This window comes from Camelus ferus, chromosome 3, assembly GCF_009834535.1.
Source record: "Camelus ferus isolate YT-003-E chromosome 3, BCGSAC_Cfer_1.0, whole genome shotgun sequence".
Taxonomy (NCBI): domain Eukaryota; kingdom Metazoa; phylum Chordata; class Mammalia; order Artiodactyla; family Camelidae; genus Camelus; species Camelus ferus.
The window spans coordinates 79,557,459-79,690,129 of record NC_045698.1 but is presented as its reverse complement, the minus strand read 5'-3'; the positions used below and the strand labels follow the sequence as shown (position 1 = coordinate 79,690,129).

Below are 132,671 nucleotides of genomic sequence, written 5' to 3'. Positions count from 1 at the left end.
ACTTAGTCTTTAGATCAGCTAAAGCAGTGATTCACAACTAGGGGCACTTTTGGTGCCCTCCGCCCCTGGACATTTGGCAATGGTTAGAGGCATTTTTGGTTGTCACAGCGTTGCAGGGGTGGTGCTCCTGATATCTAATTAGTACAGGCCAAGGATACTGCTAAACATCCCACAATGCACAGGACAGCCCCCTACAACTACCCAAAATGTCATCACTGCTGATCTTCAGAAACCCTAAGCTAAAGCAATAATCCAAGCTTTTATATGTTACCCAAGAGAAACTTCTTTGTATCTTGTGACACTATTTACTTTTGTTATTTATGTTTATTATTTGGCATGTCTATTATTTTTCCATCTTTATTTATTGGTACTTATCATAAACCTCTATAATACCTTATTATCCCCATTGGGCCACATGACCTAAATTTTCTTTTCCTTTTTTCTTCATTTACTTTGAAAATTTAATTGTTTGAATGAGTAATATATTCACAAGTTTCAAAAATCAAAATAATATGAAAATTTATATCTTATTTCCATCACTTCTATAGTTAATAGTTTTTAACAGTTTTTTGTGTATTCTTTCAGTGCTTCCTTACACAAACCAAGTAAATACAATTGTATGCCCTTGTATTTCTCCTCTTTCCTACTTAAAAAAAATAGTATACTAAATATGCAATTCTGTTCCACTAAGCTGTACAACTTCAGACATGTGGTTTGATGTTTTTAACCTGTCTTTCTTTGTATGTGTCATACTGTTTGTGAATATTAGATAATGCATTATAGAAAACAAGTAGTGCACACTAAAACTTAATAAACGCTTGCTTTCTGTAAAAATAAATAAATAAATATGCGATTCTGCACTTTGCATTTTCATTTAACAATATATCCTGGATGTCTTTCATATCAGTTCACAGATATCTTTCACATTCTTTCTATAGCTGCATAGTATTATATTGTATGTACAGACCATTGCAAAGATTTTCCCCAGTTTGGTTACTTGAGAGGATTCACCAGCCTTCATGGAGTATCTTCACTTAAGTTTTTATTAAAGGAAAAGAACATGGTGCAGCAACAGAGAGAGTTTAGGCAAGCACTGGAGTCAGAGAGACATCCCATGTGCTAGCTCTTCATGGGCCCTTATTTGCATAAGTGAGCCATGCTATGTCACCAGCTTGAACCACCAAGGTCTGTGAAAGGAATCTTGTTTACAGAAAGCTCAAAGAAGAAACTCTTAGAGAAGCCCTTTAAATAACCAAGCCAGGTTAGTCAGACCCATAAATCTGGTTGTAAACCATCAGTAAAGAAACTAACCCTAGAGGACTCCAGGGAAAATTTCAGACCTTAAACAGCATATCATAAATTGATGGAGTCAAAACCCAAGATCACTGAAAATCTTCTCCTCTATGTAAGCAATATGAACACTGGGAACATTGTCAGAATTAACTATTTCAGAACTCTGCAAAGTAACCAAAAGCCTGCAGCAATTGAGACAGTGTTTGTTCAAGAAAAACAACCAAATCTCAGTAAAACAAACAAACAAACAAACTGATCTTTATGGCACTTTAACTTGCTTTAATCTCATTTTCCTCTCCTCAGCTCTGCAGTAGCCTTAAAAGTCAACAGTCTGCTATCATGGTGAAAACCAGCAGTCTGGCAGCCACTGGATGAAGCATAAAAGTGTTAAAAGTCCTTCAAAACCTCATTCTCAGAGAATTTTCATTATTTGAACTATCTGGTGATTCCCTGGACGACCCTACTCTCATAGCTGTCTTTATTGACCTGATTCAGAGTTCACCCAATGCAAACAGCCTTCTCCCAGGGGCATAGATTGAAAATAATCATAGGTGATTGTTTAACATTGCAACTGCCTCAGTTGGGCAAACAATTGAGGTAAACATTAAGTTCAACAGAAACCTTAAAAGGAAAAGATCAGAAGTCAGATATCCATAGAAGGCTTTGAAAAGCTCCAATATATTCCTGAAAATCAAGAAGGTCACATGCATGTATAAAGCTATGCACATGACTAAGGCTGTACACATGCTCAGAAAAGAACTGAGAAGGCCCTAAGCTCTCACATTAGCTGATCTTGAGACATTGCTCAAGGAAGATGTGAAAGCTATGGCAGAGTCTTGTTACAAATCTAACATGCTCAACAAATTTTAAATTGGGTAAACTCAGAGAAAGCCACACTGAGACTTATTATAACCAAACTGTCAATAGCCAAGCCAAAGAATCTTGCAAGCAACAAGACAGAAGTGATTTGTCACATACAAGGGATTCCCAACAGGACTATGAGCTGACTTCTCATTAGAAATCTTAGGGACTAGGAAGCAGTAGGTTGACATAGTCAAAATGCTGAAAGAAAAAAAACTGTCAGTCTATAATTCTATATCAAGCAAAACTGCCCTTTGAAGTTGAGGGAGAAATAAGACATTCCCCAATAAACAAAAGCTGAGAGAGTTTGTTATCATTATATCTTCCCAGTAAGAAATGCTAACAGGAGTCCAAGTTAAGATGAAAGGACTAGGCAGTTACTAGGCAGTAAATGTTTCATATAAAAGTCAATTAAACACAAAAGAAGGCAGTAATGGGGGAAAGTAAAAAAACTATATGGCATTAAGAAATTATAGCAAAATGGCAAAAGAAAATCCATTCTTATAGGTAATTACTTTAAATGTAAATTAATTAAACTCTCCAACCAAAAGACAGAGATTAGCAGAATGGATTTTTTAAAAACACGATTTATCTATATGCTGTCTACAAGAGATTTGCTTTAGATCTAAAGACTCATGTTGAAAGTAAAAGGAGGGAAAAAGATACTCCATGGAAATAGTAACCAAAAGAGAGCTGAGGGGGCTATACTAATAGGAGAAAAAACAGACTCTAAATCAAAAAAGTTTACAAGAGACAAAGATGGATATTTACTACAGCAAGAAGATATAATAATTACAAACTTTCACACATCTATAGCATATCCAAAATTGACAGAATTGAAGGGGGGAACCAGGCAGTTCTACAGTAATAGTTAAAGACTTCAATATACCACTGTCAGTATGGATAGATCAATCAGACAAATGATAAGTAAGGAAACAGAAGACTTAGCATAGTAAACCAAATTAGGCCTACCAAGCATATATATACAACACTCCACCCAAACAATGGCAGAATACATATTCTTTTCAAGAACACCTGAGATTTCTCCATGGATAGTCCAGTAATGGATGTTAGGTCAGAAAACAATTTTCTTTTTTTTTTAATTGAGCAGACATTTCTCCATGGAAGCTATGCAAAGACTAATAAGCACATAAAAAGATACTTAACATCATTAGTCATTAGGAAAATGCAAATCAAAATCAAAATGAGATACTACTTCATATCTACAAGGATAGCTGTAATAAAAAACAAAAACAAAAATAAAAAACAAAAAGTATGGGAAGGATATGGAGAAATTGGAACCTTCATGCATTGCTGGAGGGAATGTAAAATGTCCATCAACAGATGAATATATAAACAAAATGTGGTATATACATATAACAGAATATTATTCAATCATAAAAAGGATTGAAATTTTGATGTATGCTACAACAAGAGTGTACCTAGAACACATTATGCTGGATGAAATAAGTCAGACACAGAAGGATAAACGTTGTATGATGGTATAAAGTTATATGAGGCACATGGAAGAGGCAAATACAGAGACAGAAAATAGATTAGAGATCACCAGGTGCTGGGGTGGGAGGGAAAATACTAAATAAATATTTATTCTTAAAAAAGGAAAAGATGAAGCAGCAAGTGCTGATGTAAAAGCGGCAGCAGGTTATCCAGAAGAGCTAGCTAAGATAATGAATGGTGGCTACACTAAACAGATTTTCAATGTAGACGAAATAGCCTTCTGTTGGAAGAAGATGCCACCAAGGACTTTCAGAGCTAGAGAGAAGGAATCAATGCTTGACTCCAAGTAAACTCTCCGTATCTCTGAGGTACGACTGTAGAAGAAATAAGAAAAAAGAAAGAAAACGTTACTATCACCCCCCACCAAATCTTTTCCCAATGATAAAGTCCTCTCTCCCTGCCAAAAAACAAACAAACAAACAAACAAAACCCCACCGGCCCCAGTGTCCAGTTCTCTGACACTGAATATCTACTCAGGAGACTCTAGTGCACAAAGGCTTTGCTGCTTCCTGTCCCTGTCCCCACTTAACACGCTTTCATCTGCAGCAGTAATACTACCTCGGACGCAACATGTCCCTCCCTGGATACCTTCCCCAACTCACTGTTAAATCCAATGTCATAAAGACTTCCTCCGATGTTTTCTTTAATGAGTTTTATATTTGTAGCTCTTATATTTAGGTCTTTGATGCATTTTGAGGTGTTTGTTTGTTTGTATACGCGTAAGGGAAGGTTCCAAGTTCATTCTCTTTGCACGTAGATATCCAGGCAGGGGCAGAGCAAGGGGCTTCCTGTGTACTTCTAGGCAGGCGGGTTTGCCCTGTCTCTGACTGCAGGAATGTGTAGTAACTAGAAACTCTGCATAGTAACTAGACTCCTCCAGATTCTATCAATAGTAGTTACTCCTAATTTTTGGTGGTGCTATTTTTATCCTCTTCTAAGCTGACTAGGTATTTTAGTGACAAGCTGGGGGAGAGTGCCTCGGGAGCTCTCCTGAGATGCTGTTTTACAGAAGACTTTTCTCCATCACATACTTTTATACAAGACATGTGCAAATAGCTCTCTTCCCTTCTATACATTAAAGGCATTTCTCATAGAAGCATGGCTTGAGTATTAATGAACCACTGAGTCCAGAACCTCACAGCAAATATGTTCAATACATGTTTGTGGAATGAATAATGGGATTCAAGTCATTAGTTTCCAAGGATTTAATTTCCCCCACTCTGTCATATTGCACATAATATTTTAGTCACTTTCACTAAGTTAATGTGTTTAAAATGAAGGTCAACTGTGTGTAAACCAACCCTCTTTCATAAATTGGAAAATACACTTCCTGACCTTGGCAGTTTATACGTAATAATTGAAAACAACTGTGAAGAAGAGGAGGATAAATCATGAGCATTTCCTTCTCTGTACTATCTTGCGTATAATCCAGTGTGCGACCAGCATGGGAACCATAAATATGGAAAATAGTGATTTAAAAAAGGAGATGAAGAAAAACACATGAATGAGAAAACTATATAACTATATAACTAGGAGAAAACTCCTAGATATAATACCCAAAAAAAGGTATATTAAAATGTGTGTTCGTTTCTTTTTTCAGCCATCCATTTAATCACATAAAATTAACACAAAACCTGAGCTTCAATAAAATATTTCGTTTGGTCACTTGTTTACTTAGACGTGAAGTTAGGGATTACAGGAGAACTCAGTTTGCACAAAGCAGTCAGTTGTCATATAAGCCCTGCTGTATTATTAGTTAAGGTTTAGGCTATGTTGCTGTAGCAAAGGGGTCCAAAGAAGCAGTGGCCACAGCAAGACAGAAATGTATTTCTTCACACGATAGTCCAGTGGAGAGTGGAGGATCCAGATGGGCAGTTGGTTCTCTTCCGTGACATCATCCAACCCCCAAGGAGGTGGTCTTTGCCCACACGCTCAACACTGACTCACCAGCACCACAGCTGCACCCTGGCCCCAAGAAAGAAAAAGGCAGAAAGTGGAGGGCAAGTGTTTTTGTTTAGGAATGAGATGCAGATGTGTTGCACATGTCTTTTTTGTTCATATTCCAACGGTAAGGAAATCACATGGCCATATCTGGCTCGAAGGAAAACTAGATTTGTTTCTAACATTCTATGGGATGATGTCTATTACTTAAAGGAAGAAAGAAAGAACAGACATTGGAAGACAATTACCAGCCTTTTCTACACTTGGGGAAAAAAATAGTTTTGTATAGTCATTCTTACTTCAAGATTTAACTAAAATATCTATAAGGAAGAAGAGACCACACAAAGCTAAACCTCAGGGGAAATGTTGCATAGCGCCAAACATTATTTTTATCTATGGATGCAAGGAAAACACTCTCAGAGTGATTATTATTTGTCACACAGTTCGTGAGACACAGGAAAACATTGAAGTTCACCCAGAAGTGGATCTCAGACTTACCAGCTGCAACTTCAGTTCTCCAGTGTTCTCTCTAAAACTGCCACTCCACCCTACTTCCTTTGCCTCGAGGAGGCGGGAGTTTTACTAAGCACTGTTCTATAATCGGCATCTCACGCAGCCTGCTCCAAGGCCAGAACACCCTTATTGGCATCAAGTGAAGCTTCAGCCTTTGTATAAATAAGGATCACCATACAAAAGGAAAACAGGGAACGTTTTGGAGTTCAGGTAGAGAACTGAAGAGCAAGCTAGGAGTTGGACAATTTCATTTCCCTTCCTGGTTCTATTACTACCTCACTAAGAAGCTTTCCCATGGACTAACATGATCAAAATAAGATCAGGAATAATAAACATTAAAAAAAATTAAATCCTAGGAGCATCCCATCAGTAGCCAAAGATAAATTCAGGTAGCAACAGCTAAGATCAACAGAGATTTCATAAAGTTCTGCCCCTGTAGCAGATTTTTGGAAAAAGATTGGTATCTTGGGCTAATTAGTCTCAGTTCCCCATCACCTAATCCAATCTTTGCCCTGTTCTCTGTTCTGGGAGGCTGATCTCTACTAATTGCATCAGCCAGCCTTTCTTGACCTCTGAGTCCAGCTGGGTTTGACCAATGGGAGGCATCATCAAGAGATCAAAAAGCAAAAACAGACAGAAGTTGAGGCATTTCCTCTCCCTGGCTCCTTCTGCAGCTCAGCACCATGATTCTGGCAGGGCCAAGCTCCACTATGGCACAGCTCCTACTGAGCAGCTCTCTTCCACTGCTCCAACCTTCACCAGGCTCCAGTAAACCATTTCCTCTTCTCCCTTAAAGTCTATTTAAGTGTGATAATGACTTCTCATTGTTGCTAGTCCCTTAATTGTGTGCAACGATTCCTTATTGCTTCCCTTAATCTTGCCCACACCTCCAGAAACAGCCCCTTTGTTGAATTCCAAGTAAACCATGGGCTGCACGATCTGGGATTTTTTTGGGACCCGATACCATACTTACACCAGAAATTGTTCCAGAAATAGATTCACAAAATGTGTCTATGGGGTTGGGCAGCTCACATATTTAAAGTGCACATGAATACCTTCCTTGCTAGGACAGTGTTTACTCGAATTCTCACCAATTTGATAGCATAGGGTGAATTAGAGGCAGAAAGAGCAAGGCCCTGGGAGATGGATTGGCTGTAGGAATTAGCTATTATGGTCACAATAGTAATTATGAGGATTGTGGGTTATTATGGCTTCTTCTGACTGTACTAAGAGAGCCTCAGCCTTCCCCACACCCAAATAAAAGGAGTAAGGCTTTAAACTCCCATCTGAGTGTAAATGGACAGTCAGAAAATCTCTATGATCACCTTAAAGAAGGCCCTTATCTCATCTAGCTACAAGACCAGTACACTTTGGATTAGGCCCAGAGTTGCAACGTCAGTTAAATGTGTAACACCACCAGGTCTCTAGTTCTAAGGTAAGGACACTGACTGGGAAGGAGTGAGGTGCTGAGATGGGACGGGGATCCTTGGACAGACATAGACAAAGCTGAGAATTTCAAATCAGTAGCACCCTCTGAACATTCTTCAGCGCTCTATTCTGTCTGAGGAAATAACCTCTCCAGGCAGAAAAGACTTTCTGGAGCAGTTGTCTTGAAAAGGAATATTTAAAGGCCTCACCCACCTACTTCTCATTGCCTCCAGGCTCAAAATGAGCTCCTAAAGTAGCCCAGAGAAACAGGTGCCAGGTCTTCTCCAGGAAGAGGGCCTACACACACAGGGTCTTTCAGTTTTGTATCAGGAGATGTCTGGAGAGCATATGTGGCAGTGGATTCCAAGGGTGTTAAACCAAGTGTAAGACTGAATCAGATCAGATTTATTGATGCTGATGCACTCACCTAAGACTCCGCATTTAATATGTTAGCTTGAAGATCTAGATTAAAATTAACTGAAACTTAAGCTCAGCCGTAGCTACAGTCAATGAGCCTGATGTGCCAGGATGACAGCAGCAGTTTCAACTCTGGTTACGCATTAGAGTCGCCTCAGTATTCCAAACAAAGATGCTGAAACCTCCTGCCCAGACATTTCATTGTTATTAATCTGGGGTGTGGCCAAAGCCCTGGTATTTTAAAAAATTTCCCAAGTGATTCTTATGTTGAAAACTGCTGCTGTCATGAAAGAATCAAAAAGCTCCTGCTTATAGAAATACTGGAATGGATCTATTATGTATGTATGTATGTATATGTATTTTCCACCTCCTAAACATACCCGTTAAAGCACCCACTGGCACTGCAGAACAACAGACTCAACAGCTCTTGGAGGAAACAGATGCAGCCACCAAGAGACGACAACCTGGCATATGGCAAAGAGCCTGGGGACGGTGTGAGGCGACTGCTCTGGGTGCCCGTGACATGGGCACAAAGGATAAAGGACACGTGCCTTTCCCCTGCTGCCCCCTTTGTTGTTATAGACCAGTTGACACATGATGTGAGAACTGACGCACGGGCCCATGTACATGGATAAAGGCCAAGGGGCAGGGGTGGAACAGTGGTAGACCAGAGAACTGAATTTATACTGTGTCCCATGTGACTGAGAGTCATCCAAAATCAGCATATCAGCATCTTTGTGGCAGCCCAATCTCATGTAATCTTGGAAAAGAAATACCACATCAGACACAGAAAATGATGCACCAGCCAAGCCACACTCCTGCACTGGAGTTCCTCGGGGCTTCTGCTGAAGCCCACGTGCAAGGTAAGGGTTAGAGAGCAACCAGAAGGTGAGAAATTCAGTCCAGAGCCCACATGGGTCCTGGCCTGGACTGGGGACACTCCCACAGGATGGTGCTAGTGGCCTCAGCTGGTCTCAGGCAGCAGGAGCAGGCAGGACTTGAAAACTTCCAAAAAGACCTTCCAAAGTACAGGAGCCTCTGAGGCACAAGCCCGAGTGGGAGGTCCACTTGTCCAGGTCCAGGGGTGGTTCTGGTGCTGGGACTCCCCTTCCAACCATGATAAAGCTCCTGGAACCAGCCCAGCCTCCTGTGGTAAGTGCCTTCCTATGGTAATCAACTAGAAAACTGCATGAATTATGAAGTAACCATTTTATATTAAAGAATCAGTACAGGATTGTGGGTCCTCTTTGAGAGAAGGGACACAAATGAAGTAACACCCACGATTATCCCGGCTTTCTAGACTAGAGTTTGAGGAGACTGACATGCTCAGTATAAATAGGGCAGAGTATCGGAGATGAGGGAGTTACACAGAGAAACTTGCACAGGGGTCCCTTGAGTCAGTTGCTGCATACTTAGCTGTACGTGCATAGGAGAAAATGCCTCAAAGTCAGGCAGAAAACAACCAGGAAACTCTAAGATGAACAATTCCAGAGCTCACAAAAGGCAGGGAAACATTTGTGTTCCACCCAGCCAGAGTGGAGAGTCCTTGCTGAACTTCAGGGCATTTAATCAAAAACCCCAAAAAAGAAACTTCTTAGTTTCAGGCTGAACCAACCCTAGAAGAAAAAGCTACTTCAGATCTGGCCCACTGAAGTCCAAAAACAAGACTCAGACGCTCCAAGCTGATGTGACAAGTCAGTTAGCTGTCTGCTAGAACAAAGTCACAGCCCCGTGTTAAGTCTGGATCCTCCCAGAAGCAGGCGACAAACGCCAAGAGGAGATTAAATGTGCAAGGGTTTTATTAGGGAAAATGCTTTTGGGAGAGGAAATAGGCAGGGAGCCAGGGAAAAATGGGAGAGTCATCAGATCTCAATGTAAATTTGACCTCAAGTGAAGGAGAGAGGGAAAGAAGGTTGGGTGGTTATTCCTCTTTTCCCAGGGTAAAGTCACCCAAGTAAATGATTCCAGGTCTCTTTGTGGAAGGACGGGAGGCATCACCTCTGTAGACACCAGCCAACATCACGGCTGGTCCTTCCTCCTACAGAGAAGTCACTTCTTTAGTCAATGTGTTTCAGATCTAAAAACTGGCTTGGGTCTGGGACCAGAACAAGGAATTGTGACTTTTTTGGGGAGGTGGCCACCTGGTCTTCAGTTCTTTTTGTTATCGCTGTTGCAGTTGCTGTTTTCATTTTAATAGATGTTGAGCAGCAGCCTTACTGGCCACCTGTATATTTTGACCCTGGAGACATCGTGCTCTAATAACTACCTCCATAACTCCTGATGGGTCAAGCCCCCTCATCTACAAACAAAAAGTAAGTATATCCGTATGGAGACTCAGCTGGAGTCATCAGGAGTAAGGTTTTCAGAAGAGCTCTCTTGGGAAGGGTTGAAAGGGCAAGTGGAACTCAGAAGGGTGGTTGCAGAGACAACTCTGACCTCCATGCATCTCCTGTGTGACCAAGCTTTGATCCAAGTTCCAGAAAAACAAACCACGAAGTCAAACAAAATTTAAGGGATAAGGACAAGAGCAAAGATCTAAAGTTAATAAAGGGCCAACATTTAAGAAGTGATTGACTAAAAATTCAGAATAAAAAGAAATTTAAAAGAAAAAGGAGGTAAGATAAAATTTTAACCAAAGAAAAGAATCCTGTCAGTTTAGATTAAGAATACCATAAAATACTGGAAATTTAAAATATATAAATGATAAAATTCTTAAAGACAAACGGCTAGAAAAATAAAAGGATTTTACAAAATAAATAATGAAACAAACACTTCAAATAATCATTAGTAAGATGGAAGTAAAAACAGACTTAAGGATACAAGAATTTTAGCCTATAATGGAAGAGTCTGAAAAAGAATATACATATGTGAAACACTTTGCTGTACACCTGAAACCAACACAGTATTGTAAATCAACTACACTTCAAATTAAAAAAGAATACAAGAATTTTAAAAATTTAAACATTTTAATTGTAAAAATAAAGAAGATATAAACATAAAGGAAAACAAGGCAGAAGCAGGAAGACAAAGATTAAAGAGACAGAAATTAAGTTAAATGGGATAGATGGAGGGAAGGGAATAACCCATGTAAACAAACTACCACAAAACCTCCAGGGGCAATACAGACAGTTTTCCCTAGTTGCCTTGATGGCAAGAAATCTATTATCTTCCTAATAGAGCTCTCTTCTAGCGGGCACCTCCCAGGCCATGCCCCACTCCCAAAGAATTCAGGAACTTTTCTGGCATTTACCCAAAGGGTAACCTTGTTTTAAAAACTCTTTCAAAAGACTATGTCTCTCTCCAGTCAGCTTTTCCTGAAAATTCACAGTGATGGAAAGTAGGAAGGGAGGCCACACCTCGGATGGAGAGAGAACAGAGGTCCACCCCTGGCATTGCTTTTGCTGTCATATGAGGCTGCTATTAAAAATCAGTCCTTGTGTATACACCGTCCATTCACCCATGATGTCTTATTTAGCCAGGTCCTCACGCAGGCCACTCTGGTTCTTTGAGAGTGGAGGAGCTCAGCCAGGCCCCATGCTGGGGATCCCAGAACTCTTAGGGTCAGCTCTTCCAGCTCCCACACAATGTACCATCAAGTGCCCCAGAAGCACTGGGTCTTGTGCAGTCAGAGACTCCAGGGAGCTATCCCTCAAGTCTTCTAAAGGAGCCCACCCTGACTGATTCCAAAATGCCACATTTATCTTTCCAGTGGGCGACCTTTGTGACCTGGTTGATGTTCTGGCACTTCTCTCTCTGGAGAAGAGGAAACCAAATCATAAATTGAATCCATATTCAGGTGTCTTGACAGAATATCCATTTCTCTAACATGACGGAATATATTCTAAGATACTGAAACGCACAACACAAAACAGATAAATCCTTAGTAGAAGACTATAAGAAGTCTTACCATAAGAATATAAGTCCTTAATATAATATAAAAACAGAATAGAAAGAGAAAAACTAAAACAAAATGAACAAAACCCAGCTGTAAGCAGGCCTTCTGGAATCCCTGCTTTACTACTTCTCCCTATTTTGGGTTCTTCATGCCCAGGATGGAAGAGCCAGAAGCAGAAAGTTATTTTCCCCTGGAGCCCATGTTGAAGGCCATGGTCATGTCAAAATGAGTCATTGCTCTTTAGAACCAGGAGTCCCTGTAACTAGAGTTGTGGGGCCGCCGTCCTGCCCGCACACAACTCAGCACCATCAGACTGGCATATCCACATCACAGAATCCAAAACCAGATAATAAGCCACTGTTGGAGTTACTTGCTGAGATGGCCATAATCGCAAACCAATCAGTGGAAAACCAGTATTTTGTACCGTGCCTCACAAGGAGGTGCTATTTGCCACTGATTGCGTCTGGACATGCTGAGATTTTGAAATGAGCACTAATGGGTTCTTACTCATCTTAGTAAAGAGTGATAGACTTTTTTGTACTTCCAATATATATTTGAAGAAGAATAAAATGAGCTATCTTCCTCAATGATTAAGTGTGCAGAGTTTGCTGGCAATGGTGTTGTTTTACTTGCCAATTTACACATCTGTAAGAGGCACAGGAAGAACTGACTTGAGGATAGCCTATTTTTCTTTTATAATTTTTTTTATGTTAAAAGAAATATACTCACATTGTGGACAATTAGAAAACAGAACAGGAAAAAACGTGCCCATAATACTAACATATACCACTATGAACACTTTGGGGTATATCCTTCCAATTGTGTTCCTATCTATCCACTGAAATAAAACAAAACAAAACAAAAAACAGAAACACATAGTATATACAAAATATAGAAAATACAGAGTCCTTTTTTATTTAATTCAATTCATATCATGAGCATTTCCTCATGTTACTATTTTCACAAGGATTATTTTATTTTTAATATGTGTGTAATAGAATTTTTGTCTACAGAACCAGCCTCCCACCATTGTACATTTAGATTATTTCTAAAAGTTTGCAATTACAAAAAAAAACAAAACCAAAGGAGGGTTAAATCAGATATATACTAGTTCCAAAATTATATCACTTCCTTAGGAATGATACTCAGGAATAGAATTACAAGAATTATATAGAATTATAATGTGACCAATTTTTATGTTTCTAAATAAATGTCACTAAATTGCCTTCCAGGTAGGGGTGGAATTCAAAACACTCAACGCCTAGTACGGATACAGGCCAATCAGAACAGACTACTGCTGTCACTAACCTGTACAAGAGCCTTGGGGCACACCAGCAGAACAGCAGCCTGCTTATGCTAATTTACAAATTATGCTAATTTGGGCCACCAAATAATACCCTTAACAGCATTATTACCATTTATATATTTTTAAAACTCTAATCAAAAAGATATCCTTTAACTCTTTTTGTCACTACTATTTTAATGTTTAATGTTCTACCTTATTAGTAAGGTTGAAGGTTTTTTTTCTTCATATCCATTGGATTCTTTTAGAACTTCACTCTTTATTCCATTCTTTGCACATTTATTTATTGGCATCCTAATGTTTTAGTTATATATCAGAGAAGCCATATTGCACAGTAGTTAAGAGAGCAGGCTCTGAAGTTAGGTGGGGAGGGGTTTCAGTTCTTAAACTATGGCTTTCCTGCTAAGTGACATTGGGCTAGTGTCTTAGCTCAGACTGCTACAACAAAACACCACAGACTGAGTGGCTTAAACAACAGAAATTTACTTCTTGCAATTCTGGAGGCTAGAATTTGAGAAGATACCAAAACCATGTTGGCTTGAAAAAATGATTTTTATCCCCTAATGCACATTTCCAGTTCAACATCACAAACTGATCACACACATTATATCTTCTTGTTCTTCAAACATACACACACAAGAATAAGAAAAGGCCAGAGTGGTGAAAATTTTTGGAACACTTCAGAAAGCTGAGGAAGCAAAAAACAAAGCTTGCAGAGGAGAACAGTAATGAGAAGCAAGGGAACCCCCCTCCACAGAACCCCAGAAAGGCTTAGAATCTGGAGGTATCTGCTTCCAGGGAAAGGGCACCGATGATGTGAGAATAAAAACAGGGGGCTTGGTTGAACAAAAATAGAACAGTTCATCTTTCCACATGTCTTTCTGTTCACTCTTTGTGGCCCAAAGACTTCACATCTCTGCTCCCACTCCATCTCCACACATACACATAAAGAACTGGAGGTTCATTCTTTGGAAGAATTGAACTGAAGTGGCTCTGACCTTGAGACACGGCACCCGGCAGAAGGCGAGGGAAAGCCACATGAAGACTTGACACCTCCAAACTGACTTCCAGACGTTCCTCAAGTTATAGCACATGGCAACCTCTTCCTTCCAGTTACACAGTCCGCAAATCTGTGATTCCTCTTTAGCATCTTTTTCTTTTACACTTGGCACCCAGTTTATCAGGAAATCTTGTTGATTCTACTTTTAAAATAAATCTGGAATCCAACTGCTTTTCACCACCTTTATGGCTGCTCCCCTGGGGCAGGCCACCATCTCTCTCTCTATTGGATTCCTGGAATAACCTCCTAAGTCGTCTCCTCACCTCTAATGTTGCTGCCTATAACTGTGCTCAACACAAGTGTCAGAGTGATTCTTCCAACTCTGAAGTCAGATCCTGTTAATCTTCTACTTCAAACCTTACAACAGCAGCACCCACTGTACTCAGTAAAAGCTTCCCATAACCCACAGGCCTTCCTTTGATCTCTTTGATCTCCCCTCCTCTTATTTCCTCCTCAATCACTCTCCTGCTGCTATACTGATCTCCTTGCTGTTCCTCTAACATGACAGATCTGCCTCCACCTCAGGGCATTTGCACTGGCAGTTCCTTGCAACTAGACTACTTCAGCCTTATCCCAGATATTCTGTGATAAATATATGCAAATACTATGCCTTTTTATATAAGGGACTTGAGCATCCATGGATTTTGGTATCCACAGAGGATCCTAGAACCAATCCCCCACTGATACCTAGGGATGACTGTACTGTGTGATCGGCATAATCTAATTGGAAAACAATAGCGAGAACAAAAAGTCAAGACTCCCACCAACGTACTTCGTTGTGAATTTCAGAGCATCTAAAAAGGACAATCTTAAAAAGCCTCCAGAGAGAAAAACTCAAACATGAATCAGAATGGCAACAGACTTATCACAACATTGTGAGTTCCCTCAACATTCTTAGTGGAAATTTTCAACCTAGAATTCTATACCCAGCCAAAATATCGATCAAGTAGGAGAGCAAAATAAGTATCTAAAATTTTTGGATATGCAAGAACTTAGAAAACTTACCTCTTATGCACTGTTTTAGGAAGTCAGTGAAAAGATGTGTTTCCCTACACACTGAAGAAAGATGAGGACATGGGGCTCAGTAAATGGTGGTTCTAGCATCCCTAGGGGTGAGGGCTATGGAGCAGACCTAGAGAGAAACCTCTCCAGGAGGGCAGAGGGCTGCATCATCTCCAGGCTGAGGTGAGGTGTGGGAGTGACAGTGGGATGATCTGAGGTGTTTTACTTCTTGGCAAACATTTTTGCCACAAGTTTGACTGATCATTGGATCCTTTTAAGAAAATTGCAATGTATGTATGGAAATAAATGGATACAAACAAATGAAAAAACAAGGCAATTATTAACTCCAGGAAGAAGGAAAAAAATGATCTAAGAACAGAAATATATTCATGGCTACACTGATGATTTATGCATATCAATCATTACTGATTGGAATTAAACTGTGGCATAACCATAGTAGGAGGATGGGAAGAAAGAGGGTGAAAGATGATATTGTAGAAGACAGCTTAACTGTTAATTCGATGTAATAGAATGGCAAGAGACACTCTAAAACTGACAATCAAAAATAGCAGTCTACGCATGGTATTTAGAAATACAGAAGCATAGCCAAGAAGAAAACGTTAAAGCAGGTTCAGGGATGGGTGGAGAGGGGTGTGACAGGAGATTGCTGCTTTTTATTAGAAGCTTTTTAGCATTGTTTGATTTTTTTAAATTACTTTGTTTTTTAAAAACATTACTTTGATAAAAATATAAATTAATTTCAAAAGTAAGTAAGTCTGTAAATGCATACAAGTGATGCATGCTCATTAAAAAAATGCATAAAATAGCAAAAAAGGTGGTGGGGAAGTCAACCATAGTTTCAAAACCCAAAACCACCACTGGAAGACCGTTGTATTTACTTTATCTTTTATTAAAAAAAGAGCATTCTAACTACATTTTTATGCATTTAAATCCTGCCCTTTTTTAAGCTTTATATCATTCCAAAGCAATTTTTATCAACTATTTTAGTAGCTGCATAACATTCCTCTGATCTGCATCCCTACTGACTCCTGGTACTCACTTAGATGGCAAAGACATCTCCAAAAAAGAGATGACTGAGGGAGTAGAGGGCTCCTTTTAAAAAACTAAAATCTTGCATCAGGGAAAAGCTCTTATGAAAACTCAATCCAAACTAGTTCAAGCAAAAAGGGAACCTTATTGGCTCATGGAATTGGAAAGTGCGGGGTATCACTCCAGGCAGGTCCAGGACTCAAACAACATCACCAGGTCTGGCTTTCTCTTTCCTCCATCCTCAGCCGCATCTGCTCTCTTAGTCAGCCCTTAGGTAGTTCTTCCTCGTGGTTGCAAGGTGGCAGCAGCAGTTTCAGCCTTACCTCTTCCCAGGAGGGCCTCTTTCCCTGGGATCCAGGCATGGAAATGTTTAGTGGTTGGATTCATGATTCTTTGTGGACTTGCCACATGGTACAAGGAATACAGTGGGGAGCTCAGAGTTGTCCCCAGGATGGTGGGCAGTTGGAGAAACACTCCAACATACTATGGCTGATTTGTATTGTCTTCTTCATACTTGCCTCTATTGTACTTTTACAATTAAACAAAACAAAACAGGAGAAGAGAACATGACAGGGCAGGTTGGTAACACTATGAATTCGTGGTGACCAGCTTCTGCTGGACCCTCGGTCCTGGCATTTCTCCCTGTCTTGCTTTGTCACTATCTACCACAATTATGTTCACACATTCTCCACTCTCCTCACTTATAACCCTCCTCCTCCCCATTGTCTCCTATTTCACAGAGAAAAGAGAAGTGATCAGCTGGGAATCACTTCAACTTTCCATATCAGCCTGACTTATCTGTGTCTTCACCCATCTTTTCCTCTCCCGCCAGACACAGCAAACAACATGTGCTTCTGATCTAAAGTCAGTTCATCCACTGATGCTCTGAATCTTGTTTTCTCATACTTTCTTGGAACTTTTGTGCTATTAATTTCATTCTTTCTCACTTTCACTCTAATTTCTCCCCTTCTGCTCAAATCGTTTTTCTTCTCACTTAAACAGGCTCAAGTTTGCACTTTTTAAAAAGACAGATATTCCCTTGGCTTCCTGTGCCCCTCCACTTATTACTTTATCTCCTCTACCTTATAGTGAAACTTCTTTAAAAAGTATGCTCTCTCTATTTTCTCACCTGTTACTCACTCTTCAGATGACCCCAGTTGACATTCCACACTCATCGTCTCCTGAAACTGCCCCCTCTCCAGGCACGATTATGTCCTTAGCGCCGAGTCTAAAGTTCTGACCTCACTTGGCCCCTCTGCAGCAGTCGTCACAGTTGGCCGCTCACTTCGCTTTGACCTCTAGGACCCATCTCTACTTGGTTGCTTCCTCTCTGGCCCATCTTTTCAGATACCTTTGCTCAACCTTCTCTTCTACCTGCATCTGAAATATAGGACTTCCTCAAGGCTTGGTCTTGGGCCCTTGGGCTCTCTGACTCTTGCTCTCTCTCCCAGAGTGATGTCACCGTGCCCCATAGGTCCGAATATTCCACATCTGCAGATAAATCCTACATTTGCGGCCAGTTTCTGGAATCTTGACCCATTTACCTACCTGTTCCTTACCATCTTCGCTGTCTCACAAGCTCCTCAGCCTGTACTGGACTCATTCTTTCTTCCCACCCCTCGCCTCCACATCTGCTCCTCTCCCAGGGCCTCCTGTCTTGGGAAATGACATCACCACTCCCACCCCTAGTTGCTCATGTCAGTAAAATTGGGAGTTAGCCATGTTTCCTTTCTATTCCTCAATTCTCACATCCAATCAATCACCAAACTTGGGGAGTTACCCATGTTTCCCCTTCTTCTGCACTCCTTATGTCCAATCAATTGCCAAGTTTTATTGGCTTGGCCTCCAAAACGGCTCTCTCATTTTCTCTCTATGCCCTCCCTGGCCCAGCTCACATCACCCCTGACCTGGAGAACTGCAAAACCTCTTTGCTCTCCTGGCATGTGATCACTTGTCTGAGGCCTGCTGTATCCACTGGGCTGTTTAGTCCATAAAGGCAAAGATAAGGACTTATTCACTGCTTTATTTACAATTCCTATTTTACTGCTTGGCATCGTATATGCCTAATAAATCCTTTATAAAATTAATGAAGGAATATAAGATTCTTGAATTCTAATCAACTACTACATCACTTCACGCACATACATCTTTCACTCAGCCCAAAATCCAAATGCAAGAAAAACATCTTCCCAGTTGTGACAGAAACAGGTGTCACAAATTCTGGTCCTCTGCTTTTTAGCAGCCACGTGAAGACATCTTCAGGACCTAGAGACAGAGGAGGGGAGGGGAGACCATGTGACTCGCCCCCCTCACACAGCTGGTTGGGGAGGAGTGGTAACTAGAACTCCAAGCTTGGCTCCCATTCAGGTCCCTTTTTTCCACATTGCCACAGGCAGGACCATTCACACAGCATCATACATAAGATTAATTTCACTGTCCTAATAACTTTCCTTATCTAGCTTCCCCTGGGAACCCTAGGTTTTTCGGTAGGTTATAACCATATTTCATGAGGAGCAGCAGATTATAAAGTGGTGGGACTGGGAATAGAAGCTAGCACTCTGAGGAGTAAGAAATTACAGAGTCATCCAATATTATGCTCACAGACATTCTGGAACAAATTAAACTAGAAGCAAACAGTCTAATGCCTTCATAATTCATTCAGCAAGTATTTATTGAGTTCCTACTGAATGCCAGGCATTGTTTAGTTGCTAGGGACATAGCAGTGAACAGAACAGCCAAAGTCTCTGCCCTCAAGAAGATGACATCCTAGTCAGGCGAAATAGTCAACAAGCAAAGAAATCAATAATATTGGGTAGAATTAAATGTTTCAAAAAAATAGGAAGTCAGTAAAGGAGGAGAGTGATGGAAGTGGGGCAGTGGCCATTTTAGACAGAACAGCTAGAGGAGACCTCTCTGAAGAAGTGACGTTTGAACAAGTGAGAGAGCAGCAAACCATGCAGGGATCTGGGAGGAAAGCATTCCAGCAGAAGGAGCAGTAAGGGCCCGGAGGCAGGTGTGCGCTCACTGGGTTTGAGAAACAGCAAGGAATGCAGCTGGAGTGGAGTGAGAAGCAATGGGAGACGGAGCAGAGGGCTGCCAGGGCGGGATCATCCAGGGCAAGGTTAGGATTTAGATTTTCTTCTCTTTGGAAAGCCAGGGCAAGGTTGTGAGCAGGGGAAAGATATAATCAGATTCTGCTTTGAAAGGATCACTCTGCTGCTAATGGAGATCAGTTAGGAGACTGTCTCAGGGCAACACATGATGGTATTGGACTAAGACAGTATCAGTTGAAAGTGTTGAGAAATGGTTGGAATTTGGTTGTATTCTGAAAGTAGAGTTAAAAGGATCTGCTAATGGAGGACATGTGGCCTTTTAGAGAAAGAGAGGAGCCAAGACTGACTCCAAAGCTGGGACCTGAGAAACAGGATAAATGGAAGTGCCATTTATTGACATCCAGAATTCTTGGCAAGGATTATGCATTTGGAGGAAACTCAAGAGTTGTGTTTAAATCAGTGATTTTGATATGCCTATTAGATACTCAAATGGAGATAATGATTAGGTCGTCTGGAACTGAGGGGAGACACTAGGATTATACATATAAATCTGGGAGTTTTCAACAGCTGGCATCTTGTATGGCTTTAGCCATGTAACTGGGTGAAATAATCTAGGGAAGATGTACCCGTGGGGAGGAGGGATCAGTGGTGTTAAAGGTGCTGACGGGTTAAAAGAGTTGAGGATGTGGATTTAGCTCCAGCACATAGCTTCTGAGCATAACACCATAACTAACTTCAGAAGCTAAAGGAGTTCAGTTCTTGATGAAGCTTAGAAATCAACCCCTAATTCTAAATGTGAGAAAACCAAGACCGAGATGAAGTGATTTGTCTAAGTAACAGAAAATAATTAGTTATAACCAGATCTCCTTTTCCTGTGCTTTTCTTAGCATATCAATCCTTCTCTGCCTTCCAGATATTCAAAATGATTACCCTGACTCGTCCACAGCCAAGTCAATAAAGATTTGGCTATATTCTGTCTGCTTTGCTTAAGGAAGCTGAAAATAGAAGATTTCCTCACAGCAATAGTTAAGGGGTGGGGAAAAAAGAAGCTTTTTCGTTCTTGCCTGAACAGAATGTATTTAAGTAGAGTAGCTTATTCTATGGAAATAATCAATAACTACAAATTATTGTTTAAAGAAAAAAGTTGCAAATTTGATGAACAATTTTAAACAGTTCTGCTCTTTCCTCTATGTTTCACTCTACTTCCATAGAAGTTACATCCACTAGCATGGAATCAGCTTCAAAAATATAATTACTAAGGACAAGAATAATTGTGAAAAATGAGAGGGTGGGGGAAAATGAAATTATTGCATATAATTTAAATACTCAAATCCAAATAAAATCAGTCTTCAAGATAAAATCAAAGGTCTATGATTTCGTGTGCTTTCTGGCTATGACTCTGTAACCAGTATTCCAACTATTATCCAGTGGCTTTATAACTCATAAGGCTGACTGCTGATTTATACTGCAGGTTATTAAAGCTTTTGGCTTTAGATAGTAAGGTTCATCTTACCCTGTCTCTTTTATTTTCAGCATAATATAAATTTACCATTGCTTCAAACATTCTATTTCTTTCTGGGACTCAGGTTAGGTTTTCTAATCGTTCAGCTAGGCTTGGGTTAGCAAGAATTAAAATTTTTAGAACTGTATCGAGGTTAGAATGTACCTACAAACTGGGCAGCCTCCACTTTACTTAATGTACTTAGTCTGCAGTGCTGTTTGAAAGGTGCAGGTACATCCAATCTTACAAAAGAGACGTTCAGATACTTTTGCCCTGCCATGAACAGTTTGCATTAGACAAATACGTTGTATTTTTGAAAGATGTTCTTTGTCTTAGAAGCCTTTCTACCTAATCTATTAATTTCCTTTACCATTTCTCTTTGCATCAGATATAGTAAATCTGCCATGTTCACTTCGGTGGTCATGAAGAAGGCTGGTGATCAGGTCAGCACGGTGGTGGTCGAAGGGCACATATACTGCTTATCCTCTGCTGAGTAACCACTATGTGCCACTCAGTGCAGCAGGGCCTTTATACGCACGCATCTCATTTACCCCTCACAACAGCCGTGCAGGCAGTTGTCTTATCTCCATTGCCTAAACATGGAGACTGAGGCTCAGTGAGCTTCACCAATTTGCTCAGGAACACAGAGCTGAGAAGTGGCAGAGCTGGGATTTAAATCCAGGTCTCTGTGCTCTTAAGTCCAGGATATTTCCATTGTTTAGCATGCTTCTCTTAAGAACCATTCTGCTAATTTATTAACGTTAGGAAAGAACATTTCAATGAAAGAAAGACAAAACCTTTTCAAGAGTGTAGAAAATATTCACTACTATTTGCAATTCTTTCATTTTCCTTATTGGTCTTCTTTAACCAATCTCGTCTTTCCTTGAAGTTACCTGACTGCACGGTCGGCCTCAGCATTTCTCCTCTGTCTCCAGTTACAGGATCAGTTCCACTTTCCTACATCTGCAGGGGTCTGGTCGGTTTTCTAGCACATAGTTCATCTGGCAGGGGCAGTTTACAGTATTCTATCTTACCAAAGGGGGCATGAAACATACAAATGTTGCATTTCATGGCCATTATAAGGGGGTTAGAAATCTTGAACCATTGGAGCCTAGACAGTAAATGGTAGCAGCTGATGATATTTAAGATGAAAAGTCAGATTTTGCATCTTTTCTGTGAAAGTCTCAAAAAATTGCTTCAGTTAGACAACTCATGCAGTTTGTGGGGACATTACAATCTTATTACTACCATTGTGTGTGCTGGTCTGTGCCACTCTGCTTAATTCTACCCAGGATCAGCCAGCCAGCCTGGCATCAGTCTGTCCCACTAGGGTTGCCCCCCACCTGTTATTCCTACTCTACCAACAGTCACTTCTTGGGAACTTGATTCTCCTCCAATTCTTTTCAGGGTTACAGGGACGGGGGCAGCTGGCGCAGCTGGGCCATAATGAAAGTCTAGGAGAAGAAAGATGAAAAGAAGGAAAATTTTTTTAAAAAATTTAGAGGAGAGGGTATAGCTCAAGACGTAGAGCACGTGCTTAGCATGCACAGGGTCCTGGGTTCAATCCCTGGTACCTCCTCTAAAAATAAACAAATAAAATGAATAAATTACCACCACCACCCCGCAATTTTTTTGTTTTAAAGAAGTAGAAAACTTCCCAACAGGGAGATCCTGGTAAAAAGCATTTTGTTCCACTGGTCAATGGTGCGATTTGGGAGAAATTTTGCCAGAAGTATTTGTTAACTACTGAATTTAGTTCAAGTAACCTTGGTGCCTGAAACCACAATCCACTGTTAAAGTGTGTAAAACACTGGAAAGGAGATCAGTATTGTATAATCACGTGCCAACCTTTTTAAAGAAGAAATTGTAAATATGTTCATGGGAAAAGGGTAGTTGCTGCCATCTTTGCCAGGATGACTTTCCTCTACTTGCTCTGGCAAAGTGGTTTACTTCTTTAGTTAGAATTGGAAATTTCATTCACTTTTCTCTAGATTTACCTATACATTTATTCATCGGTTCAGGAGTATTTATTGATTACCTCTTATATACACCCGACTCTGGGCTAAGGAAGTTAACATATGTATGCCTAAGAAAAATTAAAACATATGTCCACACAAACAGTTGTACACAAATGTCTATCACAGCAGTATTCACGACAGCCAAAAAGTAGAAACAATCCAAATGCCTATCAACTTACAAATGGAGCACAGGGAACTATATTCAATAGCTTGTAATAACCTACAATGAAAAAGAATATGAAACAGAATATATATCTATAACTGAAACACTATGCTGTACACCCAAAATTAACACAACATTGTAAGTTGATTATACTTCAAAAAAAAAAACTTATGAATGAATGGATAAATAAAATGTGATCTATCCAGGCAATGGAATATTATTTGGCCATAAAAGGGAATGAAGTACTGATGTACAACATAGATGAACCTTGAAAACATTAGGCTAACTGAAAGCAGTCAGTCACCAAAAAAACACATACTGCATGATTCATCAATATGAAAGTCCAGAATAGGCAAATCTACAGAGACACAAAGTAGAGTAGTGGTTGCTTATAGCTAAAGAGAACAGAGTTTCTTTCTGAGGTGTTGAAAATATTCTAAAATTGACTGTGGTGATGGTTGTCCACATATACGACTATCCTAAAAACCACTAAATTGTACAACTTAAATGGGTAAATTGTACGATATGTGAATTGTATCTCAATAAAACTCTTTTAAAAAATGTCAACAGGATGTGGCAATTTAGTGCAATGGGAAAAGAAGTAGGGGAAAGAATCTAAGTCAGCTCTAAGGCAACCTACTAGGGTCAGCGGGAGACTTGGGTAGCATAATAACCAAGAGAAGGAAGACAGAAGGAAGCTGGTTTGATGGCAGAAAGAAAGATTGCATTGCCGGATACACATGTTAAGTCCACGGTGACTGTGAAAGAGCCACGGAGGTTATGAAAGTGACCAAGAAACAAAGGATGTGAGAATGCTAATCTTAGGCTCACTGAAGTCCCTCTTCCTGGGGACCTGGACTTGCTTCAGAATGACACCAGAACACATTAGACTAGATTTCAAAAAAGCTGCCAACTCTACACAAGTTGAGAAGTAGAAGAAAGATTTTCATTTTCTTCACAGGGCTAGATGGCAGGTTATTAATACAATGTTGCTCTTATTACAGTACTTTTAAAAATTCTTCTGTTGATCTCAGTTCCTGGTTGGCTCATCTCAATGTCTGCATTCCCCACCCCATCTAGCTCACTGCCCTGACTTAAGTGCTGCTCAACAATTCTTATAGTACTTTCAAATTTCAAAGTTAGATTTTCACTTTCACTAATCTACCAAATGTTTGAAATACAAAGATGGTTCATAGCATAAGCCCATTCCCATCTCGGCTCCATCTGCATCTCCCTACCACCCTGCACAGACACTTCAATTGCCTTTTTGTGGTTTTGCATCATCTGTAAGATTGTTCTTGTTAATTCTAAGATATTTGTATTTGTGAAACAATATTGCACATTTTGGATGACTTAATCCTATTTCTGGCATTTTTTTCCCTCCTTGTTTCTGGTTTCCGTTTTTGTGTGTGATGAAAATCCAAGGAAAACCAATGATTGACGATACTTAAAGAGAAAGGTGGTAAGCCTCTCCTGATGATCTGAAGGTACTTTTTAAATCAGGTCACTGACCAATCTCCACGTTGTGTAAAACAGTGAAAACACACTCCTGTGTCAGATTGAGTCTGCTACCAAAAAGGCTATGGTCATTCTTTCTGCTGCAATGACAAAAAGCTCACTTTTCTCTCTACTGAGGCATCAAATCAATCTGCACAGTCACGAGTGTTTCAGGGTCTGAACCTGGCACTTCCTGTACATTGTTGTATGCAATGTTCCCACAGAGGAGGAAACACGCCCAGAAAAGCAAAGGGATTTGCCTGTGGCCACTTAGGTAGGATTTCTGTTTACAAAGACTGGGCTGGTAACTAATATACTACCATGGCCTCAAATGTTTAATACCCACCATTCAATAATGCCTCAGGCGGTGGCGGTCTCCCAGCCCATGCCAGTAGTTGCATTGCTCGACAGGTCTCACAGCCAGGGACTGGCCTCAGCAGAACCACGTTCAGAAGCTCCCTGCCACTCAGGAATGGAGGATGCTGAAAGTGGCCATGGTGCTCTGCCTTACTGTTCAAATACTTCAGTACTGACTACCTCTAAGCTGGATATTACCAAATCATTTATTCACCCCCTTCATTTTGAAGACCAGTGTCATTTAAAAGGAAATCTAACCCATATGTTCCTGGTTCCTTTACACTTAAATCATCAACAATGTTCTTTTGCAAGATCTACTACATATCCAAAGGTCTTTGGAGACTCTTTTTTTTTTTTTTTTTTTTTTTTAATGAGGGCAGGAAGCTGCATTTGGACAAGAGTAATCACCAAAAGGTTCAAGTTCACAACTTGAAAATTCAAACCCATAAGACTTAAATTGTAAACCTGCCCATTCCGTATTCTGCAAGGGCCCCAAAGAGCAATAACAGCAAGGATCTGGCAAGTATTAACACATGAACATCTGGAAAGGGGGGGGAGGGGTGGAATGAGAAGAGAGGACAATGACTGATGTAAATGCCATCAGGAAACCAGGCCAGGGCAGGGTCCCTTGATGAATCCAGGAGACACAGTGTCCCTGATGTTCTTGTTGTGAAGCCCCTGATGTTCTGGTGGTAGGAGCCAGAAGAACACACCAGGAGCCATGAGGGAATTCATGATTGGAAGCAGAGCTAGGACTTAGATCCATATTTCACATAAAACTGAAAATCTGTGGCTGAGCCCAGAGGTTCGTATTTGTTCAAATATCATATGAAAGGGTATTGACTTCTGCTGGGCTGTGGCAGACTCTCAACCTGGGATAAAGGTAAACAAGTATGGAAAGCTAATTTTCCACAACCGGTCGATTAAATGATAACTCTCTTGATGAAACCTATATAATGTAGGGCCTTATTATATGTTTATCTTGATTTAGACAGGACCAAGGATTTTCTCAATTGTGATAAACACTACAAAATGGAAATAAAATTTGATTAGCTTGAAAAAACGAGTTAATAAATTGTTCTTAAAATGGTTGAAATGTATAAATAGAAATGTTTTCTATTATTAATTACAGATAATAGAGAACAAAGATTGAGTCCTGTATGAAATCCAACCAGATGGCCATTCTCTTGAAGAAAAATTAAGATTACATGATTCCTAGCTAAAGGAATAGTAGTAGAAGTAACAATAAAAATGCATGATGTGTTTCCTCCATGACATGATGGTCCTCACAGAGACACAGACAACATAGGAGAACATGAAATTATAGTCTCACAGACCAGCTCCACACTGGTGAGCCCCAGCTGTTTCTGCCACGGGCACCTACCTTCCCTGTGCGTGTACTTTATCTTCCATTGGGTCTTATTAGGCTAGTTTCTTGTTAATTCACTGAGTTAAGCTGGTGATCTCCCAACAATTTCCAATTCCCTGAAATGAGTCAACAGTGAGGGCAGGACAAGAAGGGAATTTCCAACACTGGAGGTACACACACCACATCAGATCTGAGCTATACTATGGAGCAAACAGGGAGCTTCCTGTCAGTGTCTCTGATCAAATAATGTGGAAACTGAAAGGACATGGTTCTAGCAGATGCTCAGTTCTCAATCACTCTTTCCATCTCTCTTGAAAGAGGAATATATTATTGTTATTGGGAGAGAAGACTGGCAAAGAGACACCAGGTACAACTTGATGGAAGGAAGAATGAACCTCGTAAGGAACGTGCACAGGAGTGTATGGGTGCAAGACATGCACATGCCCTACATGTTCTGCTCAGTCTCATTCTTGGAAGGAGGGTGGCTGTGAGGCCGCACAGGGCATCCTCCTCTGATGCCACCCCACAGTGTCCAACCTAAGCAAACAGAATTAAGGATCATCAGGAAAAATATTCCCTTTGTGCCTGTCTCCTCAACCTCTACCCACCTCTACCCACCAGTACTTCCCAAGCCACAGTAATGCTAAAAGGGACCACCCTAAAAGAGAAGTGGTAGGGCAGAAAGAAAGACATGGGGTTCTTTGCCTCCTACCTGGCCTAATAAATATAGAGGCCAGGGCAGTGGTAAGTAACCTTGAGAGGAAATACAAGGGCTCAGGTCTTCTGCAACCATCAGATACTGAACACAAATGTACCCATATGTCCTGGCCTTTGACTGTAGCTAATCTTTAGATACAATAAAGTCACATATATGGTAATGCTCCAAAGACACTGTTTGGTGACTTAGTAACAGAAATTACAGTTTTTCTGTCCAGGGGTTCTTTGGACCCAGGTATCTTCATGTGGTGTTACCAATATGAATCAGACATTTATTGCTGTCATCGACACCACTGTTCCTGGAATAGATTTAGGACTAGGTCCCTTGAGGCCCATGAGGGCCAGGAGTGGGATGCAGAAGACAAGATGTACATTCTTGAATGGCCTAACATTTCCAGGTCATTACACATACTTGACACAAGCTGGGCATGCAATATTGTAAGCTGGGTGGGTGCATTTTCCAGAAGCAGATGCTTATTAGATGGGGTCTAGGGTGCAAAAGGAATCAACACCTATGACAGGAAGAGGATAAAGCAGAACTGGGCAGAGGAAGAAGTCTAATGGTGACAAAGGCCAACCCAGTGGGGAGCTCTGGACTGAATTTTGAAATTGACACAAAACAAATATCTGGGACTTTATATTTCTGAAATAAATGGCCAGCCCACATCCAGTTACCAGATGCAGGTATGACCCCGGGCAAAGTGATTCTGTGCACCTGCGGCAGGTCCTGAAGGCGCTGACAGCTGGAGGCTGTTTGCTGACTGCACTTCCCACTGCTGGTCAGCAAACACTTTCTTGAAGACATATCTCAATGGTGCCTGTCAGCATCTACCGTTAGTCCAAACCAGGGAGGAGGGGAGAGAGATGAGAAGATAAAAGATGTAAATGGGACAAGGAGTGAAGCAACTGGAGCCTCTTAGGCTTGAGGTCAAATCCCACTTTCAGTCTTGGGCCTGTGAAGACACTGGAGTCGGAGGTCACATTTCCTCCCAGCCTCATTGCAATAACCAGTCTCATGAAGACTCCAACAACTGGACAGGCCTTGCCTCTTGCAGCTCGATCCCCCTGGCATGGGCTTCCACCTCCTCAATGTTAACGAGGCATGAGACCACTCACTGCCCACACGTGTAGGTCCAGAATGGGCTGGGGGGCGGGATTAAGGAGGTAGGCAGTTAATGTCTTATTTGATGACCCACTGACCAACAGAAAGCAGAATATAAAGTCTTCTGCCCTTCTCTTCAGTCCTGTGAGACTGAGCAGTCAGCTGTCCTTGGCACCAGCTGTGGAGCTGGCTTATACACTGTCAGTCCTTTCCTCAACTCCTTCCTTGGAATTGCACTCAATAATAAAGCACATAAGCTTCTACTTCAGGTTCGACTCTTTGAAAAACCCAGGCTAAGATGATTTACTTCTTAGGTTAGAATAAAATGTCTCAGGATCAAAAGTTGCCACACAGCAACACAGTCAGTCATGTGCAAATAATCTGGAGGGTCCAGGACCTCAAGACTGTTACTGTGTAGAAACTCCCCGCCCCAACCCTCTAACCATTAAAGGGAAATTCTAGATTCCAATTTTGTCCCTTCCCCACTTCCCTTTAAAATCAGAGCTTTAATGCATGCAAATTTGCCCTACTCCCTTGCTGTTCACTAGGACCAAGAAAAAAAGATTCAGGGAAGCATTATGTCATTTTTTCCCCAACTCAGAAAGCTGGAACTGTTCAGTGTGCTTGTATTTCTTCTTTTAATCTAGGGAACTCAAATCAAGAAGATAGAAAGAAATGATTTTTGTTCTGAACCTTCCTGTGTCCAGTACAGCAACGTGGCTCCCACTGCTCAAACATCCGGCCTCCAACACACCTATGAGAGCACTTTCAGATGTGCCTTTATAAGAAACTCCTGCAGGCCCTGGTGGAACTGGGCCAAAGGAAAACTGAAGTCTATTATACCAAGCAGTACAGTTTACAATTCCAGATAGATTATTACCAGACCAACGTGATGTATCAAATGGAGCCTCTTGGCAACAAGGCTTATTTTCAAGTGTCATTCATAGTTTGGCAGTTGATTTGCACCTAAACGTACAATAATGTAGCCAATCACCTGCTAGAGATTAAGTATTTTTCTCTCTCTTTAAGATACTGAAAGCTGTTCCATCTGAAGCAGGAAGCACTAGGGTAGCTGTCCTTGGAATAGGGCTGGGGTCCCATTGTTGAAATAGAGAGCAGGATCAGCCTTTAGTTTTCTAAGGTTGTTACATTCCCTGAACACACCAGACCACCTCCGGGTACCATGAGCCCTGGAGGCTCCTGGACACCTTGGGGGGTGGTTGGATAGAACCTGCTGCTGCCCTCAGCCAGAGGTGAGGAGCCCATACTCTAGGGATGTACTGGGACTCAAGGGACAGACCACAGGACTCATCAGGACAGCCAAGAACTATGCAAGCCGTAAGCTCTGTTATCCGCCGTCTCCTCCTCCTTTTCCCCCAGTCCTTCAAAATTATAGAAACAGAAGCTTCACCAAGGAATTCGGCAAGAGGCTCAGAGGAAGTAAGAGGTGATCAGGAGAGCCTGTCAAAATTTTAGGCTGTCATTGCACGGAGGCAGAGGCCTGGTACAGCCGTCCAGATGTTTGAACTTATATGTCTCTTTACCCTGGGCTCCCTGTGTTTGCTCCTTCGGCCACCGTAGTTCCTTGCAGGATTCTGTGAACAGAGACCGTATTTTGAAAGGACACCTCTTCCAAACAGGGAGAAGGAATAAAACAAGAGGAGGACCTGCTCCATTTGAATTAAACAACAGGGGCTGGAGTCAGAGGCCGTGTGGTGTGGAAGCAAGAGCACTGGATGGACTTGAATCCAGTCCATGGCTTCCCAAGGAGAGACGTCTGAAAGTGCCCCTATAAGGCCCAAACCTCTTGGAATCACAGAATTCTCATCTTTGAGGGTGAGGTGTCAGCCTATATCAGAGACTTTCAAGCTTGTTTGCTGTGAAGCGTTAACACTCTTCATTCAAAGCAGATTTTTTGAAAAAGGAACTGCTCTTGTTAAACTAGGAAAGGAAACAATTGAAAACTCCTGGTCTAAGGGATGGCTGAAGGCCCTGATTGAAAATGCCTCCATCACACCCTGCACCCTCCCACCCCCACACAGATGATGGCTTATCTTCCACACACATGCAGCAGAGATCCAGTCAAGTAAATCTCTAAGCTGCAAAGTGACATGCAAATATTAGAACTGTTGTTATGGTCTAGCAGAAGAGAAGAAAGATGAGAAACGATCTGGGCCACACTTGCTGACAGTTAGTTGTTAATATAGCCACTATGGAAACAACCCTTGACAAACAGGAGGAGAAGGTATGTTGAGGAATTTTGTCCAGGTTGGTAGGTCCTAAAGTTGCATGGGAGGAAACGGGAACCCAATACATGGCTCTCGACTTGAGATCCTTTGTTTGCTTAAGGCTTAGAGGGTTACCAAGTCGTCCCTGCTCTGCAAGAGAGTTCTTCGGTCCCCGCAGGCCTCCTCTCTACCATTAGAGACATCTTCATTCAACCTTGACGCATCTCAACAGATCAAGAACTCAGAGACCCCCTCAAAGCTGGATGTCAAAGGCCTCGAGCCTGTAAGAATCCTGTCAGCCTGCTGCCATTAGCTTCTGAGGGGCTGGTTTTCCTCAGACCCTGGGAGGGGCTTAGGCAGACCCACTTGGTGGCCTTGATTCATCAGTTGGTAAAATACAAAATTGGAATTCTAAGCATGCAGCTGGCTTAGAACCACTAACGTACTAATCTGTAGCAGTCCTAGTATTATCCAAATGTGGAATAAGAGTTTTAGACACAGCTCTTGGGAAATCAGTCAATGAACTTCTTGGAAGCAAGGAAATATTCAAAATATTTACCAAGTACTGCATCATATGAATGGACAAATCAGGATGGATAAGGGACTGCAGTGAGTCCTAGAGCCCTCCTGTTGTGACAGGTGTTGACTTTTAGTTGATAAATTGTTATGAGTTGAATTATGTCCTTCCCAAAATTCGTATGTTTAAGTCCTAACCCCCAGAACTTCAAAATGTGAACTTATTTGGAAATAGGGTCATTATAGATAATAATTAGTCAAAATGAGATTATACTGAAGTAGGCTGGGCCCCTCATCCAAAATGACTGGTGTGCTTACGAAAGGGGGAATCTGAACACAGACACTCACACAGGGAGAACACCATGCAACATGAAGGCAGAGATCAGGGCAGGGTGCCTACGGGCCAAGGACACCAAAGACTGTCAGCAAACCCCCAGGAGCTGGGGGAGAGGCCTGGAACAGCCCCTTCCCTGAGCACCTGCAGGGGAAGCATAACCCTGCCAACATCTTGATGTCACAAGTAGCATCTAGCCTCCAGAACTGTAAGACAATACATCCTTGTTGCATAAGCCACCCAGTTTGGGGCCCTCTGTTACAGCAGTCCCAGCAAACTGATACAGATGGTGAAGAGGTCCAAGAGTCCCAGCGGTGGAGCCTGAGTGACAGAGAGAGAACATTTGGAGGCTTGCGGAAGTGCATATTTACCAATGGGTATGGAAGCATTTCAGTATTTAAGCAATCAGTTTGGCTGTACCATTGCATACAAACTGATTACCAGGCCTGACTGAAGCAGAGGGTGTCCACTGTCACTCCCAGGGATGTGTAAGAGGAGAGACAAGTATCTTTTCAAGAGAGTTAGGGAATGTATCTGCTTTAATAGGGGGCTGGAGAAGAAGATTCTCACCTAGGGCTATTTTGGCTGTGTGAGTACCTCAAGCCACATTCTGTACTGTGCGCTGACTACAAGTTGCTTAGGTGACCTTGGCATTGACAGAGGAGACAGGAGTCTAAGACCCAGTCTCTGATCTCCTACAATTTAGTCTGGTTGAAAACACAAGATTATGACACTTGAAACAGAAGCTTATGCAAAGTGATCAAAACGAGTGCAATATGATTCACATAAATTATTGTTGCTATTATTAATAATAATTATTATTTTAAGAACCAGCTCAGACGGCTACTCTAAACTAAAGATTCCTACTCGTCGGGGATTTCTCCTGCAAGATGAATGACTATGAAATGCTCAGGGTGATCCGTATCTTCTCCATCTGCTCCTGCCCCTCTGCTCCAGGACACGAGTTGCTCCAAGCATTTGGACATGAGCATCTCTCTCAGACTGTGGGCTCTCTCTACAAGAACTGATTCCTGTGCTTTCCACACATGATGTCAATGTTCTTCTCACAATTTTTTTAGTCTCATTCTTGACATTTTAATTCATGTTTACATTTGGTTTCTGTGAGTCCATCCTGGTGGTGACACATTGCGGTGGTTAGTTTGTGTTTCATGAACTTCCCCTCAAGCCTATATCGAGATTTCTAGTTTGATAAGGGCACGTGGGTGCGGGTGAGATACATAAATGAGAGCTGTGTGCTGATCCTTTCTAGAAAAATCCAACGGGGAGTTCCCTGTGTGGTGAGGAAAGCAGGTCTGACTGACAGGAAGAGGGAGGGAATGGGCGAGGCTGAAGAGCAATGGGGCTTCCCAGAAGCAGCAGAATTTGCCAGGGGACACACTGGACACACTGGACACACTGGACAGGGCCTGCCAGGAGCACGGTGCCCTTTTTAGCCTCGTTTACGCAGGAGAGAGGACAGCTTCAGCATTATCACCTCTGGGTGAGAATGCACATGAACAGGAAGACAAGGACAAGTTCCCACCTCTCCGAGAATTTGGTTGGAGATTCTCAAGGGTCAAAGCCTGGCCACACAATCCGGGGAGAAGCTCTACCATCTGTTCCATCTGTCACTGGGCCCAGTCTGGAAGCCAAGAAGCCAACCGGCAAACTGTGTTATTTCCTCTGGCCAGAAACACAGTATCTTTAGAAATCTAAATTCACCTTGACCTGTCTTCCCTTTCATACGGCGTTTTTGTTATTGGGCTTTGTTTTTCTTCTAGTTTGATTTTCTTCATAACTACGGCAAACCTTAAACTTGGACACAAGCTCAGAAAGAAAAACACTGCCCCTGCAGATTCTGTGTGGCTGGAAGGCAAATGCGTCAGGAAGAGAACTGGGAACAGACAAACTGTGAACATCTATTATTTAGAACTGTTTCTAGGTATTTCATATTCACTGGAATTGAATCTCCGTCTGTCTGGCTCCTCCATTACCATAACACCCCAGGGGTAACACTGGTGTGGTATAAGTAACACCTTCCTTTTATCATCTCCACCCCAGTTAACAACCCTTTACAAATGATCACATTGACGTGCGCAGGGCTGAGTTGCTGCTATCAACACAGGATTAAATTATGTTGCTTTTTCATTTTAGTCCTAGTCCTAGAGTTGGTTGACTGGTTACAAATTCTATGAAAACTCTGTCAGCCTGTGATTGCCTACAGGCAAATACCTTTTCCAGGGTGGAACCTTCAGAAGAGTGTTGACTCACTCTTAGGTGGCTTTTAACACTTTGCTAGTAAAATCTGAACATACTCCTTCTAATAAGACAGACAGTAGAGTCATATTTAAACCCAGAATGTATCAATTCCAGTAATCTGAGTGAATTAAAGCACTAAGACACATACCCACCAAAAAAAAAAAAAAAATTCAAAATGAAGGCCAATTAAAGAGTAATAGATTTAGAAGAATTTTTATATTTTCTCCTTTCTAGTTCACTTCTGTTTGGGTTGGTTTATTTCCTTGGAAGTCTACATATGTGAACACTTGACTTGTTTCTGTCAGACGTTTGTGGGGCCTTGGCCTGGTACACAGAAAAGTAGTGATGGGGAGGGAAGTGGGGAAGAAGATGAAGGCACCAGGAAATGGAAGTGAGACTCACACCATGGTTTTTGTTGCTTGTCGCTGGACTCTGATGATTTCTGAAAACTGTTCAGTCTGTTTTGTATGTTTACTGAGGAGCATTAGTTTCCAGGATAAATGTTTTCTTCAAGGTCTTACGTTACTTCAGAATGGAGTTGACATCTCTTTCTACAATGCTTATGGTGCCTAGCAGAGAGCCTTGTACACGGAAGACATTCTAGGAATGTGCATTTGCTAAGTTTCGTTGAAATCCTGAAGGCTGTGTGTGAATGCCATTTTTATAAGTTGAATCATACTTTAAGAACATATGGGGAGTACATTTAAAGGAATACTACATTGGATAATTTTGTAAAATTAATTATCACCTCCTGATTTATTTGTTTTGTAAGCAGAATTGGGTTTATCAGGTTTCCTTAAAACTGAGCATGCTGATCCTCTGTTTCTTGTTTGCAACATGAAGGCGTTGGACTCGGTGATTTTGAGTATTTCTTCCAGTGCTGAAATTACAAGGTTTTAGAAACTACCTCCACATCACATTACATGTTAGACATTGAAAGATTTGGCCAACTTTTCTGCATTGAGGGATAAGGAGAAAAATAATTGAGTGATTTTTCTCAAGTCTTGTCTTCTGTTCCTTCATTCACAACCAACTCCTTACTGCAATTATATTCACCTGAGGTAATTATTTGTATTATGCCAGCCCTACCTCTCCCTTTAGGCAGAGCTCTACCATGGCTTGAACACACTGCTTGCTTTTAGATATGCTTTACTTCCTGGCTACAAAGGAAATGAGCTCTGCTGGGCTGAAGGGGGAACAGTTGAGCATTTCTCCTCCCTGCCGTGGCTGACTCTAAAAGTCATGCATCTTAACAGCAAAATCACACAATTAAGGTCCTTCTTTTTTTTTTTTTTTTTTTTTTTTGGTGGAAGTTTACACAGGAAAAAAATTAAAAACATACTTTTTTTGTTTTAGATTATGTAACTAAAGATATTTAAATGTACTGATGGATTATGGTAATTTAGCAAGCTCTCTCTTGGGCCAAATATCTTGTAAATCCTTATAAAATGAAACAGAATGTTGGTTCCCATTGTAACTAGAATATTACCAAGTTCTTGATGATTGGCACTTCTACCTCCCTTACTTAAAAAACACAGCAACTTTAATACTGTGATAGAAATTGATGTGATAGGGAAAAAAACACAACTATTAACAACAATTCACACAGTTCAGAAAATCACCACAAATTCCTCTAGTCAGATACAGTAGTCCTTAAAATGGGATAGGCCTGGAGGCTACTATGCTTAGTGAAATTAGTCAGAGAGAGAAAGATAAATACTATATGTTTTCACTTATATGGGGAATCTAAAAAATAAGACAAAGAACAGATACAACAAAACAGAAACAGACTCACAGAGAATTGGATATACATACTCACAGACACAGTGGTCACCAAAGCGATGAGGAGTTGGGGGGAGGGGCAAGATGGTGAAGGGCAGTAAGAGGTACAAACCACTGGGTATAAAATAGATGTTACAAAGATGTAGTGTACAGCACAGGGAGTAGAGCCAACATTTTATATTAACTTTTTATAGAGAGTATAATCTATTTTATGTAGAGTATAATCTATAAAAATAACAAGTTACTATATTGTATACCTGAAACCAATATAATATTGTAAGTCAATTATACTTTAATTAAAAAAAATGTGTTGCACTGGTCAGAATGGCCATTATCAAGAAGTCTACAAATAATAAATGCTGGAAAGGGTGTGGAGAAATGGGAAGGCCCCTATACTACTGGTGGGAATGTAATCTGGTACGGCAACTGTGGAGAACAGTATGGAGGTTCCTTAAAAAACTAACGATAGAGTTACTATATGATCCAGCAATCCCACTCCTGGGCAGTATATCTGGAAAAAGATGAAAACTAATTAGAAAAGATACACGCACCCCCAATGTTCATAGCAGTACTATTTACAATAGCCAAGACATGGAGGCAAACAAAGTATCCATCAACAGATGACTGCATAAAGAAGATGTGGTATGTTTACACAATGGAATACTACTCAGCCATATAAGAAGAATGAAATATTGTTATTTACAGCAACATGGATTGACCTACAGATGATCATATTAAATGAAGTAAGTCAGACAGAGAAGGACAACTATCATATGATATCACTTATGTATGGAATCTTAAAAAATGATACAAATGAACTTATTTACAAAACAGGAAAAGACTCACAGACATAGAAAACAATCTTATGGTTATTAAAGGGGAAATGGGGGGGATAAATTAGGAGCATGGGATTAACAGATACAAACTACTATATATAAAATAAACAACTAGAACCTACTGTATAGCATAGGGAATTATATTCAATATCTTATTATAATCTACAATGGAAAGGAATCCAAAAAAGAACAGGTATATATGTATGTATAACTGAATCACTTTGAGTACACCGGAAACTAACACAACATTGCAAATCAGCTATACTGCAATTTTAGGGAAAAGGGATCCATACCCTGTAGGAAAAATAAATGCGGTGGACAGCATTGCAGGCAACTCTCTTTACATATACAGAGAGAAGAATGGATGGAAGGACAGATGGATATATGGATGCATGGATGGAAAGAAAGAAGAAAGAAAAGAAATAAGAAAATCATACTATACATACTTTTGGATTTTTTAAATGTGTTTTTAAATATTTTTCAATTTTAGAATAGTTTTAAATTTACAAAAAAAAGTAGCAACGGTCACACAGAAGGTTCTCTTATACCCAGCATCCAGTTGCCTCACTGTTAATATCCTACATTAGTATGATATTGTCGGTGAGGAGGATATTTCCCCCCTACCGCTCTTGAGTTCTTTTGATTGGGCTGTAAATAAGCTGACACAAGACAGGTGAACCAGAGAAAAAAAAATAATTTGATTCACATGCATGGAAGTCTCACAGAAATAGGACCCCCAAAGTGACCAAAGCAGACTGTTTATATATCATTTTTAGACAAAGAAACAATTGTTTGTGGAGTTTAACAAAACAAAGGGGCTTGTGCTTGGGGTAGCAGACTAATGAAGAAGCAACAGAGTTTGTTTGTACAGCTTTCTTAGCCTCGAATTCCCTAACTGATGATAAGGATGCTTTCTATCCTCCTGGTGCAGGGAGGATCCCTTCACTTGGGAGATCTACTTCCCGCTTTCAGAAGGAAAGAGGAGGGTCAGAGTGATTTAAAACATTTTTTTCACCAGCTGTTACTCTTAAGTAATTTCAGTTCAAAATAATCAATGGCTTATTTGGGGCAGACTGCCCTAGGCCCCAACAACGCATCTGTCGAAACTAATGAACTAATACATGATTATTAACTAAAGCCCATGCTTTATTCAAATTTCCTTCGTTTTCACCTGCTGTCCTTTTTATGTCCCAGGATCTTACCCAGGATACCATATTACATTAAGTCTTCACTTCCCCTTAGGCTCCTCTGGACCGTGACAGTTTATCAGATTTTTCTTGTTTTTGATGAACTTGGGAGTTCTGAAGAGTATGGGTCTGGATATTTGGTAGCCTGGCCCTCAGTTACAGTCTATCTGATATCTTTCTCATGATTACGGTCAGGGTGCTTGGGAAGAAGACTGCAGAGGTAAAGTGCCATTCTGACCATAGCACGTCCAGCATGACCATCACTGATGATGTTAAGCTGGACTGCAGCAGTGTTCGTCAGCTTTCTCCACTCTCGCCCTCCTTCCCATGCTGCACTCTCTGGATGGAAGTCACTACGGGTGGCCCATACTTAAGGGTGGAGTTATGCTCTATTGATTGCAGAGTATAGTACCTATAATAGATTCTTTGGAAGTTCTGTTGTACAGGATATTCGTCTGTTCTTATTTATTTACCTACTCATTTATTTGTACCAGTATGGACTCAAAAATATTTATTTTATACTTTGAGTTATAATCCCATGCTACATTATTTATTTTGCTGCTCAAAATGTTTCAGCTTTGGCCACTGAGAGCTCTTTCAGTTGGCTCTTGAGTCCCTTTGACATATATCCCATCTTGTTTTTCAAGCATTTCCTTACTTTCTGGCTCCCGGTTCATCTTGCATATTCCCTGTCCCAGCCCTAGTACCAGCCATTTCGCCGGTGAGTCCTGTTCCCTTTTACTGAAGAATGGTATTTAGAGTCCAAGGTCTGAATGCTGGTTGTGCTTAATGTCACTAGGGTATGGCATTTCTTTCCTTTTTGCTTCTTCTAGACCCTCTCAGCTGACAAGAGTAAAGAAATATCTCTGTGTATACTAACCAGTGTATGTACACCTAGCTATAAATATTTCCATATGCATCCATATTTCTCTATAATATAATAAACATGAGCTCATAGTAATGGCTCCAATTCTAATCCATTACCATACATTTTCTAAATATTGCAACTGGGAGAAATATAAAGCCAACCTGATTTATTCCTTCTACATAACTCACTTTTCCTATCAATTTTGCTTTTCTTTGAAATTCAGTAACTTCACCAGGTCCTCTATTAGAGGTGATCATTTTGACTGGACCGTGACTCCATGAGTGGGACAGAAGTGCTCAGAGGACGAGGAACCTTCTCCTCAACTTCCAAGCTAAGCCCCATGGTGGTAGCTCCAATCCTGGGAAAAAGAGTTCTCTTCAGCCTCACCTATTGTCCAGCTAAGGGAAAAACTCTTCCCAGGGCAAGTAACTCCAAGTAAGGAATTTGTAATTTACTTACTTTTAAAATTAATGCTTACATTTATACAAAGTAAAAGTCACTGTCTGTGATCTATATATCCATGGCTTTTGACAAATGTATAGAGATCCATATCTGTCATCACAGTCATGATACAGAACAGCTCACTCACCCCCAGATTCCCTCCTATTTTCCTTTATAGTCAATCCCTTCCCTTCTCCCCAGCCTTTGTTAACCACTAACCTATTCATCATCCCTACAGTTTTACCTTCTTCAAAATGTCACATAGTATGTAGCCTTTTGGGCCTGGCTTATTTCATATAGCAAAAATGCATTTGAGATTCCTCCAGGTCACTGTATAAAACCACACAATTTAAATATTAATATCCATGTATTACAACAGCATAGTTTAGATATTTGCTCTAATGAGTCCCTTGATTACCTCTATTAGTTTCCTGTTGCTCCGTAACAAGTTAGTGCAATTTTAGGAAGTTAAAACAACACCAGGTTATTAACTCACAGTTTCCATGGGTCTGGAGTCCAGGCACAGCTTGACTGAGTCTTCTGTTCAGGGTCTCACAAGGCTGTAATCAACATACCAGTCTAGGCTGCTATCTCATCTAAGGCTCACAATCCTCTTCTAAGCTCACCGGTGGCAGAATTCAGTTCCTGGCAGTTATAGGACTGAGGGCTTTGCCCTGTCAATGCTTTGGCTTTAGTGTGGCGACTGATTTCGGATTTCTCACCTCCCAAACTGTAAGAGAATAAACTATGTTTTAAGCCACTAAGTTATGGTAATTCATTATACCATCAATGAGAGACTAATATACTGCACATTAGGAGAAAAGTGTATGTCCAGGGGATGTGTTAAAATAGAACAAGGAGTCTCAAACTCTTTTGATTGCCTGCTCTTGGTAAGAAATACATTTTATATCAATATCTACTAGGAGCAAGCATACAGTTATACCCACACAAATCTGTAATCTGAAGTTTTGCAAATTAATATTTATTCCACAAAGTATACTCTGATATTTTCTGTACTATTTTATTCTATACCATTCTTTTCTTTTCTCTTCTTTTTCAGTGTTGGCTAGGACACACTAATTGGTTTCATAATCTCTTAACGAGCATCTTGAAAAACACTGGAGTTCAGGGAAGAGATCACCACTTAAGAAGGGTAGACTGGGACCCAATTGAGATGGGCTTCAAATGTCAACCTCTTGAAAGTATATGACAAATGCTGTCAGGGGCCTAACCTTGGGAATTAGACTTCACATATAAATTTGAGGGGACACATTCAGACCATAGAAGCTAGTGATAAGTGACAACTGCATTCAAAAGAGTTTATTAATGAATTGGTGAAATGTGCAAGAGATCTCGGCACACAGCGGCTTATTTCGGGCTGTGGCTCTCAGTGAATTAAAACAGCCACACCTGCAAATTGTTTCAAACTTACCAAACAACAGACTAGCTCATCTGGTCATCTAAAATCTTATGCTTTATTAGATTTTACTACAATCAGATTTAAAGTACTTTTGAAAATCATCTGAATGGGACACAAATAGCACTGGTCCACTGAAAACTGAAAAGATAATGACTTTCACATTACAAAACTGTTTAGGAGTATTTTTCACTCTAAAAATAATTTTACAGTGTCCCTAGTTCTCAATGTTCCATTGTAGGGCAGTAGAAAGCAGCTTAAGGGTAAAAGGAACACTCAATAACCACTTTCTGTTGTTTCTACAAGCAACTGGTATAAAATATACCATATGTTTAGGAAATGACATCTAATTAAAGCCAAGAGGGAGAAGTTTCTCAGGGAGGCCACATTCACAGGGCCTGCTCACTGGGGCAGAGGTCAGCAGTGACAGGCATAGAGGAGGGAGTGGTGGGACCCAATGTAAAGGGTGGATTGCGAAAATAAGTTATTTCAGTCTTCATATTTGGGGTGCTCTTTAGGAAAAAATATCACGTATATTTTTAATTCTAGAATGAATGGTTCCATGGTTTGAGTATTACTGTCTCTTCTAGTTTCATAGAAACATGAAAGTACCTATCAAAATAAACTCCAGGAAGTAGAAGATACATTACAAAGAGGATTTTAAACATAATAATTAGAATTCTTGCCTTCTGAAACTAAGACAGCTTTACTGTGGAAAATACTCCGATCTTAATTTCTGTGTTGCAATATGCAGCCCTTCCCCACCCCCAGGGAAGGATGGAGTAGTAGTGAGGAGGAGTCTCAGCAAACCAAAATTCAGGAGCTTGAACAGTTAAGGAAGGCATCTGAAACAGAAAATTCCAGAAGGGCAATGTTCCCTGTAGAACAAATCCTTGTAAGTGAAAAAGACTCTTTACTAGCCGTCAGCCTCCTTCTGTATTTGTAGGTATTCCCCCTCTAGGACAAAACCATATACTTTCTTTTTTTTTTTTAAATGCCAGCCTTATATTTGGCACTACACTAGGCACACTACACGGACTAGTTCATGCACTCATCCCAGTAATTCTCTGAGCTAAGTAGCATTGGTGTTCCACTTACACATGAGAAAACTGAGGCTTAGAAGGATTGAGTATTTGGCTTCACATGGACTAAGCTTGAATTCGAAATCAGGTGATTTGACTTTAGAGGCTCTGCAATGAATCATCCTGGGACACGCAAGGCAGGGGATTCTTTCAAGCACCGCAAAGATCTATTTTGTAATGAGCTCAAAGTGAAGGGAGTTGTCAATGTATGGGGTGGTTGAAACGAGAGGTCTATGAGTTTCTTTTTCTTATTTCTAGTCCTACCAACTCTTTTTTTTTTAATTGAAATATATTCAACACACAACATTGTAAAAGTTTAAGGCATACAACGTGTTGATTTGATACATTTATGTAATTGCCATTGTAACTAGCTACTCCATCACGTCATATAATTATCATTTCCTTTTTGTGGTCGGAATAATTAAAATCCAGTCTCTTAGCAGTTTGAAATTTATATTATAATATTATTACCTATAATCACTACACTGTGCATTAGATCTCCAGGACATATTTATCTTCTAGTTCAAGTTTGTACCCTTAGACAACATCTCTCCTATTCTCCCATCCTCCAGCACCTGGTAACCACATCTTACTCTCTGTTTTTCTGAGTTCAGCATTTTTTAGATTCCATAAACAGGTGATATCATACCTAGTATTTGTCTTTCTCTGTCTGACTTACCACATTTAGCATTATGTCCTCAGGATCCATGTTGCAAATGGCAAGATTTCCTTCTTTCTCATGGCTGAATAATATTCCTGTGTGTGTGTGTGTGTACATATTTGTGTGTGTGTGTGTTTACATATATATACATATATATATATGATCTTCCTACTGGGCAATGGGCACCAATAAGACCCCAGGTGCTAGGCCCACGCCTCCCCCTACTCTGCCACTAGCTTTTCCTATGCCAGTTTTTTTTTTTTTTCTGTTTTAAATTGGGTGTTCCCAAGTGCAACCCCAGAGCTAGCTCAGGTAAAGAGAGCCAAAGGCTTGACCTATAGCGCCACCGTGTGGAAAACAAAAGTTTCTAATAGCCTGTTAAACTGAACAAAATAAAAAAGGTTTGTACTACTTCAAATGCAACAGCAGAGGCGCATTTCATCGAACTCTGTGAAGAATCATGGTAATACGGTATAACAAAAAGAAAACAGTAATCTTCTTGCACTGAATCCAAAGGCACAGAATATTGCAATCTGATAAAGAATTCAAAACAGCTATTATGCAGAGATTCAATGAGCTACAAACAAACTCAGAAAGGCAATTAAGTGCGCTCAGGAATAAAATTAGTGAATAGAAGGAGTTATTTACCAAAGACATTAAAATGTTTAAAAAGAATCAGACAAATTCTAGAGCTGAAGAAGTCAATGAATCTGATGAAGAATACATTAGAAAATCTGGGAAGCAGGGTAGAGACATCAAAGAGGAATTAGATCAAAAAGGAGGATAGGAATGCAGAAATGACTCAGAAGAGTAAAGTCAAACTAAGATTTTTAAAAAGTAAAAAAACTCCATGAGAACTATCAGACATGATGAGACAAACAAATGAAAGAATAATTGATCTACAAGAAAGAGAAGAGTGGAAGAAGGAAGCAGAGTGTATTTAGAGAAATAATAGCCAAGAACTTAACAAACCCTGGGGAAGGAACTGGACACATAAGTCCAAGAAGCTAATAGAACACACTATCATCTAATGCAAAAAGAACATCCCAAGACACATTATAATGAAATTGTCAAAAATCAATGATAAAAATATCTTAAAGGCAGCCAAAGTGGGTAAAAAAGTAACCTACAAAGAAACCCCCACTAGGCTATAAGCAGATTTCTCAACAGAAATGCTACAGGACAGGAGAGAATGAGATACACATTTAAAGTGCTGAAAGATTAAAAACTGCCAGCCAAGAATAATTTATCTGGCAGTTATCTTTCACATATGAAGGAAAAAGAAGGGCCTCCCAGACAAATGAAAACTGAGGGAGTTCATCACCACTAGACCTGCCTTGAAAGAAATGCTGAAAGGAGTGCTTCAAGTTGAAACGAAAAGAGGCTAATTAGTGACATAAAAGTAAATAAAAGTGCACTATACTCTGGCAACAGTGAAAAATAACCAGTCAAAATATAGATGACTTTGGAATAGTATGGACATTTTAACAATTTTAATTCTTCTAATCCACAAACTTCCATTTGTTTGTCTTCAATTTCCTTCAACAAAGTCTTGTAATTTTCATTCTACAGAGCTGTCACTTCCTTGATTACATTTATTCCCAGGTATTTTGTTGTCTTTGAAGCTACTGTGAAAGGGGTAGTTTTCATTTCTTTTCCTTTTCATATAGTTTGATTGTTAGTGTATAGAAATGCACTCATTTCTGTACATTAATCTTATAAACTGCAACTTAACTGAATTTGTTGATTAGTACCAACAATTTTTTGGCTGAGTCTCTGGGGTTTTCTATATATAAAATCATATCATCTGTAAATAATGTAAATTTTACTTCTTCCTTTCTGATTTGGATGACTTTTATCTCTTTGTCTTGCTTAATTGCTCCAGCTAGGGCTTCCAGTACTATAATGAATGAGAGGTGAGAGTAGGCTTACTAATCTTGTTCCTGAGCTTAGAAGAAAAGCTTTCAATTTTTCTCCATTGAGTATAATATTATAATGTTACTTCTGGGTTTGTCATATATGTCTTGATTATGTTGAGGTATGTTCTTTCTATACCCAATCTGTTGAGGGTTTTTATTGTAAAAGTATGTATTTTGTCACGCGCTTTCTCTGCAGTTTTTGCAATGATCTTGTGATTTTCATCTTTCATTCTATTAGTGTGGTATAAAACTTTGATTGATTTCTGTATGTCAAACCATCCTTGCATCTTAGGGATCAATCTTACTTGGTCATGAAGTATAATCCTTTTAATGTGTTCTTGAATTCCATTTGTTAATATTCTTTGAGAATTTTTACATCTATATTTATCAGGATTATTGATCTATAGTTCTCTTTTCTTGTAGTGTCTTTATCTGGCTTTGGTATCAGGGTAAGGCTGTCCTTGTGTAATGAGTTTGGAAGTGTTCCCTCCTCTTCAGTTTTTTGGAACAGTTTGAGAAGGACAGGTGTTAACTCTTCTTTAAATGTTTGGTAGAATTCCCCCGTGAAGCCCTCTAGTCCTGCACTTTTGTTTTTGGGGGGATGGGGATTTTTTGATTACTGGCTCAATTTTGTTACTAATAATTGGTCCATTCAGATTTTCTATTTCCTCCCATTTTAGTCTTGGGAGATTGTGTGTTTCAGGAATTTACCTAGGTTGTCTAATTTGTTGTTATATAGTTGTTCATAGCAGTCTCTTACAATCTTTTGTATTTTTGTAGTGTCAGTTGTAATGTCTCCTCTTGCATTTCTGATTTTGAGTCTTCTCTCTCTTTTTTCTTGGTCTAAAGTTTTCTATAGACTACTTAAAGGTCTGTACATTTTCCTATCTTTTTGAAAAGCTAGCACTTAGTTTCATTGATCTTTCCTATTATTTTTCTGGTGTTTATTTCATTTATTTCAGCTCTGGTCTTCATTAATTTCCTTCCATTAACTTTAAGCTTAATTTGTTTTCCTTTCTCCAGTTCTTTGAGATGCAAAATTAGGTTGTTTGTTTAAGACCTTTCTAATTTCTTAATGTATGCATTCATTGCTATAAACTTCCCTCTAAGAACCTCAGAACTGCTTTCGCAGCATCCCATAGGTTTTGGTATGTTGTGTTTCCATTTTCATTTGTTTCAAGGTTTTTGTTTGTTTGTTTGTTTTTAATTTCCCTTCTGATTTCTTCTTTGACCCATTGGTTGTTCAGAAGTGTGTTGTTTAGTTTCCACATATTTGTAGATTTTCCAGCTTTCATCTTATTATTGATCTCTGGTTTCATACCATTATCATTAGAAAGAGTTGGTATGATTTCAATCTTAAATTTGCCAACACTTGTTTTTTTGTCCTATCATATGATTTACCTGGAGAATGTTCTGTGTGCACTTACCAGAAAATGTATTCTGCTGCTGTTGGATAGAATGTTCTACATATGTCTGTTCGGTCCACTTAGTCTAATATATGGTTCAATTCCAATATCTCCTTGTTGATTTTCTATCTGATCTATCTATTGCTGAAAGTTAGGTATTGCCATCCTCTACTATTATTGTATTTGTTGTTCATTTCTCTCTTCAGATCTTTTAGTATTTGCTTAATATATTTTAGGTGCTTCAAAATGTTGGGTGTGTATCTATTTATGATTGCTATATCTTCGTGGTGCTTTGACATCTTTATCATTATATAATGATCTTGTCTCTTACGTTTTTGGCTTAAAGTCTATTTTGTCTAGTATAATTATGGCAACCCCACTTTTTTTCGTTTCTACTTATATGGAGTATCTTTTTCCATCCCTTTGCTTTGAGCCTACGTGTGTCCCTAAAGCTGAAGTGAGTCTCCTGTAGACAGCATAAAGTTGGGTCTTGTGTTTTTATCCATTCAGCCCCTCTGTGCCTTTTGCTTGGTGAATTCAATTCATTTACATTTAGAGTAATTATTGATACGTAAAGATTTACTGTTGCCACCCTATCAGTTGCCTTCTGGTTGTTTTGTATTTCCATTGCTCATTTTTCCTTCCGTATATGCCTACATTTGTAAATTGGTGATCTATTAGCTTCGTGAACTTGGATGTCCAAGATTTCCCCCAGATTTGGGAAGTTTTCAGCTGTTATTTCTTTAAGTAAATTCTCTGTCCCTCTCCTCCTGGAACATTGACTAGTCTAATATTTGTGCTTTTGATTCAGTTGCATCGATCATTTAGGCTTTCGTCACTCTTTTTTTTATTCTTTTTCTTTGTATACTTCTATGTCATTTCTACATTCCTCCTTCTAAGTCACTAATTCGATTTTCCACCTATTCTACTGCTACAGATGCTCTCTACTGTAATCTTCTTCTCATTCATTATTCTGCTCCAGAATTTCTTTTTTTTTAAATTGTAGTCAGTTATAATGTGTCAATCTCTGGTGTACAGCACAATGTCCCAGTCATGCATATACATACATGTATTTGTTTTCATATTCTCTTCCTTAAAGGTTATTACAAGATATTGAATATAGTTCCCTGTGCTATACAGAAGAAATTTGTTTTTTAAATCTATTTTTATAATACAGTGGCTAACACTTGCAAACCTCAAATTGCCAAATTTATCCCTTCCCACGCCTGTTCCCTCAGTAATTGTAAGATTGTTTACTATGTCTGAGAGTCTGTTTCTGCTTTGTAGATGAGTTCATAGTGTCCTCATTTTTTCTTTTTTTAGGTTCCACATATGAGTGATACCATATGGTATTTTTCTTTCTCTTTCTGGTTTATTTCACTTAGAATGACCATCTCTAGGTCCATCCATGTTGCTCCAGAATTTCTGTTTGGTTGTTCTTTATAATTTCTATCACTTTGGTCAAGAGTTCGTTTTCTTTGTTCATGTATTTTCCCCCCTAATATCATTGAGTTGTTTTTCTGAGTTTTCTTGTAGTTCACTGAATTTCTTCAAAACAGCTATTCTGAATTTTTTATCAGCTAGATCACAGTTTTCTGTAGCTTTGAGCTCAGTTGTTAAGGAATTATTTATTTTAGAGATGACATATTTTCTTGGCTTATTAGGTTCCTTATATTTTTGCATTGCTGTTTTCCCATTGGAAGTGGCAGACACCTCCATAATCTTTATTGGTTGCCTTTAGTTGGGGCAGTGATCATTGGTGCTGCTGTATCTGGGGTTTCCTCAACTTCTGAATGGGTAGGCCTGCTCCACTCTCCTTGTTTCCTCTTGTGGCAGAATTCCTAAGATTTTACGTCTTTTCTTATTCTTGTAACTCACCAGGCTGACTGCTGGAAACCTCTTTTGTTTTCCAGAAGGGGGCACTATAGCTCCAGGTTGTGGTTTCTTCCTGGTTCTTTTCTACAAGAGCATTCTGATTACTGGACTGGCTCTCACCTCTGCGCTCTGAAGCACTCATAAGGATCCAGCCACAGAATGGCGGGGGGTGGGGAGATGCAGGACAGGGAAGAAGTGTGGGTTTAGCACTGGGTGATGGGGTTGCCCATGGACCCAAGGGGAGGATATTCAAGTGGGATAATCCCAAAACCTCGTGGGTCGACTTTCTGTTGAAGTCCTGAAGCAGTCAGCAAGAACCTCCCTGATGCCTATTGATATTCTTATCTGCTTCCTTGCCTTATCCTCCTCTCCCTCGTCATGGAGGTCCCACTTCAGTACTCTGGGTGCTGCTGGAGAAATGGGTTTCTCCAGCTGTGACCCACAAAACTGGGGTAGCTGGGCACGCACTCACAGCTTTTGACCTCCTCCGCAAGAGAGGCCACCAATACTTGACAGCTTAGCCCTATGTAGTGTCACCTCGCATTGGGGAGGGGGCTCTGGTAGAGCTCCTCTCTCTTCACTGTGTACAAACTCTTATCCTTCCCACTCCAATGGTATGCTAGAATCTCCCCTCAGGCAGGCTGGACTTCTACAAACCCTCTTGCCCGTAGGTATCTGAATAGGCCAGTACTCTCCAGGTTTTTCCCCTACTTGGCGGGGAGGGCGGGCAGGCTCGCTGACTCCCTTGGATCTGCAGCCTTTACCAAGTCCATTCATCTATCTTTGGAAGCACAGATAGGCAAGATTCCTCCCAGGTCCCTTGGTGTAGGGTGGCAGGTCCCACAGCTCCCAGTGAGACACTTTTCTTTGTGGACAGACATCTAATTAATTGTTAAAAAGAAGGGAGAGAGAAGAGGAACATCTTATGTCACCATGATGCTGACTTCCCTCCAAAATCACTTCTTAGGGAGCAATCTATTACAGAAGGTAATTCTGTCATAAGAATTATAGTCTCTCATTTCTGTGATCTTTCATGGCTAGAAGCCTATTAGGTAACCTCAGCTTTTCTTCACCTGCAATAATCTTTAGTTTCCTATCTCTCTCTCCACACACACAATGTAAATATTTTTAACATCTGGTTTTGGAGTCACACTGAGTGAGCTATGTTAAGTCAGCATCTGCAACACCACCAAGTCCTAATGGAACCAGTCTCAAAAATAGCTGTGATTTTTCACTAAACAAGTCATGATAGCTGTTATTTTGGGTGCTCTGAAAGACGCTTCTTTGGGTCAGACTTCAGTAAGCTGTGGAGGAATGGAGGATGGGGACTCTTTTCTTTGCCAGCAGGTCTTTTGATATGAGGACCCTGAAATGAATGGAGAGGTGCTGTAGATTAAGGGTGAATACAACTCTTGTTGCACCCCTGGAGGAAGCATTTGCCTTCTGGGATCCAAGACTTCTATACCATAGATCCTAGAGTTGTGAGGACAGGAAGCAAATTCTCCTCATGGGTCCCTGGGAGCAGTGTAAGTTGGGCCACTCCCACTTCTACCCCTTGGTGCCTGGACCCCTGCAGTCTGCCTGTTGGGAACAGAGCACCATAGATATAGTGGCTGTCGATTTAGGGTACGTGTTACATCCTGGGGAGTGTTGCCCCAACTTGCAGGATATATCGCCAAGCTGGTGCTTCAGTGTGCCTTTTTAAAAGGCCATTACATTGCCCTTTCAGTCCAGCAGCCAAGATCAATTGATTTCATGGCTCCCCATTCATTGCAGCACTTCTTTTGCTCTAAGGTAGACTCCTTGGTCCTTTATGATGCTATGAGGGACCCTATGTAGGCTGACCAAATCCTCTGTAAGTCCTTCAGTAGTGATGTTCGTTGAGGTCATGCAGCCAGGAAAGAAAGCTCACACCCCAGAATATGTGTCAATTCTGTCAGGATTAATTCACTCCCCTTCCTAAAATGGAAGCGGTCCAAAGTTACTTGCCACCAAACGGCTACCTGGCTTCCTCAAGGGAAGGTGCTGTATCAGTGGCTCAGTTTTGGTCTCTGTTACTGGTAGACAGGACATTCGTCACAAGCAGTAGCTACATCAGCCTTGATGAGTAGAAGCTCATGCTATTGGGTCCATATGTAGCTCAATCCCTGGATACTCTGTTCAGGTTCCCATGGTGCCAACACTGTGGTGGCCAATAATAGAGGCACCCTGACCATTTGCTGAGTCATTCTGTCTGTTTGGTATTATAGTGTCTATTCGGTATCTCTTCAGGTGACTTCTATGGATAACACAATTCAAAAATCTTCATATTTTCACGCTCATTCCTATAGGTCTATCCATATGCCTCTTCCTTAAACCTCTGTCCTTGATCTTCCAATCTTTCTCCTTCCAAGGCTTTGGCTAACCAACTAAGCCATTAGCTATTACCTGTGAGTCCTTGGACCATTTTTATTTTCAGACAGAGTAGATGCCCATGTATGTAAAGTTCTGGCCACTGGAAGGATTTCTCCACACCGTTATCTTTCCCTGGAGCTGAAGGTGAAGCACTGGTCAACAGTGGAGAATGAAACTGGGGCCAGGACTTGTGCAGCATATTTGTGCTCTCTGGCCCCCTTCTTTCCCATGCCTCAGTTGCGTCTTAACTACAGATTATTCCTGGGTTGTCTAACCTTATGATTTTGTGAGTCTGACAGATCCCAGCTCAGTTCTGGATGTATGATCACTTCCATAATCAGATGCTTGTCTCAACCAGGGCCCAGTAGCACTCAAGGAACTATTTTTCCAGTGACGTATAATTTTCCACTACAGATGGCATTGTCTGATTGAAGACTCATGAAGGGTTTATGTTGTAATTGTCCAGCTGAGGCATGCCATATACAGGACATGGCATCTTTTTCTACCACTGACAGCTCTAATATCATTGGGTCTGTCAGGGAGTATGGTCCAAGAGGATCACTTGCACTGTGGGCATCTGGACCTGTTGCAGATCCCTTTACTACTCTGGGCTTTACTCAAAGCTAGAAGCTGTTTGTATCAATGGGCTGAAGTAGTGTTTCCAGTAAAAAAATATGCTGCTTCCAGAATCTGAATAGAACTACCAACTGTTGTGCTGGCTTCTGAGTTAAGGAGTTGTGAAACACAATACTTGGTTTTTTACTTTGAAAGGGGTATCTTGGCATATCCTGGAACACTGGATCCCTAAAAACTTCACTGAATGCGGTAGGCCCCTGAACCCTCACAGGACTTAGCTTTCACCCATGGAGGGCATATATATTACCAAGGCCTCTGATGTGCTTGGGACCTCTAGTTCCTCCAGTTCAAGTAATGGAGTGTTATCAACATGTGGATCAATGTGCTATTATATCCAGATGATCCAGATCTTTTCTGACTATATTATGTACTGAGGGCAGGTGAGTTAATATTCATAGTGCACTGTTGAGTATCCATAATGTAAACTTTCTAGTCTTCTGATCTAACAGGGATGGAAAAGAAGGCATTTACCAGATCAATGACCATATACCATCTATCTGAGGCCTTGTTAATCTTCCCTAACAAAGATACCACACCTGGGGTACATCAGCTACAATTTGAGCTACAACTTGGTTAAAGTTTGCAGTAGTCCACTGTCATCCTCAAGGATCCATCTGCAGGGAACAGACAGGTGAATGAAATGGGTATGTGATGCTGACGACCATTCTTAAATCTTTTAGGTTTTTTAAGCGTGGCACTAATCTCTCTCTTCTCCTCAAGATGCAGTATTGTTATTTACTATCTTGGCTGTGAGTATCAGGGCAATTTCAAAGCTTCCATTTAAGTCTTCCTTATCCCACAGATAACTGTCCATGCTAGTTATATTCAAGGATGGGGAAAAATGACCAATAGGTGGATTTGTAGACCTGGTAGACTATGAGTTATACCTGGACCAGCACCCATGTGCTCCCACGGTAATGGGGGTGGGTGGCTGCATGATGATGCCTGGTCCCTAATTATCAGTGTCAACTTGGAAACCATGTCCAATAATCATTAAAAGATTGGGTATTTTCCATTTCCCATTGTATGGTTATCCAAGTAAGTCCTTTTGAGGAAATAATGGGAAAATTATTAATATATGCAGTTGCCATGGTGTGCAGGGTTCTTCCTCCTGGAGATTTGGTCTTTCTGTCCATCAGTGAGTTCTTGGTCTGAGAACTGGTTCAGGACCAGAAAATGGAACAAAAGTCCATCCTTCCTTCCTTCCTTTTATTGTGGTGGCTGCTCTCAACTCTTGATCATCCATTTTTAATTTCTTTTGATTATATAGATTTGGGCAGTGACCCTACTGGCTGACCATCTATCTTGTACCTCCTGAAGCCATGTTCCATTTACCATCTCTAAAGTTCTCTGCAGATCAGGACTTTGGCTGCCACTCTGACCTTGCAGTTTATGAAGATAATTTACCAACTATTGCTCCTGCTGGCATCTATTATTTCAGGATCTCATCAACACCATCATTATCAGGGCACCCAGGTCTGTAACGGCACTTCCCACCATCAGCCCTGGCTTTCAGAAGATAGCCACTACTGAGCTCCTGAATGATGCCAGTGTCCCTAGAAACAGCATACTCCTTATTGCTTTGCTAAATGGAGGAATCTTGCGCTGTCTTGCCTTACACAGTATATTCACTTCAGCTCACTTCTCTGTGGTTTTTAATCTCTTCTTCCCCTTGCCTGCTTGGAGATTCTGTTATACTTCACTTAGCTGGGCCAAGCTAAGTGGCTCAGCCTTTCTCCAAGCTTCCAGAAACTACCCTAGGAGTGTTTCAGCACCATCTCCCCAGGTCCCTGCCAGAATGTTAAATTTTTTATCACTGAAGTGCTTAGATACAAAATAAACTCTCCCTCATCCAACTTTATGCTCCTTCCCCCTTAAACCAGAACCCTCAGGATCCAGGCCCATATATGTTCTCTTGGCTCCTTCAGGTATATTTTGGCAAGGTTCTGCAACAGCTTTGGCAGGCCCAGCACTTTCCTGGCCCAATTATGTTCTGTCTCAACCCTAATTACTGGCTTGGTGATCAGAGCAGGTGAGGCAAATCTGATGGAGGGTGAATGTTACTCTGCAAGACAGAAGCTTCTGCATCCTCTTCAAGCAAGGGGGAATATGGGAATGAGGAGTAGCTTAATGGGAAGAAGTGTACTATTTCTGTGGGTCTGTATCCAAATTTTTTGTCCCTGACCTTGGCTGAACAGACATGATGAGGCTGTAATCCAGTCTTCTCTTGAACTTTGCCAATTGTACAGTTAAGTCCTGGGCCTGATCCTCAGCTTTTTTTGTCCTCCCCCTGCAGAAGATGAAAGCTTTTAAATATGCTGTCAAGGAGGCCCTCTGGCCTTCATACATAGCCTTTAATTGGTGATTAATCACCCTCAGCATTTCTCTAATTTATTGATTACCCGCAAGAACAGTCATTCAATTCCATACTCCTCATAATTACTAATTCTCTTGAATTTCTCAAATGCCTGAGACATTTTCCCTACGAAGGCATTCCCAGCTCACCACCAGTGACAAAGTTTCAACAATTACACTGCTCTGGCTTGCCAACGGTGAACCACACTCCACCTGCCACCAGTAATAGGCTGTTCTGATGCCAGCCCGCCAGTGGGTGATCCAGCTCCCAAATCTCATTTTAGAAACTGCTTCCTCAGACCATTCTTGGCTATAACTTAGATGGGCTTCCCTAAAAAACAGACTGAGACAGAGGCTTGGATGCAAGCCAATCACTGTGATATGCCATTGGGATCAAAACCTAAAGTCTGAAGGAAATAGGATGAGGCAGAAGAAAAGAATTAAATTGCAATGCAGTCAGAACAAAGGCCTCAGCTGATCCCATGGGTAGCACTGGAGGTGGGATGGCCTTTCCAAGTTGTCCTGCCTTAGCCCAGGGGGCTGGGCTTTTATAACTTGGATGCAGAAGGTCTTTGAAGAGTCATGACTTCAGGTGAAGTAGCTCCCTTCAGCTGGTGGCAAGTCTCAGAGAGCAACTTGGCTGAATGTTCTCAGCCACCAACACCGCTAGCAGAGGAGGAAATGAGTGCTTCAGTCCTAAAGGATGTACACCGGAGCATCCACTACAGGCACCAAGGCACTTTCTCCTTTGCTTTACCCCACAATCCACGTGCACAGCCTCAGAATTTAAAATCATCACCAATACCAGGATTACAGAAAACAATCTAATTTTTTTCTTGAGGGGGGACAGGGCAGGTTTTTTTGTCTTTAGTGGTGTATAGACTAGAGTTTTAAAGTCATATGAAATATTTCCCCTTTGGGTGATTATGCCACCAGCTCATCGCACAGTTCAATTTATTTGCTTTGCTTTTAATTTTTAGGCATCACTTTTTAAAAATTTAATTTTGATTACTAATTATGAAAAATATTTACATGGTTTCAAAACAAGGTATGTTTCAAAAAGTCTAACTTCTATCCCCACAGTTGTGCCCTATTTCCTCCTTCTCACCACACACACACACATACACACACACACACACACATATGGCTTATCCTTTCATTTACAAGTATAAACAACACAAACACACACACAACTGTGATGGTTGATTTTATGTGTCAATTTCACTGGCAATGGGGGTACTAGATATTTGATCAAACATTCTGGGTGTTTCTGTGCGGGCATTTTTGGTTGAGATTAACCTTCAAATTGGTAAACTGAGTAAAGCAGACTGCTCTCCCTAATGTGAGTGGGCCTCACCCAATCAACTGAAGGCCTGACTAAAATAAAAGGGCTGACCCTCACACAAGTAAGAGAGGATTCTTCCTGCCTGACTGCCTTTAAGCTGGGAAATCAACTTTTCCTGCCTTCAGACTCTGAGTTTTATAATAAATCTCTTATTTTATTTAAAAAAAAATCACCAACACTATGGTTTTATTTTATTTAAAGAGATTTATTATAAGGCATTAGACCATGTGATTATGGAGGCTGATAAGTCCCAAGGTTTTCAGGGAGAGTTGGTAAGATGGGAGACCCAGGAGAGCCTAAGGTAGAGTTCCAGTTTGAATGTGACAGCCTGAGAACCAGGAGACCGGGAGAGCTGATGGTGCAGTTCCAGGCTGAGAGCTGGCAGGCTTGAGACCCAAGATAAGCCCATGTTTCAGTTGGGAGTCCAAAGGCAGGAAAAAGCCAAAATCTCAGTTTGAAGGCAGTCAGGCAGGAGGGATTCTTTCTTACTTGGATGAGGGTCAGCCTTTTTATTCTATGCAGGCCTCCAACTGATTGGATGAGGCCCACCCAAATTAAGGAGGGCAATCTACTTTACTCAGTCTACCAATTTAAATGTTTATCTCATTTTACACACACACACACACACATACACACACACACACACTACTGGTTTTGGAGAACTTGACTAATACATATACCACATACATACTTTTTTCTATCTTGGCTTTTTCACATAACAATATACTCTAGGGGTCAAGTTGTGGCAATATAGAGAGACATTTCTTATTCTGGTGGCTTCATAGGACTCCATAATATGGATGTTAATTGAGCTTTTCAACCGATCTCCTTCTAACAGACATCTGAGTCATTTAAGTCTTTTGCTATTACAAACAGTGTGGTAGTTACAATTTATTCAACCATTTCCTTACTGATGAGCATGTACGATATCGCCAGTTTATTATTTTTTTGCTTTAAAAATTGATGAAATAAATACTTTTGCATATAAAGATATCAAGGAATGCTAAGAGAATATAGAGTCCCCAAAGTGGGTTACATGGTATGTAGGTCAATTTTTAACTTTAAAAATTTTTCACAGAACTTGGCATATTCTTTTTTTTTTTTTTTAAGTTATGGTTAAAGTACATTCCCATCAGCAATGTGTGACAGTTCTCATTCCTCACATCCTCTCTAGCACTGGATGTTGTTCCTCTTCTAATTTTTACTATTATAGCAGGTGAAAATAAAATCTTATTGTCCTTTAAACTTGCATTCCCTGGCTACTAGTGATATTAAGCATCTCTACATATTTACTGGTCATTGAGAGTTTTCTTTTTCTTACTAGAATATAGTAAGAGATGAAACCCTCTTGATTATTTCTTGAAGTTAAATTAGGATTTGGCCCAGAGGTTTCCCTAATTTGGGTACATCCTAACCAAACCAAAACTGAAATTTCCCAGAATTTCTCCCCAAAAGCAAAGGGTATTAGAACTTAAGAAAACAGTTTAGCTTTGACTTTGGGATGGAACAGTCAAGTGGGGTTTGTGAACCAAAGGGTTTTGTATGCAACGGCAACTAAGTATTTGCTGTAAAGTTACTGTTCATCATCTCAGCAAGAAGGGATCAGGTACAAAACTTAAACCTGTGTGTATAAATAGATTTCACAATTACTCAATACAGATTTTAAAAAAGTATTTGTCACCTCCCACTCCAGATCTCCCTTACACAATACGCTATGGGATACACGACTCCTGACTTGCGAAACAGTTGAGCTTTTGAATAATTTAATGATTTTTGAATATTAAAAAAGTAAGTATAAGTTAAATAAATCAACATTAACAGCTGCTTAACAGTGATAAAATATACTTTTATTTAGTTTGTTGAGTCAGAGAATCGTAAAAAAAATTATTGCTAAAGTAGATATCAGGCAAACAGAAAGGTGCTTTAGAAGTCCAGTTACCTTGGAGTTTATTTAAACTAAGAGAAAAAGGTCATAATGTTTTCATGCAATACATACTTGGTTCTATAAATAACAATTATGACAAATAACAGAAAGAATTAAGGAATGCTGCACTTGTGATTCATACAGAACACCAACATTTTGGATTGTACATAATTTAAAGAAATGTCCCAAACACTTTTCAAAATACTGTAGTAGCCAATACACAGACGCATGCCTTAGGTGGCCACAGAAATGCAGTTTATAGAAAGGGAAGGAAAATAAAAAATCACACTGGAGCTACTCAATTTCTTCAAAATCACTGAGCAAGAAAAGCAACATTGAACTTCCATACTGATTTTACGTAACTTCTATACAGTACCTTGACTTAAATCCAAGAGCAAAAGTTAAGACTCTCCTCCTCTATTTTTGGTAAACAACTGCATGGTAAACTTAGATGACTTTTCCCCCTGGATTTTACCTGGGAGTGGCCTTTTAAATTTTTTATTTAAAAGAGGGCAGGTTTGGCACTTTTATACTGATGTCACCAATGTTAATATTTCTTGGGATCTCAGGAAGATTCATATTCTTTACAGCTGATACAGCACGGGCTGGAGCTCCCGCTAAGCCAGCCTGTATACAGAAGCAAATAAAAGAAAAAGAAAATGTACAACTCAGGTGTAGCTCATTAAAAAACACTAAAAATGGAGGACAATGATAAAAGATTTTCATATAACAAGCTTAGAGACCAGATGGTAGTTGGAATTGGTATGGAATGGTTACTTTGAAATACTAATCTATAAAGAGAAAACAGTTGACACATTAAAAAAATACAGTGAATACATGCAATGATAACAATGTAAAGATTAAAATACAAATTAACCTGTACTACATTGACATCACACACAATATTCAAGTGACAAAGCCCATCTTCACCTACATCTTTATTTAACTGACTTATGATATAAACATGAAGCATATTTTACATTAGCTTCCTTATCAGACATCTCTTGCAACAATCGTCATAGATTTTTGGGTGTTTTTGCTTTTAAAATGTCACTTAATATCAGTACATGCTGTGAAATAAAAAATGAAAGTAATAAATCATGTTTGTTTAATTTCTTAGGGCTAAACCCTCAAAAAATTTCAAAACAATAGTTTATTAAAATTGTTTTTTAAATTGTGGAGGCTCTTTTAAGCTTTTCTAGAAAAGTTCTAGAAAATTAAAAAAATAAAATCAGGCTTTCAAAGTGAAGCCTCAATCCAAAGAGAATGGTTCTGCCTAAAAATGAAACTGCTAGAAGAGGATCAATTCAACCCCTCAATGCATTAGAAAAATATAATGATTAAAATATGTTGCCATACAAAGTAGATTCAACATATGTTCCATTCACAGTATGCAAATTTAGAGAAAGAACAGGATAAATGCGAAAGGTAGCATATATAAATAAATAAAGTTTCAAATTTCCAGTAGCATTAGTGTACAATATTTGGCTTTCATGTCAGTAGGAAAATTTATAATTTGTGAAATAATTTTGAGAGGAAATTGCCTTAAAAATAAAAGAAAAATGCATACATATCACTTTTTTCAAATAGCTACGTCAACAATCTTCGTATTTTTAAGGGTTAATTTATATACCAGTTAGATTTCATCACTTTTTATTCAGGTTATATAATACAGTAAAGCCAACGAACACGTCTGAATTCAGTGCATACATCATCTTGCACAAAAGCAATTAACTAACAAAAATCTTCCATTTTGCTTAGATTACATATATGAGACAATGTCCATGTAATTAGAAAGATCAGTTTTAAAGTCCCTTTTTGTAATTTCAGGGTTTTTTTTTCCTTATGTAATCCTACCTCTTTTGTTAATTAAAACAATAATAATAATAAAGCTGTTACCTGAGAAAAATCTTGAATGATACAAAATAGGCCAGTGTAAACTATTTGCTGAATAAAGGATACAAACATTGTTAAGCAATGAAATAAAAGCCATGGATTATCAAGTCAGAATTGGAAATAATAGAAAAATGAGTAAAATAGTATTAATAATAGATACGGTCCACACAGGCAATGATAAGGGTGATATGGATGAAAAACTCCATACCCAAAATGACTGAATAGGGCTGGAGAATTCATTTTTTATACTTTAATGGAGGTTAGTGGTTTTTGATGTATAACTAAAAATCTGACTGACCTCTACATTTATACCTACCTGAAGCAATGGAGATTTTGTTATACCCACAAAAGATGTTGGAGATATGGATGAATATTATTTAGGGTAGCATGAATCATATTCAAAAGGGTCTTTAACTTGATCTCTTCAAGTTCAGTGTTTAGCTACCAACATTTAAAATGGTTTAGAATCAGAGAAGAATCTGATTCAAAGAGCTTTACCATCTTGTAGGCTCTCTTCCTTTTACTAGGAAGTATGCTGTTTGCCAAGAGAACAAAAATTTTACAAAATTAAAGACAACCTGGAACTAATATAATTTTTCCAGGTAAAAAGATTTTCTAATTTTTCTAATTAAAAAAATCAAATTGCCACTCTTTTTTCTTTGGAATTTCCATACAGGGTACAAAATATGAGTAGACTATACTAAAGTATTGATAAGATATTTATAAATATTTTAAAAGGCATGGATTATTAGAGGATTTTAGTATTGACAAAAAAAGAGAGAAAAGGTAAGGGGTGTGTGTGTGTGTGTGTGTGTGAGTCTGTTTTACAGGATGCTGTGGTTTACATTTACAAATAGTAAAATACGGGTTTTTTTAGTATTAAATGTCACTGTCAAGAAGCCTTCTTTTCCGTAATACTCTGTACCATGTGAGCAGCTAAACTAAAGAATAAAAATGCATCCTGTTAAATTTTGTTAGATTAAGTAGTTTCTTTGTGACCACAGATGGTGTTGACTGTTGGCTGCTAATGAGAATACATAAAGTCAATGTAACAATTGATTTAAATAGCATATATATGCCAAATTCTTATTATGTAAAACCAAAAGAAGTTCTAAATACGACAAACTACAATTCCTCTAAACATAAGCAGCAAGCCATAGACATGCAAAGGATGGTAACTATTTAGAACACGCAAATGAATTAAGAGAATCAAATTATTTCTCAAGCATGTTGAATACTTTTGGGTAGTATGTCACGAATTTAAATGACAGTAAATTAAAAAATTGTAAGGTGCACTTCAGTTAAGTTTTAATTAACCTAACATTTTAAGACATCAAATTCTGTAGAATGTAAAATGTAAAGAAAAACAAGTGAAAGACTGTTGACCAGTAAGTAAATGCTTAAGTGAGCCGTCAATGTTTATATACAAAAACTCAGGGCTTAAAAAAAAAAAAGACTTCACATTACTTAGGTCATTAACACCAGAGCTTCTATAAAACACATTCCATTTTCAGACTTTCATGAAAGTGAAGTCTGAAATATTTTTATTAAAGAATAATATGTAAAAGAAGTAATTTGCCATTAGGAAATCAGTTTCCCAACACAAAATATAAAGTAATTTTCATCTTAGTTTTTTTTTTTTCACTAAGATATAATCCAAACAAGATAGCTTCTACTACCACAATTTTTTTGAACACTACAATTTCCAGAAATTAAGTTTACCTAATTTGTTAGTAGTATGTATAATTTAAAATGTAAAAATAAGATATTTCTGACAATACAACATAGTTCTTATAGATTTAAGATCACACAGTTGACATAAAACAGAAATAAAAAGAATGAAAGCCTACTGGAGAAATAACTTGTTTCCATCTATGCTGTTACACTCAAGCACCACCATGGCAGGTAAACCACAGCAACTCCACTAACAAAAACAAATACATGAATCCAAAGCAGTTAAGAGTATGAATCTGGTGGACAAATGAAGTACAGTATATAAAAGAATGATCATGTTTTCTCTCCCATGAGATTAAATAAATTAACAGAATTAAGAGAAAGAAAACAAAATGAAGTCTGCAAGTATACCAAAATGAGGCCAAACAGATAGAAGACTTATACAGACATACTCTCAGAAATTTCAAGCACTTGAATCACAAAGATAATAATGGATGGATATGATTTGTTTTTTATTTTGTTTTTAAATTGCCAGACCCAAAAATAAACAAAATATGTGCAAGCAAAACTGAAAAAGCAGCATTACTAAAATATATTTCAAAGAATCTGAAGGCTCCCTTTTCCTCATGCATCAAGCAATTAGCTTTCTTGAAGGGAAAAGGAAAGAACCTAGATATTTATTTCCTCTAACACACAAAATACCATTCTACCATCTTAAAATGCTTTTTCAAGCTTGAAATATAGCATAATAAGACGGTAGTTGGAATAATTTGTACATACTAAAACCTTTACCCACCCTTCCTGCTGGAAGTTGCTATATGCACATTCATAATTTTGACCTAACAGCAAAGTGAAAGAACATCAACATTAATAAACACAGTATTAAATGGTTTCAGACTCAAAATCGTTAACAAAATAATGGCAGGTTTTGAAAGAATGTTTTGAGCAAGACAGAAAAAATCAATATTTTAATTTCTGAATTCAAGGCAGACTAACTTTTAAGCTGGGAACAATCTTGCTCTTTGCTTTAAAGGCAGTGCATTAATACTGCAATTATAAACACATTAGAAATGCTTATGACAAGACAGTGCTTTAGTGAGCAAGAACCATGGCATTTTATGAAAAATTTTTATCAAAATCAGACTATTTTAAACATTTTAAACCTTTTAATATTAGACATTTTTATATAACCTTAAATTACAGTTTTAATTTCTAGCATAGGATTTGCCTGTGTGAAATAAATATAGCAGACTGATGCCATTTATGGATTTAATGTAATTCATTTTGACCATTACAAGTGACCTCAAGGGTCCTCACTATAATTTTGAAGAAAAGACTAACTGCATGTCAAGGCAGAGGGGCAGAACCAACTCACAAGATGACTTTTCAACATTTGTATCTCAGGGACACTTTTCTTGTTCTCTATTTTTTAAAATTGGATACTTGATTAAAAAAAAAAAAAAGCAAATTACTAGTTCAAGTGATGGAAGTTAAAAGACCCAAGTGGTTGATGGTTCTTTGCTAGAAAACAGCAATTTAACATAAATTAAAGACTAGAACATAGAAATTGGCAGTGATTGGAATCAACAGAGTAAATGAGACCATTACGTATTTTCTCCTCCAGGGATAAAGTAATAAGGACGTAGGGACCAAAAGTGGTATTCCCAGCTTCATGATACACAAGCCACAATCTCAGGATAAGGACCTGTAAAGCCACCTGTATGTTACTGCTTCTGAAACACATCCAGAAAGTAATAATTTAGTGTCTAAAAAGCAAAGCCAAATCCTCAGAGGCATTTTTCTAATTAGTAAAATGGTTAATCTAACTTCTTAAGTTTATAGATTTTTTATCCTCCATGGGACTCAATCAAGTATTTTCATTTTGAAATTTTTAAATAGAGGTATATAAACATTTTCATTTTTCCTGAAATGGCTTTGTACAAAAAAGTTGTTCATCAACATCTACATGGAAATATTCAAAAAGTAATTCACACAGTTAGCTTCTGGTATGAAAAATGCACAGGAAATATCAGAGAAAATTTAGTAAGGTTAGGAGTCTTTTAAAAGCATTTCTAATTTTTGCCAATATACTTTGTAAAAATTTTCAAGGTTTGTAATATCTTATTGAGTCTTATTATGACATGTTTGGATGTCAGAAGGTTGCTACAGTGGAAATCCATTTTATTTTGGTCAATACATTTAATTCCATGTTTTAGAGCATTTAATTTAATTTTAGTAAGATTTCTGATCTTACTTTTCCTTGGCTACTTTTAATATGCAACTGTTAGTCAAAACTGTAAAAGCAATCCTGTTAAGACTTTGGAACTGAAAACTATTATGAGGAGGCAGGGGGAGAGGGGAGGAGGACTATTTAACAGTTATTATTCTAAGCCTTCAGTGCTTCCCACTTTGCATGCAAATCTCTAAAGGCTCAGCTTTTGGTTTTTAAATTCACAGCTTCCAAAACCCAGCAGGCAATTTTAATGTTAAATCCTAATTTAGAAAGATGGGAAACAAATACCTAAGAGAGTTAAATTAATATTGGTTCTGCCATATAATGCTCAAAATAAACACTAATTTATATACAAAGTAAACTGTCATTTCAACAAATGCAATTTGTCAGTTAAATGACAATGTTTAAAAAAAAAACAAAAAATTTAAACTTTCCTTTTACAATGCAGGCAGACAAAACAGAACAAACATGACATCAATGATATACTAGTAAAATACACTAAGTCCAATAAAAGATGAATAAACTACAAGGAGAAACTAGAATGGAAAATAGGCTACAGGGACTATATGGGTTCATTAACACAAAGAATTTTTGAGTCTGGCCTAAACAATTAATTGCCTTTGACATCATTTTGCTTTCCCTTTGTTAAAGTACATTTGTCTCAAAGTCAGCAATACCTTGTCTACCTGTCCTGTCTGGGAGATTGAAAGATAAAGGTCTGTAAGAGAGAAGAATGGAAAGAGCTAGAAAGATCAGGATGTTCGGAAAAAAAGAGGACTGACTTTTAAAAAGTAGTGACTAAATTCAGACCCATTTATTCATCTTGAAAATCACATGAAATATATAAAAGCTAATAAATCTCCCCAACCCCACCCCTCTACCTCCACCCCCAGGGAGTCCTTTTATCCTTAGGCAGACTCCTGAGTGCCTCTGACACCTTCCCCAAATCCCACCAACATCCCAGCTAAAACCCTCTTTTCCCAAGATTCCAATGTTATAGTAAACCATTTATCTATCAAAGCAGGATAGATAAAAATATATTCAGAGTATATCTTTGCTTTTCCTCTCTTTAAAGATCTGGGTGATCTTTGCTTCTATTTGTCTAGGTATTGGGAATTAAACTGGTTCACTTCCAACTATTACTGGAAATATACTACTTTTAATGACAAAATAATCTGTTCGATTTCTGATAAAGGCACCTCGATAGATCCATGCTTTATTTTAAAAACTGTAGTTTAATTACATGCAGGCTTTTAAAAAGATAAATGATATTCTAAATATTACTTAATTTTTAAAATATGATAAACAGGTCTTCATCCATTACGGTATTCTGGATTTTAATTAAGATTTTCTCAGTAAGTTTTTGCTTACATAATACATATTAACTAAAATTTAATAAGAGTAAGATTGATAAAAGCTTATATTTTGCTCTCAAATAACTTTGGATTCTTCTGCAGTCATTATATTTGGTAAATATAAGTTTAACATGGAAATGGAACTCATATTAAAACTTTTGACAATTCAATGTGCCTAGAATAAAGCTGGAAACTTTCCAAACATACTTAAAATATATGAAAATTACTGAAAAATTACACATTATTTTCAACACAATTTCTTAAAAGTATGTATGATCACAACAAAATGGCTTTATTTTGACTCAAATTTCTGTTTTATAAGTAAAATATTAGCAGACATCACATATAGAGAAACACTTGATAAACATATAATAATTGTGTTTGTCTCCATCAGATTTAAAACATACTTTTTTGTAAAAGGGGAAAAAAAAACTAATTTGGTAGCAAATAACAATTGACTATACATGTTAAAAGATGATCAGTGGATGAAGAACAGAGTATTCACCAGTATTCAAAACCATTTTAAACAGCGTAGTTTGGGTGAAAGGACTTCTTTTAAGTTATAGTATTCTTATAACTATTTCTGTTGAAAGTGTAAGTTCTGTATTTTACTGCTCTTTATAGATAAGAAAAACTGCCTCATTAACAAAGTTTTACCAGACAATCAAAAAGCAAATATTATGTAATTATTATAAGTCCTTCATGACTTCTGTCAATATTACATACAGCAAACTAAAGAGGGAAAAAAGAGTGGAATCACCAATGGAAAGGAGTTAAATACCTGGAAATGTGAAAATTCCAGACCAGAGGTTGATACATTTTTACAGATGATTACACAGAATTCACAAATTACCATATATCCACTCACTTTAGGTTAATTATTAATGGATTTTATCACTGTTTGTCTCTTGGCCTTTAAAATCTATATCCATACAGTTTTGTAAAGTAAGGTTTAACAGATTACATAAAATTCAAGTTATCATTTTAAGACTTTAAAACTATCGCTTAGAGTTTATAGTAAATATTTTACCATACTGAACAACATATTGTAAGCCAACTCTACTAAATAAATAATCTGAGCCCTTTCCTTCACCCTGAAACAAAATTTTCTCTATTAGTCTAGTTTGCGTTCCCTTTTCAAAAACCAGTATTTAAAAAATTGGCTGTAGAATACACAAAATATATACAGTTATTTAAAGGAGTCATGATTTTAAGCTCTTCACCATGACAGGCCTCTCCTTTGCGAAACCAACAGGGATGATAAATTGAGATAAGGAGAAATGCAGGACTATTTTAATTTAAAATAGAACATGAGAAAATGTCTTTCTATAAAGCTTCAACTGTTTCTATCCCTCAGATCTTAGATTTATCCACCATCCTGTGTTTCATTAAATTCCAGTGAGCACAGCACTCTGTTAAACTGATCCTTTAAAGTACTAACAAGATAAAAATTCTTCGGAACTCACCTGTTTTAAATTAATGCTAGCATAGTTTTAATAACTTGCTGCTCCTATAGAAATATTTACTTTAAATCAACCAGATACCTATACTAATAATTATAAATAAAATTAGTTGTCTAAACCGAGTTATGACTATAAATATCCAAAGGTAAGAGTATCTTCAAACAAGTATAGTGTTAAATGAGATATTGAGACTATTCATCTATCTAAATTTCTACCGTAGTAATAAGAAACAACCAAAATAATGTTAACTTGAGTGGCTCAGCTACAGCATCTGTTAATTGATATTCAGCCTAGTAATTGAGAGAAGAGTCATAAAATTCTAAAGTAGAGTTTTATACAATGCTGCCATGCTGATTAGTCCTCATTCACTAAATCTAACAGCACAAAGTTAGCTGTGTATAACTAATTAATTTTTCTCTCCACAATAAAAGCCATGAATACATGTACTACTGTATAAAATATATGCTTTAGCTAACTTGTCAATGACCTTTGGGAAGGATCCAGAATTAAAAGATTAATGTGTTGAATTTCTTTTTTCAATGTGCACTCAGGCTTGCTAAGCACCTATTATAACATGTCTTTCTCATGAGAATTCCATTTCTTGCTTTTTCAGAAATAGTTTTTATAATACTAAATTTACATATTTACAAAAATCAGTTCTAAGACTTCCTTGATAATTACTAAGGTTTAATAATAAATATCAATTTCATTATTCAAGTAAATAATTTTTTTTAAGCAATAAGAATTTGGAATTTTATTTATTGACCCAAGGCAATTACAACTGTGGCTAAAAGAATACACAAAATTCTCTGGTGGATAGTGGTCATAGAACATTTAACATATTAAAATGTGTATATTCCATTTTTTTTAAAAAGCTGAATAAGCATACCAGCTGTATGTACCTAAAGGGTGATACTGAAGGACAAACAGTGAAAGCTACAAATCATGCACAATTTATGATCATGCTTACTACCTTCATTAACTAGGGCATTTTCCATTCTTACCTCGGACTTCTCCAGTTTATTCTGTGCATCAATTTGTGTAACAATCTCATTCATGTTGGTCTCCAATACCATTCCCCCCATCACCATTTCTGCAAGAATATTGTGTACCTAAAGGAAAATACAATATACATCCATAAAGAGAATTCACTATAAGAACATCAATGATTCCAGTAATTTTTGTTTCAAATATTGCTGTGTCTATTTTATGAGCTGTAAAATAAAAGTAATTTGCAGTGAAGGTTCATAATATACTTCTGTCACTACTGTGAAGCCTTAGGCAAATTATACAAACCCTCTTTAAATCCTAGTTTAACAAGCTGTAAAACAGAGATAATAGTAGTACCTCCTTCACAGATTGCTGAAAGAAGTAAGGTCAACCACAGAAATTCCCAAAATAAAGAAAATAATCAATAAACATTAGCTACCATTATTATAGTATCAAGTTCAAGGGGCAAAAAATTCCCTATAGGGTCTTTTATACCAGATTCCTAGTCAATATTAAGTTGTCTTGTGCTCAAGGTACTTAATGAAGCTATGTGGCATTACTACAAGCTTTAGATTTAAAATGAAGTAAAATTTTCTTTTTATGATACTTTAATTATGCTTTTACCCCAAAGCCTTCTCTATGTATCTAATTACTCAGATTTTTTATCATCAAATATATCCTGCATTGACTAAAAATAACTTCTTCCACTGAGAAGAAAACTATAACCCAGGTGTTTTGTCATAAGGTATTTACTTGATCAAAAATTACCATTTCAAAGCTGAATTGGGCGCCAAAGAACAGCACACTGTGGTATAATTAAAAAAATAATAATGTGGTAGCATTAGGAATGGAGACTCTGAAATGAGATAGGTATAAATACTGACTCTACCACTTACAAGCTGTATGCCCTTCAGTAGTTAGTTACTTGATCTCTGTTACCTTGTCTATAAAACAGAAATAGTTTAGGCATCTTATAGAGTTATCACAAGAATTAAATAATTCATGTAAATTACGTAGCACAGTACCCAATAGGCTTTAAACAAAAACTTTTTTTGATTAGATATCTAATTATACTATTCAATTGTAATTCCTCTTTAAAATTTCATGCAAATATACTCATGATTTTTAAAATATCCTATCATTATTTACTAATGTTTCATTTTGGAAAGATGGACACTTCACATACCAATTTTGAAGAATTACAGAATTTTTCCCTAACAAACAAAACAAAACCACAAGCCACAAGTATTTTAAAAACTAGTACTAAAAATCATCAGTTCTATTATTATCCTTTCTGTCACTAGATACCATTTATTAAAACTCTATTTTGTTGCTGTATTTAAATATCTAATTTAATTATCACATTAACCTGTTACAGCTGAGAGAATAAACCAGCTTACTAAAAACACATAAGCTAATATGTGGCAAACCAATGACTCAAACCTAAATCTGAGTGATCCAAGTCCAATTCTTTGCTTTCTTCTGTTAACAATAATAAATGAAATTAATGCAGCGAATTAATTTTTAGTCATAATCTAAGAAAATTCAATTAAAGGTCAAAAAGGCAACTAGGTGATAAAATAAAATCCTTATAATAGCTAATAGGTACTATATGCAGAAAAAGTGTTCAGAAAGAGAGGCCATGGCCAGGGGATAGAAATTCACTAAAACTTCTGTTCTAGCAGTGGAATTTCCTCTCTTCTTTTTAAAACAAACTCTCACGAGAAAACATGATTTCTAATGCTGATAAAAGTAGAGCAACTCCATCACCCCCCCCCCAGGCTTTCTTATGGGTTCATCCCTATATATACTGTACTACTGTCTTTCCAAATATCTCAGAACACAAGCACTAGATTGGTGGATACCATAGTTTCTGTATTATAGAAACATTTACCAAGTTTAGAGGTAGCAACGTATGAGCAGCCTACAAATGTGGGTCATACGCAAGAAATTCTAAGACTGTGTATCAGTTTAAGAGGTAAGAACCAGGATGTAAATTTGTCCTCAAAGTAAAAATAATTTCTATGAAAGCAAATTGAGATCCAAAAGGAGACAGAAAATACAAGTGAAGGGCCTGTGAGCTAAATCCTTAAACATAATCTCACTTATGATTAAGATTAATGCCTAAAGACTGTATTCTCAGTGAGGAGGTGCTACACATTATGTAGAAAGTTAAGGAGATAAATAGAATGGGTATGAGAATTGTTAATTGGGAAGCTACTCCAATATTATCAAGGTTATGGTGTCCAAAAGTAAGGAATGCCACATGAGGAGAGGAAACTTAGAAGATGAACATATCTAGTGATAGAAAAACTCATTTTCAAGAGTTGAGAAGAATTTTTGTCAGACTTAAGAGAAAGAGGATGATAAAAGCTCCGTTTTTAGCTTAGTTTTAATGTATATGGCTGACATATTTCCATATTTTGTTTTATAAACTTTACTTAAAACAGATTTTGATGGAAATAAAAGGGTACCAGTATTCTAATAATACAACTCATCTACTAAATAAACTGCTTTAATGTTCACCTAAAATAAGAATTCAATGAATTTTTACTCTCCTTTTATTTAAGTGTTTAAAAAGTAGCAAATACCACATTAACAAGATATTTCCGCTTTTTAAAAACATATATATGCTCTATCTACTCAACCACACAGCTTCTTCTGGACTTAGACCACAACCTCTAAATTGCAATATAAGCCATACAGAAACTTATATATAAACAATAATAGTGTCTACAATCCTCTGTGTCTGTTATTAGGTCCCTTTAACCAAAGATAATCACAGTTAATTGTATCTTATATATCCTTCCAGAAAACTTGTTATGCACATATTTGTTATATGCATGTGTATATGTATCTAATACACACAAATGAGATCACATTGTATACGTTATTTCCACAGTTCTACAGGAAAATAAAGAATGGACTTAAAGTTGGAGGCAGGAAAAAATCAGCATGTGAGTTAATAAAAGACGGTGGAGTCAGATGTATGTATAAGGAAGATCAATGAAACTCTGTTGGTAAGAGCAAAGAAAAATACCAAAGTAAAATGGTGAATCTACACTATTAATTATCATACATCTAAAAATGAGAGAAATCTACAGATTCCTCAGAAATATAGCTAGGTTATTAAATGAACAAATGAGTGGGACAGAACAATATCTGTAATATGGTCCCACTGAGGTATGGAAAAAAAAATTACACACATACACACACTTGGATATACCCAGAAAAATTCTGGAAAGGTACACAAACACTAAAAAAAAAAACCCACCTTCAGAAATATATCCTCTCAAAATATATTTAACAGAACTTCATTAAATCTAAAAATATATTAAATTTTGCTATAATTATTCTCCAACAAGATAGCTGAAATGTTATATAAATCTAAACTTTCACTTGATAATGTCACTAACATGAAGAAAGTGCCCACTAAGGAAATAATCAGTTCTACAGTTACCTGGTTAATACTATCTTGAGATTGATTCAGTTGAACAGCTTCTGCTATTAAAGAGCACAATCCCTGCACAAGCTACTGTCTTCTTGAATATTATATTACAAAAGAAAATTCCAAAGTATGACAATTTTGAAAATAACCTTGAAAGGAATTAAGAGTATACTGTTAGCCCATCAAAATTTTGATACATTTTTTAAGACAAAACAGAAAGGGAACGTATACAGCATACTATACTAATAATAATGAAGACAATTGTTAATTGTTGATCAATGGAAAGCAACAAGGGCATAGTAATTCGAAGTAATAGGTAAGAGTAATTCTATTTTGGTACACAATGTATTTTATACTCATACTGAATATGAATGTCTCAAATCTGAAAATTCAAAATATTCAAGTCTGACTGAAAATTAGAAAGCTCTTTTACTTGTTACTCTATATTTTGGGTTGATTGTACAGAAATTCTTTTTATTTTTTATTTTTTTAAACTTTTTTTTTTTATTGAGCTATAGTCATTTTACAATGTTGGTTCGAATTCCAGTGTAGAACACAATTTTTCAGTTATACATGAACATACATACATTCATTGTCACATTCTCTTTTGCTGTGAGCCACCACAAGATCCTGTATATATTTCCCCGTGCTACACAGTACAATCTTGTTTATCTATTCTACATTTTGAAATGCCAGTCTGTCCCTTCCCACCCCCCGTCTCACTGGTAACTACAAGTTTGTATCCTATGTCTATGAGTCTGTTTCTGTTTTGTAGTTATCTTTTTTTTTTTTTTTTAGATTCCGCATATGAGCGATCTCATATGGTATTTTTCTTTCTCTTTCTGGTTTACTTCACTTAGAATGACGTTCTCCAGTACAGAAATCCTTTTTAAAGCCTGCTTATTATAGAGTCACAGATGCTCACTATAAGACCTGACAATACTACTGGCTTATATATTATTGCTGACTTGTATTTTAAGTCTACAAATTTTTTTTCATTTTAAACTCTTAAGTACTTTAACAGTCAATGATCTTTTATCCTTACTCATAAATTTACTTCTTTCTTTGCTCTTCTTCCCTCTTCAACTCACTCCTTCTTATATCATAGATTTCCTTCTGTGAAAAGTACCCTCTTGAGAATTTCCTTTAGTCCAAAGGCTTGCTGGTTGCAAATTTTCTCATTACTTGTTTCTCTAACAATGTTTTTATTTCATTCATATTCTTGAAAGATATTTTTGCTAATTTTAGAATTACGGTTTAGCAGTTATTTCCTTCACCATATTATCTTCTAACTTCTGTGGTTGCTGTTGAGAAATCAGTTTCCAGTCCTACCACTGCTCTTGTAAAGGTAATATGTCTATTATTTCTGGATGATTTTAAGAGCTCTTTCTCTGCTATTCAATTTTACTATCATTAGTCTATATGTGGACTTACTTATTCTGCTTGTGATTCTTTTATCTGTGGACTGGCATCGTCCATTAATTCTGGAAAATTCTATTAGATATCCATTAGGGTATCCATTACTCAGATTATGCTTCATTCTTTCTTTCTTCTTCTTCATTAGAAATTTCTCATTCTACCTTTCCTGACCTGTAAACTATGTTTCATACTTTCAATCTTTCTTGTCTTTTTACATTGCATTATGGACAACGTGTTCTATCTTTCCATTTACTCAGATAGGTCCAATCTATGTTTAAACCTATCCATTGAAATTTGATTTTTTTTCCTCTTCTAGAAATTCCACCAACTTCTTTTTCAAATCACCTAAGTTAGAAAAAAATTATTTATTGCAATTTTAAAAATCAGGATTGACTTTCTAACAACTTGCTCAGTAGAAAGGGGGCCAAGCTTTTGACTAGTCCTGGCAGGGGAGGGTAAAGCTGAGCATGTCTGGGGCTCAGCATTTGAATGACCCAGCCAGGAGTTTGGATATAGAAAGGAAAGATTAAGCAAACTAAGTAAATGCATCAATATTAACAGGAATAATAGGAATGACAATAATCAGAATAATCTCTCACTGTCAAAGAAGCAAACTGCAGATATGGAAAAGGAGGAGGCTAGAGTAACTCTATAGTGTTGCACCAGACTGAGGTATTAGAACTCACAAAGATTTTTAATATATATGAAGATATAGAAATACGCACGAATCTGTGTGTGTGTGCTCAGACTGTGTGTGTGTGTGTGTGTGTGTACGTACATCTATTTCCCAGCTTGATTCACTGAGAACCAGGAGTAATATCACCCCTATACCAATAAGCATGCTTGGTGCTGAGACTGTCATTTCTATATATCATCATCCACTTAAAGGAAACTTGGAGAGAGGACAGATGTGAAGGCTGGGGAAAAATATATATAAGATGCTCTGTTCACACAAAAGGCCAAGAAACAGTGATCAGCCTCATAATTATGAGCACCTCCAGACCTTGGTTTCTCTGTACCATTTCCCACTAAAAGGAATCAGGGTTCCTGGAAGGAATGACTGATAACATGTTTTGAGCAGGAAATAAACAAAATAAATCTGGAACATCTAGTTGTACCAAAACACAAAGCAGCTATCCAAGTCCATGGAGGAAGGTGGGGGAAGGGTCATGTCAAAAGAACTCAGAAGACAACCTGAAGGGGGTCCCACTGGCCAAAGATGGGGCAATTTGAACATCAAAAAGAACAACATCTGTAGTGGATTAAAACAAATCAATTATGTTAAAATTCATATGTCACAAGGATACTAAAAAGAAATTCAATGATCACTTTTGGTAGGTAATAGGTTTATGAAAAGTGGTTAATAAAGGGAAATACTCTAGAATTTATCTTCTTTCCTGTATAAGGTGTACCTTTTTAAACCCATCATCTCTGTCCTTTTAATGGACTGTTTCACTCAATTCACACTTAGTGTACTGAATAATACATCTATTTTTAAATTATTTCCTTTTCCCCCCTAAAGTTGGTTGGTTTGATCAAATTTTATTTATATTATTTCTCCCTCTTTTAAATCAGAGATTCTACTATTTATTATTTTTATTAATGACAATTCTCCTTGCTTTTAATCAAACAAATATGATTTTATTATTATTTGTAAAATATTAAGTCTTCCTACCACTGAGATGCCTTGTTTTCCTACTAAAATGCTCTGATTATTCCCTACTTTCATTTCCTCCAATTGGATAAGAGCCACAAAATACTTTTATAATACATGTTAAATACTTCAAATTCTCTTATCTTTTTCTTCACGTCTTCTATGTCTTAGCTTTCAGTTATGTGCCTTGAGATTATTTCCTGCATTTCTCTTTCATATCTGTAATTCAAGCCTCAACTGTGATTATCATCTCCTTTTAAACTCTATGGTTTGACAACACATTTTTAAGCCCCAGGAAGACCTTTTCAAACTGCATCTCATTAAGTACTTTTTATCATTTTTAAATTTCAAATGTTCATCTATCTCCTCCAGTAGCTTTTTTTCCCCCTCACAGAGCATATTCTGATGTTCTTCATCTCTCTTGCTGAGATAGCATTCTCTTTCTGCTGGCTCACTAATACTTAGGCCTGGTTGCTGAGATACTCTTCTTAATGGTTAGACTTCTTCAGCTGGTGAAATGAAAAAGAGTCCTCACTTTATGTCCTATGGTTTAAGGATAGGCTGTCAAAGTCCTTAAGAGGGACTGGGCTAGAGGAAATCACTCTGTTCTTAATTCTTCATTCTCCTAGTCTAAAGGGTAGGAAAGACACTGAGGCCTCCAATCAGATCTCCCTTACCCTGATCATCTGAAGGATGGGGTAGGGGGTATGTAGGAAGGGGTGGACAGAGCACATTCATAGCTGTCAATGTCATATATCCTCCAAACCAAGCTCTTCGTAAATCTTCAACTCTCTCATCTTTGCCCTGGGATTTGAGGCTATGTTGCAATAGTGGCAACAACCTGGGGCTGCCCAATTAAAGCCACCGTGTTCAGGAAATGGACAGGTAACACAGATGAGCAAATAAACAGACCTTCTCAGCAAACCCACAATGGCCATGTAGTATAAGTAATAAACTAGGTTACTCATATTTTAGGTGTTATTACCACAGCATAACTTAGCTGTAAAAAAAGTCTGACTCCATTTTTGATGTCTGACAGTGGACAGCTTTCAAGCCCCACTGCTCCCCTTCCTCTTCTGCCCACATTTGGGCAAGTTGATAAGAAAGTCCAGGTGCTCCTTCCTCTGCACTGGCAGGAAATTCAAACTACGCAAAACCTGTCCTGCACACAGAAACCCTCGTCCAAGCCCCACCCCCTAATCATGTAAAACCCCAAGATAGTCGCTGTTCCTTGTTCTTCCCCAAAAAGCTTATTAAGTGAGTGATAAACCTTTTTAGATCATATCCTCTTGGTGTACGTGTAGTATCTTCAGTCTCGATGTCCAAACCAATTTGGGTAGGGGGTGCTGTCCCACTACTTCAGGGTGACTACAAAGATCAGCCTATATGACTGACACAGAAATTAGTACTTAAAGGTTTGTAATGAGAAACTGATTCACAATCACAATAAAGGAAAAGACACTGACTTAGGAGGTGGGCAGCAGGCCACACGGAAACAATTGCATTAGAGGCTAGGAAGTTAGCGGCCCATGTTTGTAGTGGTAAAATAGTTGGCAAAACTATCATGTGTGATACTTTGAAAAGCAAATAAATTAATCCATGAAAACTCTTTTCTCTGTGACCTAAAATCGGATGATTTTCCAAATACTGGCAGCTTGGTCACCATGGATCCCAGAGTGAGAGCATGTGGGACATGATAAAATACTGCATGAATTAGAAATACTCTGATATTTGTTACTGCAGCATAAACTAGCACATCCCGACTGATAACAAAAGGGGTATTCTTTACAACTTCCTGCTTTCCTCTATCCAACTGTCATCTAAAAGCACACAGTGGACTCTCTGCATTTGCCCCTAGGGAAAATGAGCTGGGCTACTTAGGAGACCCCTAATGGCTGGGAAGTCCAGGGCTGCTTGAAACTTGAAAACAAGCCTACTTTCATAGAAAGGGTGAAAACAAGACTAGCATTGTTTTAGACAGAGAATGTAGGAACAGGAAATATCTATTTGACTGGTCTCTAATTCTTATTATACTGAAGCTTTTTTCTCATTGCATTGAAAAAAAATTTTTTTAATAAGAGCTTAGGCCAGAAAAAAGAGGCACAGCTAATTTTGTAGGTTCTAAAAAGAAGATACACTGCTATGTGAAATGAACAGGCTATATACACTACAGATAAGATCCAATTTTTTTTTTAATTAAAGACATATTTGTTTCTGTACTCATTTGTTCAAAAAACATCAGAAATGTACTCTAAAATGTTAACTAGTGGTAATTAAACAAGGCAGCTATTAGACTGAGGTTATCCTAATACTTTAGCAGCCTCCGTAAGCAAACCAGAACCTAAGTCTGTAATGCCTCAAGGTTAAGAAATCAAAACCTAAGAACAACCAATTACAAACGGCCAACTTGGCTTTCCCAAATAATGCAACTGCTTAGGCAATAGCCAATCAGATAATTTCCTCGCTTTGCTTCTGCCTCTTCTCTATAAAAGACTTTCCCATAGCTCCTGCAGGTGGAGTGCTCCTAACCACTTAGTTTGGTGCCACCCAATCTGAATCAAGTTTTGCTTAAAAATTTTAATGTGCCTCAGTTTATCTTTTAATACTAGGCAATCTCTGAAATTGAAATGGCTTCTATTTATTTTCCTCTTATTTGTATTTTTGGATTTTTCTAAAATAAATGCATTATTAATGTAAAATGAAGTTTTAAAAACACTGTGTGTCAAACATTTCCTATTAAGAAAAACTTATTCTCTAGAACAAACATGGTAACTTTATTCTTACTGCAACATTTTGCAAAAGAATCTTCAATTTTCTCAAAAAATTGCTAGATGTATCATTTAAGCTAATGATCTTTGAGCAGTCATTTTAAAAATAGAGTTTTAACCATGTACCAAAACATACTTTTGAATATTGTGAATTTTAATGCTTAAAAATAACAAGTCTTTGTAAGTATGAATAGTATAAGACAGATTAATAGAGAAAAGCAGTAGAAAACTAAAATAACTCTTAAAAATATCAAGTTTAAGTTCTCTATCCAAAATGAGCCAATAATATGAAATTAAATCACTTAGTAAAAGGGAAAAATGATCCTAGAGGACTGGCTAATGATAAATGTATTCTTTTGATGTTCACAAATAATAAAATGCATTCCTTGTGCTGTATCTTGATTGTAGTAGTGGTTGCATAACTAAATGTATTTGCCAAAACTTAGTTAAATGTATGCTTAAAGCTACTGAATTTTAATGTGTGTAAATTACACCTCAACAAAGCTGATTTTTAAAAATCACAATTTTTTGTTAAAATTTTCAGACTATTTTATTCAAAGCCTGAATCACTCAAAACAATCTGTTACATTATATAAACTTAAAAGAGACAAAAATTCTATATATAGTAAAAGTAGAATCTCTTCCTTGTAAATTCCCTACCACCAATATCCAGTAATACTGGCTAGAGAACTCAGTCATTCTTCCTTTCTCTCACCTTCTTTTGATACATCAAGTTCTGTCAATTCCACTTTCTTTCATCACTACTCTACTGCCTTAGTTCATTTTTTTCTGGACTACTGCAACAGATTTCTAACTGATTTCCTTGTCTTTAACCTCCCACCTACCAACAGAACCTCCTTAATGCAGAAAAAATTAGCTTACCCCTCAAGAATAAACAACCAAAGCAACAATAATGTCAGTAAAAACTTGTTTTGAAAAGTTAAATTGCCTCAGAATGAATTCCAAAATCCATGGCACTAAAATAAAGGCACTTTAAAATTAGGCTTCATGATCAATACCAAATCCCCTTGTCACAAAAACCCCGTACTTTACATCTCTGCCTGTAGAGCCATCCTCTCCTTTTCTATGGAACACCTACTAATGCTTAAAAAAACCCAGTTTAAATGTAATTTCCTCCAGTTGCACTCTCCTAGGCAGAGGTAACTGGTGTAGCTGTGTTCCATTAACACTCTCAACATACTTGTTCATGCCAGTTTCCTCCTCCAGACGTGAACTCCTCAGGGTCTGAATCTTCTTCACTAAGCAGAGTGCCTGGCTCATAGTAAAAATAACTTATGAATTAAATAAAGGAATAAAAATAGTTTCATTCACTAAATCCATTTTTTTAAAGTCATTTTAGTGAGCAGCATCACTAATGTGTTACAGCCTTCTCTAAATGGCAATTCTATCACTATTTATCACATAATGCCTGTTGCTTTTATGTTGCTTCTTGTTTTTTTCCACTCTAAATCACCTCAGCCAGGAGCCTGTCATTTCATGACTCAAATACAAAATGCTTTCTTTTTTTGTTTGTTTGTTTTTTATTTTTGTTTGGGGGGGAGGTAATTAGGTTTATTTATTTACTTTTTTTTAAGGGAGGTACTGGGGATTGAACCCAGGACCTTGTACATGCTAAGCACATGCTCTACCACTGAGCTATATCCTCCCCTCTCACTAAATCCATTTTTACTTTGACAAATACAAATTAATATTTTTCTAAGATAAAAAGCTTAGACCATTTGATAATGTAGAAACTGTACCTTGTCTACATGGAAAATCAGATCCAGTTCACAGACATTTTCAAAACACTTGTCTAATGTTTCCACAAATACCTAAAGAAAAGAAAAAAAGGTTAAAAGCTTTTGAGAATTGTATAAGATCATTCGAATCTATTATCTACAAGGCAGACAATTCTTAATTGTGAACTAAAGCTTCTATCACATTTCTTCTTTAAATTAAACGCCATATTAAGTGCAAAAGGAATACTTATAGACTATTCTTCATCTAAGCTACTTTTCAATAAATTAATATGCAAAATACAATATGATGAAAAAAGAAAGCTTATCACAAGTAAAAGTATTTAACAAGATAGACAGGCATAGTCCAAGTCTCTACTACATTTAATGTAGCCAGTGTTTTTAATTAGCAAATCAGTAAAAATCAAACTTACGGAAAGAGTACAGACTTTGGAATCAGATTTACCTAGACTCAAACTCTGGCTCAAATATTTTGTATGACCTTGTGTAGTAACTCAGTAAGCCTCAGCTGCTCAAACCCTACACATTCCCCCAAATGGCCCATTTTCAGACTAGCCTTTGGCTAGTTCTTGGGAACACAGCCCTTGGAAATTTCTGATAAGAGTGTTTTTGCATGCCTGAGGTCTTGGGCCACACTGTACCAGCTTATGCTAACAATGTGATTTACGATGAACATACTTTTTCTCTGAGGTTCTGGAGCTTAAGTAAGCAAGGTCGGTCACGGAGGTGCCACATGCCTATATGACTGACCTCTAGGACACCCAGGTTAGGGTGAGCTTCCCTGGTCGAGAACACTTGCACATGTCATCACATATCACTTCTGGGGGGATCAGGCACATCTGTGTGACTCCTGTGTGAAGGCACAACACTTGGAAGCTTGCACTTGGGCTCCTCGACACTTCCTCGTGTGCCTTTGATGGTTTTACTGTGTATCCTTTCATTGTAATAAACCCTAACCATAAGCATAGCAACTTCTAAGAACTGTTAATCCTACAAAACACTGACATGGGTCTTGGAGACCTCTGACACAAAATTGCAAAAATTAATCTCTTAAATTCCATTTTGCATAGTTGTCACTACCCTATTTCTATTTGTTTCCACTACCCTTCTCAATGGTATTTTCACAGACAGACTGACCATATAATTTATCATCTGAACTGGGGGGTATTAAGAGTAAAAGAGGAGAAGTGCCAAGATGGTGGAGAAGAGACTCACAGCTCACCCTCTCTCACAGATACACCAAGAATTACATCTGAATCGCACAGAACACCTCCTGAGCTCTGGCAGAGTATCTCTTGCTTCGAAATATAGGAGGATTCTCACAAAATCTGATAACAAGTTCATACTGTATAGCACAGGGAACTATATTCAATATCTTGTAGTAACTTATGGTGAAAAAGAATATGAAAATGAATATATGTATTTTCATGTATGACTGAAGCATTATGCTATACACCAGAAATTGACACAACATTGTAAACTGACTATACTTCAGCAAAAAATATATATACCAAGTGGGGGGGGTAAAAAAAAAGCAGCTATTAATCATTATATTATCAACAGTATGCAATGTTAGTATAATACAATAACCACCTAGAAAAACAGATGTAAACCAGGACTGCTCCAAGCAAACTGAAATGTATTGGTCACCTTATTCATAGGTGATCTTATGGGTCAGAGTAAAATCTAAACAGTAGGTTTCATGCTGTAACTACTCCAACCTGAGGCCAATTTACACAGACCTACCATCCAAGGTTCCTTCCTGGCATCAATGTAGAAGGGTAAGACAGGTGAAAGAATGTAGATACATTTAACTATTTGATCATGATCAACATTGTCTTAGCCCAGAGTTGGCAAACTTTCGCTGCAAAGGTCCAGAGTAAAGATTTTAGGCTTTATGGGCCATACAATCTGGCATAAAAGTAGCCACAGACAACACAAACAAATGAGCGTGGCTGTGCTCCAATAAAACGTTATTTACAAAAATAGATAGCAGGCTGGATTTGACCTGAAGGCTGTAATTTGTTGATCCTTGACTTAGACCAAAGTTAGTAGGAAAAAATAAGATATCAACAGTAGAATATGCAGTTTACACATAAATTCATTTATGAGAAGGCAAGTTATTAAGATTACCAAGTGTGAAGCATATACATTCCACCCTCAAGTGAGTTCCTAGTTTATTTCAATTGTGTGGTAGGCAGAAAATAAATATTGTTGAGTATCTACCCAAACTCCCAACTTTGTCTATTTCTCCTGAAGACCTTGACTGAAATGACTTTATTTATTCTATTTCTACCTAATTCAGATTCGTTTTTCTTCTTGCTATAATAGATTTTTGTTACGAGGACAAAAGGGGGTAATGCTGCTTGAACACAGAGTAAGCACTTAAATATTAACTTCTTGGGGAAAGTAAGAATAAGAGTAAAAAAGAGAAAACTTTCCCATTGAGAAAGATGAAAATATTTATTTCTGAAATAGTATCTTTAACTTGGAAGTGGTCTGAATACATTTTATAACTCATAGTTATATAAGTTATGGGAAATAAAGCCATAAAAGATCTGTCCTTTAGTAAATTTTTTCTGAAGTATAACATACATACAGAAAAGTACACAAAACTGATGGTAGAAATGTAAAATGGTGCAGCCACTGTGAAAAACAGTATGAAGGTTCCTCAAAAACCTAAAAGCAGAACTATCATATGATCCAGCAATTCCACTCCTAGACATACAGCTGAAGAAAACAAAAACACTAATTTGAAAAGATACTTGCACCACAAAGTTCACAGCAGCATTATTTACAACTGCCACTAATGAAAGCAACTTAAGTGTTCATCAATAGATGAATGGATGAAGAAGATGTAAGATATATATATCTCACATTACACACACACACACACACACACACACACACACACACATATATATAATTACACACAATGCAATACTACTCAGCCATGAAAAAGAATGACAATTATGCCAATTGCAACAACATGGATGGACTTGGAGGGTATTATGCTTAGTGAAATAAGTCAGACAGAGAAAGACAAATACTATATGTTATGACTTATATGTGAAATCTAAAAAATAAAATGAATGAATATAACAAAGCAGAAACAGACTCACAGACATAGAGAACAAACTAGTGGTTATCACTGGGAAGAAGGAAGGTAAGAGGGGTAATATAGGGATAGGGGATTAAGAGGTAAAAAATATTATGTATAAAATAAATAAGCTACAATGATATATTGCACAGCAAAGGGAATACAGCCAATATTTTAAAATAATGACTTTAAATGGAGTATAATCTATGAAAATTATGAATTGCTAGGTTGTATATCTGAAACTAATGCAATATTGTAAACCAACCACACCTCAAAAATTAAAAAGTTATGTAAATCATAACCTGATCAATTTCTACAAAGTAATCTGTGTAACCCACACTGAATATTCAAATATTAGAATATTATCAGCACAGTAAAAGCCTCCTCATACACCATCTATCAACTATCACTATCCTACTTTTCTAACATTATAGATACATTCTGCCTATTTTTGAACTACAATTGACCCTTGAACAACACAGGCCTGAGTTGCATGGGTCCACTTTTAAGCAAATTTGTTTCAATAAATACAGTACTATATTACCCATGGTTGGCTGAATCTAGGGATGCGCAAACCACAGATATGGAAAGTTAAATGTAAGGGACTTGAGTATTCGTGGATTCTGGTAACCACAGTGGGTTCTGTAACCAATACCCACAGATATCAAGGGACAACCGTATATTTAAATGGAATCATACAGTATGTAACCAACTGTGTGGCTTTTTCAATTTATCATTATTTTTGTGAGATTCATTTATATTATTATATAATAAATAGTTTATTCATTTTTGTTATACAGTGTGCCACTGTAGGAATATACCACAATATATTTATCCATTCCACTGTTGACAGAAATTTGGGTTGTTTCCAGTATGGGGCCATTACAATTAGTACTGCTAAGAACATTCTTATACAAGTCTTTCAGTAAACATTCGTACACGTATCTACTTAGTGCATATCTAGAACAGAATTACTGGGTAACAGAGTAGTGATTTTCAATAGATTTTCAAAGCAATTATAAAAATTTACACTTCAAATAGCAGTACATGTGAGATCCCAAAGGGCCACATCCTTGCCACCATTTTATGTTATGGTTCTAATTTTAGCCATTCTTATGTGTGTGTGGTGGCATGTCATTATGATATTCATTTGTATTTCCTTGTTGCCTAAGGAGATTAACCACCATTTCATATTTATCAACCATTTAGATATCCTTTTTTGTGACATCTGTTCAAGACTTATGCTCATTTTTCTGTTCAAGACTTATGCTCATTTTTTCTTATTGATGTATAGAAATTCTTCATATATATAATATATATAAATATTCTTTATATATATATGACACAGTCCTGTCAACATATACATACTATGGATATCTTCTCCCACTCTGTGACTTGCCTTTTCATTCTTCTAGTAATGTTCTTGGAAGAACCTAGGTTTAAATTTCAGTATAATCCAACCTATAAGCTTTTTTCCTTAATGGTTAATCTTTTTGCGTGTATGTCCAATTTAAGAAATTTTTGCCTACAGCAAGGTCAAAAAGATACTTTCCCAGAAGAAAACAAAAGCTTCACTATTTTACTTTTCATGTTTGGACCAAATCTATCTGGAATTAATTTTTAATTGAAGTGAAGTGATCTTTTTTAATTTAAAGTCATTATTAAATCTATTAAACAGAATAAAGTTTCCAGTATGCCTTTATTTTTCCATGTTTACTTTTTCCAGATCCACTGGTTTGATTACCCATATACTGTAGTCATTCTTTTTTAATCATCAGAAGATGACTATCTTGGTGAAAATGCTATCTAAATAGTTTCCCTTCCACTATGTATTTTTATGAAGGATCAGTGGAACCCACTGAATGTGAAGACTATACTGGACAAAGAAAAAAAGTTCACGGTAGCACTGAAGGTGCCACTGGTGAACTAAAGACTGCAAAAAAAAAAAAAAAAAGAAAAAGAAAAGTTATGTATACAGGCAGTATAGCAAAGTGGTGAGGAAACCAGAAAGACTTGACTTCAAATTCTGACTTGGCTGCTACCTACATATGTGAGCCTAAGTATCACTTAACTCCTCTAAATATCAGAACTATAAAACAGTTACACAACTATCTACCTTTCTGGATTATCTAAAATATTTAGTTAAATAATTTAGATAAAGCACCCTACATAGTGCCAAAAACACACCTACTAAACCAAAGCCAGTACCCTTATTTATCTGTTCAAAACATATGATTATAAAATTAAAACAGAAATAGAAAATTCTAATTCTGCTAGTGATTGTTGATATAAAAGCAAGTACACTGAGGTTGCCAAGTCTTTGTGATTTGCTTATTAGCTTAGAAATAAAAAATGTCAATACTTAAACCACAAGAATACCACTTATGAAAAATGTAAAATTTTTTAAAAAGTAGCTTGCAGCAAAATGTCATGATAACTACATGTTCTTAACTTAAGGAAAAGAATTCTTAAGATTGAAGGCATTGAAATGCTAAGTTGGGTAAAAAAAAAAATGAGATAAAAAACTCTCTTCAAAAGACTCTCCATTAATTTTCTTCTGAGTTAGTAAGAATTATTTAACATAATTAGAATCTAGAGCCCCAAGGTAGATATACACTGCTGATGTTACATGGATAAGCCCAATATAAAACTAATAATCTACAAACTGAAGTAAAGAAATTAAGAAAAATTAATGGGCCTTGGGGGTTCTGACCATAACAACCAAAAAATAATAAAGTTGCTGTTGCATTATATTTCACAAAGAGAAAGATAAAAAGAGCAAAGAACTATAAGTGACATGGTAAATGGCACCCTACTATGTTTCATTTTTTTAAACAATAAAAGTTTAAAGTCAGTTTCAATATAACTGTTAGCTACTAAATAGCTACTCATCAATCTCTGGCCTTGGGGATTCAAAGGCTGATGGGAGAAAAATTACTTTTAATTTACTAAGAATCATAGTTTAAGTTTTCCTTCATTTTAATAATTACATCATTTTCCAAAAATAAATATAAAAGAGACATTACAAAAAATGCCACATCTACATATAAAGAATCTCCCTTCCTTGTGCCCTTCTATCAACAGAACTTTCTCGTGTTTCCCTTTATCTTTAATTACAAATCTATATTCTTGGGCCATAAAGGATAACAGGAGTCTATTATGAGGCAGCTGAGTACTTAAGAGTCCTTAGCACCCTATTAAAATTCCAGCTTAGCCTCTAATAATGAAATCAAGGGCAAGTTACTTAACTCTAAGCCTCAGTTCCTTCAGTTGGGCACAATAATAACTCTATGCCACAGAGTTGTTTTGGTGCTTAAATTAATAAATATAATTAATTTATAAATTAATATAAATAATATATAATATATAAATATAATATTAATAAATATAAAGGGCTTACAACAGTATCTCACCAAAAAAAAAGTACTCAATAAATGTTAGCTAGTATTATAATACTATACACAGATGAAGAAATAAAAATGTGCACTAGGCAAAATAAATGCCACAAAATATTCTTAAGCAATATCACTTATTTGGCAGACACCCCCACCCCCCTGCCTTTAGAGTTTCTAGGTAAAAAAATATATTTTTTTGTCTAGGTTTGGGGACTTATGTTAAATTTCAGGAGGAACTGATCCTACTGTTTCTAATCTATAGTATTAAATAAAATACATAAATGTTAAATTGACATGTTATAAGATAGGAAAGTTTTAAGCCCAAGAATAGGAGGTATAAACTTAAGAATATGCCAAGAGATCTTAAAAAAATGTTTTTCAGTCAGCAAAATGTTCTAGACAGATACTGGTTTAGCTTAGGAATTTAAAAATACCACTAAAAATGTATTAGTAGAGCTAGGGAAGACATAGTGAACTTAAAATCAGATCAATTACCTTTGAAAAACAACTGTGAATGTAGCCTAGATATAGTCTCCAACATGGATTGTTAAATGTAATATGTAATGTAATATTCAGAATCTTTAAACTATGGTGTGTAAATAGCACTTGACTCAGCATATGACTGGATTCTGAACTGCATTTCCACTAAACCTGACCTGGAAACTCATGTGCCAATGATGACTGACATTTTTTTATCAGTAAAAATAGAGACATTTATTGTGCACTTACTATGTACTGGTTAGACATATTAAACCCTTGACTTTAATATGAAAAATTAAAGAGTTGATGAAAGGACTATAGTCATGTCATAATGATTCCTTAACAGTTCAGATTAATGATTCTTTTTGTGTAATTTATTTCTATTTAAAAAAATAAAATTAAAAAAATTTTAAAGGTTAACGATGATAATAGTTAGTACTTATTGAGTTTTATGCTATTATGGCATTGCTATTGTTCCAAGTGCTTTAAATAGATTATTTTATTTAATCCTTTACAGTAATCCCGTAAGGCAGGTACTTTTATTATCAACCATCTGTGGAAGAGTAATTTAAAGCAAGAAGTTAACTAACTACTAGCACAGTTAGGCAGAAGAGTCCCCATCAAAGTCCAGAAAGTCTCACTGCAGAATTCACATTCTTATTCACTAGGCATACTCCTTCCAACAACAACAAAAATGGCCCTTTATTTTTAATGTAGTAAGAAGTGATTATTTAGAGAACTTAGAAAATACAGAAAAGTATAAAGCAAAAATGTTAACTTTCCATTTTTCTATCACCCACATTAACACAGTATTATGCAAAGCAAAGACTGCTTGTACCACAGGAAACTTAATTACATTGTAGTCGCTCTTATTAAAAAGAGAAATTTTTAACACTGGTAACACAGTTATGGTGGAGAGAGCAGAATTTTCCAAAAATGATTACCTGGAAAACAAATGAACTGGGCCAGGGCTCCCTCTCTGTCTAGCAGGAGGAACTGTATCAGAAGTTATCTCCATAGGACCAGGGGTTTATCCTACCCAATCCCCCAATAGAGGAGCTGAAACTTCCCACAGTCCTAAAGTCAGCTAATCTTCCCAGACAATTCTTAAAAACAGGTGGCACCTAAACCTGTATAACTCAAAGCTTAAGTAATCTGTATGTCACTCCACTGACAGATGTTTTCAACAAAGCCGACCCTTATAGTAAAAGAGAACAATGATGTGGGGTGGCACACTAGTCTGTGTTTAGTAATATCTGCCTCAGCATAGCTTCCTATGCAACAGTGGGAAGATCAGGGGGTCTTCAATTAAGTATTCTTGGTTTACAAGTTTCCCCAATTAAGCCTATTCTTATCGCATAATTCTATCACAATGCAGAATCCCTAAGCCATCAAAGAACATATAGTATAAAAAGATTCACAAATTCATGTAAAAATGAAAAAAGGAATTCTTTACCCAATTCAGTTTGTATACTAATGAAATAATACTTCAGATGCCTTCCTTACAAGTATATGCTTAAACAATAATGTTAGCTAAAAACCACTATTACGTGTCAGTCATTTAGTGACAGGATTCATGTACACTAACCTTTTTTAATGCTTTCACATACTCTATGGGTTGATATTATTATTATCACTCCCATTTCGCAGATGAGAAAAATTAGAGACAAAAGAGGTTAAATAACTTGCCCAAAGTTATAGAGCCAGTACAAAGCAGAGCCTGAATGATTTTAACCGCCACTAGCTTCCCTTAATTCACTGATATTTCTAACAACTCATGAGGTCTATAGGCAGCATATTGAAACAAGAGTACTTTACAGGTGAAAAAATTCAAGATCTATGAAGATTAAATGACTTGCTCAATACCATACTAAATTAACATTAGTAATCATAAGTAAAATAACTTCACAATAGCTAGTCTAACACTCTGGTCTGTAGTACTGACAAATCCTATACATAAGAGCTCTTGTTTATATTCCAATACCATGGTAAAAATATATCTTTCTAAATCTAAAGAAAAGCTTAGCTGTTAGTTCTCAATTTTTTCCTAACTATTGCTGAACAAGGCTACTGCTGATGTAACTGCTACATGTGACACAGAAAACTATTACAAAATTTGGAATTATCTAGTGAACTTTGATGCCTCCATTATCAGCCTAGCATACTAAATTAATTGAGGACAATACAACTGCTTATAAATAACTCAAACAACCAGTGTTAATATTTAATGAACTTCCATTCTCACTCTGTAAATATTTTAACACTTCCAATCAAGATACACGGCAACAGAAGGGACTTCAAAAAAGGCTAGGTATCAACTCTGAAACTGGCTTATACTGCAGTCAATACCACACTAAAATAGTACACATCAGAAACAAAAATAGATCATTTTTTCCCCTACTAACAAAGAATTAAAAGAAACAAAGAAAACAGAAGCTGATTATTCAATTTGGTGACATACTGGTATAAATCCCATATGTAATTTACTAACAATGCCTTCTCTCAGATTGTATACAAGATAAAAAATGAAATCAAATCTGGGACAAGATATGCATACCTTAGAAACACGAAATCTTTGCATAAAAATATATGCATCTGATGATCATTTAAATTGTATCATTTTTAATATTCAAGAAATCAAAATTAAACAGGTGTTTAGTCATTACATGTTGATGTTTATTACATTTTCTCAATTCATTATCTAAAGAAAATACAAAACCAAGAGAATTTGATCTAAACTCTCTTGATTTATATTTTCCACTTTTACTTATATTACACTTGGATTTCTCAAAACTAGAGGGTGGACAATTCCAAGAAAATCAGTTCTAAATAAGCTCTGAATAGCTGTTTCATGAAACAGAAGCAGAAACAGTAACTCCCTTCCATCTTTGTTCACTAAACCAATGTTTTTAAAGTGACTGACACACATGCTCAGCACTTCCTCTTAAGTATTTAGTGATCTGTAATAATCACAGGGGAAAGACAGCAACTACAGCACTTCCAGTATATTCAAGATAATGACAGAATTCATCCCTGCAAGGTAAATTACAGAAAGTTTCTTTTTTTTGTGTGACAGGATAGATCAAAATGTGATAACTCAATAGGCGCTTCTTGTAAAAACAGCTCAAACCCACATTAGTAATGGGAAGATGACACAATCCTCCTGAAATTCTTCTCTCTGTATCTTACCTAATATCAAGACAAATTACCAACATTTCAAACAGTAACGGCTAAAACATTCTATAAAACATAAGACATAGTTTCCACTTCCCAAATACATGACAAACAGAATTTACTTCAGGGAAGACGTAGGATTATTTGTTTTTTGACAACTCCTCATATAATTCCCTTCTGAGATAAAACAATCATGCTATCATAACCATTAAGATCAGCAACAGCAACAAAATAATAATCAACAATGGGAGAATAATCCAAGCAGAAGGATCAGCAAGTACACAGGCTGAGGTAAAAGCATGCCTGGTGTACCCGAGGAATAAGGAAGGCCAGTGCGGGTGGAGCAAAGGGGAAAAGGGGAGAAAATGGACAGAGGTGAGTAAGAAATAAGGAGCAGGTATGGGGAGGGGAGCCAGGTCACATGAAGCCTCATGGGTCATTTACAAGGAATTTGGCTTTTACTGTGAGTGAGAAGGGAAACCACTGAAGAATTCAGAATGGAAGAGTATAAAATGTAACATATTTCAATAGTATTGCTGTTTTACTGAGAAAAGGCAAAAAAGGAAAAGGCAGTGAAAGCAGGAAGACCAGTCAGAAAACTACTGAAATAATCCAGGCAAGAGCTGATGGTGGCTTGGACCAATGTGGAGGCAGGGCAGACAGTAGTAAGCAGATTCTGTACAATCAACAGGATTTGTCAAAGAAGGTATCAGACAGACCAAGAAACTAAAATGAAGCAACTAAAGTAGTAGGATGAAAACTGAGCAAGTAAGGTGTCCCAGAAGCCAAGTGAAGAAAATATTTCATGAAGAAGACAGTAATAAACAATCTTAATCAAATAAAGGAAGACTGATGAGAAACTTTGAATTCAATGACACACAGTAGAGCTGAAAAACCTGACTGGAGTGTGTTCAAGAAAAAAAGGGAGAAGAAAAACTAAAGATATTGTGTACAGACAACTTTTGCAAAGAAATGAGGCAGTGGCTGGAGAAGGAAACAGGGACAGGAATTTTCCCTCCTTTTTTTGGATGCAAGAACATATTATAGGCTAATGGGAATGATCTAGAAGAGAGGAAAAATGATACATGAGAGAGAAATGCTAGAGCAATGAGGAGGAGAAAACTAGTAATTAAGTGGGTGAGTTGGCCTCAGCTAGGAGCAAGGGTCATCCACTTCTCAAAGAAGGGAGCAGAGCAAGGACACAGATGCAGAGTCTGATTCCTCTGACTCCCTAGTGAACTAGGAAGCAGCATGCTAGAACCGCTAGGGATTTCAGGAGAATGTATCAGCAGCTGTCTAGAAGTGTGGGAGAGTAAAATGACCAAGGAAATATGACACGATTATTGGGTAGCATTAAGGACTAAATGAGGTTAGGGATCATGAATTTAAAGTGAAGCCTGCATGTATGGTTATCTTTTTTTTCCCTCTAAGTATGTTCAGACATGTGAGTACAAGCAAAGAGTTGAGTATATACAAGCATATGATTATCATGACTGACCATGGAATTTAAGCAAGGCAAGGAAAGTAAGACATAAGGAGGATCAGGAACAGCGAGAAAATGACAGATTTAAGACTGAAAGTCCCAAAGAGACACTGAAGAGATATAATGAACATAGGAAGAAAATACAGAATCTGGATATAAACATGTCTATTTTTCTAAAGCTGCCATGTATCTATTAATAAACGAATTGAACAGTCAAAAATGTATAACTATAGCTATAAAAGTATCAGTAAACATTTTTATCCTTAAAAAAAATTTTAAAAAAAGACTGAAGTCCCAACAGGCTCAAGGAACTGTTGGAGTAATATAAATCGTGATATGAAAAGATAAGAGATGGCAGAGAGTGGAAGCTGAAATTGAGATGATGGAGGGATTGAAGTTTAAATAAAGACAATGTCAAAGAAATGAGCTATGAAGTGGGGTAATGGGCAAAAATTCACTGAAGAAGAGGAATTCCAGTTTTGACAATACCAGTGTACTGAATGAATTATTCACATTAAGACTGAAATAACCAAGAATTATAACACAAGTAGTACTACGTGAATGTCACTGAACTAGGAACTAAAATCTGTTAGACAATTCTGCACGGGCCTTCCATTTCTGCACATCATGGGAACAGACGTACTGACTGCCTTTATTGTGGACTGTCTTGCCAAGTAAGCTTGTATAGCCAACAGCTTTGGAAAACAGATAGTGTTTCCCTCCAAAGCAAAGGGTAGGTTTATCTACACCCTTGGAAGATATTCTCTTCCTCCAGGACATGGGCAGACATGCTAAGTGTCCATTATAAAAGATTCCAGTTCCCTAAGCTTGGGCTTCCTCTCCTATAATGCAATCCACTGTGCATGCTGGTCTTCCTGTACCTTACCAGTCACACTTTAGGAACTAGGACTTGAGTAACTAGTGTAGGCAAATGCTGTCACTTTGGTTATTGCTTTTACTGTTAGTAATAAAGCTCTTTGCTTCTGGCCCAGAAAGCTTCTTTTGCCAGCATCCATAAATTGTGGTAGTTAACTTGTTAGCTTGCAAGTCGACTAAATTCTCAGACCACTGGAAGTTTTTATCTCCAATGAATGGGAGGTGAGAATGAGAGATTACTGCAACAGGATGGGTAGAAGGTGGCATAGTCTGAAAACATGAGATAAATTTTGGAGATGTTTTAGAAGAGAAAAAGGTCTGGAAAAAGTAATGAAAAGCAAAGAGAACACCCTCCAGGTTCAATGACATGAAGAAAGCAGGAGAGAAAACTGCTGCTACCTGAGAGGGTGGCAGGTAGTGTCATCAGGCCACCCAGATTTAACTGAGAGTAAAAAGCTGAAGGTAATAGTAATAAAAGAGGTTGAAGGTAAGGAGGAATTTGCTGATGACTGACTTTGAGTTTCAGGGACATTATTAAAGTGTTAAAGCAGGCAGATAGCTAGATATGAGCAGAGAAAGGGGGACACAGGCCAAATGGCAGGAATTGGGCAGAAAGGAGGGGCACAGGCCAAATGCAGGAAACCGCACATCATGTAAGCAGCAGGGATCCTTGGGTAGAGAAAGAAAAGCAGGAACCTTGGGGCTTATAAGGGATCATGCCTTTTGGGATGACAAGTGGCCTGGAGAAGAACAAAGAAAGGTGAGAAAAGGCAGGAATTTCTAGTGTCCGAATGTGACCTTTTGCTCATTATGCCTTCATTTCAATAAAATCATTCTTGCAGATCAGAAGTACCCATCATGCACCGACGCCATGACACTTCCGATCCAGACTAAATAAGGACAAAAATGCCTCCTCCCTTCGGGAAGGTGGAGTTGGGATGATAATCAGGGAATACGACCCCAAACCCTTCCCTCCCCAATGAATATTCCACCCATTCATTTTTACACCCTATGTAGCTAACTTGCCAAAGAAACTCAGGGCAGCTGCTCACCTGAGCCTGCCCGCTCTCCCCTGAGAGAGTGCTATCCATCCTTTAATAAATGCTCACTTTACCTTTTTTAACCTCTAAGTCTTGTCTCTGAATTCTTTCTGGGACAGGACAAGAACCTGGAACACCAGTTGCATCTATCGGCAACAAAGATTTTCAGGAGACAGAAAGGGGTGGGCTTGGGAGGTTAGGTATGGATACACACGGTAAAAACCCATGAGTGTTGGGCTTCTTGTGGTGACTTATATGAACAAGAAAAAGGGCATGAGAAAATTACTTGTGATTAGTCTTAATCAGATTAAATTAGTCTATGTGCTTCTACATCCGTCATTCCTCTTTTACCCACCCAATATCTACTATGGAACTTTATTTCTTACCAAACAAAACATTATTTTAGAAAATGCAGAACACAGAAGTTTTAAAAAATAGAAATGCCATAATTGTTATTTAAGACAATAAGAAGCAAGTGTTAACTTACTTGAATTAGATCTAAAATGCCAAGTTCACTTTCAGAAGAATCCACACAGAAGACGAAATATAATGTTGCATAATGTCTATAAATCAGTTTGTTGTCAGATCCTCCAATTAATCTAAATGACAAAACAAAAAAATTGGAATGTTACAGGAGCAAAATGAAAAACATTTTCATTAGCTCAAGCAAACTGACAATTTGTTTAAAATCCTCTATAAAATGAAAGGTAACATTTAATGACATAGAACTCAAGTGAACTAGATGTTTGCTTTTCTCAGAGAAGTCAAGTGAAAGATGCTGGTGCTTAATTTTAGTTCATTCAGTCATTCAATTATCTACTGAGTACCTACTATGTGTCAGGCATGGAGAGTGGGTAAGGAGCAATAAACAAATGAGAAAAAATGATGAGTGGAAGGCACTACATACAGAATCACATAGGATGATGCAACATTGATGGATTTGCTATTTCCAACTGAGTGTTAAGAAAAGAGTAGATGTCCAGGCTGACGTCTAATGGTAAGGAGCCTGCTATGAAAAAATTTAGAAAACAGCATTTCAGGCAAAGCTAACAAATAATAAAAAGGCCATTTTATCAAGAACAAAATATCTATGTTTAAAAGAGAAAAAGAAGGCCTGCGACCAACAATAGATTAGTAAGTGATTAGATCAGAAAAGCAGGCAGAAATGAGATCATAGGGCATTTCTAAGTGCTTACTAGATTTAACTCTGTAGGTCACAGTAAGTTACACAGCATAAGACTGATTATCAACTAGGAAAAAAAAAAGAAGAATGACATTTCTTCTTAAGTTTCGGAGAGATTTACCATCAAGATCTCCTCCAAAAATACACTTTGTTTCGGAATATAAATGCAAGAAAACTGAGCTAAGAGATACTCCATTCTTTCACCAGATAATATTAGATTGATAGGTATTTCAGCATTTTAAAAACAATAATTTAGGAATCATTCCAAACACCTTCTATTTTTCTAAATATTACCTAGCTTTTCATAGTTACAACAATTAATTCACTTCTCAAAAGACCCTTTAACACTAACACAATATAAAAATCAAGGCTAAAAGTAATCAAAGCTTACTGAACATTCAAACAAGACACACAGGAAAATAGCATCTATTTCTTACTCAGTAAAAGTAACACTAAATTTAACAAGTTTTGCAGAAACAACTTCTCCATATTCTCATTATTTTTTACTACTCTATATTCTCTAATTGCAAAAGTGAAAATGATCTTTGACAAGAATTAAAAACTCCTACTATCTAGAATAGATACTCAATTAAAAATATGTGCACGCACTTCAAAGATTCTTGGACTTGTATTTATAGACTATCAGTGCAACTGTTCTTGAAAGGGACAAAAAGAGCACAAACAGCAGGCTTTACTTCATCCTGAATCTGCAATTTAGTGATTATCTTAAACTTTTGTTTGGCTCTACTTTAGAAGACCAAACTTTTGAAAATAATAAGCTTCAAAATGGCTACTAAAGTTATTAAAAGAAAGCAAAGATATTAATATAAATACAAATTTTGCTGTTATTTCATCTTTAAACTATAGTATAATGGTGAGTCAAATTCTTGCACAGAATTCAATACATGACATAAAAACCACAGGATTTTAGGAATCCTCGTAGTCTAAATATCTTATTTATCATAAGAGAGAAACTGAGATACAAAGATTTTAACTGATGTGACCAAGAAAACCTGATTGCTAGTAACAAAACCAGGACTAAACCAGATGTGTAGCCTCATCTCTGATGCAATATTTGCTTTCTACCTTTCATAAGTTTGGAAAAGAAAAATCACAAATTCAAGTCATAATTTCCAGCTCAAACAATGCCCTGATTAGAATAATCAGGTTTCTACACATCTACCATATGCAGTGCACTGTGCTGGGTGACGCATTTCCTATGAGATTAGATTAGTAAGCTGAGATGAAGGAAAATGATGATACTGGCAAACACAACTAAACACAGAAGTTTAAAAGAAATAAGTAAAATATAATAAAAATACAAAACAAAGCTGGTACCCCTGTCTCAACTATTAAACTGGAGGCCTTCACTTAATAGCAAAATTCACAAATCATAGGCTTGTATTTGCGAATTTAAGTGCAGCATGATACAACCTTTTAAGAAATGCAAGTAAACTTTCTACATGATAAAAAGTAATTTATGGTTAGGTAAGAATGAATTCTCTATTATCTAACTATTTTTCATAATATGCATCATACACCTTAAAAATACAGAAAAGTATAGGTTTCTCTAACTAATCTATAATTATTCATAATAAGGTTCAGCTAAAGTTTAGTTTTTGAATTGTCAATGAGGAAATATCTCATTAAGAAATTAAACATAAAACATGAGAGGGAACATTTATGAAACTATTTGAGAACAAACTGATTTCATGAAACCCATTAATTTAAAAGTACTTATTTATTATAGCTGGCAAACTATAAGCAATTCTTATTTATTCATTTTAAAAACAGAAAAAAGTCTATTAGCTGAATTTGAATCTACCTAACCTATCTATCTGTATAAATACATCACATATTTGAAAAGCAGAGTTCACTTTTGTTTATAATAATAAAATAAGCTATCTAAGTTTTTAAGAACAGGTCCATTCACCCTAAGGAATACTCTGTAGTTATTAAAAAGAATAACCCTGCTCTAGATATGCTTATATGCCAAGCTTTTCAAAATGTAAGTGCAAACAAGCAACACGAAAACCAGCATACATGTATGACCCCGTATGTAAAAATTTTTAAGGTTATACTTTTGTATGTTAGTGTAAAATTAATTTTCTAGAAGGATATACAAGAAACCGGGAAGAAGGACTAAAGCTGGAGGAGGAAGACAGTTTACATTTTATACTTCCCAGTAATGTCTGAATTTCTGCCATATGAACATATTATCTCTATATAAAATGCTTTTATAAAATTTTTAAAAAGAAAAAGATTGCGTATCTTCAAAAATTATTTAAGTTTGATTTATAGCTAATGTAAGGAGCAATTAATTCACCTGATCCAATTAATCAAATTAGGAAACTTTACAATAAACTGATTAAACAGTATGTATTTTAATCATACAGTCAAAGATTAGAAATGTCCATGAAATGCTTTACTTACAATCCTCCTTCTAGGAAATTACAAACATTTTCATCTCTCTTAGATACCAAATGGAATGTCTCCCTGATGATTTGCTGTTGTGTATCTTCACTCTGAGAAAGAACAATTCATATATGTTACGATCAAATTTCTAGGTTTAACAGTATTTTAAGAATTGTAAAAATAAAAGATAGTAACATCTGTCTGGGAAATGCATCTAAGAGAGAGGTCCTTGGAGAACAAATCTATCATATCTTAACAGAAACAAAACCCAACATTTTAAAAGCAAAAACAGAACAAAAATCAGCACTTTATAGTTTATCACTACAATAAAACTTATTTCTCAGCTTCAAAAACCCACAAGAAAAATATCAGACACATGAACTGTAGACGCTAGTAAAACGGGCATTCGATATTAACTAGTCAAAGCCCATTGTTTTGCAAACAAGTAAAGTGAAACAGAAAGATAAAGTTATAAACAATTCATGTAGCTAATCTATATTTTAATGGAAGAAAAGTAACCAAAGTTTGGAGCTTCCAATTAAGCAAGTTTAACTAAATGCAAATTGAGGTAAGAGTCTATCCATCTTACTCAACTCTACATAAGCACAGCCTAAAACCAAGAATACACTCAATAAATATTTATTAAATTCACCAAGCAATTCATATCCCAGCAAAAAAAAAAGTCAGCTTCTCAAACACTGCAATAGAAAACTCGGCAAAACTGTGAAGAAGAATTTCACAGGAAAGAAAATATGATGGCCCATAAAGAAAGGAAAAGATGCTAAATCTCATTAGTAATGAAGTGAAATACACATTAAAGTAACAATGAGATAACACCACATGCACCATATTAGCAAAAGTGCAAAATTATGACAATATCAAATGTTGACAAAGATGTGGAGTCAAAAACACTCTCGTTCCATCAGTGGGAAGGGTAAGTGGTATAACCACTTGGGCAAATAGTTTTATAATCCAGCATTTCCACTCCTACCTACTGTGCCATACCATATGAAATCATTGTTTTTGAAGCTCAAAAACAAGAGAATATTGACAACTATGTATACATAATAAACTCTTAAGCTGTATACCAAGAGACACAGAGAAAAATGTTCATAAAGTCACTGCAACAATCAAAAAAGCTGAAAATAACCCAAATGTCCACCCATCACAGATAAGTTATGATATACTCATAAAATGGAATCTTGTAAGGAGTAAAAACTAAAGAAGTGAATTACACCATCAATATTAATGATTCTTAAAAATTTAATGAGGAAAAAAAGGAGTTACCTTAGCTCAAGTTGACATTAAAAAAAAAACAATACAGACGGATGGCTTAACTAAGAGAAATTTATTTTCTCACAATTCTGGAGGCTAGAGGTTTAAGACAGAGGTGCCAGCATAGTTGGTTTCTGGTGATTGCTCTCTTCTTGGCTTGAAGACAACCACCTTTTCATTGCGTCCTTGTGGGGAGAGACAGCAAGAACAAGCTCTCTGGTATCTCTTCTTATATGGGCATGAATCACATCATGAGGGCCCCACTCTCATAATCTCATCTAAACCTAATTACCTCCCAAAGTCCCAGTCCCAAATACCATCATATTGAAGGTTAGGGCTTCAACATACAGATTTTGGGTATACACAATTCAGTTGATAGCAGGGTAGAAAAGCAAGTACCAGAATGATATGTAATCATCTCACTTCTGGGCATATACATGGAGGGAACTCTAATTCAAAAAGATACATGCACCCCAACACTCACAGCAGCACTATTTACAATAGCCAAGACACGAAAACAACCTAAATATCCAATGACAGATGACTGGATAAAGAAACTGTGAGATATACACAATGGAATACTACTCAGCCATAAGAAATAAAATAATGGCATTTGCAGCAACATGGATGGACTTGGAGATTGTCATTCTAAGTGAAATATGTCAGAAAGAGAAAGAAAAATACCGTATGATATCACTTATATGTGGAATCTTAAAAAAAAACACAAATGAACTCATTCACAAATCAGAAAGACTTACAGACAACAGAAAACAAATTTGTGGTTACTGGGGGAAAGGGAATGGGAAGGGATAAACTGGGAGTTCATGATTTGCAGATACTAACTACTATATATAAAACAGATAAACAATAAGTTTATAGCATATAGCACAGTCAACTATATTCAATACCTTGTAGTAACCTATAATGAAAAATGATATGAAAAGGAATGTAGGTATGTATATATATGACTGAAACACTATGCTGTACACCAGAAATTGACACATTGTAAATTGACTATACTTCAATAGAGAAAAAAAAAAGAATATGTAATCATTCCATTAGTATAAAATGCAAAACTAAATATTACATAATGATAGATATACAGGTGATAAAAATAAAACCATAAAAAATGATGGAAACAACAAATTTCAAAGGATTAGTTTCAAAGAAACAAAACTGTCATTCACAGATGAAAAATTTTCCACAGAAAAATCTAACATAATTTGCACAAGTGTTATAATTATTAGAAGATTTAAATAAGAACACAAAGGCATTATACAAAATTCTATTCCAATTCTAAGCTTCTGCAAGTATGAGCTGTAAAATGCAATTTTAAAAAGATACATCAAAAACCATGCAGTGCCCAGGAATAAATTAAACAAACAAAAAAAAGCAAGAGAAAATATAAAACTTTATTGAAAAAATTAAGAAGACGTAGATAAATAGAAAAATGTACAGTGTTTACAGACTGAATCATTCAATATTTTAAAGATGTTCAATCTCCCCAGAATGCTCCAAAGACTCAAGGTAATGCTAATCAAAATCCCAATGGGGTACAAGGGGAAAAACTTGAAAACCTGATTGCAACTCCAAAACTTAAATATTGCATCAGAGAACTAGAATAAGAAGACGCTATCAAGTAGAAAATAAGAGCATCTGCTGACCAGATAAGAATTATTACAAAGCCATGATAATTAAGATAACATATTGGTGCAGAAATAGGGAAACTGAATGATGGAACCAGAAACACTCATACATAGTAAGTACAGTAATTTAATTTAAAACAGAATATTTATTGCAGATTAGCAAGGATGGAAAAGCATTTACATAAATGGTGCCAGGATAAAAATTTTTGGTTCTCTTCTAATACAGTGAACTTCTAGCTCTCACATTATTCTCAAAAATCAATCCCAGTTTGATTAAAAATGAATATTAATGGTGAAGTTACAAAAATTTAAAAATATAATACAGGTGAATATCCTTCTGGCATTATAATATTGACTTTTAAACAAGACATAAAATAAGGGTAACCATAAGAAAAAGGTTGGCAAATTTGATCACTTTAAGAGTAAGCACTTCTAATGCTCATATGATACCAGAAAAATTAAGAGAGCTACAAACATGAAGAATATATCTGCAATACATAAAAACTGACAAAAGGATCATATCCAGTGTACATAAAGAACACTTACATGCCAGTAAGGAAAAGATACACATCCCAATAGAAAATGCCTTGGCAAAATAGAAGATCTGAAATACATCAAACTAAAAAGTGTCTGTATAGCAAAGAAAACCATCAATAAAATAAACAGGCAACCTACTGAATGGAAAAAAAATCTGCAAATTGTATATCTAATAAGGCATGTTAATATCCAAAATAAAGAACTCAGACAACTCAATAGCAAAAAAACTCTCCAACAACCCAACTAAAAAATGGGCAAAAGATCTAACACACAAGGCCAAAAGGTACACAAAGAGTTGCTCAACATCACTAATCAACAAGGAAATGCAAATTAAAACAACAATGAAATATCACTCCACACCTGTTAAAATGGCTATTATCAAAAATGCTGACAATAACTAGCATTGGTGAGGAGGTGGTCAAAAGGGAACACTTGTGCACTGTTGGTGGAAATGTAAATTGGTGCAACAGCTATGAAAACCAGTATAGAGATTCCTCAGAAAAATAAAAATAGAACTAACACATGATCCAGCAATTCCACTGTAAGGTTTTTATCTGAAAAAAAAAAAATGAAAACACTAATTTGAAAAGACATAAGTACTCCCATGTTCATTAGGGCATTATTTACAATAGCCAATACATGGAAGTAACCTAAATGTACCTCAGTGGATGAGTGGATAAGGAAAATAAAGTGAGGTATATATAAAGGCATATCCTGGAGATATTAGAGGTTCAGCTCCAGATCACAATAAAGAAAATATTCTCACAATAAAGAAAATATCATAATAAAGGGAATCATGTTTATGTTTGGTTTTCCAGTGCATATGTAAGTTATGTTTACACTGTACTGTAGTCTACTAAGTGTACAACAGTATTTGGTCTTAAAAATGTACATACCTTAATAAAAAATACTTTATTGCTAAAACATGCTCACCATCATCTAAGCTTTTAGCGAGTCATAATCTTTTTGCTGTTGTTCAATGTTGATGGCTACTAACTGATCAGGGCCGTGGTTGCTGACGATTGAGGTGGCTGTGGCAATTTCTTAGACTAAGACAACAATGAAGTTTGCCATATCGTTGGACTCTTCCCTTCAAAAGCGATTTCTCTGTGGCATGCAATGCTGTCTGACAGCATTTTACCCACAACTGGAGCATTTTATCCAAAACTGGAGTCAATCCTCTCAAATTCTGCTTTTATCAACTAAGTTTGTGTACTATTTTAAATCCTTTGTTGTCATAACAGCAATCTTCATAGCATCTTTCACCAGGAGTAGATTCTAGCTCAAGAAACCACTTCTTTGTTCATCTTTAAGAAGCAACTTCTCATCTGTTGAAGTTTTATCATGAGATTGCAGCAATTCAGTCACATATTCAAGCTCCACTTCTAATTCTAGATCTCCTGGCTACTGTTAGGTGCCAAGAGGCCAACAATTTAGCCTATTTCAGCTTTCAACATGCTTTCCTTACTAAGCTCAATCATTTTGAGCTTTTGATTTAAACTGAGAGATCTGCAACTCTTCCCTTCACTTGTACAACTTAGAGGCCATTGCAGGGTTATTAACTGGTCAAATTTCAATACTGTTGTGTCTCAGGGAACAGAGAGGCCTGAGGAGCAGGACAGAGATAGGGGATTGGCTGGTCAGTGGAGCAATCAGAACACACACAACATTTGGTTTGCTGTCTTACGTGGGTATGGTTCGTGGCACTCCAGAACAATTACAACAGTAACATCAATGAACACTATCACAGATGACCATAACAAATATAATAACAATAAAACACTTTGCAATATTGTGAGAATTACCAAAATGTGATAGAGAAGCACAAGTGAACAAATGCTATGGGGAAAAAAGCGGCAATGACAGACGCTCCCTCGAGGCAGGGTTGCCACAAACGTTCAATTTGTAAAAAATGCAGTATCTTTAAAGTACAATAAAGCAAAGTACAATAAAACGAGGTATGCCTGTAAATTTGCATTGTTTTAAGTCACTGAGTTTGTGGTTATTTGTCAGGGCAGTTATAAGTATGAATACCAAGTCATACTGAAAACAGAGGAATTAAGAAAATGTGAACAAGCCGATGTGGAAATCTCCAGTCCTTTTTTTCAATGAGTCCCCAGAATTCCTACAGCCAGGTCTTCTTCACCCTCTAGGCTGGAGCCTGGAACAAACTTCTCCTGGAATTCTACCTAGATCTAAAGGTAATGACATTGGAGGTTCCCACTATGGCAGAAACTGTTATTCGTTCATTAAAACTGACTACCCCAGCACACAATTCAACAATATTTTCCATCTTTCCTTGAATTTAGAGAGAGCCATACAACTCAGCTCTGGCCAATGTAACATGGTGGGCAGTTGCAGTGGTATACCCGAGCTGGCACAACTGTGCGTATGTCTTCCCAACTCTGCATTCAGTGACATCATGTTGGTAGCCTGAAACTAGTCATAACAGGAATACTTACATCATGTAGCAAGAGCTACAGATTAGAGCTCCTTCCCCCCGGTGAGCCAGTTATTAAAAATATACCGTCCAAGCTTCACTCATAAAACTTCCTGCACAATCTTCCATGTTAATTAGTTGCAGAAATTCCTTTGATCCCATCTCAAGAATGACAAAAAATTCCTACACAGAAGGTTCCAGTTGATCAGGAACACCAAGACTAGACTTGATGTGAGTAATAAATAAACTTTTATTGTGTCAAGGTACTAATACTGGGGGACTGTGTTACAATAGCAATTCTTACACTAAACTGCCTAGCCTGATAGTCTCAAATAAAGCTTACAAAGACAATCTCTACTCATGGATTCAGAGCTTCCAATTAACTTTTAGTGTCCTACTTTTATATAGAACTCAACCAAAGATTAGTGGATGTCTGAAGACAGCTCTAACATAAAAACTAAGGACAAAAATGGGGAAAAGAAACTTAGAGGAAACAAACCAAGTAGGTAGAAGAAAAAGTTTAAGTATTTATCATTAATATCAGAGAGGTTAAAAAAAAAGATAATGCAATTATGAAACGAGAACAGCATATAAAAAAATAACACTCAGAAATTTTTTAAAATGAGCTTATGTAAATTAAAAATAAAGGAGAAATCTTAAGATTCAGGGGAAAGACTGGAAAATAAAGTTGAGAAAATCATTCAAAAAATAGACCTAAAGGGCAAAAAGATAGAAAATAGAAGAGAAAGGATAAAAAAGTAGAACAATCCAGATGCTGAATAAAAGGAGATTCAAAAAGAAAAAACTGAGAAAGTTTTTCAAGGAGAGAGGACAAGAATTTCAAGAATTAAAGGGATCATCAAGTATCCAGCGCAACTAATGTAAAGGGTCTGTGAAACTTCAGAAGCTGCAGACAAACAAAAGTCTACATACTTTCTGGACAATAAAAACGGATCATACACAGAGAATAAGTAATCAGAATTGCTTCAGGCTTTTTGATAACAATACTGGAAACTAAAAGGTAATAAATCAATGCCATCAAAATTCTGAGGAAAAGTTATTTCCAACCTTAGAATTCTACAGGCAGTCAAGGTGAAGTTCTAAGACTCTTTTCAGAGACACAAGGTCTGAAAAAATCTACCTCGCATGTCTTTTCTCAAGAAGTTATGGAGAATATGCTCCACCATGGTAAGGTAACAAACCAAGAAATCAAAGTGGATCCAAAATTGGAGGAACAAGCAAAAGGAATACATAAGATAACAAAGATCCTAGTATGACTGCCATAAAACAGGTCCAGATTGGCCCTAGTCAAAGGATTATAGGAGGGATTTCTTCAAGAACATGAAATTCAGAGATGTACATGACTGAGACAATTGGCAAAGATATGAATTAGTGATAAGCAAATAGAAAACCAGACCAAAGGAAAAGGTGATTGTATCTCCGAGGAAAATGCAATGTCAGGAAGGGAAAAACTAAGCACAGTTTACAACGTGGTTTGGCTGAGGACAGCGTTTACACAGGAAATTAATGTAAAAACCAAATACTGATCTAACCAAAATTATGAAGTAACTATGAGAAGACTGGAAGGACACAGATGTTGGGCGAGGGGGGTAGAAAAAGAGCTAAATAATATTTTTCAATAGCAGAAGTCAACAGATCATGCCTACAAGTGAAAAATCAGGCAGCAAAGCAAGCATGTTATTTAGAGACATGTACATAGACACTGAGTAATCAGCTAAAAGTACTTACTGGAAAGAGGGAAATGACAGCATGGTATTTTTCAAAATAAACTTTATAGAACTATTATATTATTTAACCTACGTTTACATATAATTTGGATAAGCAAACTAAAATAAAGAAGGCAGGGAGGAGAATATAGAATCTACAACCAGATTACATGGATTTATTCCTGAATATGGTCTTTATTAACTGTGTGACTTTGAGCAAGTCACTTAACTTCTCTGTGCCTGAGTTTTTCTTGTTTCTAACAAGAAAAAATAGCAGTACTACTTCATAGAGTCATTGTGAGGATTAAATTAATGTACATAAAGCTCTTAAAAATAATAGCTAGCCCATAATAAGCATGGATTAACATTGATTTATTTTAAAATATCTATCTCTGGGCCTTGTCATCATCTGTTAAATAAGCTCGAAAATACTAACGATAGTATAAAGGTCCTACAGGAGTTTTCTCTTAAGGAAAGTTATCTTCTTGCATTATATTATTGTTTATAAACAAATAGCAAGTTAAATATGCTAAACCTTAATTATGTTTCACTATTTTAACAGTGAAAAGGATTTCTCATATGAACATCAAGATTACCACTTGGAATCGTCTTTCTTAAAATGCTAAGCAATACTCGACTAAGAAAATCAATACTGGAAAGAATGTCTTGAAATTTTAATAAAACAACCAAAGTCTAAGTTAAGATTAAACAAATTAGGTCTCTGCTGACATAAAACAATTTCCCTTTCTTTAAAAATCAATTTAATTTAACAGCTTTCATAAAGCCTGGAGCTTGCTTCAGGCTGATCAGATTTCTCGCTTTAGGTTCATAGCAGAAGTCAAAAGAGGTTCATTTCAGTTGGTCATCACAACTCCCAGGTTACATCAGTCTAAAGACAACTAGAGTTACATAAAGGCAACAACTTTAATTATTTTAAATATTTTTAATGCATTAACAAAAATTAAAGTTTTAAAATTCAGCATCCCACTGATAAAACTTTATCTTTTCCTATGTTCCTTTCTTGGTCCTATGTATAGATCATAAAAGACAACTCTAAACCCCAAACTTCCCTTTAATCAAAGAGTCAATAAGTCATTTCCCTCATCCCTCCCTCCCACACATACTCAAAGAAGAACGTTCTTCTTAAAATGCATTCAATCATTCTACTGAAAATTAGAATATCGAGGATTAACAAGATGAAAGAGTAACAGGTTTTTTTGCCAAAGAGCTTAAAACAAGAAATAAAATGAATATAACTATTTAACATTTTAATTTAGTGTTCTGTATCTTGCCTTTTTTATATTTCAAAAAAGAAACAGGTGTCTTTTTAAAAAGAAGACAACCCCTGATATAAGAACAGAACAAATAACATAAGAAGTCAAGGGGAACACATGATTTTCAGCAGCAAGATTATCACCTTCAAAGAAAAGAGAAAGATATCTAGGAAAGGCTTTAAAGAATAGGTATAATTGAGAACTGCAGAAAAGAGGAAATGTTAAGTTGCATGATATTGGAGGTAGAAGGAAAAGTTTGGGCCAAAGCACGGAATCAAGAAAGCAAAGAACATATATGAGGAATAATAATTAGTTCATTTTTCGTAACAATGCAAAAGGAAGAGAAGACTTGTCTTCTTCCTAAACGGAAGAGAAGTTTGAAGACTAGGCCTCAGAGCACTCCAACATTTAGGAATCACAAAAAAGAGAAGGCATCAGCAAAGAAAATTCAGTCAGCATATTTTTTTACCAGACTGCTCCCAAGGAGGAAGTCTGGCTGGAGACTTGGTATATGTGAGAAGGCTTCACTTTAGCCCAAGTGTATAAAGAACAAGCAGTCAAGATGAGTCTATCCTTAAATCCCAAAAAACAAGGAGGGAAGAGGGCACCTGCAACAGAAATTAACACTTGCCCAGATACTTCATTAAATTTCTTTAGAGAAGAACTCTCTGGTATTTTCCGTCACAATGCATAAAAATGCATTAAACCTGCTTAAGCACAAGAAGGATAGCACTCAGTAAAAGAAAGCTATTATTATGACTCTAAAACTAACATCTACTATACTAAGATGTTTCCCACTTTCAGTGGCAAAAACTCTATTACTTACTGTAAATAACAAATAGCTGAGAAGGTGATAGACTGGGTTTGAAATATTTAATGAGAGAGCCTGAACCACGGTGGAAGCTGAAAGGTCTGAGAACTCAAAAACAAGGAAAATTGGGGAGAAAAGTTGGATGGAGTAAGGTACCTAGACAGTTCAATGAGAAAAGAATAGTCTTTTCCACAAATGGTGTTGGGAAAACTGGATAGCCACATGCAAAAAAAGTAACATTTGATCCTTACCACACACCATATATAAAACTAACTCAAAATGGATAATAAACCTAAGTGTAAGAAAACTACAAAACTCTTAAAGGAAATATAGGTACTAATCTGTATGACCTTGGATTGGACAAAGCTTTCTTAGATATAGCATCAAAAACACAAGCAAAGAAAAAAAAAAACAGATAAATTGGACAACATCAAAATTAAAAATCTTTGTGCTGCAAATGGTATCAGCAGGGAAGTGAAAACAACCAGAATTGGAAAAAATATTTATAAATCATACATCTGATAAGGGGCTTTTATCCAGAGTATACAAAGGATTCTTACAAACTTAATAATAAAAAGACATATAACCTAACTTAAAAATGGGCAAAGAATTTGAATAGACTTTTCTCCAAAGATATGTAAATAGCCAATCAGCACATGAAAGATGCTCAAAGTCACTGTCATTAGGAAAATATAAATCAAAATCACAATGAGATACCATTTGACATCCACCAGGATGGCTAGAATCAAAAAATAATAATAAAATAATGAGTTAATGAGGAATTAATTAACCTTCACACATTGCTGACAGAAATGTAAAATGGAACAGACAATCTGGAAAACAGTCTGGCAGCTCTTTCAACAATTAATAAACATAGTTACCATATGACCTAGCAATTCTACTCCTAGATATATACCCAAGAGATATGAAAACATACGTCCACACAAAAATTTGTATGTAAATGTTCACAGCAGCATTACTCACAGAAGCCAAACAGTAGAAGTAATCCAAACATACATCAACTGATTAAGGGATAAACAAATGTGGTATATCTATACAATGGAATATTATTTGATCATAAAAAGGAATGCAAGGAATGGTATCAAATGCATCAAAGGACACTATCCTTTGAAAAAGGATACCATTCCTTGGGTGAAAAAGCAACCCATAGTTTGGGAGAAAATATATATACCTGGGAAGGGACTGATATTCAGAAAACTGTAACTCCTACAATTCAAAAAAAAAAAAAAAAGCTAGGTTATGAAATGGGCAAAAGACTTAAATAGATATTTACCTGAAGTAGATATACAAATGATCAGTAAGCACATGAAAAGATGCTCAACATCACTAATTAGTCAGGAAATGTATTCAACCTTGAAAAGGAAGGAAATTTTGACATGCTACAGCATGGGTAAACCTTTGAAGGTTTTATGCTAAGTGAAATAAGCCAGTCATAAGAGGACAAACATAGTATGATCTCTCTTTCACAAGATTCCTAGAGTAGTCAAATTCATAGAGACATAAAGTAGAATGATGGCTGCCAGTGGTTGGGAGAAGGGGAGAATGGAGAATCAGCATTTACCAGTGTATAAAGTTTCATTTGGGGAAGATAAAAAATTATTAAAATGGATGGTAGCAAAGGTTATACATCACTGCAAATTTACTTAATGCCACAGAACTATATACTTAAACTGGTAAATTTAATGTTACATATGTTTTACCCCCATCAAATTATTTTATAACAATCCCACTAAGATATATCAATGACAGGAAATGGCAGAATTATATGTGGGGTGGGGCAAACCGGCAATCTTCCCCCACTTAATTAGACAGCGCACAGTAATCAAAACAATTCAATGGATCTGACACACTGATAAAGACCCCTTTTCTCCTGGGTAACAAAGAGAACAATGACTGACAGCTAGTGATTCTAGAATTACAAGGCTTCAAACAAGACAGGAAAGATGTAAATGCTTCTCCACACAATAAAACAGGTGGTCTAGCAGGATTCACATAAACTTTGCTCATCTATAATTAAGGCTGTGAGATGTCTGAGAAAAATAAATGCTTTTCTTCCTGTGTTGTATCACTTCACAGGTTACTTAGGAAATGGAACCAGCTTGATCACTGGTCTCATTTGTATAGAGGCTGCACAGAATTGGAGCACTCACTTTTACCATCATTCACTGGGTTAGCTCTCCTACCTCTCCACACCAGGTAGAGAAGAAAATAACTGAACAACGGACAGCATCACTGCCTCTACTGCAGAGGCCAGAGGCATTGTTCAACTGTGCAAACTACAGAAGGATTCAAGGAGAAATACCATTTCTTGTGGAAAGCACATTAGGGATTATGTCATTGGATTGAAAGATCTGAAGAGACTGTATGATCTGGGATACAGGCGTGATCTGTCCCTGTCTTTCTCTCTGACTTCATCTCTTGCCCTCTTACCTGTGATCACTCAGCTTGCCTTCTTGCTATTCCTCAACACAAATTTTGGTCCCATTTGAGGGATCCTGTAACTCTTTCTCCCTGAAACATTCTTTCCTCAGCTGTTCTCAAACACTCCCTCACCTCACTCAGTTCTCTTCGCAAATGTCAGGTCTTTAAAGACGCTTTCCTTGATGACCTTTAATATAGCCTCTCCCCCCACCCCATTCTTTATACTCTTACACCATTTCATTTTTCTTTACAGACTAATCACAGTTTTACATAATTTGTTTATTGTCTATTTCCTATCACTAGAATGTAAACTCACAGGGGAGGAAGGACATCTGTCTTACTCATTACAGTATCACCAGTGCTGAGAAAGGGGCATACAAACAACAAATAAATATCTTTTGAGGGAATATGGGCAGGAAAAGAGAGAAAGGAGAGTTTAATGGTCCAAAAGGCCACTCCTACCCTCAAAGAGCAAAGTCTAAGCATGCCTCTCCTTGGAGTCTTAAGAACTTGACACCTGGTAGCTAGAATGTTGACCTTTAACTCCTCCTACACTGCAATACTCTTCTGAATGTGAGAGGTTTACACAGCAAGAGGCTGGAAGGGGACTGGCTCCTCTAGGAGATCTGTAACTCAGAATCACCTTGGCGTAGCAGCAGCAGTGAAGAAATCCACAACCCAAAAAGTACAAAGACAATTCCGAGTGCTAAATAATGAATTCTTTGACTTTGTAATAAAAATCAGCAATGATTTCCCTTCGTGATCACAAAAGGGAAGGGCCCTGATACACTCAAGTTACTTATATAAGTTCAGTTTTGGGGGAAGACACACAGAGAAAAAATATCTGCCAATTATTAAAGTGCAGTTAACATACATTATCGTATTTTTAAACATTTAACAAAATAACAGTCAGATATTAACGTATTTGATTATCTTAAAGCCACAAACGTTTGATAAATTCACCAACAGGTTCAATGCACTCTTTGTGATATTATGTCTAAAAGGTATATATACTCTTTATCAGGGTATTCTGAAAGAAAAAAAAAATATAGAGGAAATATACTAAATATTAATAGTTATCTGTGGATGGTGAGATCAAGGATGGCCTTATTGATCTTTATACTTAAATATTTCCCATGTAATCACAATAAAGAAACACATTTAAAAATGAAAACAATAAATAATTTAACAATCACCTTTACTAAAGAAACAATACAGCTACCCTGTACAACACTTTACTGCTTTGAAAGGCAGAAGAATGACCTAAAACATTGCCCTATTTATAACTTTTCCCCAAAATACTTTATTTCTACTTTATTCAATTTTCAACAGGTTTATTAATCTTAATTTTTTAAAAGCAAGTCTTCAAGCATACTACATACAAAAATTATGATCATATTAGGGTTTGAACTTTTCAATGATCCTTTGATATAAAGGATATCCTGAACTAAGATCTTTTGTGGCACATGGTCAGAACCACATATTATCAAGAACCATTCCTGATACTAACAACCTTAGAAGCAATCTAAAATTATAGAGAAGTAAAAATATTTATTCAAAAGAAAATAACATGGGCTAATGAAGAGGGAATAGCGGACACCTGTTTGCCTAAACACTCCTCTTTTCCACCTTTCCAAGAGAATATCGATTTTCTTCACGTTTCCACCCTCATTCTCAGCTCCAAGGGTGGATCCTGATTAGCACAAGCTGTCACTGGTCTTGGACAGAATTAACTAGACTGAAGGGAAAGACATAGTCCAGGACTGCAGGAACAGACTACTTTCACTTGTTGTCTAGCCCCCTGCTGAAAGAGCAGAAGTCATCTGTTCTTTCATCTCCAAATTGTTAAACACTGCACATGGTAGGCATGAAATCAGTATTTGTCAACAAAATGACTGATGGAATAAAGGAATGAAAAAGATTTCTGCCCTCGAACAGATTATGATCTATCAGAGGAAGCAAATATATAAATAAATTATCTTAAATTATTCCTGAATGACAAAAATAAACACACAGCTGGCAAAACTCAATTTATAAAAGACTAGTAATGCAGAAACAGTTCCTGGCATCCCCACTTCCACATGTTCAGTGACCACTAGATTCTTCTTTTTATTACACCTCTCTCTGCCCCTGTGACATTGTCATTTAGCAGTGGCCAAAAATGACACGAGAGGTGGCACTGCTGCAAGAACTGTCTCCTCCCACATTCACCTTCACTGCTGCCTGCTCAGTAAAGGTAAAAGATATTTCTGCTCCCATTGTTGGACAAGAAAAAGATGTATTTCTGGATTTCCAAATTCAATACATCTTTCTGTACGTGATTAAATTCTGCCCTACAGGCGTGGTTAACACTGACATTATGGATTAGCCATGAAACCTACTATTTTGAATACTGCTTAATTATTTAGTGTAGATATGGAAAAACATATTTTAAAGTTCTGTTTCACAACTGGAACATATCATTTTCACATTGCAAATGGATGGCACAGGCAAAATGGCAAAGAGAAAGATTCCTTCAGTAAAGGTTAGTACTATATTTTAGCCAAATGATTAACAATGCAAAGTTAAGGGCATTTTTTTTACTCAGAAGGATCAAGAAGGATTTTATCCTGGATTAAAGAATAGTGTAGAATTCTTAGAGTATTAGGATTTAAATTATACTATACTCAAACTAGGCAAGAGTAGTAGAAAATATTCTTTATTGCCAGCAAAAGCAAAACTACTTAAGGAAATGAGGAATGAACTTAAGATTTCTCACTTCAGCTAACACCCACAGACTGCATTATCGTTTTAGGTAAAGTGACATTTTCACATTTAATTTCTAATGGCAGGAATGATTTCCATCTGCGATTTAGCTGCATAGAAGTGGTAGCCTTGGCACAATTTCAATATTTAATTGAAAGTTCATTTTTGGCTCTAAGCAAAATGCCTCAATACTACACAACAGTTGTACCTCTACATTAATCCTATCACTGAGAGCCTAATTTTGTGTTTTACCTAGTGGAGAATTTCGCCCTCTGATAGGCACAACTGCCTATTACCTTCCCGCAATCGTTGACAAATTACTTATCTTTACTACGTTAAAGCCTCCTGCACTTTTTCAACAATATTAACAAGTCTAAAAGAGTTTTACAAATATTACTCTTCTTCATAAGGAGAAAAACCACAAATTGGGGCAAATTCCCTTACGCAGAAAAATGCCAACTTTCAGGTACAGAATCACAATTCTAATCGGTCAACTACAAATGTTGCCATTTATTGCAGGAGTAAATAAATTGCAGCACTGGGGGAAAGCCACATAAAAAACGTTGGGTCCTCAATCATCTTTTTCTTTAATAAGGAGACACCGGAAAGTCACCATGGGCAGTCGATCACGTCTGGCAACCTACAGGAGAGACCGTACTGAGCATGCAGTCCTCCCAACGCAGGAAGCCCAAGTTCCTGCGCGAGGACAGGATTACGGCGGAAAACAGCAGCCCATCTGTCCACGGGAGGAGAGAAAGAAGTCCACCAGGAAAGGCTGGGAGTCGGGGAGGTGGGGCTGCGAAACCAACGGGCTTCGCGCTGCCTCCCTCGGCGTCTAACAGGAGCCGCGGGCAGCAGGAAGGCGAGGGCGCCGGGTGGGCTAGTGGGCGCAGGTGGGCTGCGGCTGCCCGACCGGCTTCGACCCGGCACCGCGAAGTCTCCAGGGCCTCGCCCGCGCAGCCGGGAAACAACCCAGCCCACAGACGGGCGAAGGAGCCGCCCGGGGAGAGCCACGTCGGAGGATGGGAGTGCCGCGGGAGGTGGGCACCGCACTCACACCCAGCCAGAGGCTGACAGCCCGGAGCGCGAGGCGGCCGGGGCGCGAGAAGGGCCGCGGCGCGCCTGAGGGGGTCGCCCTGAGGGCGCCGCCGGCCGCCGACTCCCCCCTCACCCGGATCGGCGGCGGCGGGGTACTCACGTAGGGCTGGTAGAACTTGGAGAGCCGCGGTTTCCCGTGGTTGTTAAAGATGAGGATCGCCTTGATCATGGCTGAGCCGGGCCGACCGGGTGGGAGCTGGGGGCCAGGGCGGGGGCGAGCGCGAGCCTCGCCTCAGGATCTCGCCGGCGATCCTCCCCCACCCGCCCCCTCCTGCACACGCGCGCGCGCGAGCCCCTGTGCTGCGGGGCGGGGCGGGGGTGGGGCGGGGCCTGGGCGGGGTCGGCGCGGAGGGAAGCGGAAACTGCTCCAGGCCGGACCGCGAAGTAAAGGGGCGCCTGCGCACTCGTAAGCTCGCGGGGACGGTGCCCACCCACTTTTTCCGGGGACTTGCTGGGGGAGACAGCAGTAGCGCTATCCACGACAGAGGGATTGCAACAGGTTGGACGCGGAGGACCAACCTGCAATTCCGACTTTCAGTGGTGGGTTGGCTTCCCCCCACCAACTCCGGCGCCTCCCTAGCGACGCTCCCCGGCGCAAAGCCCGCCCACTGCACACGCGGAGCCACCACTTCCGCCCTCACTTCCCTCGGAGCAAGATGGCTGAGGACCCGGAGTCTTCTCTGCAGCTCCCTCCCTCAACTGCTGCTGAAGGCGAAGGTCCTACGGAGGGCTCCCCAGAAACGGTCACTCCGGAGCCCCCTTCTTCCGCTGCAGTCTCCCCGGGTACAGAGGAACCTGTCGGTGACACCAAGAAAAAAAGTAATTTTTGGAGCAGTTTCATCCTGGGCAGGGCGGGAGGTTTAGATTGTGTTCGACTAGGGATGGCGGCTAATAAAGAAGCAAATTTTGAGGAGGGTCGGTTCCAGACCCGGTTTTTGACAAGTCAGGAGAGAGGAAGTGCACTTTTCGTCTTTTAGGACGTTTGAGTTGACTGCGTCTCAAGGTGCTCGCTGCTTGGGTGCCGCAGCGTTTATTACGCTGTACTCGCATCTTTGAGTTGGCCGGAGTGCGAGCTCTTTGAAGGTGGGAGCTCAGTGGTATCTCTGTACTTCCAGGTACTTAACGCGGGACCTAATTATTTGAGTAGTGATTTTAGGTTATACAGAAGATCGGTAGCAAATCTGAATTAGAATCCACACCTTCCCACTAGGTTGCTGTCTTCTGTACCAGTTGCGTGTGAATTCACACCTTGGACCAAAAAAACGGGTTCTACCCAGAATGAAGAATGCTAAGGGGAAACCAAAGGCATAGGCATCGCCTTTTATTTTTTTTTTTAAACGCTGTTTTGGAATCTTTGTAAGTAAATCATTTATCTGCTTGAACTAGCTGTCTTCAGCCCTTTATTGCTGAAGAATTAGTTCACTTTTGTGAAGTACAGAAGTTACTAAGTGGCGCACTCTATGTAGAGTTACCTATGAGAAAAGCAGGAAATGAACGTCTGTCTGTTGGAAGAGATTGACCGTGGGCCTCAGACAGGTTTTCTCAGTCCAGAGTCTTAAAGCGTAGGTATGGCATGTTCTCAGAGATCTCGGGGCCTTTCACCCAACTTCACTTTCTGCTACTAGGGAGGATAATTGTCTTTCCCAGCACTGTCCTCCTTTTAAGTCAGACTGCATCTACATTTGGGGGATGTCTGTTCAGTCACTTCCACGTGATACACCAGTAGAGAAACAAAAACCTACGATTATTTCTGTAAATAAGTACTAGTATCCTTCTTCAGATGAATCCCATGAGTTTTACAGATTTTTGTTCCCTCTTTTCCTTCAGGTTTACTGTAAGCAGGAACAGACTTTCAAAGGGTTTGTTTTAATATCTAGCAGTCTCAGTCAACAGCTTAGGACATACTTGACCCTGAAGATTGCTGTGTAAAACAGTGACTAAAAAGTAATGGCCCTTAACCCAGATACGGCCTGAGGTGTTACTATGGCATGTTTTCTTTGGTCTGCACTATTTATGTTTTTAAACCATCACTTAAAAATCAAAATTTCATTTTCTGACTTCTGTGAGCGTTTGAGTTAGCCTTTCTGGTATAAAGCTTACTTTCTGGCTTTTGAATTTCCACCCTGAATTTGTCATACTTTTTTGAGAACCTCTTCTGATGAAAAAAGCTCACATATTTCATATGCTCCATCTTTGATTTAATCTACAGGTTACTGAAGCAGACCGAGGTTGTTGTTCCTGAAAGCACTTTTGGATTATCTGGGAGAGCTTTTGAATATACCAATGCCAAGGCCCTACTTTCAGAAGATTCTGATTTAATTGATGTAGATACCTGTATTCTTGTAAATGTTCCCCCAGTTAAGTCTAATGTGTAGCTAGGGTGAGAACTACCAGCAAAGCACCTTTAGAATTGTTTTTGAAAGTACAGCTATAATTATAAATAATTAAAATAAATATTTTTACTTCTTCAGCATCTTGACCCCCTGCCCCTTCTTCAGAATTACAACTCAATATTTTCTTCTCCACTTTCTTGGAATGCCCAGTTGCAGTTGACTGATAGCCCCAGGGGTTTGAGGGAGCAGGAAAGGGGAGGTATGGAAGGTGAGTTAACCAGAATCCCCTTAGGTATCTCCCAATTCATCTCTTTTCCTTAGGTTACTTAGGGTGGAATTACTAAATGGAAGAAGGAAGATAAACTGTGCATTATGTTTTAGATGCCTTCAATCCATGGGTAAACTTGAGTATGATCTCAGTAACCTCATTGGGTCCCAATTTTTAAAACAAAAGAATGGGACAAAAGGATGTAATAGAATAGAGTTGACTTGAGGGGGCAGCAGAGCATTATTTTGCTTTCAGTGTTGCTTTTGATGGCGGAAACTTTTTTTTTTTTTTAATAAGCAAAGTAACTTCAGGAGATAGATTCATAGTCTTTGCGTTTGCATCTTTTCATTTTGAATTGTTAAAACCTTTGATTTTTCTGAAACTTTTCTCGACCCTAATTGTATTTTCTTTTTAATAATTTTTATTGTTTTCCTTTATTAAAAAGTTATAGAAAACTTGGTGGTTACGAAAAGTACAAACAAAATCAAATAATAATCACTCATAATGTCACTACTGAGAAATAGCATTTTGGTATATATTCTACATTTATGTGAATATGTGTTTGTGATGATTCTAATGAAATTAAGTTATATTTAGTGCCTTTAATAACTTTTCCATACTGGTAAATATGCTTTTATTATATGTTTCTTTAATGGCAGCTTAATAATCTTAAGGTTTAATAAGTTATGAGCTGATCCTGTTCTAAACACTACGTGTATTTATTTAATCTTCATAACAATTTTATGAGGTAGGTGCTATTATCCATAATATACAAATGGAAAAACTGTTGCAAAGAGAGATTAAAGAGCTTATCTAGATATACATGTATATACCTAGCAAATGGCAGGGCCAGGATTTTGAACCCGGGGAGTTTAGAGTGTGTACTCTTTACTACAGTATATAAATCCTATCGTAGAGTGTAATATCCTTTAACCAGTTCCCTCTAAATATTTTCATTGGATATTTAGGTTTATCAGGTTTTTTTCCTTAAAAGTAAATGTTTTGATGAAGATGAAATCCTTTGAATCTTTTTGTATCTCATGTTTATCAACTCAGGCATACCTCCAATATCAGAAATACATAAACTGTATATTGATTAATGGTTTAAGTTTTCTATAAAGTTTTTTATATCACAGTCTTTTTAGATGTTTCAGTGTAATTGTCTGTACAGTTGACCCATAAGCAACATAGTTTTTAACTAAGCAGGTCCACTTACACGTGGATTTTTTCGATAAACACATACTAGAATACCACGTAATCCACTGTTGATTGGATTCATGGCTGCAGAACTGCAGGCTGACTGAAGTTATAGGTGGATTTTTGACTGCATGAGGGTTGATAACCTTAACTTCTGTTTTGATCAGGATCATGTTTTTTTTTTTCCTTTTACAGTTGACATCCTGCTAAAGGCTGTGGGAGACACTCCTATAATGAAAACAAAGAAGTGGGCTGTAGAGCGAACTCGAACCATCCAAGGACTCATTGACTTCATCAAAAAGTTCCTTAAACTTGTGGCTTCAGAACAGCTGGTATGAAAGCAGTAGTGATCATTGCCCTACAAAAATTCACATGCATTCATTTCTCAGTGTCTGAGGGAATTGATTTCCAGGACTATACTCTGCAGATGCTCAGGTTCCTTATACAAAATGCAGTATTTATGTATAATCTGTTCACATCCTCCCGTGTACCTTAAATCATCTCTAGATCACTTATGATACCTAATACGGTGTAAGTGCTACATCAGTAGTTGCGGGTGCATGGCAAATTAAAGTTTTGCTTTTTGGAACTCTCTGGAAAATTTTTCCCCAAGTATTTTCCATTGCATTTGGATGAACCTGAGGGAGGATGCATAACCCATGGATACAGAGGGCAAACTGTAGTCCCTAGGCAACAATGAATAACTGTTGTATATAGAAATACACATGGAGCCACACATGTTAACTTCAGTAATGTCCTGTTATTTCTTTTGTTAGTGGAGTCTCTGTGCTTTATTGAAGAATTCTCTGGGGAACCCTGGAATGAAATGAATATTAGATTTGCTTTTACAATGTGAACTGATTTTTTCTTTTAATCTACTGTATTGGTCATTTTCCTAAAAAAGTCAATGCCCATGTAGAAAGATCTAGCATAGAACATTGGTACAGAAAGTTTTGGGGTTTTCTTTCTTTGTTTTGTTATCTGAAATGCTTCCTTCCCATCGTTCCTGAGGTAAGCAATAAACCTTTGCCATGTGTTGTGGAAGAACTAAGATATACAGTTGACCCTTGAACAACATGAGTTTGAATTGTGCCAGTCCACTTACACTTGATCTTCTTCAATAAATACATACTGCAGTACTATATAGTCTGCACTTGGTTGAACCTGCCCTGTATACACAGATTTTTGACTGTGCAGATGGTGGACCCCATGCCCCTCATTGTTCAGGGGTCAGCTGTGCTTATTTCATATCAAGGTACACGTTAAGCATTTCATGTTGGGGTGTAAGGATTAATATTTTAAATGCCACTGGCTTTTAACTTGGTATTTGATTACAGACATTAAAATTTATACGTATATTTGACATTTTGTCACATGTTAATAAACACCTTTATCTTCAAATCACGATCTTGGTCAGTATTAACATATGTGTGGATAGGTAATTGAAGAATCACTAAGTATTCCTTAAATACAGTTATGTTTAAGCATGGGAGGGGTGTGGTTGCTTCTGAACACAGGAGTGAGAACTGGTAAAATGAACTGATTATTTATTAAAGCATGAAGTGTTAGAATTTATTTCTTTTTGTCAATGAAGAGAAAGACAGTACTCTGATCTGAGAGTTTGGCAGTAAGTGGCTCTCACAAAAGGGTCATAGGTGCAAAAGTAAGTGCAAGATAGGTTAATCACTAGACCTTATTTGAGGCAAGGATAGCAGGGAGCCAGAGATTCCTCCAAAAGAAGCTGTAAGGGGAAAGTGCTGGGGATATTGAAGTTTTACAGGTGAACATCTCCCTTTGTGATCCCTCATAGTGGATCATCAGTGGATCAACAGAGAAAATCATCTGTTTTATGAGTGCTGTATAGGATTTAATTAAATATCAGAGTTGGGCAAGAAGATTATTATGACATCCACTTGAATATGGTAGCTAAAACCTCAGGAGCAGAGTCCAAGTCTAAATGGAAAAGTAAGGGGAATGAGGACATACACTTAAGAGAAACGAGCAGACATTGTATCTCTACTAAGGGTAGAGCATGAAGAGTTGGAGAGGTAGGAAACCAGAGGACCACCAAATAATTAAAACATTACTTTTAGAACTTTGTTGATAGAAGAAAAGATCAAACAACATTATATTCTGTGTTAGAGTTTTGGCATTTTGCATGGCCTATATTCAGTGATCTGAAAGGACTTGATTGATGTCAATATCTATTAGGTTGAACCATGTAAATTGCCATCAGTTAATCATTTTAACCTATAAAAATAGCAATTTCATATGGTCCAATCTTAAACCTTTATAGTGAATCTGAGTATCCCTTCCCATTTAAGCAATAGGAAACATAAACAAAGTAGAGTCTTTTAGTCACTTTTCTAGATTAAACTAGAACTCACCTTCTGACTTAATAGAGCTTTGCCCCACATTATTTGCACATATGATTGTCAAAAGAAAAAATCAACACTAGGGGTTCTAGGAATATAGCAGTGGTGTCAGAGGCATGGTTAAAATTCTAATTCCCACAAAAACATAGTCAACTAGGTAGCAAAACCAAAAACCCATGATCAGTGGATGACGAAGTATCCTCATGAACCCTCTGAGATGCAAGTTGGTTGGGGATGATCCACCACCAACCACAGAATCTGTGTGGTATCAGCAAATATGCTGAAAAAACCAAGCAGTAGGATTGGCTTCTGACAGCACTGAGAAAGGGAGAACCTGAAAATAGCTAACAGCTATTTACTGGAAAGTGCAGTGGGCCAATTTAAGAATAGTAGCTGAAATTGAAAGGATTTGTTTCTCCCCTGTAGAAGTGATTACAGTATATCTGCACTAAGATAGCCCCTGAGAGATCTCAAAACAGACTCAGTTAGACTCCCTTCCAAGACAAGATCCTACACTGAGGAGGAACTTCTGGAAGTGAAACACATTTAAGCAGGGCAGGAATATGAGAGAGGAAGGAAAGAGAAGGACCAGATCAAAGTGGAGGGGAACCTGGAAAGCTCAGAAAGCAGGCCTCCATACTGTTCAACACTATACAAAAAACTAGAGAGGGAGCTCTGTGGACTTAGAACAATGACACTAACCCCCATTTTTCTAAAAGTTGAATAAACGAATTTCATGTAAAAATAAGCAACAGAGAAATGTCAAGATCAAATCCTGCACAATGTTTATAAGGAAAAATAAACCAATAACATCCCTAAAGACAATGAAAGCCTGCCAGAAAAATGAGCCTACTAGACAGGTCAATAACTAACTTATGATGTCAAACAGGTGTTAAAAGACACAAGAAAAATGATACAAGACTTGAAGGGATCATGTCAGCTGACTTGTAGCAACTTGGATGGACCTGGAGAGCATTATGCTAAGTGAAATAAGTCAGAGAAAAACAAACACTATGACATCACTTATGTGTGGAATCTAAAAATACAAAAAAGTAGTGAATATAACAAAAAAGAAGCAGATTCACAGCCATAGAGAGCAAACTAGTGGTTACCATTGTGGGTTGGGGTGAGAGGTACAGACTACTGAATGTAAGACAGGCTCAAGGATGTATTGTACAACACGGGGAATATCGCCAATATTTTGTAATAACTAAATGGAAAGTAACCTATAAAAATTGTATAAATTTGGTTCAATCCGTGGATGCACAACCATGAATATTGAGGACCTACTGTAAAGTTATTGGCGGATTTTCAGCTGTGAGGAGGATGGGCACTTCAGCCCCTGCATTATTCAAGAATCAGCTGTACATATTGTCCAGAATTTTATTAAAATATACAAATTCCCAAAACTGTGATATTTAAAAGATAAGTATTTGGTGTTATTTTATCAGTGTTTACTTTAGCAATTGTTTACTTTCAGATCTTGCAGTCTGACAGCAGAGCAAACTTCAAAACCTTTAAGAAAAAATTTTTTTTAATTTTCAAAAAAATTAAAAAAAAATTTTTAAATAAAAAACTTTAACCTTCCCAGCTTTTGGTTGTGAAGGCCCTAGTGGAGGAAAAAAACAATTTGAGAGAAAAATGACAAATATTGCATATAGAAAAAAGGAGAGTGAACTTACAGATAATGGAATCCCTGAAGAAGAAAACCAAAGCAAAGGAACAAAAATACTTAGCACTATAATTCAAGGGAAATTTCTTTAAAAAGATTTGAAACCACGTATTGAAAAAATACACCAAGATCCTAAGAATACTAATCCATCATAACACCAGGACATTCTGGTAAAATTACTGGGTAAGCAATAAAAAGAAAAAACCCTTTTCACATCTGGGGAAGGGGACATGGCCTAGGAAATTAGGTTACCACCAAACTGTGGCAGCAAAGATACAAAATAAGAGTGAGATAAGGATTTTTATACATAACAAAACTGACTTTTTATTCAAGGTAAAAACTGTTAACAATGTGTAAGAACTCAGAGAATGCTGTTCCCACGAACCGTTCTTGAGGAATCTACTAGAGAAAGAGCTTTATAACAACCAAGATAACTAAAGAGACATTGATATAAAGAATCATTACTCTTTAAAACAAAAATTTTATCCTCTCAAATTCTAGCATTTAGCAAAAGATTGCATCTTGAAATTTTTACCTCCATGAAACTTCCATTTAGACTAGCTTAATTGCTTTTTTTTTGTTAAAGTCACTGTCAGTTGACTCCTGTTATTTTGAATTCCTGTAGTTTTCTACCACATCTGCTCTACTGTTCCTTCAACCCTTGTAACATCTTACTTTTGTTCCTTTTGCTTACAAAGCCCTAATTACTATTCTTTTCACCTCTTTAAGTCCTAATTTATTCCTGTCTTTCCTTACAGAAAGCCTTCCCTGACCAAAAAAGACTAGGCTAAAATAATGCTACAACTCTATACTACACACCTTATCAGATGCATTTTTTCCATCTATATTCTAAACTATTTGTGTATGTCTATCTCTCCAATAGATTGAAAACTCATTGAGGGGAAACGTCATCTTAATCTTCATTGTTCCACACATTGTACAGTTCCTAGAACATAATAGACACTCAGGGAATGTTTGCTGAAATAAACTAAATTGTTGTCCAGAGCTTTTCTCCTAATTTAAAATGTACCAAAGAGTAAAATCTGTGTTCACTCATAGTTAAACTGCCAGGAACCAAACACAAATTATTACATATGTATCACAGGAAATTTCACATTAAAATGCACACTGATTTCTGTTAAATTTCTGAAATTATGTTAGAACCTTACTCAGCCTTTACAATGAACTGATATTTAAGCATGAACTATTTTTAAATAATAAGTATAACACCTGTTGAGTACATGCTAAGCACTGATATTAGATGTGTACTATCTCATTCTATATTTCCCAGGAGCTCCAAGAAGTATAGGTACTGTTATTTTCCATAGTTACAAACAGTTTGGGAAAAGTTTTTTGTATTCAGAGCCAGAATTAAAACCTAGATCTGTCTCAGTAGAGCCCCTGGTCTTAATTACCACACTGTATTACCTGAAGGAAAAATGTAAGTGATACTTACTCTTGTTACAGCTGGTGACCCAAGTAGTGTCTTTCAACCAACTATTTAAATGTGTATTTTATATATATATATATTTTAAGGACCGTGTTAAGCCCAGGAAATTTTAGTCTCAGAATTTGATTATAGATGAAGGAAAATGTTACCTACAAATAATGTTTTGTTTTCTAAAAAGAAAACTATCAAAAGGCACTTTGACATTGATCTTTTGTTTCAGTGTTTTCAGTACTGGAAATGTTTTAGTAAAAATGGACTAAACTGAAACATTGAACAATGAATCCTTTAAAGGACAAGGTTGTAAGGACATTAGGTTTCAATTGTGTTACATGTTTTTCTACTTCATTTGGCTGCATGTGACATTACAGTAGTTGCATTCATCCTGAAGCTCACTACCTTAAAGAGTTTTCAGAAGTGGTAATGGTAAAAAAAAAAAAATCAAGCCATTTGTGACATTTACTCAAGAAAAATGCACAAACAGTCTCTATTAAATTTCTTGATTTTGGATTGTGTGTAAAATTTTGTTAGGAGAAATTCTGTCTTTATGAGTAAGTGAGCAAATCGTTATTTTTAATAATGTAATTTCTTGGATAAACCTTCAAAAGCTGTTTGTAAAAACAATAAAAGTTTCTTAGTTGTAAAAAGTTGGGAACAAAAGTTCTGTTATTCCTCCAGAGGAAAGGCATGCTCTTCATAAAGATCTCACTAGTTGACTAATTTACGAGAATTAGAAAGAAAGCTAGGGAAGCTTTTTTCAATTCTGAAGACGAGGAATTTGAAATAGCTGGCTGATTGGGACCCAGAAAAAAGGCAGATTAATCTGGATACCATTAAAAATGAATCACCGTAAGTTTTCTTCTTTCTTGCAGTTTATTTATGTGAATCAGTCCTTTGCCCCCTCCCCAGACCAGGAAGTTGGAACCCTTTATGAGGTAAAACATTACTGCTTTATTTTTGTAATGGAATATGCACACCTTTGTATAGTATGATCATTAAAATTAACTCATACCATTTTAAGAGATGATAAGCCAACCTTACTTGTCTATCAAGAAACAAAGAGATTGCTTTCTTGTTCTTAGTTACATCTTTAACACCTTGAACATAGTTGGAATTCATCAAATTATACAGTGATTGAAGAATTAAAGATTGAGTAACACAAGCAGAAGATGACTATGAAATATGCCCAGGAAGTAAAGTCTCCTCTTTTTACCTACATTTAGTTTCTTCTACATTGTATAATCAGTAATCCAGATCTCCTTCCATGAAATTGAAAAGAGGACTGTGAAAGAATGGCTTTATGTGTAAGAATGACTAGCAGCACTACAGAAAATAGTACATACATTATAGTCAGATGTAAAGAAGGGATAAGATTAAGATATGTATGTCTGTCCATGCCTACAGTGCTTAAAGGACAAGTTATATGAAACATTTCTGATTACTGATATGTGTCCGATAGCAGCTAGCATCTGTTGAAAGAAATAGCCCTATAGATAATTTACATGTACATGTATGAGGATATTTATGATGTAACTTTTTTTCGTAGTTTCATCTAAGAATGACAAAAATTGAGTTTAATTTATTGGCTTTTTTCTTTTTCCAGTGTTTTGGCAGTGATGGTAAACTGGTCCTGCATTACTGCAAATCTCAGGCATGGGGATGAACTACAGAGGGAAGATCTTGCTAACTTAAAATGAATCTTCACAAAGGAAACAGCCCTGAAAGGCTTTGATCTTGTAGCAGGAGACTTGTGGATATGTTCTATTCAGCATGTATCTACTATGACCCATGTTTATACATTTAAAAAATCCACAGAGTAGATGGACTCACAAAAAGTGATTTGTATTAATATACAAATCATTGTAAAAGATTGATATTAGAGTATACCATTACTATAGCTATTGCTCTAGGGCTGCCTCCAGCGTATTGACAAGGAGACTAAAATTATGTAAACCTGCTTTTGTACCCCTTCTCAAAATGACTGAAATTGTTTACTTGTAGAATTAGCATGGTGCTGTTTTTTCCCCCCACTATAAAAGTCAATTTACTAAAGGATTCTTATTGGGCGTATTCAGGGAAGTTCAGTTTAAAGTATGGGATATGCCTTTTCTCAGTTACATTTATATCCGATGTTATCTTGTGAAACAAATATCCAGCATAGTCCAGTAGAGGGCAACCCAGCTGGCAGAAAGAGGCAGTTTGGTTTTACGTCTTTGCCAGAAAGTAATAGCTATTCCTGCTAATTTCTAGCAAATACCTAGTCAGAAGAGCTCACGTGTTGACACACTGGAAGACTGCATTGGAGAAAATGCATGGTTTAGGTTTCATATTTTTGTTGGGAAATAAGGAATTTTACAAATTCTGGACAAACGAGTCATCTAGCTCTTTCAGTCCTATCATTTAATGATTCTTGAGTCCCAGTGGTTTTAACTGCGGTGGTATTCTCTCTCTTATTTTTACAGTGTCAGAAGCAATCGATAAATAAACCTGGCAGCATCTTTGAGCTTTTAATAATGTATTTTCCAACTTGAAAATGCTCAAAAATAACTGGAAAATAGCTAGATTTTATGTGTATTTCATGCCATGACTAAAAGTACCATTTTTACTGATGCTATTAAACTGATACTTGCTTGAAGTGAGGTTTAACTTTTTTCTTCATTCTGTATATTTGTAATGCAGCATTTAAAAAAAAAAGCATTCCAGTAAATTGAATGGAATGTTCAAATAGAATCTAAGGTGTGTACAAGAATTCTGTGTGTATTTTCAGTGCTAATGAGAATGGTATGACTTTTTCAAAGGACTTTGAACTATATACTTACATCCTTTAAGTCCAAGAATGTACTTTGTTGTTAATGATCTGCCATGCATTTGCATTAGGGGATGCTAAGGAACAGTTCCATTTAAGGTGATGAAATCACTGTTTCTCATTTCTGCCCAAGAACAAATTCTATCTTATAAGATGACGTAAGAAATTAGTACATATATTGAAAGCTGGAAAGTATTATTTTCAAGTCAAATAAGTTGGATGTGGGACAGATCTGTTCTCTAGTTTTGTGCTCTTAGAATTTACTGAAGGATACAAATACATTTATCTATATGTATATATATTTAACAAATAACAAATGTGTTTAACCTATGCATATTTTATGTTTGCTGCTAAGGTTTCAACTGGTAGAATATTTACTTATCTCAACAATCAAAACTACTTGAGTTTGAATTTGTGTGATCAACTTAATTGGTTTTTTTATCTAAATGATTTATTAATGTATTAAATTTGAGGTTAGTTAAATATGTATATTTTGTTTTCTTCCCTCATAACCTTTAAGAATACCTAGGGCTTTACACTTTTTCAAACCATATTTACATTATTATCTTTTGACCCTTACCCAAAGAATTAATCATTTTGTGCTAACTTTGCAACATTTACTCATAAGCCTGGATCCCGTAAGTTACTGGGTGACTAGAACCTAAAATGCAATTCACGAAATATTTTTGCAGATGTCTGGTTTAAAATGTCTTAATTGTAATTGAGCTTGGGGGGAAACTGAAACCCCTAAGTTATATTTTAAGTTTTCAATGTTTATGAGAAAATCGAGGTCTACTTGTCATGCTTTATCTCAGCATGGAAAGATGACCTGTGGTACATAGGGTGTATATAAGAATATTGTGCTTCCATCTTTGAAGCTACCTATGCCAAGGGCTTCACAGTGAGTTCTCCATGTTTAGGGGATAAGGTAAGCTAACATTGTTTATCTATAATCAAAGTAATACTGAATACTCCCTGATATCTATGATTTTCTAGAAGTTCTAACCCTGAAGAGAGCTTAAATATCATCTACACTGATAAGAGTAGAAAATTCAAGAGAGGTGCATTTTTAGATTCTATAGCATTAGTCAGCGAGTTTAGTTGTGTGTAACCCAAAGCAGGAAATCGCAGTATTCAGGGGTATGAAAATGAAAATCACCTTTTATATAGCTTCTGCTTAATTTTCCAAGGATTATATTTAGTAAGCTTCTGGAACTAAGAGAATTCAGCTACAGACCACATAATAGAAGGAAAGTATTCAGAAAACAGTTCAGCAGTTTTAGTCTTACACATACTACTTTCCTGCAAAATTGTTCAGCCCACACTGGATTATTCACTCTTCCCTGGACATGCCTTGTGTTTTTTTGTTTCCTATGTCTATTCATGCAGTTCACTTCTGGAAATGTACTTAAACCTCCACCCCTTCAAGTGCTACCTCTCTGCCTAATGCAGATTTTAACTTCCTTAAGGCTTATCTGAATTGCTCAAGGAGGAGGTACTCTCTTCCTCATAAGAACATAGCAGTTACCACTGTTACAGCAGTTACTGCACTTGCTACCTTATAAGCATGACCAACACCCTTTCATCATTGTAATGTCCCTGACAATAGGACGTTTGGGTATTTTTTTTTTATTTGGTGCCCACGTGCATAGTACTTTTTACATTTCCTTACACACATACATAATCAGTAATTCATTATATACTGTGTTTATGAAATTACCTGTGGCTTGCAGAATGATTTAACTTAAAGCAGCAATGAAGTAAATTTACATGTTTTAAAATTTTTGTATGGCAGAAGATGAAAATATTTGTAACATGACAGGGTTTTGATGTCCATTAATTGAATAGCTCATTTCAATTGATAAAGACCACTGGGAAAATATATTAAAATGTAATTCACAAAAAATAAAAATATAGATGGCTAGTATGTAAGTGCTGAACCTCATTAGTTATAAAAACTACAAGTAAAAGCTGAAATGCTGATTATCACCTCTCATAGTATCAATAGTTAAGAATAATTACCAATATTGGCAACATTGTGGAGAGGTAAGTCCTGTCATATTCTTGGTGAATTAAATGTGAATTGATACTACATTTTTAGGGGACATTTTGGCAATATCAAAAGGCTTGAAACTATAAATTTCCATTTGTTTATTCACCTATCAAGTGCCTAATGTTCCTAAGCATTGGGATAAGACATAAGGTCCCTGTTCTCCTGGAACTTTCATTCTAATTGGGAGGTAGACTGTCAGGTATGAACTTAAATAATTCTTGAAATTTTACGTTGAATTTTTTGAAATAATGGAAAGAAAAAAGACACTTGATAGCAAATATTAAATTTACCTGTGTTTTACATGATAATGATGGAGGAAAGATAAAACATGTATGTATATGAGTGATTAGAATCTTGTGTTAGAAGAATCCTTAGAAATCAACTCCCGTAGTTCATTCTATGTCCTCATAGCAGATACACCTGAAACTTAGGCTGATAACTTCTAGTGATGGCCACAAGGAAAACTCTATCCATTTTGAGGTGATTTAGATGTCATTTTTACTTTCTGACAACGTTGTCAGAATACTTGTAGTGTCATCAGTTTAACCAAGGATGTTGAAGACTTCAGGCAACACAGGTAAATTTAAATATATACATTATATACATACACATATGTATGTACATACATACACTGGAGCAAAGTCTAGGAAAAAAAAGTCTTCCAGAAGTCTAGATCTTTAGTAACTCTGAGTCATTAAAGTTATTAAAGATAACTGCCATTTCTTCTGTCCCTCACATTTCTCTTATTTTCGTTCATACTTAATTTGTGTTATTCTCAAAGCTTGCTACATGCTATGCACAACACAACAATGTATTTCCGTATATGTGTGAGCCTACCAGTAGACTCCTTCAAGCACATGCTTATTATTGAAGGATTTAAAGTCTAATTAGAATCTTAAATTACTGCATCAGGAGTAAAAAAAAAAAAAAAAATCAGCATTTCTTTGAACCATTACTTGAAACATCAGGTCTTTGCACTGAGTATAGTGTTCTTAATGAAATGTTTGATTTTTAAAAATCCAAGAAGGGATACCAGGACTTCCACTGTTTCACTAGTCTTGCTGTAGACCCGAGTCTCCTTTGTCAAACTGTACTTTCAGTACAGCACATTTAAATTTTTTTAATAGAAGACTGAATTATTTTCACCGAGCCTTGAAGCATATGGTTTCAGTCGACAAAATAGTAGCTCTTCAGCCTTGGGAGTGGAATCCATCCTCAACTTTCTCCAACTCTTCACAATCCCTCGGCTCCATTTGGAAGGAAGGGTCCCTTTCCTTCCCATTCCTTCCTCAGCGTCCTCCATCCTTCTGCAGACCCCTTCTGTCGACGTCTTAGCGTCGCGAGCCACCGCGCAGGAGAGGATCCCCGGGGAGCGGCGGAGGGGCGGGGGCGCGGGGAGAGGGGTTGGGATGGGCGGCCAAAACGCGCCCTGCTGAGGTGGGGGAGAGATTGCACGAAGCCCACCGGGAGCCCTGGGACCCAGGAAAGAAGGGCTCCGGGAGGGCCGGAGGGCCGAGAGTGTCGGTGTTGCGTGCGTGGGCTTTGACCGCACGCCCTTGCCACCCCTGCCACCCTTCTCTGTTCGCTCCACGCGTCTCCCCGCCCTCTGAGGGCCGTTGGTACATTCCCGCAGACTCCGAGAGCTTAAAAGGGGCCGGGGGAGGCTTGAATCCAGCAGGTTTGGTCCCGGCTTGTGTGGGCGGCACGTCTTTAGATGCGCAGCCCTGCCTGAGCGGGTGTCTCTTGATATCTTGACGAGGGTTTCTTTAAGCTGTGGCACTCGTATTTGGAGGCTTTGTGTCTGTGTGTAACTGTCTAGCTAGCAGCTCGCGCCCCTAGTCCCCGGCTCCTCGGCTCGCTCAGCCCCAGCACTGCTGCCCAGCAGCAGCGAGACGTGCGCCGCCAGCTTCGCAAGGGATGGAGCAGACCGAGGTGCTAAAGCCACGCACCCTGACCGACCTGATCCGCATCCTGCACCAGCTCTTCGCCGGCGAGGAGGTCAATGTGGAGGAGGTGCAGGCCGTTATGGAAGCCTATGAGAGCGACCCGGCCGAGTGGGCAATATACGCCAAGTTCGACCAGTACAGGTGAGAGCGCTCTCGCCCTGCCCGCGGAGGATCTCGGGCGCCCGCCTCGCTGCCAAGCGGCGCCGACTCGGAGTCGGAGCGGGAGCGGGCGCGGGCGCGGGATCAGGGGGTCGGGGTCTGGCTCTGGAGGCGCCCGCCGGGCCTTTCCCGCACCCCAGCGCCGCGCCTCCTCGCCCGCAAGCCGCTGGGCCGCCGTCCGGAGCTTTGGGCCGAAGGTGGGTCGCACTGGTCGGAGACTGCGGCAGGCTCCCGGAGGGGAGGCCACCGCGGGGCTGCAAGTTTTCTGTTCTCTTCTCGCCAATCGACCCCTCGGCTTCCGAAAACCCTCCTCTCTGGAGCCATCGTTTGCCTCGGACACGGTGGAGGAGCGCGGAGACCTCGGTGGCCCTCAGGCTCTACCCGGCCCGCCACGCTCAGGCTCCCGACTGGCTGGACTAACCAGGGGTGTTCCCAGGAGAGAACTCCAACAGCCGTCCGCAAAAAGGGGTGACGGTGGAGGACACAATTAAACGACACCAGTTCTCCATCACTTCTCTCTCGGTCGCCTGCAACAAGGCTTCTGCCAACAAGCATTTTTGCTGATACAAAATAACGTCTCGGGGTTGTCAGCTGCTATTGTTCAGTTTATGCTGCTCCCCACTCCCGAACCATTTTGACTCCCGGGACTGCGAGTTTATTTAAATCCACTGTCAGGTTCTCAAATTAAACTAGTGCTTCTCTTTTAGCCCCCAAGCAATATGCTTTTTCTTATCCTTAGATCTGAGGTTCTGGAATGTAAATTGAAGAGCCCTGCTCCCCAGGTGTGCTTGGGTGAGATGCCCTGGGAGGCTGCTCCATTCAGCGAGGGCTTGGAGATTAAGTAAAAATAAATCACTGCACCAGCCCTTTGAGACGAGAAGTAAAACTTAATCACCCTGAAAAGTGAGAGTTTCTTTTCTGACGGGCAGCCAGCTCTTCAGAGTTGGTTGTGGTGAGGGCAGGGAGAGGGGGAACGGCTGAAAGAGAAGTATATGGACAGGTGAAGCTTTCTTTCCCAGCAGTTTCTGTTAGTCACTCTACCTCAACATACACATATAGTGTTACACTGTACATCGTATGTATTGGTAAAGTTTTGTCACCAAGGACTGTTTCAACTGTATTTTAGGATTTGAAGTAAAAAAGTCTAGTTAGGACCCTGTTTTCCATCTGCAGGCAGCCCTAGGAAATTCTTTTGGTTCCTATTCTTTCGTGGCTGCCAATGAAGCTACCAGTTTACTTTAAACTTGCATTAACTGCAAGTGGTTGAGGGCTTGTTATGGGCTCTGGTGCTCTTCCGGTCACTTGACACATGTATTAACTCATTTCCTCACAGCAACTCTATGCGATAGGTACCATTCTTATCCCTGCTTTTCAGGTGAGGAATAGTAGACAATGAAAAGGTTGGGTTACCTGCACAAGGACATACTAATGTCATTTAGCAGCTCCAGGGTTCAAATTAGCATTTTTTTTCCCCAGAGCCTACACTGTAAACCACTACTAAACTTCATGAACTTCCGGCAGACAGGCATATGATGCCATAACCGTCTTCTTCTGCCTAGGTTTATTACTGACCAAGTTAATTAACCAGGGTGGGTTGTAAGGGCTTTCCGTCTGTAGAACAAGGGCATTTCCATGGGCCTTGAATTCATCTTCACTGACAAGCTGTAAACCTGCTGGAACACTGCCGTTTGGATTGATCTATTCCACAGGTTTCTGAGGCACAGGTCAACAAGACAGTGGGTACAGTCCTGGGTGGGCAGCTGGAGTAGGGAGGGAGGAAGATAGGGGAGCAGAAATCAGTGGGATGGTAATTTTTGCATCTAATAAATGTTCTGGCACTGTGAATGATTCTGATCTCTGACCTTGGGAAGGCCAGTGCAGAAGAATCAAGATGGAATATGTTCCAGTGCAAGCCAGGCAGTAAATTCTCTGAAAGAAGCCCCGAGTATCAAGAGGAGTGTCCCCAGGACTGATGGAGGGAAAAGTAGGCTCCCTGGTACAAGAACCAAGTTTTCTGGGGTTTAAGGCTGTGTGCACAGCCCCTTTCTAGGTCATAAAGGCTAGAAAGTCAGGATGACTGACATGGAAAAAGCACTCACTAATCAACTCTGTCAGTGATCCTCCACCAGCACCTGGCCTCCAGCCTGGGGGAGGGGAGGGAACGAAGGTGGCATATGGGACAAAAGTGAACAGATGACCATGTGAGCAAATGCTACCCCAAAATGGGATAAAGATTCCTTTCCTTAAAAATGAGTCTAAATGAATATCATCATTATCAACTTTGCTAATTAGATGGTGTCACGAGAGGCTGTTGGAGCAATAAAAACTTTACAGTTGATTTTTGGGGGAGGGGGTTGGAGGGATGGTGTGGGTGTGGTGGTTTTGTTTGAGATTTTGGGGGCCAACTGCTAATTTGTCCTCATTGTAAAAGGTGGAAAGTATCATTTTTCTTCCCTACTGTGGTCTCTTTTGTTCTGGTACTTAGGTCAACCCCCACTCTATTAGTTGGGGACTTTCCATTATGATGCTTTTGAATGTGGATGTCCTTTGTGTTTGGGCTACAGTAAAACTAAGGAGAATTCTAGAACAGCTATTTAATGAAACCTTGTTTCTCAAATTCTGGTTTAGCTACAGGGAGGAAAAAACAAACAAACAATAGCAACATTCTTGCCTAGAGCAGCAATGCACTATGCAAATACTTTCTGTGAGAAACTTTTATTCTTTTTATCAGTTTGAGGCTGGCACATGGAGAATTAAGGAATTTAGTTTTTTGTTTTTCCTGTTATCTTTTTCATGCCATTATCTAAAACTGAGCAGCTATAAATGCAGTGATTCAAAATACAAAAATGTCTAAAATGAACTGTGAAAAATACTTGTTTTCATTTGTGCTCGACTTCTACTTAGACAACCACATTTAAAGTTGCTTAGAGGTAGAAATATTCGCATTTGTAAATGAATGATACTTTATGACACACTTATTTTTCCCAGTGCTTGTTTCATCAGCCAGATTCAAACTTCTGAAAACATTTTTTTTAGGTATACCCGAAATCTGGTGGATCAAGGAAATGGAAAATTTAATCTAATGATTCTATGTTGGGGTGAAGGACATGGCAGGTAATACAACTATTCATTCACAGATATTTATTAATTTATTCTAGCATATGAAAAGTACAGTGCCAGGCTGGCCACGGGCCTCATGAGCACTAACAAATTGCATGTTATAATTGTTTGTTCACAATATCCCCTGATCCCAGCAAAAATTCTCATGAGAATTTGCATGAGGGGGTTAGACATACACCATGTATGACAGACCTGCCCCCAAAATGAGTAGTGAGTCAAAGGAGGTGCAGGTAGGAAACCAGTTTACCTTAACCTCTGTCTCCTATGGAGTTAAACTTTACATGGAATTGTGCTAAAACTTGACCTTTGTGGTGCTTTGAAGTGTGTAAACAATTGTGGAACCAAAGACCGAAGCATCCAGATTTGGAGCTAGAAAAGCAATTCACAAATTCAGAAAATTTCTTCCCACTTCAAGTTCATTGTTTTCTTTACACAGGAGATAAGGCAACTTAAACTAATGCCAATTCTTGAAACTTGGTTCCTTAATTTTTCCTTAGTTTATACATTTGCCAATCCTACTACCAATCAAGTTTTGTTATCTCTTTAAATAGATCCTCCTCAGTCTTTCGAGAATGTTAAAAAATAATAATCCAGACCCATTTTTGATGCAAGAAAGGAAACATGAATTTACAAGATTTGGGAAAGTTAGGTTTATAGAGTACATTTATGTACTTGTATGGAATGGAGTTGTTTCGTTCTCTCAATATTTTGTTTTTTCTTAATATTTTTTGAAAGCAGATCATAGCCAGGATTAAGATGAGGCCCTGTGAATTAGGAAACAAGTTTTTACGGTACACATATGGGTTAACAATTTGCCATATGAAATAAATGCTAGTAAAATACACAGGTTCATATCTTTTAATCAACCCTATAGCTAATACTACTTTAATAAACTTAAATACTATTTACTGTAAGATTACAGGAATGAATTCTTTCCCCAAATCCAATTTGCTTTCTTTGTCCTACCAATCTTGGAAGGTAATCATAGGTAGAATACTCTAAATCTACACAGTGTAAACATTGTGTATACTTCACAGTATAATTTTCAGGTGGTAACACAAATATGCATACCTTTTGTCCCTCGAAAGAAGGAGAAAAAAGAAAGAGACTAGGGAAAAAAACAAAAACAAAAACACTGTTATGTGATCTTCTCAATGTGATACAATTATTACAGATGATTATCCTTTCTAAAATTTATCTAATGTAGTTTTTAAATCAAGTTCTCACTGAGCTTAATTGCGTCATTAAAAGCTATATCTCAGAGAAGATAAATGGTTACTGGTTTTGTGTTTCTGTTATCAAATGGGTAGTACAATAAGGTTTTAAAAAGTGAACTGTTCTTCAGTAGGGGTGTGCATCAAAACTGTACCCCTTATATACATTGATATGGAAGACATAGTATTACTCTATTACTTTGCCCTGAGCAATGTAGAATTATAAATTGATGACATTTTAAAATCCAGCTGAAATAGACTTTGGCCTGGGAGATATCCTATTGACAGTTTGCAGCTGTAAGCTCTGGACAGACTGACAAGTCGGGCTACCGGGCCATCTACTGAGTTCATTTGTCATTTTGTGTCTATATAGCAGTATCCATGATCACACCGACTCCCACTGCTTTCTGAAGATGCTGCAGGGAAATCTAAAGGAAACTTTGTTTGCCTGGCCTGACAAAAAATCCAATGAGATGATCAAGAAGTCTGAAAGAATCTTGAGGGAAAACCAGTGTGCCTACATCAACGGTAATACATTGAATCCAATACACTTTTCAGCAAGTGGGAAAAACCTTGAACTCCCATCTGAACTATTGCTTACTTACATGTGTGCAGTAGAACTTGGATTATGGAATTATGATTTCATCTGCTTAGGAAGTGACTTAAAAGCCGTGGGTTTTCTTCTTTTAAAGCTTTGCATGTGAATTGGAATCACTTATTAAAAAGATTAGCGTCCACAGAAGAGTCGTTTAGCTGCCAAGCCTTAGGACAGTTGGAATCAAACATGAATTTACATAAGTAGAGTCTTTTAATAAAGGCATGAGGCCAAGTTGGAAGTATTAGCCTTTGGTTAGAAAACGTAAAGAAATGTTCTGGAAGTGATTAAGAATGCTAGCTAGTCCCTGTTTTACTAAAGTGCATACAGCATACTTAAAGTATTCTCAAGAGAAACTTTCCAAAGCCCATTATTTAGCAGTGATTTATAGATCTCGTACAAAGAATTCATTCTTTGCCCTAAATGTGATATAAGAGAGCCAAATGCTCTTCAGTAGAGGCAGTGATTAGCATCTGTATTCCTAGAGGGCATAGTATCTTTCCAAAAAGCTCCTTAAAAGCTTATATGAGATAATTTTTTTTATTCCCATTTACAGATGAGATTGCCAACACATAGGAAGATTAAATAACCTGTCCAAGGTCCCTCAGGATTTGAACCCAAGGAATTTGATTCCAAAGCCCATAGTCTTTGTTGGGATGCTATCTCACTTATATAAGATAAAATATTACAGAGATTTCTCTGTCAAAGCAGGTTCTTTCTTCTTAGATATTAAAATTCAATATTGGCTTGTTAGTTTAAGAATGCAAGTCACTTACAAAGGTCAGATAGCATAGCAAGTTTTTTTTTTTTTAACCCATTCACATACACAAAGGGGTTAGTTTCTTAGGTACCAGGAAACTCTTATTTGAGAGCTGCTATATAGAGAAGGCACACCAAATTTCCAAGAATAAGATTGCCTGTACTGCTCACAATAAAGCCAAAAGCCTTTCAGAGTAATTACTTACCGCCAGAGTCACAGAGTCTTTCTGAAGCTGGGTTAGATCTTGAAGAACACGTAAGATTTTTTTTCAGGGCTCTTCAATGTAAAAGCCTATAGGAACCAAGCAGGTAAGGTGAGTGATGCAGGCCAGGTGTAGCCTGTGGGTGCTGGTGTGCAAGCCACCCTGCCTAAGGGGACAAAAATGGCCACCCAGCTCTCATGAGATTGTCCTGACTTCTTTTTCAATAGAGGTGGGAAATTGTCATTTTTATGGGAAATTTTGCCAGTCAGTAAAATATTGGATAGGATAAGCTAAATATTTCTGTAGAGTGATTACTCAAAAGCCCCACAGTTTCAACCTTTGATTTTTACAGATGCCAGAGGAGGGCTAGAGATAGATAGTAATCAGGGAAAGATGTTTCAAGTACAAGGAAGGGCATCAATGAAGGCATACCATTGCAAAGAATGAAAGCTATGCAGACATGGTCTAGCTGGAGGGAAGGAAAGATAGGCTTGGATAGTAGTAGGAGAGTGAAGTGAGATCAGGGCCTTAACCTCCAAGATCAGCTTAAAATAAGGGTTTTCCTTGGTCAGCAGAATTCTGTTTGGGAATATCTAGATCAATTCAGTAGCAGTATGCATCATCAGATGGAGGAAAGGGAGAACTGGGGCAAGGAGATCGAGTTCCCTCTTGTAATAGGCAAAAGGCGGACATTGCCTCCACCAAGCTGGCATTCATAAGTATCACGAAGAAACGTCCAATATTATTGTGACAGAGGTATGTCATGGGCATAAAGGAAAAGGAGGCACAGACATAATAATAATAATAATAATAACAATCATGCTGGGATTATTAACATTAGGGATCAGACATGAGTTGCGGGGGCTTCTCTAAAGGATAGGTGATTTGTTTTTGTGGGATCTTTGCTTGCATTGGGTGGTCTATGCACTTGCAATTGGAGGGGGAGAAAAAGTTACTTGTATAAAAGCAGTCAGTTCTTCAGAACTTTTGTTCAGAATTGTGCTCAATTAAGCCAGTGTATTATAAAAGCAGTAAGCCATAGAATCGAAGAGTTTGCAGATCTGAGAATTAGGCTCCATTTTTTTTAAATGAGGAAAACTGAAGATCCTGGAAGTTCTGAGCTGTTCAAAGGCAGTCACTCTAGCTGGGAGTGGAACCGAAGTCTTCTGCTTCTAGGCTGTGCTCTTCTTTATTGTGTAGCTT

The 132,671-nt window shown here is 37.6% G+C and overlaps 3 protein-coding genes across 8 annotated transcripts in view; 2 read left to right on the top strand and 1 right to left on the bottom strand.

The window, feature by feature from the left end:
* Positions 1–55,424: 55,424 nt before the first annotated feature.
* AP3S1 (adaptor related protein complex 3 subunit sigma 1) lies at positions 55,425–109,654 on the bottom strand. 5 transcript variants are annotated; one of them, XM_032476540.1, is made up of 7 exons: positions 109,422–109,645; positions 93,345–93,436; positions 90,216–90,327; positions 76,184–76,255; positions 65,149–65,256; positions 62,004–62,044; positions 60,519–60,826 (listed from the first exon to the last, which is right to left on the bottom strand). In XM_032476540.1, exons 1-6 carry the CDS (start codon positions 109,488–109,490, stop codon positions 62,009–62,011), a joined length of 489 nt encoding a protein of 162 aa, XP_032332431.1. In that variant the 5' UTR covers positions 109,491–109,645; the 3' UTR covers positions 60,519–60,826; positions 62,004–62,008. The 5 variants fall into 5 exon arrangements, with proteins under 5 accessions (XP_032332427.1, XP_032332431.1, XP_032332430.1 ...); XM_032476538.1 differs by lacking the exons at positions 60,519–60,826; positions 62,004–62,044; positions 65,149–65,256 and adding exons at positions 66,065–66,078; positions 68,595–68,731; positions 75,625–75,695 and having other exon boundaries at positions 109,422–109,654; XM_032476536.1 differs by lacking the exons at positions 60,519–60,826; positions 62,004–62,044 and adding an exon at positions 55,425–56,150 and having other exon boundaries at positions 109,422–109,649.
* Positions 109,655–109,778: 124 nt separating this feature from the next.
* On the top strand, positions 109,779–121,906 carry ATG12 (autophagy related 12). 2 transcript variants are annotated; one of them, XM_006193298.3, is made up of 4 exons: positions 109,779–110,140; positions 113,315–113,451; positions 119,486–119,548; positions 120,217–121,906. In XM_006193298.3, the coding sequence occupies exons 1-4, from the start codon at positions 109,978–109,980 to the stop codon at positions 120,274–120,276; spliced, it is 423 nt and encodes a 140-aa protein (XP_006193360.1). In that variant the 5' UTR covers positions 109,779–109,977; the 3' UTR covers positions 120,277–121,906. The 2 variants fall into 2 exon arrangements, with proteins under 2 accessions (XP_006193360.1, XP_032332433.1); XM_032476542.1 differs by lacking the exons at positions 113,315–113,451; positions 120,217–121,906 and having other exon boundaries at positions 109,870–110,140; positions 119,486–119,547.
* A 3,150-nt stretch (positions 121,907–125,056) lies between these two features.
* The window catches only part of CDO1 (cysteine dioxygenase type 1), an 11,456-nt gene continuing 3,841 nt past the window's right edge, over positions 125,057–132,671 (top strand). Inside the window, exons 1-3 of the mRNA XM_032476535.1 lie at positions 125,057–125,559; positions 128,614–128,691; positions 130,285–130,439. Of these exons, the coding sequence (XP_032332426.1) occupies positions 125,390–125,559; positions 128,614–128,691; positions 130,285–130,439 (403 nt within the window). The 5' untranslated portion in view covers positions 125,057–125,389. The remainder of the gene's footprint in view (positions 125,560–128,613; positions 128,692–130,284; positions 130,440–132,671) is intronic.

Excerpts from the sequence above, each read along its gene's own strand:
- AP3S1 (XM_032476536.1), bottom strand. The coding sequence starts at position 109,490 with ATGATCAAGGCGATCCTCATCTTTAACAACCACGGGAAACCGCGGCTC. Across the intron at positions 93,437-109,421 it reads CCAAGTTCTACCAGCCCTAC|AGTGAAGATACACAACAGCA; the intron begins GTGAGTACCCCG and ends GTTCTTTCTCAG. Across the intron at positions 65,257-76,183 it reads TGATTTTCCATGTAGACAAG|GTACACAATATTCTTGCAGA; the intron begins GTACAGTTTCTA and ends ATTTTCCTTTAG.
- ATG12 (XM_006193298.3), top strand. The coding sequence starts at position 109,978 with ATGGCTGAGGACCCGGAGTCTTCTCTGCAGCTCCCTCCCTCAACTGCT. Across the intron at positions 110,141-113,314 it reads CGGTGACACCAAGAAAAAAA|TTGACATCCTGCTAAAGGCT; the intron begins GTAATTTTTGGA and ends TTCCTTTTACAG. Across the intron at positions 113,452-119,485 it reads TTGTGGCTTCAGAACAGCTG|TTTATTTATGTGAATCAGTC; the intron begins GTATGAAAGCAG and ends TCTTTCTTGCAG.